The sequence below is a fragment of the Pseudoliparis swirei genome, chromosome 6 (assembly GCF_029220125.1).
Source record: "Pseudoliparis swirei isolate HS2019 ecotype Mariana Trench chromosome 6, NWPU_hadal_v1, whole genome shotgun sequence".
NCBI lineage: Eukaryota > Metazoa > Chordata > Actinopteri > Perciformes > Liparidae > Pseudoliparis > Pseudoliparis swirei.
The window spans coordinates 19,542,598-19,684,981 of NC_079393.1; the positions used below are offsets into that span (position 1 = coordinate 19,542,598).

Sequence of the window (142,384 nt, forward strand, 5' to 3'; positions counted from 1 at the left end):
AATGAATTTACTCCAAACTTGCAGTAACTTCGCTCGAACATCTCTTTTGCTTTTTCCATTGTCACGTCAGTTGGTCGGTACCGTCACTCTGGACACTTTAAATCATATATTTAACTGGTTATCAAGGAAATAAAAGTATGTGAATACTTTACAGTGTTAACCAGGTGAGATTACATAGAATATTAAGGGTAGATAATTATAATATTAAACTATACATTCTTACATCTATTATTCCACTAAGCAATATGAAATAATAGTAAATTAGAAACGAAACACTGCGTAATAAATCATATATATATATGAGTCACAAGTCGGGTTTTGGGATCCTCCTCTGTTGCGCTGTGATGGTTTCTTCCTTTTTCCTGTAAAAGATTTTTGGGTGATCTGATGTGAGGTCCTGGGACAGGGATGTCATATGTGTAAAGATTGTAAAGCAAATTTGTGATTCTGGAAAATACAAAATAAACTGAATTGAATTGAAAGTCCTGAGGAGTTGAATGACGCTGCAGGCAGACAGGAAGGAGGAGAGAAGCAGCAGCTGCAGGATATCCAGATCATCGTTACGTCATTCGATGGGATAAATACATTTCATTTATCAGAGTATGGTGTGAATATTTCTCACCTAAATCAAAAGAAACAGTGCTGAGGAAGACTGGATGGCCCCACTGTACAGAGTGGTGACGGTGGAGCGACGTGAGCCAAACCGGCTGACTACATTTAGGAGAGAATTTAGAATTCATTCTAATAAGATAAATGTTGCATTTGAGTGCCTTTGTCACATCTGCCTTTCTGTAATTCAACCGGAAATGTATTGTTATAGTGACTTGAAGTACATTTTTTAATATGTGACAGAGATAATGTCCAAAATACGGACAGGGGAGAAATAGAATAAGAAGTTGATTAAAGATTTGAAGAACTAATAAACCCGCAGGATAACAGTCGGTGTGGCGTTGCAGCAGCAGGCTCATAGAGCCTTGCTGCTGCAACGCCACACCGAACTAGAACATTTATCAAGACATTTACATGGTCTGGCTTCTACCGAGACGTGTTTAAGTTTGTACACATCAAACTAACATGTTTTATTATATAGCTGTTTGTGTGTAGGTGTGTGTGTGTGTGTGTGTGTGTGTGTGTGTGTGCATGTGTGTTTGTGTGTCTAGTGACATTGTTGTGCATACTATAGTAAACATTTGTTTTTCTGTGGACTTTTGAAGTCCAGTAAAAACATTCAGAGGTAAGTATACGTCGATCGACTTAGTAACAGTCGCCTTCAACCCAACAGGGAAGCAGGAAATCATGAACACAATAAATGTCCCACAGGTTCAGAGCCAGAGTTAGGCTTCCCAACTGTTGCTGCCTGTGATGAAAATTAACCTTAAAGAAAACAAATGTTGAAACACTTACATTTCTTGAAGTATTTATGAAACAGACACTTGGAATAATTCAATTGAATGACCAGAGCTCCACCCCACAAACGGTGAGGAGATCTGACCCGGAAAAGATAGTGCTACATAGTCTTTTACAGTCATAGTTATTGATGAAGTGTTTGACCCTCATCCCTCATCCCCCTCTTGCTCCTTTCTACTTCCCACAGCATCCATGTGAACCGGTTCTGTCTGTTTTCCCAGAGATACAGAGAAAGACAACAAAGCAACCTGCCACTACCATGATAAGATCCGATATCGCCCACTGCAAGATGAGCTGAACTGTTAATGTGTTCTTAATATAACAGTTAATATTAAGAAGAAAGACCAGTGATACATTCTCCACCACACTGCCCTGTCGTCTTCTCTGCACTGACGGCCACATGACAAGAGGTGCTCCTGCCTCACCGGCCTGACCCAACGTTGCATCTTCATTACCTCTTGCACATAGTTTACTTCTTCTTCTTCAAGGTTAAAGGTGCGTGCTGCTACCTGCTGCACCGGATTGTGAAACATATTGGCTTTATAATGGCTTTTGTCATTCAAAAACAATACCATCAAATGTTAAGAAAAAGTAAAATGTTGACTTTAAAAATAAGTTAAATTGTGGATATTAAACCTGTTTCAATGTAAATAAAGCCCTTATAACATACTAGTGTGTCTCCTATCTCTTCTCATAGCTACCATCCGGTCTTTTTTTCTCACACTGAACTATACACAACATTCTGCAGGTACATAACTCACATGCATCCGATACAATCTTTTTCCAATATGTGCTCACAAGAAATAACCCATTATTGTCTACATTTACCTCTATCAGTTCTCACTTTGAATGATGTTGTTATTTCTACCCCCAGAGACATAATCACACATTTCCTTGCAGGTAGTTTTCCAGCAGCTGGCATCCTTGAAGTTGTATTACAGCCTTCCAATGTTACTTATTTTCATCACAGCCCTGTAAGTGGTCCTGTTATTTTCAAAAACAGACAGTGCTCACGCAGTCACGGCAGATGAGTAATTGACTCGTTACATCTTACAACCACTCTAACTGTAAAAAAAACTCTGCAAATAACAGCAAGCTGACAATTCTCCTCCTAATCCCAGTCTAATGACTGGGAATCATCACCGCTGTCCAGGTGGCCTCTGATAATGGACCCTTTGACCCGACTGTAATAAGCTGCATGTAATCACTGTGAATCTTACTCCTATAACTTAGACATGTACAACATCTCCCCCTCGGACCATCGTGGCTTGTTGGCTGTTGTTCCTATTGGTCGAGCGGTCAGTTAGGGTCCGGTACCTGGTCAGAGACCTCCTGGACACCTTTCAATCAATATGCTTATAACTGGAACAGTTCATGAGGGAAAGATATTCTACTGTTATGTTTGAATACTTTCAGTGTTTAACTCTAGTGTGAGATATAACATACTTAAGTATTTCAAAGGCGTAGATAATTATAATTATTTAAACTCAATACATTTTCCTTCCACACTCCCTATTATTCTCACTAAGCAAAAGGCTATGAATATAATAGGTATGTAGAGGGCACCGACACAACGCCTTCTGTAATCAAATCTGGTATATGATATCATTGAGTCACCACAAGCATAACGGTCATCTTTCTGTTCGTTGTCACATGGATATGCCTCCATCTAGTGGCAAGATCACACAACGCTGGATGAATAAGGCCAATTTTATTCAAAAGTAAAAAATAAATCCAGAAATTATCAAATGTTGCTGCAGTAAAAACGTAAACATTGATTCATTTTCAGGGGAAAAAAATCCTAGATTCACAAAAGGCTACACAGAATTTTTTTTTTTAGAAACATGACAACTTTCTAAAGTTACCAAATAAAAAGCTGAAGAATGTCTCCATCTATTTCTAAATAAAACAGTTATTAAAGCAAACCAGTATAGGAAAATTCACGTGTGGCTTTCTACGCAGGCATATGTCACGTCGGCTTGGAAAGGACCCGATCCGTACACAAGCTGTCGTTGACGTAGGCCGCCGACTGACAAACATTGTATCTGTGCAGATGCAATATTACTGAGGAGGAAGACGAGGAACGCTGAGGGGCAGAGGATGTATTTTAAAAAATCAGAGCAGCTCATAATGTCCGACCAAGCAGTGATGGAAGAAGAGAAGGGGCGACTAAGTGCCTGTGTTTACAGTACCTCAGAGATAAAGAGTGTAAAGGTCCTATTTACAGCGGAACGCTGCACTGATTAGATGATAACAGTGATGAGACTTTGGCTTCTTCCAATATCCTAATGACACAGTGCGGGTTAAGGTTCGGGAAGCAGGTGGCGGACCAGAGGTCCACTGCAATACATCTTGAGTTTCCCGACATTGATTTTCTCTGAGCTTTCTACACCGCGTCGCCGGTCTCCCTCTTGAATACTTGATATTCGTACTTGATGCCGTTCTCTTCTTGAATTCCACTCGGCACATCAGGAAATCTGGTTTAGAAACGGGGAAAAGAAATGAGTTTGTGAGTTCATTCATAAAACATTGTGGAAGAAAACCTTCTGACATAAAAAAGCAACGTACTTTCTCAACAAACATCACCATTACAAAATCAGTCTCTCAGGAGGGCGGCAGCAAAGCTTTACACATTTAAATAACTGCATGTAAAGATCCCCTTTTCATAACTATAACCTTTAAAGTAAACACAGGCGCGTTCAGGCGTGGGGCCCGAGCCTCTGTAGTGAGGACAACCTGCACGATAATGATGACGATGAGGAGGGGAACACATACCCTTCTTGTTTTTTGAAGAGTCCTCTGTCAAACTCGGGGAAGAAAACGTCGCAGTCGAAGTCGGCCATGACGTCTGTCAGGTAAACCAAGTCACACCACGGGTGCTTCAGCGCATCCTGACCATCAACAAGGAGCAACAGAGACATTGGTCACCACAACAATCAGGACAACCGGACTTTTCCGTGAGTATCGCAGCCCGAATATGAGACATAACGGGTCTTTTATTGTGAAAGGAAACATGATGATGATGAGAAGACAAGGAGGAAGGCATTCGAGTGGCTCCACTTGGCACTAGACATTTCACCAGTTCCCTGTTCACCAGGCCCACTGGTGTGAGATCAATTTAAAAGGTTATGTACTTGAACAACAGGCTTGTGCTGTTTAAAGTGTGTGCTTATCAAATTAGCTCGTAAATGACAAGCAAACAAAAAGAGTTACATTCTTGTGACCGAGAGGGCCGGTTTGAAGTCGGGTAGAGTTGGGAACGTTGGATAACAGGTTTGTGGAAGGGAGGCTCAGCGCTCCGGCTGGTTTACCTCGTACACCCGTGTCCCTCCAACAACCCAGATGGTCTCAATCAAGTCAGCGAGGGGGGGCTGTGCAGCCAGACGGGCGGCACTGTCCAAGTCCTGACACAAGAAGTGAGCGTGATCTGGAACCGCCCTGTGAGAGGAGACATCTCCATTAGTTTGAGAAGGAGGCGGGACCATGAACACGCCTGGGATGTGTGAATGACTTGTTGGCGCTCTCACTCCATTGTGTTGCTCAGCACCGCGTGCAGAACATTGGGCAGCGGGAAATCTGGTTTTGGGACGGAGAACCAGCACAGCTTCCCCCAAACCATCAAGTTCATCTTTCCTGAAACAGAAAATAATTCAATATATCTGTAACACCCTGTTCTGTTTCTCCTGTATTCTGTGTCTCCTCTGTGTCTTCTGTCTTAATTGTTTAATTCCCTGCACCTGCCCTCAGCCTCTCCTGATTGTGTCATTCCCTGCACCTGCCCTCAGCCTCTCCTGATTGTGTCATTCCCGTCACCTGCCCCAGCCACTCCCGTCTCGCTGATCTCTGATGTCCCACACTTGTGTTAACCCAACCTTATATATTCTCCCAGTCTTTGCTTTGTTCCCTGCCAGATTGTTGTGTGTCTTGCCCCTCGTGTCAATTCGCTCATGACCAGTCTGGTTTTAAGTAAAAACATTTGTTCCTCAAACCCAGAGTCGGACAGTTCTTCTGCACTTGAGCTTGAGTATAAGGACCAAAATTCAAGTGGGATGTGGCTTTAGAACACAGTCCTCTCTTTAATACGATGTAATTGTGATGTTGAAGAATACCTGGTCTCGACACCCCCGTCACATGGCTCCTAAAATTCAGGAATTCAGATCTGCAAAAGTCACATTTGCAATGTTATTATCATTTTCAAGATCAAATAAGACAGAAAACAATCAGCTCATAAACTATTATGTTCTGTCGCTTACAGTTTCCACAGAGAAAATGATCAACGAGTGAATACGACAACACACCCAAACCACTTTTTTGTTTTACCATGTTGTGCAAGCTCCCCTCAAGGCACCACTGGTATCACTACTGTCTTTATTGTGCTACTTCCTCTACTGTACTCCTACACTTCCATTCCTGTTAACTTTGACACCAGTGCTGCAGCATTTTTGATTCATCAAATACTAAATCAGGAATCAAATGACAATGTTAACAACTTCATTTGGCATTTGTCAGTTAGAAATACCAAGCATGTTTACTCCCGTCTCGTGTGTACTTTTGATTCAATAAAGCAGTATTACTCTCATCATGGCTAAAGGCATTTTAACTCTTTCCTCAACGTTACCAATTAAGAGGTTTGCAGAGCACGTGATGGGACAGCAGCAGTTCATTCAAAGAAGGGATGCTATTGATACATAAATACATGAATACAAGCCCATTGAGCTGTCCTGCTCCACACACGCACTCACGCACACACTGATGGCCAAAATGAGTTATTGCAAGTAGTCTTGACACACTTGCACTAAGTTCTCTCTTACGGTAAGTTCCAGGGCATTTGCCCGTCCTTCCCGATGCCCCCGTCGTTGCAGGCCGCCGCGATGAGGCGAACCGGCTTTTCCATCTCCAAAACGCGTCGTCCCACAAGCGCAGTCACGAACATGCTCTCTGTCTGCGCGCGCGGACCAATTTATATCGAATCTCCACGTGACCCATCGCCCCCCACCCACACCGAGTCAGCTGTTCCTCGACACGGGTAACGTCCTCCGTGCGGTCGCTCAGCGTCGCAGTCATTCGGTACACCTCCTCGAGACCGCAAAGGAAAGGTTGGAAACCACAACTAACTTCTAAGAACACGCGCACGCGCACACGCACGCGCACGCGCACACGCACGCGCACACGCACACGCACGCGCACACACACGGGGTCCATGTGATACAACTATACACCATTGACGCAGGCTTAAAGGATGGTATGCTGCAGATTAAATAAATACACACATAAAACAGTTGGTAATTACCATTATTATTTTCTATTTGTGTCACGAATTGCCCGTCATAATAGTTGTTTTCATTCGGGTTGCTGATTTCATGAACTCTCATGTCATTTCAGACCCGGCCATTCACACCTGATCATCATTCATAAAGCCCTCTGAGGCAAATGTGTAATGTGTGATATTGGGCTATTTAAAATGAACTAAACTAAACTGAATTTAATTCCCTTCACCTGGTTCTCACGCCCATCTCACCTGCAGCCCATCCCTTCGTTAGTCGGTCAGTATTTCGGGCCCCTCACTCATCCTCTTCCAGACTGTCTTATGTATCGTTACCTTAGTCTGTATTCCTGTCTGCCTGTTCTGACCTTCGATTATCGGCCTGCCCCTTTTTTTGACTTGTTTCCCTCACACTGACCTCCCAGTGTTGACCCCGCCTTTACCCAAAAGTACCTAAAAGTGATCATCTTTGTTACCCGTCTCCGAGTCGTGCTTTTAGGTTCCAGTCTGTTGCACCGTTAGTTTGAGCTCCTCAGTGACGGACGGCTTCATATTTTCAATATTGAAGGGCATCGTTTGTGCACTGCATCTTGTTTCCCACCGGAAGAGGACTCTAAAGGGCATTGATCAACCAGGATAAACCTTTAGTGCCTTTCAGGTCGTCATTTCACTGTTTCCTCCACTGGAAAGGAACTTTAAGTTGCATCTCTTCTGAAAACTCCCCACCCGATTCCACCAGTGGATCTACCACAGTCCAGGCTGCTCAAAATGTGCACAGATATCTGCAACATTTGAGGGAAACAGGATAAAAAGGTAAACAAAAATAGATTGAAAAAGATGTGATCTACGTGAAACACTTTCACAAGTTATTTGTCCCAAGTTCACATATAAAAATACAGCAACTGCAGAAAAAAGAAAAATCAAAAGGATACGACAAAGTTTCATTTATTGCCATTTCAATAGTTAGAATTTGGCCATTCTTGATACAAAAATAATATATTTACAATCACGTGGGAGACCAAAGCACACGCATTCACAGTGGAACTTTGAGTTTTGGTTACAGAATATTTACAAAAGTAGTTTTGAGACCATAGAACCAAATATACAAAAGCTGGAAAGAAGAACAAATATTTTCATTTCATATAACGGCCATTGTAAGGCTGTATGTTCAGACCCAAAAGCCTAGCGGCTGTACAGCCGGGTTCCGTGTACTCACGACAGTGTGAGCTAGTTTGTTTTGGAGAAAAGAAACGACCGCGTGCCATCTCATCAGATCACGCCTCGGTGCCAACACGGGGCCGAGGGCACCACACACGGGGAATATTCCATATTCTCTGGATTGTGTTGTTGTTTCCCATCATTTCGATAACAATGAGATTTCACACTCACATAAAGGTGTAGAGGCCGGGGGGTTAAAAATCAGCTCACTATTTATGAGAAATAATAAACATTTAGCTGATTTAATAATCCGCTGAACTACAGTTTCACCCTGATGCCGGACTGATGTGGGCTGTTGAGGCATTGCTGATGATGACGAGTGTTTTTAACAGTTGTACAGTTACACACTGTAGTGGAGGACAATGGGTTGGTTTTGAGACTTCTTAGATCTTGTTTCTTCCCTTTATCCTCGACTTTCAGGCTTCTCTCCCTTCAATGTCAGCATCGTCTCTGAAGTCCTTGAGTTCCTGAGATGTGCGATGCGTCAGATCTGGAGACCGAGATGTGTTATGGATCTATAGCATTCGCTATAGTTGTTAGTTAGTTGTCAGCTGAGGGCACTACAGGAGAAGACCTTTGTGTTCTGCTTTCTGCTCACTATTTGATCTGCGTCCAGGATTTAGAGACGCTTTTGAGTTGAGTTTCTTCATGGCGCCGCTTCTGTGTGAAATGACCTCTCTCTGCAACAACACATGAAACACTGAAGTCAGTGAATTGAAAATACCCATCAAGCTAATACTTCCTTTTAAAGTTCAGCAACTTGGCTGAGGGCATTTTATTGTTTTGGAATATCAGAATCAACTTCATTTGGCCAAGTATGCGTGCGCATACAAGGAGTCTGAAGCACTGGTATGTACACTAGTAGAGGTACATGGGAGTAAATGTTTACGGTATTTTGCATAACAAAAAATAAATACTTAATGTATATACTAGTTGATTGTGTACAGCGTGTACTTTTAAAGATGTCTGTAAGTACATCTGGCTTAGGGTTTAGGGACAACAGCAGTAGTTTAGTTGCTTATTAATGGCTTTTGTCATTCAAAAACAATAGCGAAAAAATAAAATGTTGACTTATGTTGATTGATATTTTTATCAATGTAAATAAAGGCCTTCTACCGTACCAGTGTGTCTCCTATCTCTGTCTGTGTGTCTCGCTATGAAAGCTGAATATTCAGTTCAATTCAGCTAATATTTGCTATCGTGCTGCCAGCTGGCCCACTTTCATGGCTATCAATTTGAGCCAAGTGTAAGGACTTTGCGTAAATACTATTATCAGTTTCTTGTAAGATTTTAAATGTATGACATGTATTAACATGCAAATAAAAGTATTTTATCCAATGACAATGTAAACCAGCCAACATACATACCTGTTCGAGATGTTCCTGCATTTGTGGAGAGGCCTTCAGACGACCCTCCCGGACCATGACTGGTGCCACAGTTGACTCCTCCGACACTGCTGCCGGTTGCACTGTTGGGATTGGCAGGTACTGATGCCAGCAGGCCTGAAAGGAGAGCAACGCATGTTGATTACCCACATGTCAACACTTTGTGATGACTATAAAGACACATTGGCTCTATGTTGGCTCTTTTGGTCTCATGAAAATGTTTGTACTTGACAGTCAGATTTGTTTTGTGCCTAAATAGTTGCATCAAAACAGAAGCATTTATTTAGTTGTGGTGTATTCAATGGCAAAGTTGTGTAATGAATCAAACGGCAAGTAAACTCATATCTACGGTCCCTAGAATTGGTGTATGGGGTTGACTGTCATAACAAAGGTTTCATAGGGAATCCTAAATCGCAGGAGTGACTAAAAAGTCAGAACTATATGAATTTTTTTTTTTTAAATTACTTTTCAATTCAATTCAATTCAGTTTATTTGTATAGCCCAATTTCACAAATTACCAATTTGTCTCGGAGTGCTTTACAATCTGTACACATAGACATCCCTGCCCCAAAACCTCACATCGGACCAGGAAAAACTCCCAAATAACCCTTCAGGGGGGAAAAAAAGGGAAGAAACCTGCAGGAGAGCAACAGAGGAGGATCCCTCTCCTAGGATGGACAGATGCAATAGATGTAATGTGTACAGAAGGACAGATTTAGAGTTAAAATACATTCAATGAATATGACAGAGTGTATGAATAGTTCATAGTAGGCATATTCCACGATGGAGACCTCCACGATCCATCAGGCAGATGGCGGTGGGGAGGAGGAGTGGGCGGAGTCTCAACAGGACAGTGGCGTAGTCATGAGCAGGAATTCCACGACCCAGACGATCCATCAGGCAGATAGGATCTATGCCGTCTCATAGGGTCCGATGACCCCATGAGACGTAAAGTCAAAAGGACTTCCGGGGAGAAAGCAGAGTTAGTAACGTGTGATTGAGAGATGAAAATTCATCCTTAAGGAGAGAAAAAAGAGGAGATAGGTACTCAGTGCATATCTATATAAATTAGGGCTGTCAGCGTTAATGCGTTAATCTATGCGATTAATTTGGCCGCGTTAACGCACTAAAATATTTTAACGCAACTTTGTTTTCTTCCGGTGTTCGTTGAAGTTTTTTCACTCCCCTGAATTTCAAACCGCGGCAGTACGGTTTGACACCGTTTCTGTTTTTAAAACAATTATTTCTCCGCGAAAATAAGGATCATAAATCAGTTTAACTCGTGGATGAATCAGTCGGGTTTCCTCCTCTCCTTCCTCCCGTCTCCCCCTCTGATACACAGAGGAACGAAGGGGCGACGTGTCGGGTGACGCGGCGCGGAAAGAACTCGTCACACGAAACCTTCAACGTGATTGGTCAATCCGTTTGTCTGTCAACATTTTGCGAAAAAAACAACCAATGAACACTCAGTAATTCACAAGGACCTCCCACCACACAGATAAGGCTCATTAGCAACCTGTCAGTCAGAAGCCAGAGAACACGGCGCAAGGACAATTGTGCCTCATTGTATAGAGATGAGATTGTTCTGTAATGTTTGATGTCGAACACGGGGGTATGTGTCATATGCAAACGCCTTTAAAAGGTGAATTTACATTTTTTTGTCAAATGGAGAAAATGCCCCCAGCCTCCAGAGGGTTAACGTGACATATTTGAATGTCAGTCAGTTTACCAAGGCCACTGGTTCTGCTGCTGTTCAGTGTTAAAGATGACAGGACCAATGGGGTCTCAATATACTTTTTTTTTTTTACTAATCTGGGTGTTTCACTGAAGAAACAATTTATCATCCACAATATTAAATACCTCACTGGCACTTTATAGGTAGGAGCCTCTTTGAAAACACAGCTCTGTGTGAAGTTTTGTCTTTAAAAAGAAGAAAACAAAACTTTTATTCGCGATTAATGAATTTCAAAATGTGCGATTAATCAGTTAATTTTTTTTAATCGATTGACAGCCCTAATATAAATACATATTTCCAGATATTTAGAAATGCATTAAAGTGATGACAGGAGAGAGTGATTTTGAGGCTATCCATATTTGGTCCCTACCCAGTCCTCTGTAGCTGGAAAGCTGCTGGTAAATCTGCTTCATGCGCTCTATGTTGATGCGGCTGGCCTCGCCGTGGTTCACCATGGGCCTCGGGTAGTGGACTCCAACGGTGCACTTGGCTGCCTTCTGCACTTCCTCTGGGGCATTCCAAGGATCATAGATGTATTTGGCTGGAAAGCCTTTCAATATGGGCAAATAACGCCTGGAAGCAGGGAAAGAAGAGAATGAAGACGGCTTTGGAGGATAACCGATGCGTGGAACATGATATGAGGTGAAGTATAATATTGCAGCACACTACCGATATATGTGCGTGTTGTCTGAGATGTCACAGAATTTCCACAGTTGATGAGTTATTGTTCAAACACCAGTAATACAGACTGTAACAGCCTATTCTTGAGTATTGGCACCGTAAATTAGGTCACACAATTTGCCTCATTGTTCAATCAATTACTAATTTACTACACATGACTGTGACAAACCTTGACCAATCAGTCCCCCCTGACCAATCAGTCCCTCTTGACCAACCCCCCCATCCCCCATGTGAAGCTACAAAGTATCAGAAGCTAACAATTAGATATTATATCCCCATTTGAAATGGAGTACAAATACAAAGCCCGGTGCTTTTATACTCATGTGCTGCAGATGGAAGTACTGACTGACCGTATGTAGTCCCCGTTGGGGTCCGTGCGTCGTCCAAATCCCACAGGGCAGTAGCAGTGGAAAAACTGCTGGAAAAATGAGCTGCAAGAAAGCCACATCCAGCTGCCAGCATTCACACTCCAGTCCGCATCGATGAGCAGCTCTTCAAACACCTGCAAGACACAGAGTGGACAGTTGGGACAACGCACGCTCGGGATTTCAATCAGAGCAAGAAACATCAGGACAGCAGCAGCTGGGCACATTCATTTACTGTACCTCCTATGCGCTTAGATGGGAGATCCCTTTGCTCTGTTCTTACCTTCATGCCTTCCTCCCAGCTGACCCACAGGTCTCCCCTGGTGAGGAAGCAGGCCACAGCATGCCTCGCCAAATGATGGATCCACCCCTCCTGCCTCAGCTGGGTCATAATGGCGTCTATCCAGGGAAAGCCTGTCCGTCCCTCTGCCCACTTGCCCAGCGCCTCTGGGTTTCGGTCCCAGGGGATCTGTACACAAACGGGGTTTCCCTCCATCTTGTCGAAGCAGGGGTTGTTGGTGGCAGTCGTATAGAAGAACTCCCTCCACAACAGCTGGCCATACAAGGAAAGTGGCGGGGTGCTGTTCTTCTTGACCTGATGGGATAATGGGATAACACAAGGTTGGTCTAAAATAAAAATGGAAATACGAGATAAAAACGTTAAAGAAAATGTTTCCAAATATGAATCGTTTGTGTCGTTTCTTGTCTGAATGGTGGTCCTTCATACCTTCTTGTAAAGATCCGTAAGTTTGAAGTAGAAGAGCCGACAAGAGAGACACCCAAAGCGCAGGTAGGGGCTGAGGCCCGTAGGACTGGCCAGCAGGGAGTTGGCGTTCATACGTGGACGCTCAAAGTTTGCGACCCATGCCTTAAAAAAAGAAGGTCAGTTGACTTCTAATTAAAATATGTCGCTGTGATTGCTGATAGAAAATCAAGAAATATTTAAGCCTGAGGAGGTGAAAAAAAATCCTGGAAACGTCCAGTCCAAAATGTGTTTTACTCCACATCTTAGTTGAAGCAAACCTTTATGCCTTCGGGTTTATTGGCTTTTAATGATCAATCTTTTCTTTCTAGTTATGAGGAAACTGATCTCACCCCGACCATTCTAGACTTAATGGCCTCAAATAATTATAAATATAAGTCAAACAAAACTGTGCAGGCCCTCACTCGTCCATTTGTCTGCTTTACATTTCGTTCCGTCTTCGTTATCGTTATGTAACAAACACTGAGACGTTTACCAGAGACAGGCTGCCTTGTGCCATTTTAATTCAGATACGGATGTTTCCACATTAACATGGTTCAGATTAGAGGTCGACCGTTACTGGATTTTTAAAGGCCGATATACAACAATAGTTCGGAGCAGGAAGAAGCTGCTGGACAAATAATTGTCCGTTACCATCCAGAAAAAAGAAAGAAAGAAAAGAATCTTTGACTCAAATAATCACGTGAGAACCATTCAACAGAACAAAGAGTCACAGTAATGAATACCTAAATAGATAGTGTGTCTAAATGTGAAACTAAACATAAAAGTCAAATGAATAAAAATGGGCTGACTTTTGACACTCATGTTATAGACATTGTGTGTTTGATCACCATCGAGCTTTTACCTGCGTCTATTTCTATTTTTTTCATGTGTCTTGGGTCAGTGTCCACATGTATGTAATGACTGGAGCTAAGTAAGCAGTCAATCTCAAGTTAATCATGACTATATTCATTTCTTATGTTGTGCTTATTCTGTGTTGTAGAAGGTATTTTTTACCTTTCTCTCCAGATGCCGCTCGAGCCTCACGAGGGCTTCGGTTTCTCCACCCGGCCAAACAGCTGAGGTCAGGCCCTCTGTCTCGAAACCTAAAAAAAGAACAATATTCAACTATAGACTCAATAAATTGTGCAAAATCTGAAACACTGATATAGTTGTGAATATATATATATTTTTTTTTCATACACCTAACAAACTTTCAAATGCTAAAATTATTTTAAAAACCTACCAAGCTCTTCCAGGGAGGGCACCGCAAACTTGTCATCGTGGTCTTCGCTGATGGGCGTGGCACATTTTTGGATGACCTCGGACGTGATCGTCTCTGCAGGCAGCTCCACAGCATCCATACGGTTGATGAGGGCCAGGAAGCGCTTATACGTAAGAGGAGACTGACCATCGTTGAGCTCTATGATCCTTTAGGGAAGAGCAACGTGAAAGAAATCAACACAAGTCTTCACAAACACGGATCAATACTTTTTTGTAATGGTTAAATATAGCATTGCTTATGTTACTAAAGTAGAAGCAGAAATTTAATGGTGAATGGTATGTGTCTAATAAAAGTCAGATGCCGATGTCAGCAGGAAGTGACGTGTAGGGTCACAGGGCAGGAATATACAATGGGCCTCTGTCTTGAGAGGGAGAACCTCAATCAGTTGTGTGTTCATGTCCTATGGAGCAGGTCATCGCTCTCCCTCTGTAGGATGCCTTGACTTTTACAATGTTGAACATCTTGTCACCGACTGTCTTGGGTGTGTGTGACCTACTTTTTCCCTTGCGAGCAAAAAAGGCAGAAAGACAACTTTGATTCAGAGACGCAATTCTTCATTCACGATTGTCTGAGTAACACTTCCATCATAGTGTTAAACAGGTTCAGAACTACGGGACATTTGTTTCAACTAAAATGGTAAAGTCACTCACTTGTCCAGGTTGTAGAGGGTGTGAGCAGTCCGCACCATGACCTCCACTCCAGCCTCACTGGCTAGCTTTTGGATGGCAGCATCGCGCTCCTTGCCAAACGGCTCAGAGTCATACTCGTAAGATAGACGGGTGGTCTGCCATTCCTGAGGGACAGCAATAAATAATTTTAAAAAAATGTTTGCAGAAATTTGCCATCAACATCTTCCATCGTTTTTAAAGCCACTGTCACATGAGCTATAACTTTATGTAAAAAAATATTTAGAAAGTTTCCGTTTATTTCAGAACAAAGCTCAGTATAAGAGACTGCATCTTCTACTTTAGTTCACCAATCGTACCTTAAAAATACGAGGAAAGACATCTGTAGGCTGGCCTCTGATGACAAACAGGCGGGAGTTGAGTTTGCGCAGGCTGGCGTCCAAGTCCTCCAAGCACTGCAACAAAAACCTGGAACCAAGCAAACAGAATGATCAATTCACTGATTAGAAACCAGAGGGTTACAAGATAAATGTATTGTCATTGTACAAAATGTTTGCTGGGTGAAAAGATACACGCAAAAATAAACCTATATTATGTGAGGAGGAGGAATTACAGCGTCTCAAAGCGGTTTTAAAGTTCAGTTCGCTCATACTTAAGCGTCGCTTGCCAGACAGCAGCACGGTGAACATTTGCCACCAATATCACCGTCAATACAGGACGTCTATTCAAGATTATTGCCAAATCAAATCTTTGAAATAAAAAGACATAACCATGCGGTTCAAATGCACAAATGACCAAACTAAGTAAAATTGTAACCATATTTACAAAATGTTACATAAAGGCTACAGAACACAAATCTCTCATCAATAAAGAGTGTTTTCATGTGAACAGACCGCCCTCTTCTGGTGAAGTCTTGTCACACGCAGTCGACCACACAGCTCTTTCATAATGTCACCAAGAGCAGCATCAGACCAACGGCGACACTCAACAGATGGTGAAGTGCCGTCTCTAAGCGAGGTAACATCCCGACATGCATTACAGTGAGAACATTGCGTTCGTGGGACAGACGCTTCAGCATTTAACCTTTGCTGACCTTGTTAACTTAAAGCCTTAAATGAATAATAGACTCTGGTCTTAGAGTTTTGTAACCAATCGTATGGTTGTAGGAAAGGATTTGCTCGTGTTGTAACATGAATACTAATCATTAAAATCTGAGTAATCCTTCTTTTACTCTCTATTTGAAGATTAAATAGACAAACTATCATTCTACTATCCTGGGTTTTCTTCAACACTTGTTATTATAAACAAACAACCTGCACTATGTTGAAAGGTGCCCCAGATTACGTCTCGGCCTTACAGGTGAGAGCATTGAGATGGAGGAGAAACTGAGCATTTATTATGAACAGCAGTAAACATGGTGCGTGTGTGGTTGTGTGCGTGCGTGTGTTTGTGTGCGTGCATTTCATGTAGGTCAAAATAGGGAAGCAGTGGTTGTGACGTAATCCCCATGGCAACCCACTGACCCAATTTTAGCATCAGATTTAGTAAGCAGGGAAACGGTGTTACTGCGTTTACAGTACACACCTCTCCTCAAGACATGGAGGTCAAATAATGTATTGACATATGAATTAAATGATGGACTATATTCCAGGGAATTCATACCCAACTGTACAGTGGTACAGTATGAGGCCAAATGATGTAATGCACCATATGCGAATCAGTGGAGAGATTCGAGGAAAGCATCGGCCTATTTGTAAAAATCACTCTTTAAATATTATATATATATCTATTTATATAGTTGTCAATTATTTCTATAAATTGTATATCAGCTAAATGATTCGCTCCTTGTTGGCATGAAGTTACTAAAGCGACTGGATGGCAAACTGATAGGATCATGCCAACGCTTGTATCCAAGGAAACATACAAAGAGAGATGCATTAAGATGAAGTGCTCATCAAGCTCTGTGGATTCATCGTTTCTTGTGATACAGCCGAGTTGATGTAAACAAGCATGTCTGCTATAAAGAAGAACATACCAGATAAGAAAGAAAACACATCTTGAGAAATGAAAGGCCATCATTGTCGACAGCGTATGACATATTGGGCGCTCACTTGCTTGCTGACGTTGAACAATGGCCAAATTGAGTTTTCTGCCATAAATGTTAATTCACTGACATTGCAGAAACACCAAATATCTGAAGGTGCATTATGTTCCTATTTTAAAGCAGCATATGTCAGCATAATCAAAACCACGAGGAATTAAAATACATGAACATTTCATGTCTATGAACAGGTTTGTAAATAAAATATGATGATGTTATAACAAGTTGCATTTAGTAAATGGTATGCTAGGTTAGAAAATGTGATGCAGCTCTTTAGAAAGGTGACATAAAACAAGTCACTAAACTAATGCTATCCTATTTTAAAGTGATGCATGACAACACAAGACCCACTTGGGCAGAGCGGTGGTTAAATCGGTGTCTCTAGGTTTGTGGTGATGGAGCACTACATATTCTGTTAACCCTCCACCCGCACTCACATCTCAATCGTTCTGCCGCCCTGCCCCACCCCTTACCTCCACCTGTTGATGCCCACATTGGAGGACCCTGCGAACCAGGGGTCCAGGATGTAGACGCAGCGCAGGGAGTCCGCATCCCGGATCGAGTCCCTCAGAGACGGGTTGTCGTGCAGCCGCAGTCCCTTCCGGAACCAGTGGATGGTGTTGACCACCATGTCGCCTGCTTGCTTTCTTTATCAAGGAGGGTAGGGGATTCCCCCCAAAACAACAACAAGCCAAATAGTCAAGTGTCTATTCACCGGGCGGGGACGCGTCCGAGCTGGCCAGTGGGTTCGTGGAGGAGTGGTTCGGGTTACGAAGCGTGCCCGTGCTTCATGAGCTCACAAGGAGTCTCAGCCACAGCACAAGCGAGGGGGAGAATAGCCAAACTCTTGATCGATGAACGTTGGACGTGGTTTCTGAAGAGCAGCGATGTCTAAACTGTTTAATGTTCCAACCTGTCGCGCGAGTGAAGACGCCCACGTAACTAGCTCGTAAAAAGTAGAAGTAGCTCAAATGTCTACGGTTCGTCTCCGCATGTAACGTCGGTCCGCGATAATAACCGTGTGCACATTGTGGCGCCTGGTAAACACCTCCGAGTCCGACACGCAAATTGTCCTTCCAACAGCTCCACTCCCGAGAGTGCGCAGTGGGAAAATGGAGCGCTCTGATTGGTCGGACTCCACCGTTACGTAACGTTTCTGTGTCACGTTTATGTAACGCGCTCGCTTACCGATGATTACATGTCACCTGCAGCTGCTTCAAGGATCGACATGACCCATTTTCAGCCGTAATTTCCCCTATTTGTGCTGGGGTTAATCTTTTGGGTAACATGAATTAAAGACACCCCTAAAGTATCCGATAAAGGCAACTAATCGGAGTGTTTGAGTCACGTTACGCGCGGTTCCGCGATGGACGCTGAAGTACCCGGATGAGCACATGCGGAGAAAGCAGGCTTGGCTCGAAGTAGGTGTGCTCGATTTACACACCGGGATCGCACCGCTGCCACTGTGCGTTTGGCCGATGAACCCCGCCCACTCTCAGCAGCGATGCTCTGTGACCAATGGGAGCCACATTGAAATACAGGAATTGTAATTTGTGAAAGTAAAACACATAGGTAGTAATATTCATCGCCCTGGTTGTAATATATAGGATAATTACAGATATAGGAAGAGGACATCCACACTAACATATTTATTATATTTGACTGTTGTTATTATTTTGAACATGTCAACATGCATTCATTTGATTGTCTATGCAAATGAAGACATCATTGAGTTTCTTATAGTTTCATTAATACTTATGTGAAAATGGTATACATTTCTTTTTGTTGTTGTATAGGCTATCAAAGAAAAACCTCAGAGGAAAGAGGAACGTGCTGTGAGAGGAACCTCGGCTACTGTATCACCTGGAGAAGGCGATCTAAACCTATTTGCTCTAAACAACCAGGCCTGTGAGGCATTAATCTATTATATTTTAACTTTCCAAACGCAAAAAACATTTGTATTTATCAGTTATCAGCTATCAGCTCACCTTGAAACTGCCCGCTTTGTGATGCAGGAACCAAGGATAGTAGTAAACAGCAAATCTCAATTTAGAAACTTACATTAATAATATACTTAATGTTTAGTAAGTCACCTGAGTAACTTATGTAATTTTATTTCGTTTTGCAAGTAGACACTAGATGGCGATCTTAACCAGAATTGATTTTTAAGGGCCATGGAATCCCCTTATTCACATTATTTAATTTATGTAATCTTTCCCTCTTTTTTCAATCAATGATTTTTTCATTCATTTCATTTTTTTCCCTTCACAGGTTGCAGCTGCACATGTCAATGCCCTAAATTGATTGACGATACAACACAAACACTATACTGTGTAAGATAGTGTACATGTTAAGTGATGTAAATGTGCATGTCTTGTAAATTTAGCTGAAGGTGAGGTAATATGATACAGCGCAGGAGTCTACAGCTCAGTACGACGGCAGCAGCTCTTTGAGCTAAATGTTTACGTCAGCATGTTCACAATGACATGCTGATGTTCAGTAGGGAGCCTATAATGTCCTAAGCTTCGGCTGGTAGCATGCTGACATAATTGGCACAAAATACAAATTATAGCTAAGACTAATAGGAATGTCATTATGTTGTTTTGCTCATTAGTATTTGGTCAAATAAGGTGTATATTCCAAAGGCAATACATCCAAATGTAATTAGATGTATTTCATTTGGACCAAAGCGATGGACCGACCGACACCATCAGAACAACATCGCCATGAAAGCCACACTAACTTGGTTTGCACTAAAAGTTACTATGGTTTGAACTAAACGTAGTATGGTTTGAACTAAAAGTTACTAGTATGGTTTGCACTAAACGTTACTAGTATGGTTTGAACTAAAAGTTACTAGTATGGTTTGAACTAAAAGGGCTTTTGGCAAAACATCTTATTTGTTTATTTGCCTCATTTCATAATTGTGCTCCTTCTGACTTGATGCTCTAAATTAAATTTGATTGAAACGGACCCTTTGCCGAATAGGCTAAATTGAAGCAAATATAGTACATTACATTATCCTCTATAAAAGTATATATATATTTATGGTGAGTTTTACAACCCAACTTAGTTTCCAAAGTTATCCGAGTACCCTTTCACCTCTTGTATTGGATGATATTCTCTCATACTTCCTTCTGAACTGTGCAGACCTTTCAGTGGAGCTTGCGGCAACGTTAATCCATAAAGAACGAAAAGAATAAGAAATGTACACTTTTATTGATCCCTGTGGGCAACTTGTTCTCTGTATTTGACCCATCCTTAAGGAGTAGTGCACTGCTGTGAAGCACCCAGGGAGCAACTGAGGGTTCAGTGTCTTTAGCTACATTCAAACTCGAAGATATAGGACTATTTATTCATCCAGAGGGAAACTTAGGAATAGAGGAAGAGCAATATATTGTTTTCTGTTTACACCTTTCACATTTAGAGAAAACCTAATTAAAGCTGGTTTTGGAGAAACATGTTTTCTTTCACACACGCCGCTCTGTCTGCATTCTTGTCCTTTTCTCATGTGACCTTCACAGTCTGAACAGTATGTATTGTTATATGTGTGTGTAATGAATATCTACAATATTTACATTCATCACATGCTTGTAATAGTATCTACACGCAGACGTAAATCCCTAGTTCAGATTAATTTTTTTCAGTAGTCTATTTGACAGAGATTCAAGGCTTTGGCCTTGTAAATAAACTGAAGTTTGACTGTAAAACACCAGGGTTCACTGTTGCTCCAGAGACGTTCAGCTGACTTTCAAATACAGAGGCTTCAGTCTCACTGCACCTCAGATGTAAACCAGCCTCAGTCCCTCAGATAGGTGAGAAATACAGTTCATGGTATAAATTAAGATTTTCTTTCCACCACCTTGTCAATTCGCAGTATTTCTTAGATAAGTGGTTTTGTCAGTATGACAGTAGGTCTGCAGTTCTATTTAATGCATTCAACTTAAACCAACTACATATATCTTTTGAATAGCATTTGCATGTGCAGCCACAGGAATGGGGTTCCTGCAGATTTCACAGAATAAATGGGTTTTGGGGGAAACATGTCAAGGTTAGTCCATGCAAGTGATCCCAGCGAATGACCTTGGAAGTAATTCAGATCTTTTCATTGAGTTCTCCTCTAGAGAAGGATATATTATGCATGCGATCTATTATTAATAGTATTGAGTCATGTTACGATCAGACATGGGCCATAAGGATGACTTGTCCCTTACACATACCTATTCGTATTCTACTTCCATAGTGTATATAATTTGATGTATTATTTACTGCAGTTGTTGTCTTTATACAATTTTACATGCAGGATGTAGGCTATGCACTTACGCTGTTCCAAAGTTTTGAGAAACTTCCCTAAAGTAGACTATATAGCCAACAGCACCGGCATTGTGTTCAGTGTTTACATTGCCTTTTTAAAAATGATTAATAAGGATAATCATGGGCTACATCGATGACTTTTTATTGATCCTCTTAAGCGATCCAATTAAAACTCCCTGCTTCTTGATCCCGAGAGTCCATTGGCTGACAGCTGCTCTCGGGGCTCCACGGCCCCGCCTCCATCTGTCAGGCACTGCGCTGCTACAGCTCCGTGTGACTGTCGATGCACTGTAGTGAGATACTACTCTAACTTTATACGACAGCCTTGGATGGACTTTTACTAAAAACAGAACATATTGGTGAGAGCAGCTCGCGCGACACCCCGTACACATCCGAACTGCGCCGTCTTGAATCTTTTCCTCCACTTCCCCAAACCCTCTTTTACAGTATGAAGTGCAGTTATGGCAAGGAGTAGCAAGTCAGTAACGAGGACCCTGGAGGATTTAACGCTAGACTCGGGTTATGGTGGAGCCGCCGACTCCTTCAGGTCTTCCAGTGCGTCGCTGTGCTGCTCAGAGGCGCATGGGGGGACTCACTGGCATTTAACCGAATCGATGCACAGTCGACACAACAGTCTGGACACTGTTAACACGGTCCTGGTCGAAGACGCCGAGATCCTGGAGAGCACCGGGCAGTGCGCTAAACTACCCGAGCTTGAGGATGTGCCGTGGAGCCTCGGGGAAGTGGCGAGCGCGCTGAGCAGGGACAAGGAGATGACCCTGCCGCCTCCCCCGCAGGACGTCCTGCTCCGGCTCTCGGTGCTGGTCAGCCGGGTCCTGGTAAGGGTCGCAAAGGAGTCGCAGCGCTTGAGTTTACGCTACGCCAAATGCACCAAATATGAGATCCAAAGTGCCATAAAGATCGTCCTGTCGTGGAGCGTCTCGACGAGCTGCATCAGCGCGGCCCTGGGCGCCTTGTCCCTGTACAACATGAGCACGGAGGAGGACAAGTTCAGCCGCGGTAAGTCGGCGCGCTGCGGACTCATCTTCAACGTGGGGAAGTTCTTCAGGTGGATGGTCGAGAGCAGGGTTGCGGTCAGGATCCACGAGCACGCGGCGATCTACCTGGCTGCGTGCATGGAGAGCCTCTTCCGCGAGGTGTACGCGCGCGTGCTGCGCAGCGCGCTGCTGGAGCGGGATAACGGAATCCCCAAGTTCACCGTGGAGACCCTGGAGCAGGCCGTCAACACTGACGCGGAGATATGGGGGTCTCTTCAACTGTGGCAACACCTGATATGTGGGAAGAATGCAAACGGTGAGTTGGGTCCACGGTTCCGTCTCCACTCCAAATCCTTGTTATGGTTGTAGATTTCCCCGCTTACTGGATATTTCCATTATAACAAATGAAGGCTTCTTCCTTGGATTTACTCCAAACATCCATCTATAATGTAACCCGTGGGTGATACTGATCCAGAATTTTTTTTAAAGACCTTCCTTAGAATGCACCTGGTGCCAGATAACTGATAGAAAAAGGTTATGCCACAATCTCTCAATCTCTCTCTTGCTGAGAAACGGTGAACTTTAACTCAAACGCATCAGTGAAAGAGCATTTCGGAAGCTGAAATAGTGCTTCCTATTCTCAGAGGGAGCAGCAGAAGCTGCAGGCAGGTGATGACTGACTGAGTAGAGCAGGGTGGGAGAGAGTGGTCCTAGGGCCAGCTGGCCTCCTCTGTCTTACATTATGGACGTTATTTTATTATATCCGTCTCACAGTACGTGGCTGTTTTCTTGATGCACAAAATCAAGAAGCAGGCCCTTATATCCCCGGGCATAGTGCCTCACTTTGAGAGCTTTCAGTGAAACCTGTTGGTTTTCACAATAATGCCCTGCAGAGTTGTATCCTTTTCACCATGCAGAGAGGAAAGACGTCTTTCATTCCTGTGTACATTTGCTTATTTCTGGTACACACAATGCCTCGCTGGTGGTTTTCAAACCAGCTTTCCAAGTGTTTCGAAATACATGGTGTGTGCTTTGAAAGTATAAGTGTAATTGTCTTCATACTTCACTGCCGCTCCAACAGCAATACATCACAAACCACTCTAACACACCCGTCTTGATGGATGTTTTAAAAATGCTGCTGTGGCTCCTCTTGCAACAGGTTTACGTAATGAAAGGCCTTCAGGGACCTATGTGCTATCATGCATTATGCAGAGTGATGTGAATAAAACTGAGTTATAGAGAGAGGGAGAGAAAGAGAGACAGACGGGCATAGAGAGAGAGAGAGAGAGAGAGAGGGAGAGAAACTTAGGGAGACTGTGACCGTATAGATGAATCACCAACAGAAGCCTGGCATCATGAGCAGTGCACTTTATTTCACTGTACCTCTTCGTTTTAAAGGTACAGTGAATATGTTTTGCCTGTGAGCTTTTTATATTATCCTTTTCTACGTCTGTTTGCAGATAGTATTTACAATTGTAAGGCTTCATCTGCACAGTCAGAGTCAGACTCACATAAATGTGCATTCAATGTGATGACATCATGCGGTAGTATCATTATATTACTGTATGACACATATAGAGTTTTAAAAAACTGCAATATTACATCAGAGTTTAAAGTATGAGCACGTACTGTACACTATCAAATGTCATTATTCAGCCACTCTGCACACTCAGGCCACTTGGCATGCAGCAAGGCACCAGCTGGAGGAGAGGTGTGTGGTGTTCCGACCGGTGAATCGGATGACATGCGAAAGAAAAACTTGTGGAGCATGCGATGTTGATGTAAGGCCCAAGGGTAGAAAAGTGTTGTGCATAGTTCACATGGTTGTAATCACTGGCTTGGAAATTGACTTGAAAGCAGTTCAACTCTATATTTGTATGATAACAAAACATCAAATGACCACGTGTCATGTGAAAGCAGAAGTATGGTCTCATTGAACTTATTATTTTGGTTTTCCTGCACACAACTTAATTGCTTTAGGTTACACTAACCGCACTCCGACGTTGCATTTCCTGCCAGGTGTCTAACTCAGTGTTCATCATCAGTCTTCACTGACCTGCGAGCACAGTGGAGCATGTAGCGGTTCAAAAGTCAAAGGAGTTGGTGGAGACCCAAACTGAGCTGAAAGAAGAGAGAATATTGGAATATCATTTGCCAGGTAGCCAGAAACATGAATGCTAATGTTGCTTGATTTGTTGAATGTGTAAATATGAAAAGTTACGCTAACGCCAGCCTTAAACACATCAACTTAAAAGACAATAATATGTCGGTGCATGCCCAAAGTGGCAAAACAAATAAACAGTAAATGCAACTTTAAGTCTCATGCTGTTCAACAGATACATAAATTATTTTGGAAGATTTCAAGATTTCACACACATATGTGTGCTGTATCTGATATGTTCCCCCATCAACACTGTCCTCTCTTAAGATTGCACATCAACTTAAAGAGTAATACAATCTGTCTGTTATTACAGGTTCAAGACTAATGGGTTACAGACAGTGTGCGTCTGTTGGGGTTTCAGAGGAAGACTGTTTGAGTTAAAAATAGGAAGGTCCATAGAGTGAAAAATTCAAAATTCTCACTATGACACTGCAGGACTTCTAAACCTCAAGATGCATACGCTCTATCTCCAGTGGCAGATCAGGCCGAGGCACCAGCCAATCCGAGGGTGGGTTGTCCTTAACCAAGCCTCTGCCTGCCAAATTGAACTTCCAAATCGCTCCATCCATTCTCTCCATCTCTTTCTGCCAAATGGAAGCAATTGAGGTGATTTTTCCACATTATGCTAACGCTGGTGACTCGTTGTCAGGAGGCCTTGAAGAATATCTTCATTGCATCTCTTCCGCCAGAAGAGTGGGTATCGGCTATTCTCTTATGAGCTTTTCAGCTTCTATCAGCTGATATAATGGGTATCCGCACACTTAAATGCAGGGAACACTTTATTATTTAGATTTCGGTCTCAAGGACTTTCATCAGAGTTACTTCAGCTGGAATTGCAGGTGCAGATAAAAACACATCATATCCCAATCACTGAATGCAGGACACCTGTGCACAACCTGGTGGTGGAGGCTCCACCTGCTGTTACTGCAGCTTTAAAGTGCTGGACGTAGTACTGAGAGGTCTGAGTAGATGCCACACTCACACAACACAGAAAAAGGTAGATGGAGCACAGTGTATGCAGTCAACATAGATATACAATCACGGAGCACCGTATAATATCAGATCATTTTGTTAGATTGTAAATGGGGCTTTGAGAGGGATCCGGCTTGAGCCATCATTAATCAAAGATCCCCAGATCTAAAAAAGAAAAAAGAAATCTCAAAACAATAATTGAACAATCATATCCAAATAGTCATCGAGGCCCATCGGCTGAAGGATATGTAAAGTTTCAATCCAAAAAAGCTGCCTTTGGCATATCTTTCTTTCCATATTTCCCTCTCTTGGCAATTTAATATGACCAATTCCCTGGAATCGAAGAGAGGAAGAAATAAGGTGTGAAAATGAATTGAAATATTGGGCAACTAAATAGTTAACATCATTGTGCCTGATGGAGCTCTTATGCTGAATAATCCTTTGTTTCAGTATTTGTTTTTCTGTGCTGCATGTGATGAACACTATGACTAGAATAATAATGACATATGCGCCCGAGCCTATAGAACTGACTCTTGGGTAAGCCATATTAGAGCTCTGGGATGGCCACTGCTGGCTCGGAGGAATGTCTTCCTTCCCCTTTATGTTTAGTATAAGGTGTTGATGAGGCTGCAATTCACTTTAAAAAACAAACAAATAAAAGACTCATGTTTATGATGATGATATTCCATCTTCTATCAGCTACCTTCGTAATGACGAAGAATTTGGCAAGCTTTCTCTCTTCTACAGAAGTTTAACTCAATAATTGTACATTTTGGGAAAGGCTCTCTCACCGCAAGTTGAATGAGAAGATTGATACCTCTCTCAAATCTCTATGTTAATTATAAAGCCACAACCATGAGCCGCTTAGCTTAGCGTAGCTTAACGCCTGGACACAGAGGAAAACGGCTAGCCTGGCTCTGTCTCACTCTAAATCCAACTAATTAAACACTGTATCTGTGTGTGTCAGGGGTTGTGTGCTGATAGAGGGAACTTCCCCAGGTCTCCTGCTGGCAACAGCATGGTAACAGCATTAGCTTCAGGAAGTGACTGCTTCTAGCCGACAAATAGTCTGCTGAGCTAAGCTAACGGGCTACTGGCTGTAGCCATAAATTCACTGTATGGAGATTTAATTGTAATCAATATTCTAATCTAACTCTTTGCTGTTTCATTAATAGATATGAATTGATGGGCCTTAACACAGTGTCTATAATTACTCTATTATATAACAATAGTCTGTTATAGACCTACTGCACCTCACAGCTCTGCATTGGCACACCTAGCATATGGCAGGCCTCAGGCACACAAGCCCAACACACACAAACTGACTCGCACACAGCAAGATGTCATGCTCTCCTAAGACATGTCTGAGTCAGTGTTATGCGTTAGGTGGGTGTTGGGTTTCCCTTTTTCGGCTGTGTTATCCTGTCAGAACAGGACACTGCTCTATATGGTGGGATATTTCTTATGGCACCCACTAGACCCAGGAACACAGTGATTCTTTGATTTTCTTAACGACATGTGCATGTCACAGTCAATGTCTGGTGGAAAATTATATCCAGTGCAGAGGGATATGTACCACCCTGAGGATAAATTTTATAATCACGCTTTAGGTGTGAGATGACTCTCAAGTCTGGGCAGAGCTGGTTTGGTTGGAATATGTTTAGGTAGGAAAGTTTCACCCTAAAGTCATTTAAAATGTGTGTAGGTAGTATGCAGCGTGTAATTCCTGACAAATTTTGTTGGTGTTTTTTTCCCCTATTCTCTTGATTAGATGGAATAACTGCATAACTTGATGTTGACATATTTCCATTGCAGAGACAGACACAAGTAAGCTGAAGTTAGCAGCAAGCTAAATCATCATTTATCCCAGTGGACAATTTCTGGTACTCTGTAGTATGTAGCCCTGTGTGTCAACATGACATATGTCAAGCTGCTATCATCAGTATATTTCTCAGTAATTATTGAATGTTTAATGTAAAAAAAAGGTTCTCTCCCTGTTTTCGTTTTATGGCCCATAACGTACCTCTCAGTCTCAATTCTCTTATCAGTTTCGATTCCAGCAGCAGTTAGCTATTTTCAGAAATAGAAAAACCTACTTCACACTACCTACCCAACACCGAAAGGCAGAAAGACAAAGTTATTGACGAGCAAATGAACATAGTGTAGCATTTAGCAGTTTAAGAGCAAGATATTGACCTTTGGACTTGGTGGAGGCCAAAACAGAGCTGAAAGGAGAGCAGATATTGAACTTGTGAGATAACCATCTATGACTATTAATAGTAATTTGGCTCTGTGTCTGCAGGAAAGGTGGAAAGGCAACTGTTTGCTGACACGTTTGCCTTAATAACTTTAAAAAAAAGATATGTCAATGTCACTGCATGGTTCAGCAAATGTAATACTTGTTGTCAGTATTCTTGCACCTGTCTACACCTCTGGTGAAAGAGGGTTGCTTCGTAGATTCACCAGTTTGACATCTTGACATTCAACAATCATTCAGAGTGCAATCCATCATCGAGCTGTCAGAGACACTTCTCGACCAATGGTAGCCCCGGTAGAAATTCAATGCAGCCATAGCTTGCATCTTTGTGGAACTGTTGCCAGTAGCATCTGAAATATCACCCTATTGACAGGTAATTTGAGGTAATTTGACTGGGGAGCAACTGCCACTGCTCGGTGGCATTGTTCTCGCCTCACTCTTACTTTCTTCGACTGAAAAAACACACAGTCCCTCCAGCACAAAAAGCACACATCTCTGAGTCTTGTCAAAAGGCACTCTGGGAAATGTGGAAAATCCACAACGGAAGATGGAGACTTTGGGAAGTGGGTGTATCCAACAATTATAAAGTACAGCACTGTAGCATATCCCCTAAAAAACAATCGGGCCGTTAAATAGAGTGTGAAACCGAGGTGGGATTTTCATTTTAAAGCTGTATGTTGTAACATTAGAATATGACCGGGCACTGAGCACTAATCGCTAGACCTCACTGTAACACTTGACTGTTCTTCTCCTGAGCAGCTTTGGGCTGTTTTAGTTTCGTGCTTCACGGAGGTGAAGGAGTGCAGGTCTCGTTCCACTCACAGGTCTTTTGTTCAGGATCCAGTGAGGTCGGTGCCTGGTGCACACATGCTTTGGGGAAGGCAGGCAGTCAGGAATGACTGCGGTCTGCAGCTGTACCACTCTGTACCGGTGGAGACCAGCCCCCATTATGTCTGGGGGTGAGATACAACATATCTGTTGAGAAACACTTACACAGCAATACACACTTTGGCATATTAGGCCGCAATACAGACAGACACATGCTCACAGAGAGGGACACACACACACACAGACACACACACGGCCCAGGAGCAGATCTGGTTTTAATTGAAAAGATATTTTGGAGGGGAACGAGGAATGCCGATGTAACATGGAGCCTGGTACAGTGAGGGTGAGCTCCAGCCAAGCTTTCTTGAGTTGATTTCTACAGCTAATTCTGCACCCGTCTGGCAACACCTGCGATAGATCAAGTGTCTTTTCTTTTCTTCTCTCTTCTGTTAACATCCTTTTCTTTCTCTTGCACCTCTGAGGATGACTTAACAGTTGCACAATGTCACTCATTGCTCTGTGTTTGGACCGGCGTAAGAGTTCAGTATGAAATAGACTCTTTAGAAATGCGACTGTTGTCATTGTAGACAATAAACATGACCACGGAAAATAAATTGTATTCTTCTGTTCAGGATCCTATCCGTGGTTATTCAATATGCAAACTGGGTGGAATTGTGTCATGTTTTAGTGTGTTTAGGAGCAATGTAATCAATATTTTGGGATATCTCTTCAGGGTTAAAAACCACAGCATCTTTATGTCATTTTAGAAAAACATTGCTAGAGCTGCTGCGGCGAGGACTACTTTAGTAGATTTTTGTAATTTTCACGTATGACCTTTTGCACTGAAATTAGATTCACTCAATTTAAATGCTGTCAGTGTGAATGTGGAAGTGTGCTTTCAAATATGAAAATATACCAATGCTAGGGCAAAAATAGTTTAACAATTACTCTGCACAATGGAGCCAAATCCAGTGAAGCCGTGGCTAAGAATGAATTGTTCATGATGTCGACTTTGGAAGAAAAGCAGAGGGAGAGAAGGAAGCACAGATGGCAAGGATCAAAACAAGAAAATCCATAAGAGAAGCTGTGGGTGACAGATGAGACCCAGTCAATCAAGACATCCTTCTTATTATAGCAGCAAGAAGACTATGGGCAAACAAGTACCAGCAAGAGGATTAGTTAGGTGAAGCATCAGAATCTACTGCGCAGTTATTTTGCAGCTCCAATATTCCTATTGTTGTGTTAAGTGAAATGATCCTGTCTAAATAACAGGCAGTCTGGCTTGAAGTTATGCAGAAGATACGGGTACACACGCTTTTAACTTCCTCCTTTGATGTGAGCTGAGCAAAAGTCAAAGAAACCGTCTTGTCACACGAGTGAAGTGATACGTCTGATAGAGAACGCTGCGTGCCGCGACACGTCGAGACACTTCTGGATTCACCGTTGGTGAACTGTAAATCAAATTCCAAAATATGTATAGAACACAGACAAAAAACACACATGCAACACGATACTTGAACTGACTTTGGATAACTGGGAACAACAGGTTTTTCAGCCGATGCACAATGCCGTCTAGCGGCGGTGCGCCAATCCAGCTATGCCGTTCATCTCACCTGCTGTCACAGGAATGACAGTCAGAGGAAGTGCCAGCAGCAACATCGCTGAGAAGTTCATTACTTTCCAGAAAACCATCTTCAGTCACCGTCGGCCTGCTCTGGGTGTGATAGAAATGTCATATCAGGGCATACTTTCTCCAAATCAATGAGCAGTCGGGCTCCACGCAGAGCCAGTCAGTCAGTTAGTGAATCAGTGGGAAGAGGAGCTCTTATCTGCCCAGAGCACCAATTGAGACGTGGTTGAGAGCTTCGGTGAGTTAATTGAGTTGGATGGAGAAACTCATTGATGGGCTCCATCTTTTCCCTCATTTCTTTTTTTCTGCTTCAGCATCTCACGCGATGTGGTTTCACTGATTGTCACTGAGATGAGTTGGATTGATGCCACTCCCATGTCTGTATGTTAAATATAAAGCTTCAGCCACGGGACAGGAAACTTGATAATTTCACAGATTTACATGAGAGTGGATTTGATCCTCTCATATTACTCTTGGCCAAAAAGAGAATACGTGTATTTCCCAAGATGTCAAACTTTTCCTTTAAAGATCCTCATAGCTTGTCACTGAATCCTTGACTCTTCTAAACCTTTGACAGAAGATTTGTCGAGGTGAGGAAAATCCTACAGCATATACCCTCTAAGCTGCCAATGTTCAAGTCTCCGGCAGTCAAGCTAATCCATATCGTATAAGCCACGGGGTTGTGAACATGTCTGGGCTTTCTGAGGTGCTCGAGGGGAGCTAAGCTTCCGTTATTTCACAAACCACTTTATTGCACACGACAAACACAGAGCCATGAGCTGTAGAAACACCAAGCAGATAGTACATGTGACAGAAATAAACACATTCCCATGGAAGAAAACAGACTCTCACTGCATGACATACAGTTATGATCCTCCAAATGTATACACCGGTTTGTGTTGCTCACTGCGACTGTCTGTTATGTCATGAATCCTTTACAAGCAGCCCGTGGTTTTCTAAAATGGTATACGAATATATAAATACCGTATATAGTATACATTAATGTACATCAGCAATGTAATCATTATATATAAGCAGTAAATAAGTAACACATATACAGTGTACAGTATATGTAAGTCAGTAACATATTTCCCAGAATGCCTTGCAGCAGTCCCCTGGATGTGCTTACTTGTTTTATTAATTTGCGGTTGGAGGGGTAAGGAGTGAAGGTGACAGCACCAAGAGAGCAAGTTTTCCAAGCCCAGAACGACTCAAGCGTTGCACCTCTACCTGAGAACTGGTGTTGTGGGTACGATACATTCTGGTCTGTCGAGGTGTGAGTAAAGAAAGAAATGAGTATACACAATGGACAGAGCTTTAGAAACACGGTGTCAGTGTATTGACAGTAATAGTGTCGGAAACAGTGCTAATTTAACTCACAATCAGCCCTCATTATTACAATAATGGTATTATTTGACATTAACAATTCATTTACATCATTATGATATTCATAAGTGGCATTATATTGATTGTTAACAGCTGCATAGGTGCCTTTATGGGGCTGAAATGAATCCAAATGAATATATGTAGGGTCTCAAAATACTGCCATCCGGCTGAGCACTGTGCACAATGCACATACTGGAACTCGGTAGCATTAGGAAGCGTTGAACCTGCTGATGCACTTCTGATTCTGTTCCAACGGACCGGTATCCCATTACCTCCCATAAGAGCTCAGAGCGCTGACCTTCGGACTCTGTGTGTGGTATTTCCTATGTATTTTATGCGAGTTTGAGAAAAGTGAATAGGCCATCACGTTTTTCTATTTGCAGTGTGCAATCGCCTCAATAAGAGCTCGTGACCAAAAGATACGAGCCAAACTAATCAAAATATGAATACATTAATGTCTTCTATTTGTCGATCCTCACCCCTTCTCTCTGCCTTTGCCCTTCTATCTTGTTTCTGCGGCTCTTTTCTCATTCTCTCTTTCTTGCCTCCTAATCTTCTAGTCTCTGTTCCAGCCCAGCTTTTTTACTCACTGCAGATAAAATGAGACCACATTTATTGCCACAACCTTGATAGAGAATAAGTGGCGATTTGAGGTAACCTTGTCCCCTCCTACATGTCAGGCAGAGCTCTCATAGTTCTGTCAATTCAGACATGGAGGGCCCCACTGGGGAGCCTCGGCCGAGCTCGCTCTGCAGACGGGCACATGTGTCTGACCCGTGACACATCTCCTCCCGATCGAACTATAACCTGTAATCCCGTGTTGGACTGCGGAGTGGGCGGGGCAGTGTGTGGGTGATGGGAGAGAAAGTCAATGAGAAATGTGCCAGTCAAGAAGACTGTGCTTGGGTACAATCAACATGTTTACATTATAGGTCCAACACATCCAGTGTCAAACAGCCTTCACTCAAAACTGTAAATCAAGCAGCTGAACGCTGGACGTCTTCTCAGTCTTTGACTACAACTGAGTGAGTTTGCTCAACCCCCAGCTGAACTGCAGCAGATACAGATTTCTACAGCAGAAGGTATATGTCCTAATACTAACATATGCTGGTTCCTACTTTGCTCCCATTTCATTCTTCCAGTGGACCGGAGACGGGCAGAACAACAACCTTACCGTGAAAAGCAGCGACAGTAATGTCTGTACTGAAAGACATGTCACTGTATATTCTGTTATGGCCGTCATAACAGGCTACGGTACCTCAAACCTAAAATATACACATTTCTTTGTGAATCTGTAACTTAGAGCATATTGTATTTATCATTCCTCTATGGAGACCTTTTCTTTATTCGTCACATATGCGCTGCAAAGCTCACTTTGTTATTTATTATTTAAATTCTTAAATGTAATATGTCTAGTCCTGCTATATTATTTTAATTTCATTGTATTGTATATATTTTAAACATGTTTGCTGCTGCTTCAAAGAAATGTCCCCCTGGGGATGAATAAAGTGCATATCTGATCTAATCTAAATAGAAGTATTCAATGTAGAGCTTGCTATTGCTAGTTACTGGTAATCCTGCCCTGTGAGGACCGGACCCCTGAACTGCTACTGCAGTCACCATGGCCTAAAGCTAGCTGTTGATCAGTGAATACCTCTTATTACTTAAGCTGTTATTGATTAAATTTGTCGAGTAATACTGGTCAGAGGGTGTTAATTGTTGGTACCAGTAATGACATGCCAGATGTTGAAGCAAGACTCAATCTGAGGCATTGTGAGGCTTGAGGCTCATTTCCATCAGATCCAGTGACGGAGGGAGTCTCAGGGTTTCTATACATTTACAATGGAGAGCAGAACAAGCAGTTTCTGTCGTAAATGTTGAGATATATTTGACAGAATAAGTTAACTTTGACCTGCTGGTGAATCCTCTTTGGTTCTTTGAATGTCTAATGCAAGATTCATGGAATGACCACCTTGCTTGTGGCGCTAGAGGAAAAGGCAGATTGATCATCTGGGGACCATGAATGTCTCGAAACAACTTGATTGCCAAAGATCAATTAAATACTGAGATTTTACAAACGAGACCAACGTTGTGGACTGAACCATCGCACAGACATTGGCTGCTAGCTTAGCTACAAATGCACGATTTAAAACATAAAGGCGAAAGGAAAGCACTCAGCATGTTCTCAGGTGGAATGGATTCACACAGCACATTTTAGTCAGACACTGTGAAAGTTAAAAGCTATACTTGTTGACAGTGAGTTCTCAAATGGGTGTTTTTAATAACCAATGCAAATTTCTGGGAAAACGCCCACACAACTGCCACAGAACAATGATGACCAAAGGCCACTATAAAAGACTCAGCCTCGTCAATATGGTGACTGTTGTTTTCGTTCACGCACTGTCTCTCTGACTCACAGATGGAGTGGAGTGAAGTGGATGACACACTGTTGGTGCGAAAGGTGTGTCTGTCAGTTTCATACCTGGCATGATGTTGCATCAGTTTGGCCACACAGCTCTGATCTACAAAGTCTCACTCTTGGCTGGAAGTCTGTCGTGTGAAGGACACAGAGAGCACTAGCAGGAGGAGTTAAAGGATGCTGGGAGGAATGGCTGTTATATTCTCTAATCCCACTGAAAAATGCATGAGGCAAGGAATTGGTATGCATTGCATGTATATTGTTTATTAAATAAAAAGGTTTTGAGACACTGCTGTTTAGTTTCTCCCGATAAAAGAAATAACACCTTTAGATTATTCTTCCACCTCCTACTGGATGAGTAAATGTATGATCTACGTCTTTGATTTGAAGAGACACAGTGCTGTGTGGTTAATAACAGAATCAGATTGAAAAAGATCAGACCTTAGATGCTGGGGTGAAAGGCGTTTCATACACCAGTTGCACCGTCCTCTTGTTCCAGTGTCCCGATATAACCATTAACCTTCTGTACTGAATACCGCGAGATGATGGTGAAATGACTCGCACCAATACACAAATTCCCACCTCGACAAAAAACGTCAAATTCAGGCTCATTCTTCAACCAGGATATCAATTATTGATCATCTCAGGGTGATAAGGAGTGATTGGTATTATAACCTTTTGCACACCTGCAGAACCTACTCCGTCAATGAAATGATGAATGTAACCTCTGCTGAGCTCCCACAGGGACCTGCAGTGTATTCTGTTTGAGTGTGTGTGGCATGCAATCACACAGATCGTTATTGAGAGAGAGAAGGGGAGAGAAGAGAAGCAGATGGAAGGCAGGATACAAAAACAAGGAGGAAAACATTGGGCCTGAGAGGCTGAGAAGAAGAGACTGCACAATTTGTTTCTGTGTAAGTGTGTGTGACAGATGAGAGAGCTGAGATCTGAAGCAGACTATTAGGGTTGCCTCGGCTGGCGCGGAAAGCTGCATCCATCCAATTTGGTCTATTTGCTTGACTCTCAGTGGCTCAAACCAAGTAAGTTAAGCAGCAACTATGAGCAGCTCCAGTGGCTTTAGGGCCCGGCATTTGAAAAGAAGAATGACAGCTACTCAGAAAGCGAGGCAGCAGTACACTGAACCACTGATAGACGAGGTGTGTGTGCGTGTGTGTGTTTGTGTTTGGGGGTATGTGTGTGTGTGTGTGTGTGTGTGGGGGGGGGGGGGGGGGCTTCGTCAAAAGAAGACAGCTGAAATATACTTGTCTGTGATAAGTGAAATGATAATCACGTTGTTGATGCAAGATCATTACGGCTAATGGTGTAGAGTATATTTACTCAAGTAGTGTTTTGAGATTACAATGTTGAGGTACTTCTACTTTACTGGAATACATTCAAATTTTTGAGCATATTTCAGAACATATTTGACTTTTTATTGTATCTTTTCATGATACATTGATTTGACCACTTAAGTTGATAATTACTTCAAATTTTTTAATATAATGCACAGATGAAGATATATGAGATGAAATGCATCTTACTTGGAATGCATCATTTCCAACACTCAAAGTTATTGAATTATGATTAAGCAATAAGGTACGAGAGGCAGTACTGTGTCGTCAATAATGTCTGCCTCAAGTGTGTTGTTAGACGAACCCTTGAACAGGACATTATTGACGATACAGTACTGCCTCGAGTACCTTATTGCTTTTATAATACGGTTGCGTGTGACATTATAGATAGTAAGTAAATAAATAGTAAGTAAATTAAGCACAAAATAGTTGTCGCCACCAAACGTTGGATCACATTTCAGTAGCCGAGAGAAAATAGTCGGAATCTGTGAATATCTTTCCAACTTTACTGAACTTTGTTTCGTCGTGTCCCTGACGTCTACGGGTTTTTACAACTCCAACAAAAACATTGTTTGCGGTTTTTTTAGTTTTCACATTTCATAGGTCTCCCTTTCTTTCTTCTCTCTGGTAGCATGACGTCCACCTGAAGGATCCTCTTTGGTTAACCACTCATCAAAAGTCATTTCCCCCAAAATATCACGAAACATCTTGGTAGCTGTCGAGCTTGAGCTGACAACTAACAGTCGCACAAAATCTACCGTGAATGTTATTTTAACTGCACACTGATATGAAACGCTTAGATAAATGTAAACAGTTGTCGGACATTATGGCTGAATAAAGTACACCTCGTGACTCACTCTCAACCAATCAGAATGCTTGATTTCATCTACCCGTATTCTAATTGATATTCATAATTTGATTGTTATTCATACTCACATTCTGTAAACATTTGAAGGCAAACTGAATATATGTTATTTCTAATGTTATAAAGTATATTTTACTCACACATCTTTAGTAACATTATGAATGCACAGCCTTTTTTAGTATTGTATTGAGTATTTTTAAACCGTTGTTTTGCTAATTTTACTTGAGTAAACGATCAGAGTACTTCTTCTAGGTTGAGGAGCCAGCACTGTGCAGAGAAAAAGTGTAACGTCTACACCAGTTTACATCACACAGAGCTCCAGGTAGCAGAACCAAGCCTGAAAGTTGTGAACTATGTATTTCAGTTCAATAATGTACAATAAACCACAAATTGTTCGGAAATTTGACTTCATTGATTGGAGATCTTTCAAAGATATCTGCCGGTGACGGAGACGTGTGATGGATGAGGACCTCGTTCTCTCTTTGAGACACCTGAAGCTCGGTTCCTAATCAACCTTCACCACACTTTGCCTGTGTGAGCAGCTTCCATTGGCCATATATTGAAGACCTTTGTTCATCACATCACAGATATGAGAGAAACTTAAAGGCTTTCCCAAAACTTTTCCTCATTTCCTACAAGCACCAGTGCTGTCGTGCCTCCGTTGGCCTGTTATCCTGATGCCATCTGACTTCAGCTCCCTGCCCAGGGATGTTTTAAGGCAGTTTTCTCTGTAACAAAGAGGTTGCAGAAGAAAGAGACCCTGCCCTTTGCCCTCTCCCGACACCTATGGCTGTTTGATCACAATAACAGAGTCAGAGAGAAAGCTCCTCGGGGCAGGCGAGTGATGTGGATCCAAGTGTTAACCCCTGTGGGAGCTAAAAGTTTATCATGTCGACATCACAGTTTCCACCGCCGCAGCCGAAGGGAGCTGAGAGGGGTGTTGAGTAACAAAGGTGGCCTCCGGAAATGACTCAACCCATAGAGACAAAGATGCAACATTTCATCCAGAGCCTCAGAGGCAGTGCACTCTGCTCCTCCGATCCGTCGCTCTGTGCAAAGCTTATGCATTGGTTTTCAGACCGATTTCAACTTTAATGGATGAAATGATGAGGCCAGTTTGAGCCCGACAAGAGGCTGGCTGCTCTCCTCCTGTCACTTCTGGAACGTTAAACATTCAGAAGCGAAGGAAAGTGACATTGTACATGTACTCATGCAGGCATTATTTGAATCCTTTAAACGCATGTCATATCCTCTCTCGAGTGAAACGGCTTCCTGTCCGTCGTGATGTGTGCTGCACCGAGGCCGGCTAATCCCTGCCTCACGGTGACGGATGTGGTGGATGGCGCCGCACATTGTCCTCTCGAAACACGCTCTCACTGATGCTCTGATGTCAGAGGATGTATTTAGACCACCCTTGGAGTAGGCTGTTTGAAGATGCTGTGGGATTTGATTTTCTGCATGGACAAGGATTACCACTTGAGATTCAAAAAAGATATAAGTCATTTGCATATTCACTCTGGAAGAATGAGAGCTGACCTGCGCCGTCTAATCTATTTTCATCAAAAGGCATATTGGATTTCGGATTTTAAAGGGATAACAGAATTGCTTGTACCCAGATTTTTATTTAGAGCAGATGTTGTGAAGGTTAAGAGCGAATGTGTGTCGAAGGATGCTCGACAGAGAGGGTCACTGTATGTATAATCAAAGTTGAGTAACCGTGAGCTTTGAAATGTGTGTGTGGATTTTTTTAATGTTCCCTCTTTGTGATGCAGATGCAGGCAAATAAATACACGTGGACATGTGGCACGCCTCTCAAGGTCTGGTTGTCTGCAGGAGCAAAATGAGAATGTTGCAAGGATGATTTAAAACTGCTCAGGGAGCCGGGACAGATACATCATTCAGTTACCTCCATGGGACAAATTCACATTTTCAAGACTTTTTTTCCCCCGAGAGGCTATGTCGACATTTAATAAGTAGCTCAAGTGGGATTAGCTTCAAGTTCTCACACTTTAAAATGATCCTTTATAGACAAAATATCTTCTTTGTGGAGTTAAATGTCAATAGCTATAATTTGTTATGTTGTTGATGAGAAAACCCATATCTCAGCGTGGGCATTTATCAGGATAAAGGATTACTGTAAATGGTGATTGTAAGATGATAATTAAGACAACGTGTGTGTATTTGTTTTTTGCTCCCGTGGACTCCTACAAACTGTCTGATCTGATTTGTCAGGCTCCACTTCCTTGTTTATATGTCATTTCATTATCTGACGCACTGTGTGCGTTAGAGGATATATATTTTAGGTGTACATGTTTCTTCTCAGAGGCTGTACCATGTTAGCGATTCAGAGTGTCATTGCTTTGACACATTAGAAGAGATCTGGGTGCAGTTTGTCTCTCAAATCGTATGATATTCAAACATCATAAGCATAAATCTCATCTAATGGAGGAACGGCTCCAGATTTATTGAAGCTCTTTACTTTATCTTGGATTTGTTCTGCACCACTGGCAGGGCCCCAGTGGAATCCAAGCATCATTAAGGAACCAGTAACTTTCTATTTGATCTATGCATGGAAAACTACATAATGTGGCTGGATGTCATGCTCGGCTACAGCGTGTTTTTGCGCTGGAGCTAGAAATTATGAAGTGTCTCGTTCGAGTGTGGTCTTCATTGACTATATAGCAGCTGGAGTTCAGTGGGGAAAACCAGTCAGTGTGCAGGCAAACACTTTGCATTTATTGTCTTGAAAATGGGAGCTTCAGACAAAACAAACCCAGACGTGAAGGACACATTTAAACTCTTGTGTGCAGTAGTGCTATGTTGTATTCACTGGACATGTTAGCTGTGCTTTGAGATTCAAAAACTCATTGAATGTGCTTTTGATTTCGCAGTGGACGGCTCCACAGCCCATAATGACGGGTCTTTACCGGTGTAGAACAGCTCATCTCTGGGGGCACAAACCACCGTGGTTACATCACTGTGGATGCAGTTCAAGAGCAACGGAGCTGTGTGGCACCCCCAAAGTGTGTCACATTAGGTTGTCTGATCAGTGTTTATGAAATGAACTTCTCTTAATTAGTCATTTGTGTCCGTACTAACGCAGCAGTGTACACACTCCTTTACAGTGAGTGCAATGTTGGCTGCGGGGCACAGTGATAATTCATAATCGTTAATTGCTCTTCTCTGCCTGAAGTTGCATAGATTTCACATGTTCACAGGGAGCTTTGGTAATGAAAAGTGCCCCATGACATCACACCGCACAGAGCCTCGTCGGACCTTTTTGGATGAGGCAGCGTACTGAACAGAGAGGACCCACATGCTTGGGTTGTGGTCATGTTGGTTTTGGGGTTGTTAGGCCCACGGTGTAATGAAGGAAAGATGGCAGAGAGCCATGTGCAGAAAGGCCCATTATGAGAACAACATCCCCAGATCCACGAGCAAGAAGCCCGCGAGCACACTTTGAGATGACAACATTCAATTGTCTGATGGCAGGGAAAATGTAGTTCAGACGAGAACTGAAAGAAGAAACAACAAACTGCGGTATTTCATTTCTTTAATCTTTGTGGGCTATGGAGGCATGTCCACATCTGATACAAAACAAAACATACTGGAATGCTTTTTCTTCTTTCTTCTTTAAGGAAATCCGCCTGTTTGCTTTCTTTCCGAGAGTGTGGTCTCGTGTCTGTGCACTAGAGGAATAGTTTGACATTTGGGGAATTGGTTTGCTTTCTCGCCGAGAGATGACTCGACTAAAGGCAGCAGCTGATTAGCATATATAGCTTAGACTGAAGATTGGGAGCAGGTTCATCAATCACAGGAGCTTCAGACAGAGAAGCGCCTGCTGTTTCCCACGGATTCATGTCTTCATGCTAAGCTAATTGTCTGTTGACTGTAGCGTCTTGTTTAGCGTACAGACATGAGAGCGATATTGATTTCCCAGAAGACAGCGATTAAGCACGTGTCCAAAAATGTCCACAACTGTACAACAACATTAACGGTTGTACTTCTACATTCAGGTCTGTGCTGACCATGTGAGGGATTATACTGTTTGCGTAGCTTGAACACCGTGTGAAAATATAGTTAGACGGAGAATGTGAGAGGTCTTTTATCAGAGCTTAGGCCACAAACCCGGTGCTGAGAAACTGCAAACTGAATTTCCTCTTGTGTCTGTTGTGTTCTGGTGGTGTGAGGATCCCTGGGGAGAAGGAGATTAATATGTCATGCTGTGTCTTTGATCCCTCACCCTGCGTGCTTTCATCACACTCGCCGCTGCGCTGCCATTACCCACATCCTCGCTCTGATCCAGCTTTTGACTGAACTCAAAAACACTGATTTAGGAATCAAAGAAACAAGCTACATCACTGTGTTTCCCTCCATATGAAACATAAAATATGTGTAGCTTGATGTTTCTTCAAACGCAAATTTTGTCACTCACACCGACAGTCTCGTTTGTGTCACTTGGCTGAAACATCCAGGAGCAGTTCAGGACAAAAGTGAAAGCAATAAAAAGCCCAGTTGGTTCGAGGATTTATGAGAGACAAATGCCTCCACAGTACCGGAAAATATATGCTTTTGAAGGCCGCTGCACACCATCCAGATGGCGAATGACTCTCTGTGCCTCTCCTGCAATTGTGAACTGTCATCTCTTTAAACCACTGACACTGCTGGGGGCCAGCCAACACACTTCTGAATACATGACAAAGCAGTCAATGCATGATCAATAGAGTCAAGCATCCAGCCATTCAAATAGCTACACAGCCGCGTTAGATCAGCATGAGTGAGATCAATGAAGGGTTGCCTGTGGGAGTTCGGCTGTGTGGGGGATCTGCACAATGACGAACGCATGCAGGCCACGTGCCTCTTAAACTACACACAAACATGAACACGGTACAATGTAGTGCAATCCAATAGGACAACTATGCAATCTGGACTCCAACACTGGCTGAGGGCTGACTCAACACAACGGTGACACACTTAGTCACTGCACATGGTAACCTTCAGTAGTAGCCGATTTATTGCAGCCCCTTTTATTGCATTGTCTTGTATTGAACAGTTGCTTTTGGGTTACTCCCTGTAGAGGCGACTCTGTGTGCTTGGTGCTAGTGGCATCACAGATATGAAATGGGGAACAGAGGAAGGGCAAGAGAGATGAGGAGGGGAATTTCATGAATGTCACAGAAAACACACAAACGTTGTTCCAGTGTATAAACGTAGTGTTCTGAGATGATGCACAATTACCTAAGATGCAGGAGTAATTGGGCATTTTGGGGAATACCTATTCAGTTTTACGGGTTGGATGAGAATATCAATATTCATGTCGTCATATCAATCTGCTTGAGGAGGCAAGTTGGCCTAAAATGTTGAACAATTTCTTCCACAGTCATTGGATTGAACTATTTTAAAACACATTGCAAGAGGAGATTTGTGATAGATCTCATTTTTTGTTTTTTAAAGATAAACTATATTGCTAATGTTGTTGGCTTTACATGGTAACGTAATAGGACTTCAACTAAATGAAATTAGATTTACAAGTGTATTAATCATTCTCTGTGCAACAATAAGGCTGTGATATGCCCTCCATTAGTATTTCAAGAACATGATGTTATGCATGGTATGGCAAGGTGCTGCATTATACTTGTAAATAACCCCATGGAAGTTTTATTGTTTTGTGTTGATTGCCTGCTTTGCATTTGCCTAATTGTTTTTGACGTATGCCTGGATGATATTGTATTGTTTGAATAATGTATAGAGGCTTTATGCCACTTTCTCTCTAATGTATTAATCAGACTTTTTAATTTAAAAAAAAGGAATCACAGTTTGGTTTTACATTTGAATGCGAACTTGACTGGACGGCTACGGATCTTGTTACGGATGGATGCACATTTATACATTTAACAAAAGTGTAATAGTTTAATGGACCCGTATGAGGCTAACGCTCTTACAGAGGTGATAGTTTACCACTTTAATTAATGTACTGCGACCCAAAGGAAAAGTAATTTCACCAGCAGTAAGTTTCATGCCACTTCATATACGAGGATGTGTATAGTAGAATATAATGAACTGTACATTGAATAAATTATATATTGTCACAAGACAGGTATAGGTATCCAGCACAGAGAATACTTGTTTCTGATTGTGCATTATCTTTAGATAATTAAACAGAGACTGAGTCCTTACCAAGCAGCCTGTCTTCTCTCCCCTGTTTCTGTCTAACTCAGACTGCATAATGAATAAAAAGCCAACATATATGAATGTAAACAGGACGGTTTGACGTAGCGGTCAGAATATGATGTCGACACATCACTCATTTACAACACATAGAATGCAAAGAGCTTTAATCTCACTTATTGCGAAAAATGCCCCTGATTATGATGATGATGTATTTTAACGGAGAAGGTGAAAAGCTTTCACCTGTTTCAAACACTAGCTGCATCACACCTCCCTCTGCCACAGTTGGAGCCTGCAGGACAGTTCCCCTTTTATCTCTGATTAAGGGCAAGAGCTGCTTTTTATGGCCTCGGACACCTGTCGGTCAGAAACCCAAGACGCCTACAAAGAGAGTCAGCGTGCAACACTTTTAACTATTTCATTCTCCCCTCCGGTCGTTTGCTGAATAACTCCCACTCTGACAATGTTAATGCGTTTTGTCTTTACCAGTCTGCACACGGCAAATGCAGCCCAGCAGGTGTGATGACCGACATCAGACGTTATTCTCCCTGCCGGGGAATTTTAAACAAACCACTCAATTAATTTGACAGATGAAAAGTGGAAGGTCAGAAAAAGGTCATTCCCATTCATTAGCCACAGTAGCTGTTTTATCTGCATTAGCATAATCATTTTGTCTTTGGCATAACAGGGATATTACCATTGGGGCTTCCGTAAAGTTTGGATCCAATTTAAAATAGTGCAAACCGAATTATTTTGTGTCCACTGACAACTTTGTCCTAGTTTTTTTTTGACGAGAGATGAGGTTTTTCCTTGCAGAAAGAGCAGGACAGGAGGAAAAATAAAAAGAGAAGGAGGGCCAGTGAGAGGACTGCAGGCCGCATGTTGTAATCATTAGTTTGTGTGGTGGGGAGCTTTATTGCTCCCCACTCGTGTTAAGTCAATCCAACAATTTACTCTGCTGCCCTCGCTCCCTCTCCTCTCTGACAGTTCCGTGTACGTCTGTTATGTCTAAAGACGTTTCTGGTCAATCAGTGCAATGTTCAGGATGGGTGAGCCAGCGGCCTGTCAGCCCGCCGGCTGAGGCGTATAGTTCCTCCAGGCAGAATTATGGTGGGTGGGGCTCTCTTAATCTTGGAGCCCTTAACTGGATGGCTTTAGGCCAGTGCCTCGGACAGCCTCCAGCTATTGATGTCATCGCGGCTTTACTGGTACCAACACCCTCAGGATGTGTGCTCAGCCGTGGTTGTTTGTCTCTGTAGGACAACAGCTAGTCGCAATACAATCCGAAGACTTTCCGAGGCTTCCTTTGTCCTTATTTTAGCCTCGTCTAGCCGCTAGTCGCTAAACATAAGTGAAGCTAAATGGGGGACAAAAGCGAGATGATGTGTAATGTGGTGGCGCTTTTAAACACTGATTACAGGGGTCGACAACAAAGGTTTATTTCCGTCCCTGTAAAAGTTGCTGACCTGGAGCTGACGGGGAACGATTGTGTTTCACATGCTCCTGCCGGCTCTTCTGCCCTGCTCTCACCGCCCAGAGACAGACACACTGTCACACGTTCCACCAAACAGCATCAGCTTCTGCTCCAACCTTTACATCGGATTTTTGTCTCTCATGCATCTGGACTCACAAGGTCACCGCTAAAGACGGCATGAAGCCTTTTTGCAGCTGAGTGATTGGCAGGTTGTATCTCCATCATATTTGATGACGGGGGAAGTGACTGTGAGTTGCTGGACGTGTCAACTCCAGATCATCTCACGTCGATTGACTGTCCATCACTGTCTCTCCCTGTTTCCATTTCTCCTTTCTGGTTTCCTCTCCCCAATCTTCCTACACTCAACTCTTCATCACTCCTCGCTGTCTTTTTTTAAATTTATCGTGTGCTTTTGGGCATCCAGGTCCAGTTTGCTTCCTTTAACGGTAAATGTGAGTCACCGTCTAGAGCAGAGAGTACGATGCCCTCATTTCAGAAAAAAAACGTGTTAATTATTTTGACCTACATTTCTAAGTGCAGCACATTAACATTGAGCACATTGTTTGTTCTACAGTAGACCATACTCATGGAGGAATGTCATTTGTTTTTATGTTTAATCCACATTTATTAGGGACTAAATGAACATGATCGGGTCTGGGGAAGGAGAAGGAACCCTAACCTATCCTATACCTTCCCTCTAATATCTCAAAATATTAAATTTAAGGCAAACACAACAACGATGAATTTTGCAGCCACATTTCTTGAGATAAAAAGCTTCGAAGAAGTAAACGGTGCTTACATAAATATGTGAAATGAGCACAGGCAGCAGCGCTGTCCCGTGATAATGACTTATACCATTGATCATATATATATACATATATATATGATCAATGGTATAAGTCATTATATACAGGACTGTCTCAGAAAATTAGAATATTGTGATGAAGTTCTTTATTTTCTGTAATGCAATTAAAAAAACAAAAATGTCATGCATTCTGGATTCATTACAAATCAACTGAAATATTGCAAGCCTTTTATTCTTTTAATATTGCTGATTATGACTTACAGCTTAAGAAAACTCAAATATCCTATCTCTAAATATTAGAATATCATGAAAAAGTATACTAGTAGGGTATTAAACAAATCACTTGAATTGTCTAATTAAGTCAAAACACCTGCAAGGGTTTCCTGAGCCTTGACAAACACTCAGCTGTTATAAATCTTTTTTTTTACTTGGTCTGAGGAAATATTAAAATTTTATGAGATAGGATTTTAGAGTTTTCTTAAGCTGTAAGCCATAATCAGCAATATTAAAAGAATAAAAGGCTTGCAATATTTCAGTTGATTTGTAATGAATCCAGAATGCATGACATTTTTGTTTTTTTAATTGCATTACAGAAAATAAAGAACTTTATCACAATATTCTAATTTTCTGAGACAGTCCTGTATGTATATGAGATCAGATGACTTTCACTTAAGTGCACAGGAATAAATATCAAAATGTATATCATCTCTGTAAGAATCTGACGAGAAAAAGTTTAAAGTCCCTCTCTGCTGTCACAAGAAATTACCAATTTTTAAATGACCTCACCTTCCCTTGAGCAAAAAGATTTATAAATGTCTAAAAGAATATAAAACCACCTTTTAATAATTTCTCACAGTCTTTTACATTTTGCATATATGAGGTAAACCGTGCCAAGACTTGATGCGAAGCTCGCCCACAGCTGAGATGCCGTATGTGGTCTGCATATCCAAAGAGTGTATATTGTACACTATATTATGCATCAGCGCTGGATATTTTAATATCCCCTTGAACCATTGAATCACTTTCATCCGGTCAGAGTGAATAATTCACAACCATAGTTTCACCAGGGCTACAGGAGAGAAAACACACACACACACACACAGATATCCTTTCTTTTGGCTGTCGTGTGCGCGCTCACACACACGACAGCCATCGATGAACGCGGCCGCCGTCTAGTGCAGCGGCGTCTTCTGCGGAGTCCGATTACCTGTCATTCAGGATCCCTCCACGTCTGATGAGACGATGTATGCTGCCTCAGTGGCAAACACAAACACCTGGTGTTATTCTCTGCTCATGGGCCCACGGGGGTTTCTTGCATGTGACAGAAAAAGCAAAGAAGAGTCCCTCATACCCCCCAGTCAGGTGACTCTGTCAGTTCTTCTGTTTTGACCAAATAAAGGGATCACCAACACCCTCTGGGATGAAATCAATGACTTGCCAGTCAGCCTTTGGCAAATAACAATTATCTGGCAAATGACAATTCCCTGCAGGGGCTGATTGGCACCGGTGTGGCACAAGCTGCTATTTTTCACGGACTTCCTTTCCATTCACAAGCGGATGGTGTAAAGCCAACATGCACCTCGTCCTCATTCTTCATGCATTCAGTAAACCTGTAATTACTCCACTGACTTTATTCCCAATACACACACAGGTCATTAAATCTAGTGCTTTAAAGATCAGACACCGGCTCATTGTTCTCTTGTTAATTTAGGGTTCAAATTAAAGTTTCACTTGGTACAAATTACGTTTATTGATCAATTGAGCCGGATAGCAATCTGAGAGTTATTAGTCGGCCGTCCTTTCACTTCACTACTGTCTTTGATGATGTTTTTAGATTTCAGTCTCACAGCGGAATGATTAACAGTGTAATTATTATGCAGTAGTTTGTTGTAATTTGATTAACTCGCGAGGATTCTTATTCCTGTGTGTGTGCGTGTGTGTGTGCGTGTGTGTGTGTGTGTGAAGGTGTGTGTAGGTGTGTGTTTTCGTCCTCATTTCACCTAAATCGAAAGTTAATTCAAAACAAAGTGGCTTAGAGATTAAGGAGCTCAGGTTTTACTTGTTTTTGTCTCGTTGATTAGATTAAACGGAAAACATTAATAGACTATTTGTGGGACGCTGTAATGCATGTATCCTCAACTGCAAACTTCAAAAATTAGTGGTATGAAAGAGAGATAAGATCCCCCTTGTAGTTTCTAATTACAGTTAATAATGATGGCTCGGTGATAGTGTACATCCTCAACCCGTAAATCACCACGTACTGTATACAACTGATTAGCAACGTTGTCTTAGAAGTGAAAAGCTTTTTCACATTTAAATTTCTTCCTGTCAAAATAAAAATGTTTGTCAGTGGGTTTTTTTAGGAACACTGGATGCTATTTCTAAGTAATAGAGCCCTTACAGTTTATTTAATAAAACATTCATCTTCTGCATTATATCAAGGCAAAGGACAGAAAGTGGCAAGGCAATTTCCACCATCAATTCATTTGTACAATCACACTTAATCCTGGTGCTCCTTCTTGTCTGAGATGGCACTGCATGCTGTAAATCAACAGGTTTTCATTGGTTTTCTCTGTACCTGCCTGTTTCTTGTCGCCGTCTGGCAGCATAATCCTTTTTTCTTTTTTGTTATGGGTGAGTGGGTGGAGAACGGAAAGAAGAAGGATCAATGAATAACTTAATTCTCACAAACAATAGCTCTTTATTTCAGCACTCGGGCGTTTCTTGTTTTGAATGAGCTGAGGTACTAATCACTGCACAAAAACAAATTCAAGCAGGAACTACGTGACACTAATGGCTAGGTGATAATGTTGCATTAACCAACAGTGTAAGATGTAGAAATCCTTCCACTCGTGCCATAAATCTGTGTTTGTGTTCATAAAATGCAGGATTCAGATGTAAAAGAATAATGGACTAATTAGGCTTTCATCATAACTCAAAAAGACCATTAGTTAACAAGTTGAGACCCTCAGCTCAGAGACAACATAAAAGATTTAACATTATTCCTACTTCATAATCTCGACTTGCATTTATTTCAACTGTAACACAAAAACAGTTTAGTTCTCGGTGTTAGAGATGTGGAAAACATCCACTGAGATGTGATTAAAGCCAGCAGCTGGATGCCAGGCCAATCAGGAAATACTGGTTTAGCTGGTGCTAAAAGGAGCCGCACTGTATTTTAGATTCCTCCTCAGCACAGACTGTTTATACGTTTTCTAACCACTCATTAACGGCCGTAAGTGAAGCGTGATTCAACAACTGCCTGGCTAAGTTAAGTTTCTCTCATCACTTCTATGTTTATGTATAAACTCTTTTCAGTAGAACACAGAATATATTTCAGGTTTCTCACTATATCAACCTCACAACAGGTGCCATCTATTTTATACAAGTCTATCATAGTGCAAATTTAGTAGCCTACATTGAAAACATTCTCACTGCAATCATTCCTTCCTTTCTTATTGGCGATACGATCCCTTTCAGGGAGGATTCTAACACAAGGGAAGAAAATAAAAATGCTTTTCTTGTTATTTTCACACTATAAAAGAGACAAACTCTTGTAAACTGTTGGTCTCATTCCCAGTCCGTCATTATCGACGCTTACACAGCGGCCCGCCACGTCTTGATACCGCCACACGAGGCATTCTTAAGCATCTTAATGAGATATCGTGTGTTTTCAACCCATGTATTAGACGTGCATAGCTCTGTATTTAGTTCTAAGAGCGAGAAGTCCTTTAACAGCTGTCGTAACTTTTAATTTACCGACGATGTGACGCGATGAGCAACTGAGTCAAATGACATTACTTCCGTAGCGTATGTTACAAGCATATCTATTATCACCCTGATGTCTTTTTTAGCCCCAACCAGGGAGTTTTATTTCCGACACCAACCCACCATCATTTCTCAAGTTAACCACACGTCGACCTTCAAGATACTAATTAGGGATGAAGTCACGTTCCCCACTTGATTTGGCTCAGACTGCTGAAGCCTCACACAACCTTTAGATGAACCTTTTGAATATATTTGTGCTCGGATCATTTTTACCCTTGTTTCATGCCGAAGCATTTCCCTTGTATACGCCTCATCTGCTGCAGCCTCCCATCACACTGGGAACACACAACCTGCTGTCTGACCACAACAGGCTCACTTTAAGGTACGGTTTTCTCCAGGACTAGCTGCTCTTTACCCAAAAAAGATTTCCCATTTCCCCAGAGCACCTACCTATCCCCAAATATTCCCTGCTTCTGTTCACTTTCATTACAAACTTAATATATTTCTTCCTGTGAGCGAAAAAATTATTTTGTGCCTATTTCCTCTCGGTTGTTGCTGCTCCTGGTTATGTTGCCGGGTGCACCGGGATAAGACATGTCTGGATGTGACTCTGAAGAACAGGCTGAGTCTTCACTGGGACAACTGTGTCTTTTCAGTAGGATTTGGGGGTTAGAGTGAGATGGTTACACATTATCGTTGGCTTTGATTTCATTTCCCAGGATCACCCATCGTTCTCTCCCTTATTTCTCCATCCATGTCTGAACCTGCCACTTAAATAGTTTAAGTAAGTACTGTTCTGTATGGCGTGATAGATTCATGTAATGGGCATGTGGCTTTCAAATCACAGACATTACATGTGACAATGTCACATAGCATTTAACATGTGAAACACATTTCACATTGATAAACTTGACGATTTTGAAATACTCTTAACCTTTGTCTGAGGATACTTTCAGGTTCCCTGTTAACCCTTGTTTCCTAAAGTTTCCTGTAGTTTCATTTTACTGACAATTGTATAGGTCCTTTCCTTCAACTCTCTGCAAGAAAGCAAATACATGTATCTCTAAAAATAGAATACTTTCCCATAAATAACCTAATTCAATGAGGCATCTCCATCACTTTGTGTGTGTTTATAGACAGATGTGATACAAGCACACGCAAATGGACATTGCTGCCCAACCGCAGCTCACCTCATGCCCTCAGAGCAAGGATCCTAAGCCTGCCGTGTGATATTTGATTGTCAATATGTCTGTGTGCAGCACTCAAAGCCATTTTGATTGTTTTCAATGCATCTCTATCACTGCACTGAGACAAACTGCTGTTGTGGAGACATTTCTCTCCCCGCTTTCTGTCTTTTGTTTCCGCAACAATCACCTTGGGCCGGACGGGTCCCTGATGAGGTTCAGGATGAGTTCTAAGAAAAGAAAAACGAAGCTGTTGAAGAAATGTAGCAAAGTTTGTGATTGAGATGAAGCCACTGTCATGGCTCTTGGTGGGTGCAGTTACTAAAACAGAGATTGTTAACAGAGTGAGAACGGATGTGTCCTGCCTCAAGCAGGACTCCCACAGTACAACAGATGCTTTTGTTTCCCTACAGTACAAACATTTGGTCTAAATGTGTTACCGTGATGATTTAGTGTTCAAGACCTGAATACTAAGTGGCTCAGTTCTTCCTGTTATTTTATTAGAGAAGACTCCGCCTCTACTTTTATTTCACTGTGGCCTTCAGATCATTTCAAGGCGTTGGTTCCGGTTCAACGTGGTTGGTCACGTTGTCTGACGGCTCAGAGTGAAGGACCTCCGCCTTTTTAAATAGCTGTATGATTTGATGGCGTCCATCGACAAGGTGGAGACATCTGCTCGATGGCCCCGGACATATTCAAAGGCTGTCATTCACCCTTCACTTTGACATGGCTGGGGGAGCGAGAACGCCGCACAACCCTGCACGGATAACTAAAAGGTAGCTAATGTGACATGGCATGAAGGCGTTCAGAGAGACTACCACGACACTTTTCAAACCGTCTTACGGGAAAGGATGCGGGCTGAAATCTAGTAAGGCAGAAAACACCGCCGTGCTCGAAGAGGCAGATCACATGCTCTCAGGCACTTCATCGCCACTGCACGCGTTGCTGTCAAACATGCTCTAATACCAGACAACTCATGGGTAAAGGTCAAGAGGGGGCATTGTTGGAGAAAATTAAATGAAAATCGTAAAGACCACAAGTCTAGTGGACGAGATGTTTAACTTTAAAATCCCCTCTGATTGAAACAGGGAGATGAATGTTTTATAAAACTGTAGAAGGCAGATTTTATTTAGAGGCGTAGGCCGTCTATTCATACTCAAACCCTTCATCAAGACGTCGGCTCTAATGCAGCCGAGTCAGCATTATGTAATTTAATGCAATGAATAATACATTTATTGCAAAAACAGAAGAGACTGCTCTTAATGGCTTCAGAGCACTAAGTGACCCAAACAGACCAATCAGTTACAGAACTCGTTACTTAGGAGCAAAGCAACAATAAGAGGTAAAGGAACAATGGATGCAGTTCAAGCTAAAATCATAAGGCCGTTACTACAAGTGTGGAGACGTCTTACAGCAAGACTGTTGACAACATGATATTAAACTATGACAGGCCTCTGGGTGTAACTGCTCTCGTTTTGGACACAGGTCTCATGAGCCTGGCCCGAGGCGTATGGGTCCTGAGTTCTCATGCAATAGCAGTCAACCGGTCATGCATTCAATGATGCCGGTCATCGGCCCTTTTGTGCTAGTCTTTACTCAAACGCTCTGTACTCGACTCATGCCTCACTGACTTTGAGACCATAGAAGATGGCCTCAAGTGGAGGAATAAAAAACATTTGGTAAACAAGTTCACACTCCACCCGCTTTGAATCACCGGTTGATACTTCACACAAAGCCTTTCTTTGGAGAAGGATGAATGTCTGTTCAGTGACAGTACTTCCTGCTGAGGTGTTAATGCATTGTGGACACGCACAGAATGCAATTTGGACAATTTTGATTTTAATAAACTTTAAATAAACACGCACAGAACTGTGTGGAGCGAGTCCGTACATCATCCTCATTGGGCCTGACTTACACTCACGTCACTTCCTTCAGCTTGAAGGACATAGCTGCTGGATATGATGCCATGAGGAATAGATACCGAGGCTATAACCTGAAGGTGGCAGTAATGCAACATTGTGGATGCCAACTGCCATCAAATCTCAAAGAAGAAGAAATATACTCACACATGTCACGTGAATGCTTGAGAAAACATTTCAACCAGACGCCCTCGCCTCCCGAGTCAACAACTGACTCCAGTATGTCACCAGTGTTTCTGACTTGACTGCATTTATGTGGGTGTATGAATTGAATCAACTCATAAAACATTGCTGCCATCAAAATACCTCCACTAATCAAACCCATGCTCTACTTTATAACCGCGGTGATTATGTCAAAACTGACTTATTTGAAAATTACCTCTGCTAAATATTTCACAGATGTTTCTGACCGCGACTCGGCTGGATTACTCTCTCACTGGGAATATTGGTATTGGGAGAAGAATAAGGCTTCTCAAAACCTTTTCTTTTGAAGTAATACTATTAACTATTAATAGTATAATACCACTCAGTAAAAGTCTTTTATTCATTGTCACTATCAAATGAAAGAGTGAAAGAGGCCTTAGCACAATGCACTACCACGTAACTTGGACTGCTATTTACATTTACTGACAGTCGGTTTAAGGTGGAGCTTTCAGGGATGCTGGATAGTTGTATGAATACAAATGCATGATATTAGAATTTGTATATCTTGTGAGTCAAAACTCAACCTGCAATGTAACCAGTGACATGTTTGCTGCTCCAGGGTCTTTCTCTGAGATAGAAGTACTAATTAATGAGTATTAAATAGTATACAGTTGAGTTGAATATTTAGATGATTTATATCTTGATATAAATATATATATATATATATATATATATATATAGGTTACAGTGACTTAGAATATTAACAACATTCTATAGTTTTCCTATAACATAAAACATAATATATAGCTGTATATATATATATATATATATATATATATATATTTACTGTATGAGATTATATGTATTAAAAAAAAGAGTGGTCTTTTCTCCGAGGTGGCTAATTTCTAGCTCTATTTATGCAAACAAGTGCAGGAAAACTGCAAATAAAGTGCCACAGCCAACCAAGAGACTTGTGCCTGCCTGGACTGGGCGGGGGGAGTTGGGCCCGCGATAGGTTTGGACTCCATTGTGCCCGTGGCAGCCTGGGACTAGGCCATTATTAATTACCACTAATGAGCCGAGAACGAGTGATCTGGTGGTGATGGACTGAACGTCCCCTCTGTGGGATAGGGAGGCACGTGGGAAACAGCATTGTGATGGGAAATGGGGGTTTGCTGGTTAGAGGGGTGTTGCAGCACAAATTGCATTTTAATGAGTTAAGTAGATTGTAAACAAGATGAAGACAGAAGTGCTAGTTTCCTGATGTATCGTGCTGGGGGGATTACGTCAGTCATAAACATTTATCAAGCGTTTTATTTCATTTTAGAACAACCCATGAATCAGAAATCTCTGAAGTAGCGCACTATTTGTGCCTTTGAAAGACTTCTGAATCCTAGTTTTGCTATTTTAAACTTGTAAGTGAACCCCACCTCAGGAAGTGAGCGAAGAGTTGAACACTAAACTCGGCCGTTTCAACAATGACTCCCTTTTTGCATTTATATTCCTGGCGTGCAGAGTGTATGAACCTCCCTAATCTGCAGAGTGGAGCGGGAACGGAGAAAATGAGGGATACTGTATGTACAGTACGTGTGAGTGTGTGTGTGTGTGTGTTTGAAAATGTGTGTTCCTGTGTATTTGGATTTGAGTGTGTGCTCCCTGCCAGTCAGCCTCCTCCGTCTCCTCTGTGCTTCTCACAGCAGGCCCAGTGTGCCTCGAGCAGAGGCTGGGAAAACTTGTGGGGGCGGGGGGCACAGGAGGGAGACCCGGTACTATACCTGCAGCTGACTGCAGTCAGTTGGTGCGCGGCAGGCACCCCAAATACGATACCCTTCAATATTTGCTTTGGCTCGGTTTGCGTGTTCCGTTGAAGGGTGTACTGTTCGCAATATGCTGTGTGACATGTTTAACCTGTAACAGTCCCACTTTGGGAACACACTCTTGTTTGAAACCTTGTGTTTTTGCATGCATCATGACTATTATGTGGCTGATTTGTGCTTGTGATGCCTGAGGTAGCAGTCATGTTTCTGTTTAATGGATTAGAAGTAAAAGTTTTTTTTTTCTTCTTCTTCTTCTTTTTTTAAAAATGGGCATGCATGACTGATTTAGTGAGTGATATTGAAAGTTGCTCAATTATAGCTCGGCCGAATATGAGAGCATTGGTTCATGCTCAAGACTTCACAAAGACGACATTGTTTTATGTCACGGTTTCCACTGTTACCATAAGAAGCAATTGAGTCGAGGTGAGCGGTGACCAAAGGGTGCTAAGCGTCGTTCAGGATGCAATGATCACATATCCGATCCGAGTGTTCTCACATTAACAAAGTGACAGGGATATTTGCTGACGGACGTCCGGGAACAGTGCGGGTCAACCCCCGCAGGAGGCGCCGGGGTAGGGGGAAGCAACAGGGAGCGACACACAGCTCCAGGCCTCATCACTCTCTGCCAGGCATGGCCGACTTCCAGTCCGTGTGTGTGCTACAGGCGGCCACTTTGCAAAGTCAGAATGATAGATCACGCTAGGTGAGTTAAACAATTACGGAGCAATTTGGAGCTCTTTGCCTCATGCATTGCTGGTCTGCCATCCATCTGAAACAACTAAAGAAGAGCAATGAATCAACATTCAGGAAGGAAAGTCGTATAAATGGCTCAAGCTATTCTTTGATTGTTAATAATAACAATATTAGGTTGAAAGAGTTTGTTTTTCAGACTCGCTTCTGTGCTGTCTTGCCTTTTCCAGTGTTTAGTTAAGGGGCTTACAGAACCATAAACATAAACACTCACGCACATGCACCAATGAGATGAAGTCAGACATACAGGTATAACATGAATGCACATTGACACACGACATGTTGTTTTCGTTCTCGTATGCACAGGTGAAGAGTAGCAGAGCTTCGTAGCACAACGCTGTGCACGGTGTTATCATGCAGGTGACTGATAACTGACACTGAGAGAACAACAAACCAGCATTTAGAAAGTGAATAAGGAATGACGCGACTCAAAATAGATGCAGATGAACCCGGGGGTCTGGCCTGTTTGCTCGGGTGGCAGCAGTTCTCCGATTATTTCCGCCAGTTTGCAGATTTGAGACCCCCGGGAGGAGAAGCAGGTGGAAAAAGGAGATAAATGTCGTGGCTAGCAGTCAGGTGTTAGTGCTGAATGGATATTATGCAAACAGTAGCTTACACCTGTGAATCTGTGTCCATCTGAGACATAATAGAAAGAATCACAAGGGGAAATAAAAGAAAAGTGGCTTGTTTGGAAAACAGAAAAGTGCTATTTTTACGATGTGGGTCTGTGTGAGTGGTCACTGTGCACCACAGGAGCCACTGGAATGAAACACAGCGAGACCTAAAGCTTGATCAGGATCCGGCTGGTGTTATTCTATATGAGTCTTACCATCAACAACCGACATCCTGCCAGTCCGTCTCTAAATACTGGCTTCTCTATCCCGTCTGTGGCTCTCAAGCCTGTTTGGTCCAATAAGAAATATATCTTAAAAAGACGGTCACACATAAATAGTTTCAGTAAATTCCTGAAAACAGATGGCCACTGCAGTTTTGTTGTGCAAATAAATTAAACAGGAGTAAATAGTGCTCATGGGGACTATTTTTAGATGCGGATTAATACAGATTTGGTGCTCTGGTGAGTGTTTACAGCACCAGGACAATGTAAGTGGGATTGAGTCAAAAGAAACCGAATTGCTGATGTCAGTGTTCTGAAGGAACATAGAGCATTGTGCATGACTGGTGTGTTTTTAAAACACAAGGCAAGTCAGTGTCGCTGTATTTGTAAGTAGAGATGATTTTATAGTTTGTTTTCCTTCATTACGAGAGCAAGTCATGTTCACTCTATACATCCTTCACTGAACAGTATTACACATCCTGGTGTCATCATTCGTCATCGCGCCTCACATCCAGCACTTTGTTATGTTATCTCCAGAATCCTCGTCTCGGTCACAGCATGTTTCCTCATTCATTGTTCATCTTTTGCTTTAAAGGGTAGCATTTTCCAAAATGATACGAGAGGAAGAGTCGTGAATGTAGCTGCTGCGGCAGGTTTAGTATAAGTTACTGTAAAAATGTTGGGATCGTACAAAAGAGTTGTGGTTTTTGTTTTCTTTTTTTTGTTACACATCACATCCACACCCACCCACCCACACACACACACAATGAGACATGCAGGCGTAAGAACAAACATATGCACAGGCAGTGACTGTACCTTTCCCGCCTTGAGGATTTACCGTCTTATCCACTTTGCACTTTGCCTCATATTTACGACGCTGAGTTTTAATGTCCGAGAGCGTCTTCACTTAAAAACTCCCAGTGTTGATAAGCAGCTCGACGTAATATAACCCCTTCACAATGACCCGGAGAGAAACATTCCCTTGCAGCAACTCTCATTGACTCATGTTCTTTAATACTCCAGTGCCCGCGGTGACAGGTCGGCAATTTTCAGAACATTGTTGCATTTATCAGGTTTGTTCAGAGGCTTTTTAATGTTTTCATCATAATTCACAGCGACTCCATCCTTGATTTTGCTGTAATGCGACAAACCACACAAACCCACTTTTTTCTTCTTCTTCCCCTCCCCACATCAGATCCTATGAGATAATTGTAATGAACACAATTCCGTAGCTCATAAGGTAGTGCAGAGTGAGCAGAGAGATTACGACTCAGTGACTTCAGATTCTTCCCTGCTGCTGCTGATTGCAAGTATTGTCTGGAAAGCATCCTGCGGGAAGCGTTCTACTCATGGATATTACACACCGACTTATTACCCTCGACAGAAGAAATGAGATGAAAAGAGAGAAATAATAGCGAAAGAGAGCTGCTACCTCGGAGTGGAATAACACAGAGCCTGCAGGAAGGCTGGTTTCCCTCTGATTGGAGACGATTGCGTAATTCTAGTTGTGCCCTTGTTATGCGTCGGTCACCCATCACAAGTCTTCCCTCTGTGTGTGTGTGTGTGCTTGTGTGTGTGTGTGTGTGTGGTATATTGTGTGTTAATGACATGTACTCAGATGTGTGTTTTTAGCTTGGCTTTTCTTTTTCTTTTTCTTTGTGTTGCTATTTCTGAGCTGCCTTCATTGTATCATTTGCAATGTCTCAGCTGACCTCCCATCTCTTTAGTCCCTATCTCTCTGTCATCTGTACTTTCTTGGACCCTGAGCTAGTTGATGCCATCTCATAAGGTCCGCATCAGAACTATAAACCAATTGGAACCGCCATGACGCTCTCAATAACTCAATCCAAGGTTTTACTGCTGCCATAAGATGTTTAGTATGTTGGTCATATTCAATGATTTTGAATGTAAATTATCCATCTGCAAGTGTATTTTTTTACTGTTTTTTATGGAAATTAGACAAAAGTTGAAATATCTCAAAAAGGTTTTTATTTTCTATACATCTGTTGGCCTCCTGGGGGCTGAATGACGGACCAGATGCAAACACAACACAGACATATCTTCACGTAAAATGTTCTTACGGCGAAAGCATTAGCGAACGGTGGCTTATTTGCAAATCCATCAAATGCAAAGCAACATTATTATTCATTTGGAGTCGCATTTCTAGGGAATTTCAGTCCAATATTTACTCAGTTTATTTTGCTCTTCCTCCATCCCTTGGGGAAATATCTCTTTATAGCTGAAAAATGCTCCACCGTGTTCACCACTTGGTCGCTAACTTTCTCTGTTTGGTGATAAGAAAGTAGCTGCCAGTTAATGCAGAACGATTGATTAATGCAGCTTTAAGAATCAATCTCACAAATGAATGCTTTGCTCTCTGATGAAAGTGCTCCCAAAAGAGGGCAAAGACGGGATGGATTAAATCAGACTGCGAGCTCATTTGTCTGTTGCCTCTTGATCTCTTGGTGTCTAATGGACACCTGCTTCAAGAGTGTCAATGATGAGTCAGGCCTTCACTCAAGAAGATCTAATCGAATACAAGATTACACATAACGCACCATTATTAAACACTAAAACGGCCACACAGGGCGACTAAAAGATTAGCCGGATTGTTGATGCGTCCTGTGTAACAAGCAGAAGCCTTAGGGGAGTGACCTTGAAGAAGATGTGAGACTTTAACTCCCTATCAGCTCCAAGAAGCACTGTTGTGTTTCCGTGCCCGACCTCTGACCTCTGCTTAGAGGGAGGGTGTCAATAAAGGATGAATACAGTATCACACTCATTCTTTCATGATTTGAAACAGGATGTGCCTACAGAGGACTCTTCTCACACAGAAAATAAACAAAACCTGCCATCTGAATGTATTTCCTCTTGGTATTACTCATACTTGTGTAAGAACACTTTTAGAGTGACACATGATGCAAGCCCGGGAGCTTTTCCACGCCTCTGTATTAGTTATTAGTTAATGTTCTTAATACAGAGTGGATCTTCAACAGACTTGATCCTGAATGTGGTTTACCAGCAAAAGGAAATATTTAGTTTGGATTTTTGTGAAGACATCGTTCTCTTTGTGGAGCACGTCCCACTTCAACAAGAATGAAGTGCCTGGGATTAAAGCTTTTTAATGACTAATAATTATCTGCGTGCATGCAGTATTCACATGTCTTCACTCTCTTCCAGTTTCCTAATTTAGACAGACATTTGCATGAGTGTACATGTATTTTCTCACAGGACTCGTTGTTGTACAGTCAATTCAATTCAATTCAGTTTATTTGTATAGCCCAATTTCACAAATTACAAATTTGTCTCGGAGTGCTTTACAATCTGTACACATAGACATCCCTGCCCCAAAACCTCACATCGGACCAGGAAAAACTCCCAAATAACCCTTCAGGGGGAAAAAAAGGGAAGAAACCTGCAGGAGAGCAACAGAGGAGGATCCCTCTCCAGGATGGACAGATGCAATAGATGTAATGTGTACAGAAGGACAGATTTAGAGTTTAAATACATTCAATGAATATGACAGAGTGTATGAATAGTTCATAGTAGGCATATTCCACGATGGAGACCTCCACGATCCATCAGGCAGATGGCGGTGGGGAGGAGGAGTGGGCGGAGTCTCAACAGTGGGCGGAGTCTCAACAGGACAGTGGCGCAGTCAGGAGCAGAAATTCCACGACCTAGACCTCGATGATCCATCAGGCAGATAGGATCGATGCCGTCTCATAGGGTCCGATGACCCCATGAGACGTGAAGTCAAAAGGACTCCGGGGAGAAAGCAGAGTTAGTAACGTGTGATTGAGAGATGAAAATTCATCTTTAAGGAGAGAAAAAAGAGGAGATAGGTGCTCAGTGCATCCTAAAACGTCCCCCGGCAGCTATAAGCCTATAGCAGCATATCAAGGGGCTGGACCAGGTGAACCTCTTTTATATGCCTGGCACGAAGATAATCCGTTAAAAACGTGTTGCTACCTCAGACCATACTGAAGTCAGTCCAGACATAAGAACACTCATAAGAAAAAAGTGATATTCATATTCACATTTCTATTTCTACAACTGCACACATGGTGGAGATTACTCAGAATGAATAACGCAGTCATCTAGAGAGGGAGAGGCATTCTAACACGTCTTAGCACACGTCACTACTTTGCTTCCCGCTTTCCATCTCGCTATGATCACTCGCCTGGTATACATATGGTCGCCATCTGGCCTGGCAGAACAGAGCCGGAGCCTAGCGTGGGGCAGCACTACTGTGATCCATGTACAGTAACAACACGGTTAACCCTTTAGAGCCACAATGGTGCACTAAAAGGACTCTTCATCTTGTGTTTTCTGGCTTCTCTTGAACTGAGTATGCATCGTGTCGTCTTGTCCCAGGTGAGCAATTACATCTCATCCATCCAAAGTGCTCCCTCTGTGTACCTGTTCGTCTGCAACACATTCACGATTTGCCAGATCAAAGCTTTACTCCGCTGTGTCCTTATCTTATCTGTCTACGAAACCCAAAGCCAGCGTCCCTGCAGAGCTGCAGAAGTGCACTTCTCCGTGTGTCCCTCCAAAATAGATTTAAGTGCAGGGTCGGAGCCACACCGAGGTCATCGTTGCTGTCCCACTGCTCTACTCGACCCTGAGACACGTCAGAGTGGATCTTAACTACAGCAGCCTGCCCTCTGACAGACAGACCCAGGGGGGAAAGTGTTCAAATGAAGAAAAAACAAGAGTTCATGTTTGTTTATTTATATACGGCATTAGTGTCACCATAGTGTGTAAGTTCTTAAAACATATATATATTTATATTTTTGACACAACTCGCAATGTTTCATGCCAGAAACGAGCAAGAGTTCCACATTTGAGGGGGATACACTTGAATGTTTCCAAAACCGTTTCTTTGAATAAACATCCTTTTTTGTATTTGTGGTCATATTTTGGTTAGAGTTCTGTTAAGTGTCTTTTTCTCTGGCAGTGACTGTGGGATGTATGTTTGCCCTCGCACTGGAGCTCTTCTGTGTGGCTGCCTTTCACAGAATATGACTGAGGTGCAATCGGTGACATCTTAATGGGAGCCTTTGCACTCATTACTTCTTCTCCAGTGACAGTGTCACGCCTGAGCATCGGCAGCTATTCAGCCTCCTCTCCACAGGCTGAATAGCTGCCATATGGCAAACAGGACTGGCCCACTTACAGCGAGGCAGTTGCCTCATACAACGTCTCGCTTCTATACACCCCTAAAAACAATAATCAACTGCTATATCTTTCTGATTTTGGCCAGGTAACAACCTAAAAATGTTGTGTCGTCTAAAAACCTGAACACATTGCATTTCCAGGGAGATTTCTGCTGCAGTGACAATCACAAAGAAGATAGTGAAAGTCATCACACAAGCACACACCGAGAGCCGCGACAGTCGGCAGCGTGTAAGAGCTCCATCAGTTCCTCCCTGAGGGTAGACGCCGCCTTGCATTAGGACGCGGAGAGCCTGTGAGTCACCTTGCCTCAGTCCATCCTAAGAGCATTCAGCACTTCACTGTCAGCTGGTCCTGTAATTCCCCTGCACCAAGGTTAAGGAGCTGCACAGTTGAAGCTCAAGTATAACAGTGAGGTGTTTTTAATGCATGTTTTTCAAGGCTAGTTTTTCAGACCACGGTCCACTGACGTGAATGTGTGTATCATGACATGAATTGTAAAGTGGTCGGAAGACGACAGAGGATATACACATGCAGGTCCATTTTCCATTTCCTCATGCAGCCCAACAATACATGCTGGCAGCCCCCAACAGACAATCAGATCGTAATGACAGGGATAAAGGTTGTCAGGGTTAAAGTGAAAGACCTTTTAAAATGATAGTGTCTGCAATGCAAAGGTCAACCGAATCACACCTTGGGGGGCCTTGAGTTGCACATCAAAAGGGTCGTGAAGCCTGTGGTCACGCTCTGAACCGGCTTTTTTTATGTTGCTATATCATTGTTTGAGAAGAAAGTGGGAGTGAGAAAGGTGCACGTGTAGCCTTCCTGCTGCTTTAAATGGTTTAAGATGGATTTCCTAGAGTTTGTGAAATAGCTCACCAAAAAAATGCACATTCTGAGCTATAAAAGCAATAAATGAGGTGTTTCACAGTAATCCCTGCTGACAAGTTCCTGCACAAGCAGAGAAAGTTATTTATAATTGATCGTGTTGCCTCGTCTGGAGCTCTGGCTGAAAACTGTAGCTGTTTGGGACACTTGACACTGGTGCAGCAGATGGTGAAGTCTCCTGCTCTTTGTTTCCAGAGTCGTGCCGGTTGTCAGGAGCTCTCTCACCTGAACGCTGATGTGTAGATGAGATGGTGCTACGGCAGCTGCTGCTCTGTTGTTCATCAGCGACAAAACTGGGACTGATTTCCAGATGTTGTTGTCACATAGTTTGTGTGGAGTGTTTGTGTGGAGTGGTGAATAGCGAGCACAAGTATAATCAGAAGCATGCCTTTTGAAATCAGCACCAGAAACAAGAGCTATATTTTCTCTACTGTTGTGGTATGTAGGCTACGGCAATGATTGGAGTAAGGAGGGAGGATATGTTGCTCTCTCTTAAGAAGCAAAGCAAGCATTATTTTTCTTTTCTTTGAACCCTTGACGAAGAGAAAGAAATGCAAAAACATTGATGTGGTTACATTCCAAACACACCAATCAAAAAGCTATAACCATCATAACACACCCACATCTCCTAAAGGACTGTTGACAGCCGAGTGAAAGTAGCAGTAATGTTGGTAATGTAGCAGTAATGTTGGTAATGTAGCAGTATTGTTGATAATGTAGCAGTAGTGTTGGTAATGTAGCAGTAGTGTTGGTAATGAAGCAGTATTGTTGGTAATATAGCAGTATTGTTGGTAATGTAGCAGTATTGTTGGTAATGTCGCGATATTGTTGGTAATGTAGCAGTATTGTTGGTAATGTAGCAGTAGTGTTGGTAATGTAGCGATATTGTTGGTAATGTAGCGATATTGTTGGTAATGTAGCTGTATTGTTGGTAATGTAGCTGTATTGTTGGTAATGTAGCGGTATTGCTGGTAATGTAGAAGAAGGAAGAAGAAAACGTGGGGGGGTTCTGGCCCTGCTCTGACTGGCTCTGCTGTATTGGTTTGAAAAATTGTACTCTATGTGTTTTAGAAGTGTAATGTTTGATTTGTGGAGTACTCTCTTAAATAGATTAATGGAATACTTATTTTCACATATCTAGTAGAATAACAACATAGAGGTGTATATATATATATATATATAGTCAATATCATAGCAAACATAACAACATTATGGATCCCTGTTTACCAACCATTTTTATTTTTGAAACAAGAGCTATTACGGTCACATCATATCTAACCCGGCCAGTCATTGTCTCACAGTCCCGACCATGTTTAACTACTTTCTCAAAGGGGAAAAGGGAAAAATGCTTCGTTCCATAAACAACTGTCTTCTCCCACGAGATGAATGAAAGAAAGCCACTTTCGCCGCAGGCAGCATGTGCAACATATTATGAGAAAGGAGCCGTGAAAGCTAAAGCTAGTGTTTTCAAAGTAGTGTGAGGGCTTAGTAGAGTAACTGCTTTCAGACATTTCCCAAGTTCACACCCTGTAAACGATAACAAGGGAGCGCCACAGAGCTGCAGAGGAATAAGAAACTGAGCAGAGGAGAGCAGCCTGCCTCGTCACTCTCAGAGCGAGGAAGACTAACGAACATCAGAGGTGTGACTAAAAGGGATTTGGAATATTACACATTATTATTACCTTGGAGAGAAGTCTCTGACAGGTGGCACTGGGAGGAATACATGCAACGTAGTTATTTCCATTTTGTTTCTACAGCACTTTTAAAACAACATGAGCTGACCAAAGTGTTTTACACTAGTGAAGACGAAAAGGTGCTCACTCTTAACACAAACTGTTTGACTCTAACAAATATATAAATGGAAATAATGAAATATTAAGATTAAAAGATGTAAACAAATTGTATTCCCCTTTTCCATCACGATCCAACACAAAATGAGAATAGGTCAATTTGTCTCTTTTCAGACTTTATTTCTGTGTTCTTCTACCAACACATAATAATAATGTAATGGCCTTTTCTCTCTCTCTCTCTTTCGCTCAGGTGTGCTAAGCCTACCTGAGGGTCTGATGCTCTACCGGGACCAGCAGCAGCAGCAGCGAGCGGGGAAAAGCGGAGAAGGAAATGCCTACAGCCAGTCTGAGCTGCGCTCCATTGAACAGTGTTTACTGGCCACACGAGTGGGCAGCATCGCTGAACTCAGTGAGTCTTGACCCCTCCCTCAGTACGCCGTAGTCAATGTGGCCTTAAGCCGCGCAATTACCCGCCCAACCGCTCGAGTGGAGCTGCTCACTGGGCCACTGGTCGGTGTCAGGTGAAGATCATTTAGACAATGCTGTCCTTTCTTTTTCCTCTCCTGTTTCAACATGAGGATGCTCCAAGGGAGCAGTTTGTTGTGGAGAAATTTGACTTTGCCGTACAGAGCCCCGACCTCAAACTCATCCAGCACCTTTGGGATGATGCACTAACGCCTACTCAAATCCACTAATAGGTCTTTTCATTGCAGACACTTGTCAAAGTAAGAAAAGCACAGGTATTACTAATAGCATTAACAATGGCTCTTTTATATTCAAGTGTTCCAGTAAGTCATGACAGTGCGACTGTGAGCCAGCGTGCATTATCGCAGGACGATGAAACTGAAACTGAACATATATATTCAGCCATCATTAATTATTCACTCCTGTGCTTTTTTTGCTGTGTCAATTCTAAATGTCTTCCGTGAAAAAGGTTTATAATCTATATGCTCTCGTGGATGAATGGGATCACAGCCAAACAGCCAGGTTCCACAGTCCTGTTGAGAAACATATCAATGCCCATGGTTTTGAATTAGACATGTGCAAAAGCCACCAATGGGCATAATATTTTACTTTTGACTCTGAAAAAGAGAACGTCGGTATCAAGGTATTTACCATTTACAAACACTGCATGTGTGTTGGGGTGTGAACAATATAGCTAAATGCTGTAAGCTCTGGTTGTTAGCTGAAATGGCTGACACCTGTTATTGTGGGCTGATTAAAAAAGAAATTATTCGACCATTTCCAAGCCAAAACAACTCCAAAATACTCTATGTTCAATATTGGTGTTTCCCCCAGGATTGGACTGAAAATGCTTTCAACCAGTTTTTTAAAGCATCTGACATAAACTCTAAATGTTATATTGTTGTTGTTTTATCAGCTCTCTGGCAGAGTGACCCACCACACTTATTCAGAGAGTGCATTTCAGCCACGGTCGTGGGATGGCTCTTATAGTGATGATCCACCACTTTCAGACTTTATACCTAATACATCTCAACAACTCGATTGCCATAACATTTTGGAGTGATATGGTTTAGAAAAGTAATCCTAAAGACAAGACTCACCCCCTAAATATTAATCTATCACCAACAGCAAATAAAAAATGTTCACTTAATCTGGATCGGCACTTGATTTGGACGTTCATAGTTCACTGACCATGATTTGAGGTTTTTTTCAATAAATGCCTCAACAGCTGTTGGATTGATTTCCAATTATACTTCTAATGATCTCAGTCAGCCCCCTAAATCTTTCCTTTTGGGCCCAAAGTTTTAACTTATCCTTTAATATATCTAATACACCGAGATGGATTGGAACAGCAATCGGGCCTTACTTTCCATTTGTTTTGCTCCGCTGTGAAACTGCCTTACAGAGCTGCTAGCATGCACACGCTTCATTATTATAGATCTTTATTCATGAATTAATTACAGGTTTGTGGCTTTTATTGAAGTTGTGCAGCTCGGGTCAGCTGGAAGGCTCCCTCAAAATTGGGTTGGACAACCTTATTGTATGTATATATATATATATATATATATATATATATATATAATCTCATATATGATAATGTGATGTTTAATAAGGCACAAATATTGTCCCACTCCATCAGTAAATCACTGGACCATAATCCTGCTGAGCATTCATATGTGCATATTTAATGACTGTGAACTCACTGTCAGTGAGAACAACTCTATAATGATCCAGAGCTATTTATTTAGTTTATAAGTTTGACAAACGCCCCAAAAGTTAATAGAATGTCTGTCCACTCACAATGTCCTCATTATTCAAAGAATAAATGGCATCTGAATGCTTTTTGAATACATTAATACAGTAACAATCCATTTACATATAAGCTTATAGGAGTTCTGCTTCATTTGAGAAATAACACACTGATTACGTTTCATCATTTTGTCCTTACTCACCAGAAAAAAAGTGATAATACACAATTGATTTTCATGAGGTCTCGACAAATGTGCTGCAATCCACGGAGATACACAACATGGTGTTGTGCATGCTCTGTTTGATATAATCATCGCATCAAGATGCTCAAGTGATGAACTGATTTGTTTCTTGGTCGTGTTTCATTCTGCACTGAGTGCTGCACTGTCCTCAGACAGAAGAATAACACATTCAGCCACATAAGTGCAGATTATCTCCTGATGGCCGTGACAAGGTTTTCTGACAAAAACAAAAAACACAATACATTTATATATATATATATATATATATATATATATCTTTAAACCAAACAATGGGGACGGGGTTGTTGAGTCTGTTTCTTTTGTCATGACATAGGGATGTCGAGACATGGCTGGGAAAAACATGTTCTCTATTTCTCGTGTCAACATTTATCATCAGACCAAACATTGAGCCATATCTCCTCCCGGGATGTTCTCTCAGGAGGAGCGGGGTGCCGATTCGCCAGTCCTCTGTCCGTGTTGCATTGATGAGGTCAAGCAAAGACTCATTCTGTAATGTTGACTCTGCGAACACACTCTGAGGCAACAGAGCGTCCCAGAGATAATAGCGGAGCTTAGTCCGGTGCTAATGTTATCAGCTCTGGAAATACGTCTTTGTGAACATACGCACGGCACAAGCCGGGAAAATTAATAATTGAGGATTGCAGAGGAGCACACAATGATTGCATTATCAGGCTGTCATAGTGTGCATCTGAAAGAGCACGAGATAGGAAACAGAGAAGAATAAAAGATGGGAGGCTTGGAGAGTTTGATTTTCTGGAATACATTTCTTGGACTACAATAGCGTTTGCTGCTCCAGCGCCGTCACATTTGCATTCTGTGCAGGGACAGTCTTTAGCGCTGGCATTTACACTCAATTATAGAGGTTTGCCACTGATATACCCCTTTATATGCTTTCCTTTCCTCTTCTGCCAAAATGCCAAATTAGCATACCTAAAATGACAGTCCAGGAAATACTGCAATTATTCAGAATCTTGCGTCGTCATCACTTAGTAACGCGGGACGAAATCCTGGTTCAAATATGTTTCACACAGCATCGTTCGTGTTCCTCAGAATATTGAACTCTGCTTAAATATTGAATCGGGTCAAAATGACCCGAAGGCAACACAAGGGTTAAGATGGGTGGAGCAAGCAAGATGCATGCAGGCTTTCTCCATATGAATGTAAATCCAAACAGCGGGATGACCTCAAAGGGATACACGGTCAAATGGCATTGACCTCTCTGTGCCTCAAACCGGCAGCATCAAGCTGATCCTCCCACCCGTTTGACAGTTTGGGGAATATTCTCTTTTTTGCCAACGTTAGATGAGAAGATTGACATCAAGTTCATGTTTGCACATTCAATATGGAGTCACAGCCTGGGGCCGGTTTGCTGAGTTTAGTTTAACGACTGGAAAGGAGGGATCATCTAGTCTGGGTCTGTCCATAGGTAACTCAATATTTAGCAGACATGAGAGACTTATTAACTTAAGTTTCTCAACGAACTCTATTCATTTAATCTGCTAGATATATTAGGGAAGACATTTTTCTTCCATAAATTAGTATGGAGGTCAGACTCAATAATGACTAAATGTTTCAAGGTTGTCAAATCTCAAATCCCCCGAGATCTTTATTTTGATCTTTTAAAGGTCAGTATAAAACTGTTTGCTGCAATGTATAAATCCTCCGCTGTGAATCTGGCAGTCTGACCAACCAACAAAGTTGATTAGATGATGTCAGTGAATATTGCTCTGTATAGAAAACAAAAACAATCCTTCCAAGTTGTGTGTATTCTCGGTTACAGCTTACCTCAAACGAGTAAAAACCTACTAAGACTTGTTAGACCACACAGAACAAATGTAATTAATTTAGGTTTGAACCACTTTCAAAAGGGCATTTCACATCTGTATGTTTGGTGTGCCAGCTTCATCTCCACTAAGAGACATTAGTTGGATTGTAACCGTGACTTCTTTGTCACCTTTAGTTCACAAAAGTTATTACCTGCAACTATTTTTGCCAGTATTATGAATTAAAGTTCAGCTTAACATTCCATGGTGGCTACTTTCTCATACAGTTCTCATCCTGCATATTTCTGAAGATGCTTTCTTCCTCTTCTAGCCTCATCTGTTTATTTTCATATTTTGCTTTAGTCTAGTTTATTCTAGTGAAGCAATCAGGACTGTTTTACTTCAAGTGTTTCAGCCAATAATAATAAAAGATGCTGCTAATGGCCACCATCAGTACTCCCTCCCACCAGTAATACCTTTCAAAGGGCATGTTGTTGTGCAGCAGCAGCAAGACTGTTTTCTTAATATATATATATATATATATATATATATATATATATATATATATATATATATGTATGCACTGAAGGCTAAATATAGTGCTTACTTCGAATGCCAGGTATTGGTATATAATAAAAGTAGCAGAATCTTATGGTGAATGGGACAATGCTTTTATTTTAATGAGGGATCATATCATTAAACTTTAACAAAAACAATATGCAATCAATGAGTGGTATTACATGGTATAAATTAGTAAGCATTTTTCGTGTCTCGAATGAAAGTGCCCATGTGGAGCTTAACAAGGATGCATATTTCATCAGTGAGTTCATACCATGTACCATTGCTCCTCTGATAAACTCTCCAGAGACGTCTGACAGCAGGAGAGTTGTGACGTGATGTTTCGTTTTGTGCAGCCTGATTACTGCAGGGACCGTGCGTGCTTGTTCCAACACAGATTGTAATGACTCCTCAGACCTTGTGATGTGAAGTCATCCGTAAAGTTAAAGTAAAAACGGGTAATGGCGAGGAAAGACCTTCTTAGTGAGGAACATTTCCTCCACATTGTTTCATATTTAAAGAGTTCACTTGTTCCTGTTAAGCTGTTCCTTAACAGGAACAAGTGAACTCTTTAAATATGAAACAATGTGGAGGAAATGTTCCTTACTAAGAAGGTTGCCTCGCCCCTGTCTTTCTCAGAAAGTCTTTTTCCACATAAATGCACTAGATTCAGATGGAAACCATAACCACAGCATGTTTTCCCCTCTCCTTTATCTGATATGTGAGGTACTTGCTGGCTAAAACCCTTGGCTGCTTTCGAACGGACACAACTAATAGCTTAGCATCTTGTTGATTCAGGATGGCCACAGGCGACCATTACATGTAATCAAGGCAGCATTGCAGAAAATAATTGAAACACAGAAATTGCGATGACGGCAGCTGCTGCACAGTGAAGCCAAAACCCATTCATCAATACCCCAAAGAAAGCTGCTTACTGCATATTCATTTACCTACAAAGCCTTGTAAGGTAATTGCTTCGTTAGAAATGAAAGTTAATTCTACATTGCCAAAGATTTTCTCTCTTTTAAACATTAACAAGCCTTCGCAGTTTCTGAAGTAATGAGCAGTGTTATGTGGGGGCTGCATCGTCGGTTACTGACCTTAAAGCAGTAAGCGCTGGAGACTGACATATGTGTGTGATTTTGCTTTTTTTAAGGACATTTTAAAGCTTTGAAAAGCAAGAGATAATTCGTTCTTTAAGGTAATCACCTGAAATACCTGAGGAGCCAGATCTGCTCTGTGCATCCTCCACCTCTCCTCTTCTTGTTAGCATAAAGAATTAATTACCCAGAAATGAGGTATTGATTAAAGGCTTGGACCGTATAATGAAAAGGCTATTGGCTTTTTGGCTTATTAAACTGCTGAACTTCTCCTCCCGCTCTTCTAGCCCAAACAAAGGACCCTCACTGATACATGGCCACTGAAAACACTGAGTTAATCCCTTTTCCAGCAGTTATTTCGGCGTATACCTGCTGAAAGAGCAGCAATCTCACATGATGTGTTAAGCTGCTTCTCCTTCGCCACTGCTGCACTCTCTCGTTGTTCGAAAAATAATCGTCTTCCGCCGCCCTGCCAGCGTAAATAAGACATGAGACCTGGCTGTTGCTGACCACCTCAGCTCCCCTTACCAAGCTTAGTACGCCTGTACTCCCGTTGGTACAATTAAGAGAAAGACGAAGGAGGAGTAACGGATAGCGACAGAGAGGAAACGCAGAGCTTAAAGTGTGTTGTTACATTACATTACATTTAGCTGACACTTTTATCCAAAGCGACTTACAATCATGTTACGTTGAGACACCGTAGACACAGCTACAGGGAGCAATTCAGGGTTAAGCGTCTTGCTCAAGGACACATCGACTGGGGCGGGGATTGAACCCTCTGATTGAAAGACGGACCTGCTAACCACTGACCCACAGTCGCCCAGACTGTTGTGGGTGTAGTCGCTCATTGCATCAGTAGACGTCGTCCAGCACCTTTCTCCATCAGCACGGCCTCCACTGTTCCCAAAGGACAGTTGAGAGTTTGGCTGTATTCAAGGCATCCTTTTCACACCCGCCTCTCACACTGTCGAGGCTAAATGGAATCTTGGCGAACCTTTTGTCCACGGAAATGACTGTTTTGTTCTCGCTGGGTATTGCACAGGCACACACACCGTATAGGGAAGATAGGGCCATGATGCTCGAATAATTTTTTTTAGCCTTGAATATAGTATCAAAATTGACCCGGTGTTTTCTTTTATTATTTATTTATTATTCTAAATTGACCCAGCTTCAGAATTGTATTACATTTCCTGGTACCAGACAGGAATAAGAGGCTACAGCAGTCTGTGAAATGGGATCTGGGTCTGTATTGTAATAATAGGGAGGGGGGGGGGTCGGGTTGGGTTGCACTCTGGCATCCAGGTGCCATAGTCATAATCTTATCTTGACGTGGATGGTGATCTTGACTATCTGTCTGGCTGTGAGAGAAGGAGGATAAAACCCTGACGTCTTTTTAAAGGCTGTGCGCTCTAAATATTCCTGTGTCTTCCCCCTCGTGCCTGGAAACAACGTTATTTTCTCATGAACTCTTGTGTGTGTGTGTGTGTGTGTGTGTGTGTAGGTGACCTGGTGTCCAGGGCCATGCACCATCTACAGCCGTTGTATATGAAGAACCACAACAACGGGACGCCGATCCACCAGAAGAGCAGCGTGATCCACTGGGCGCCCGAAGCCCTCTACACGCTGTGCTACTTCATGCACTGCCCTCATATGGAGTGGGAGAACCCCAATGTTGAGCCCTCGAAGGTCACCCTGCAAACAGAGAGGTGAGGAGCAGACGTGAAGACGAGCAACAACTTCCTCAACACGGAACCTACCAAATGTTTATTAAGCCACAGCTCAAAATAGTTCACAGCAAACGTCCTATTATTGCTTGGCACTTTTTACTCAGATGATTATATTTTAGGGAATGATACAGCATTTTTTGGGAGACAGTTAAACCTTATAGTTGTGACTCTTTAAACAATATGATGAAAAGATGAGCACCATAGACAAGATGAGGAAGTGGAAAAGTGTTTAAAGTTTCATACATTTTAAACTTTGGTAAGTTCTTGTTTACAAAAATAAATAAATATATATATAATAACGCCAGCCTTCACACCCTCGGGTTTGACTCTTTGGGCCTGAGTAGGAAGGGCTAATTAAACTCCACACATCCTCATTTTCACAAACATAATTTAATGCCACCACAAACTCCACATTAGTGGCAGTTATACTCAATAGTATTATATTAACAATGGTTCACACAACACACTTGTTTGGGATGTTTGTGATGATGAACCCACAGATAATAATGATCTGCATCTCTCTATAGAGCATTTTAGTGTCATTCAGCTCATTGCTTTGTTTTTCCAGCCCTTTATGGTTTTGGTAGTAGTTCCCTCTTTACTTTGCGCTCTCATCAGCGTTGTGTTCAGTCAAAGCAGGCAGCTGTTTCTAACAAAAAAGCTTCAGAAATCCCACTGGTCAGCTATAAACTGAAGGTCAGTGTCTAGCTGGAGAACAAAGTGGAACATTTAGCAGCTTCATGTCCGATGTGTGTCTCCGGGGTTGGTGGAGACCAAAAGCAGAGCTAAAAGAGAGTGAATATTGGACTTACATGTGTCCGGTGGACACACACACGACTTCAAATGACTGCTGAGGTTACTCCGTATCTGTTGCCATGTCAACTCAAAAGGTGATGAATATGTCAAAGTGGTTGACGTGGTTGATTTGATGATCTGGACTAAAAACAAAGTTTCTTATAAACTGGTGTTAATATTTAACAAAGAGCACTATTTGTGGCTTTATTAACTGTAGTGTCACGGGCCGGTGAGGTATATAGAGCACAATGTAAAGTTCAATAATAGAAACAAGTTTTTATTTGTTGTATTTGGTCGAGAGGGAAAGTTGTCACTTGCAATATTTGGATGTTTATCTTCCATCATATCAAAGCCGTTTGTCTCCTCAGAAAAGGACTTTTCAACCAGAACAAGGCAACATAATAGAGTCATCTGGTATTGATTAATCCATCCGACCCTTCTTCATTTCGTGCTCTGGAACAAAACCATTATTGCACCTTTCATTGCCAGTGGGACAATAATATAAGAATGGCAGACCAACTCTTTGGTTACCCGTCATTTACACTTCTGCATCTCAGACACTATCCAGCGGTAACGTTCCTTCTGCGGAGAAGTGCAGACATCATTCTGCTGTAACCGTACACCTCTACAGACTTTTGTTATATTTCTGGCTCCCTGTGCTCAATTCCGAAAATGGCACACCAGATGTTTTCCTCTGTAAGTAAAGTACAGTTTTATACAAGTGAATTGTCAACTTAATGGCTTGTTGAGTGAGTCCTCTGGGTTACCTGAGCAGTGGCAGAAAGGGGCTGTTGAAGCTTATCAGTATTGATAATCACCGCCACCCTTGGTGACTAATACATGAAAGACATAAGGCTCAAGCAATGTTTACATGGTGCTAATTCCCCTGATCCTTCATTATGTAGTTTTTGCATATAGTTTTCAGAAAAGCCCAACACTGTACTCACAACTTTGCAGTTTCTACCTATAAAAAAGCTTTTTTTTCTGCTGAGTTTAAGAGCTGTTTATTAAAATATCTGTAGCCTTGAGGTGTTTAGTATTTCCTCCGTTTGGTGGAAACCCCGGTCGGCATGCAACAGAGGTGGGAACCTGTGGTGATGGTTGAGCCTGAGCAGTCCTCCTCTGGGGCTCCAGACTGTATCGCCTGCACTGAAGCAAGCTATCAGCCAACGCGTGTCCCAGGTGTCCAGCTCACGTCTGCTTCAGCGCTAATCACCATTTTGTGAAGGAAATCGAGTTAACGTCCGTTTGTTTTTCGTCATATTTAAGCACATTGCCAGAGCCAACATGAGGGATTGGAAAAAACATCGAGACCTTGAACTGCGTGTGAACTAATGTGTCATTGTGAGGGAATGCATAGCCGTCATACTGTACGCCCCTCGCCTCTTGATGAGGTGTTGGGAGCGTCTATAACGAAGTCTGCGGAGCCAATAACGATACTCGGGCTGTAGGTCAGACTCCTTTGAAATGAGTACAACAAATGGGTTTGCATTTCTCAGCAGAATAAACCATTCGCATAAGATCCTTGCATCAACTCAGAGTAGCAATGATGAGTGACTAATTCACATGAGTGACAGACGTGGGCTCAGCATGAGTCAAGGACAGTCCCGGCATCATCAGCAAGTCCTGGAGAACGAGACCATAAGTACACAGAGACGCAGCGGCTCATACAAAACACATGAGCAGCTGATTTCTTCAGCAGCATTCAAACTAACCGTATTAAAGATGCTTATGAAACCAAACTGCTTGTTAATGCTATGATCATAATTCAGTTTCATATGATTTGACGATAAATACCATGACATAATGTGGATGTCAGATTTGACACATGCTGTGTAAATCGATCTGTATAAACACAGATAACTAAGCAGTAAAACTCCAGTTGTTTTCGTCAGTTACAGTCGAAGATATTTCATAATGCCTTCATACTGTGTTAAACCAGCGGCAACATGGTTATCCCATCATAATAATTAACATCATCATAATATCGTGGTGCTTTCCGAAGCCATTAGCTGTGAAGATTTCTTTTTGCACAATGCAATTAGAACATCTCATTGTGTTGCATAAGTGAAGAAAGTGTGTATTTATATTCATGATGTCAGTACAGTAAAGGTCAAAATGTAACTTCATGCAAATGTATCCTGATAAATGAGTGGAGGAGACAGGAAGAGTAGTTTTTTTAATTATTGCATTAATGTGGGCTCGGTGGAGCGGGCTAAGTTCTGACTTAAGAAATATCATTGCTGGCTCTGGTGTGACGCTGCACCGTGTGTTGGACATTTCTGAGCTCTACAGTGCAGAAGGTTTGCAAAATACAAAGAAACCGTAATTTAATTTAAGCAATTAGAGAGCTAGCTGTCATAAATACTGAATGTCAGCATGCACTAAACACACACTGCCCATTATGATACAGAGAACACTATGATGTTCATCATTATGGTGTCATGCCGTACAGAATAAAAGCAGAGCAATTACTTTCCCTGCAAAGTGTTTTAATAATACACGTAATGCCTTATGATTGCTCTTATGGTGCAATACATTTTAAGGCACATATAAATGATTCTGCATCACACATATGTTGCAATGCAATATGTGGGTTTGTATAGCTCATTATATACATGGGCTTCTTCCATCATCAGCACTCTATTAAAATGTCTCTCTATCAAAGCTTTAGGCCTCTAGAATAGAGCAGCGTAGACAACGAGGAGATTTAAGACGTAGCAGTTTAAAACTAGACACGGACTGCATGAATCAGAATAAACAGTTTTGATGCTGGTCTATAATATATGATGCTCTTCCGTTTAGGCTTCCTCACATTAGTGTCTCTCTGTGACAGACCAGTTCTGCTTCTTTGATTTATTCTGCTAGCCGGAGTTCATCCTGTTCTCAAACATCTTCTGTGGCTGGCAAGATCTCTGAAATAATATGCAAATTCTGCCTTAGATGGATGTTCCCTTGCAAGTGCCTGTGCACACTCGAGTGCTGCGTGAGTATATGACTGAAGTTCATGGCGAGTCTCCGGTGGCCACATCACGTGCCTCTATCGCCCCCTACAGGCCGTTCATGGCGCTGCCGCCTCTCATGGAGTGGGTGCGCGTCGCTGCGGTGCACACCGGACACAGACGCAGCTTCTCCGTGGACAGCGACGATGTTCGGCAGGCGGCCCGACTGCTGCTTCCCGGAGTGGACTGCGAGCCCCGTCAGCTCCGGTACGGCTGTGAGGCCACGTGCAAAGGGGCGCGCGTGTGCAGCCAGAAATATAGATATAAAAAAGAAGACCACTGAAATCGCACATAAAAAACGTTCTATATGGGATAATATGGTGCATTTGTGACCCCCCCCCCCCCCCCAGGACGGACGACTGCTTCTGTGCCTCGAGGAAACTGGACGCCGCCTCCACAGAAGCGAAGTTTCTGCAGGACCTCGGCTTCCGTATGCTCAGCTGTGGTCGCACTGACCTGGTGAAGCAGGCGGTCAACCTGCTGGGGCCTGATGGCATCAACAGCATGAGTGAGCAGGTTAGAGATACAGTCAACAGATTCAATAATGCATATGATTCACACACACATTCACACACACACACACACACATACACACATACACACACGCACACACACACACACTCACACTGGTATATGTGGAACAGGTTGCTTTGTTTGTTTGGCTCTTTCGCCTTCCAGCGCTATGCAGCTATAAATATTCAACTTTACTCTGACAGTTTTTTTCCTCGAGCCTTCCTGTCAAGGTGCTCTGTGTTATGTCACGACCGCCTCCTGCAGGGCAAGTAAATCATCAGGGGAGTATTGCCAGGGTAACTTTAGATTTTTTTTCTCCCATGGAAAATCAATATTGAGTTTGAGACTGATCTAAGCAGAGCCTTTCAAACACAGAGTTTGGTACTGTACTTTTCTTGCCAGACAAGTTCTTCTGGCATCCCGGGTGGCCCAGAGGAGATATTGATTCATCTGGTACCCTTTAAAAAGATAAATAGCAGAAAATGACTCCCATCAGCCTCAAGGTGCCAGGAGTGGAACTGTCAAAGATAGAAGTTAAGCGTAAAAGTCTGGTTTAGCTTTGTACTACTTTGTGAAGAAAAAACACACAAATTAAACTTGTGCAGATTTCCACGATGTGAGTCTGCAACAGCCACTGTTGTATTGTGTGATTGAATCAATTCAACTCACAGTTGGCTAACCCCCAGTGGGCTGTAAGGCAGAGTGAGTCACCGCAACCACGAAATGTCCTTGAGCATGGAGTCATAACTGGGCAAGCAAAAAGTTTGCGGCAGCCGAATGCAAGATTAGCTGTGGACAGACCCAGAGGTGCACACTCACTCACTCACAGTGCAGAGCCATGGCTCAGTGGCACAATGTCAAATTGGGCAGATGCCAGAATGTTGATTTTAATAAAAGGCAGGAGAGTTTATCAGAATCAGATCAATTTTAATCAAAAATTAGTATCTGTTACTGAACAATGTGAGTGCTCTTGTTCTCTGTCCCTGTGCTGGTGTAGGGGATGACCCCACTGATGCACGCTTGTGTGCGTGGAGACGAGGCCATGGTGCAGATGCTGCTGGATGCCGGCGCCGATATTAACAGCGAGGTCAGTGCTGGTGAAGTGTTTCCTGCTATTCTGGTTTCCACGATGGGTAAAAAGCACACAGTGCAGAATAGAGTACTCAACGCCCTTATCGGATGAATATGAAGATTTACGTTTTTCTATATGAAACTCATCACCCAGTGTTTGTTTTTTTCCACATTGTTTCCATCGAGAAGGGTGTGTTCTTCATCACGTACTGTGTTGTATATGTTAGCCGTAAAGTGAACGTGTGTTATCATTGTCTAAGTGGTTGGTATTTAATTGGAGGAATCCAATCCTGTCGTCCCTCATCTCCCCTCATTGGCTCTCCCCCATGTGTCAGGCTGCTCACTGTGTCGTCATCATGAGGCCCCGACTGCTCGGCCTCCCGTTGGAGGATGAGCAGCGTACGACCGTATACACCGTACAACAGATTGCATCATATGCGCATTAAAACTCACTTGCACTTGAGTGTGTAAAGCATCAGACATGACTCAAAGGATTTTTGCTGAGTCATATTTTATCTGTCGAGGAAGAAAAGTGATAAAGATCGCCTGATTGGACACAAACTGAATTCCTCACAGAGTCTGCAGAAAATCGCGATGGCATCTATAGACTTCGGAGAGGCGGTTCAATTGAGGCCTCGTGATCCGGGTCTTCATTAGTCACCTCAACAATATGTCCCATGAGCCATTGGGCCAGAGTTGATTAGCAGTCCACTGCCTTGATGACCCCTTGATGACACCTTGATGACCTCTTGGTGACCCCTTGATGACCCCTGGCCAAAGCACAAATCACACTGTCGATAGAATAGAAAAAGACACCCGCTGTCGGTTTATTTTTATGGATGCGGTTTTGAACTTGGTTAGAATTTGAACAGTTAAAGACAAATGTGGTTTGGCTCTGATGTTTCTTTCACCATCTGGGCAGCAATAACACAGCTTGCCATTAACATTGTAATTATGTTGTATGAATCAGTTACCAATAACATAATTACTGGTTCCTACTGGTACTTAAATGTGGAAGAAACCCAGACTATGGAACGAGTACACTGAGCATTTTAGAAGAAAGGAGAAATAATGATGCTATGTTTGAAAGTTGGGGTTAAATGTTGTTAACAACACGGAAATTATGCAGAAAATAATTATGCAAATTGGATTTTACAATCAGGGCATGCGACCAAAACGGCAGCAGCACCATAAAGTAACTAAAGGGGATTATGTAATAGCTCTCAAAACTCAGATGGAGGGGTTATTGAAGAACATATGAGATCTATGGGTTATGGTCCCATAATGCAGACGGGAGTACCTTTAGGCTATATGCCTTGACGTAAAGGGTAACGTAGACTGTAATAATAAAGGACTTGTTAACCATTCATGTAACACAGCAACTTACGGATAGGGAACTCAACAGGTTCAACGCTCTGACAATTATCAGCGTTGTAAAACAAATTTTTCCAAACTTCAGTTTTTCCCCCCAGTATTATATCATCTGCATGGCTCTCACCTAAATAGGTACATTTGTGCTGTGTTCATGTGTCTCATGTATTTTTTCGCTTACATTAGGCCCACAGTTATTTATTGCAGCCTGACTGAGAGAGAGAGGTCAGGGGTCAGATCCCTGTCAGAGACCCACTGGAAAGACCAGAGTGGTTGAGACGAGTCCTAACTCGATGGATTAATCCATCGTGTTCATCAGAAGGCGAACACAGGGACAGGGGGTCCTCTGCAGCCCCTCGTTGATTACTCTAGGTCAGGCCTATTCAACTAGCGGCCCCGGGGCGATGATCGCCCCGTTTGAGTTTTACGGGCCTGCAAGACTGCCTGCAAATCAGTATAGCTTGGTAAGAAAAAATAAAACTGACGGACACGCCTCTTTTATACATTGAGACATCTAACCCAGAGCCATTGAGTTTCACTGTTGCCTCAACCAAACTAATTACGATTGTATAAGTGAGTAGCGCATCACAGCCACGGATGAAGAAATACATTTTCGAAAAAATTAAAATAAAAAGGTCGCCCGACCTGGTTTCGATCCCTTTCACGCAAACGGAGTCTGCACTCAAAGACAGGCAGTCTGTGTGCTGCGCCACCAGATATTAGTTTCAGCTCAAGTAATTTATATATTGATGCATTAAGTCACATTTCTTATGTTTTCATGGGAACAGTTTGGTTGAAGGGATCTGAAACAACTGGTTACCTTGAGCGGATATTTACACTTTGAAACATGTTTATAGTGATGCTTGTTCAAACACTTTTTGCACACAAATACCCGATTTTTTTTTGTGTGACTGTTTACCTGTGGAAATATACATTACTGTTTTTCATTTTTAGCCATTATTTTATCAATATTCTGTGCGGCCCTCACACCCCCCGTGATTTTCTTATTCGGCCCACTTGCTACTGAAGTTGAATAGCCCTGCTCTAGGTTCTCATGCAGAGCTTCCTCCACCCCTCTCCCCCTCCTCCCTGCAACTGCTTGTTTTGTGCTCCGTGGACCGTGTCGTAGTTTTAATGGCTTCATATCTCTCTCCCTCATCTTTCTCACTCCCCCCTACCCAACCCCACCTCCCTGTGTCCCTTCCTCAGGTGCCAAACTCAGTGCACAAGCACCCCTCAGTCTTTCCCGAAACGCGGCAGGCGACGCCCCTCACTTTCGCCGTGTTACACGCACATGTGCCTGTGGTGCAGGTAGTGACGCCCTTCCTCACCTGTGATTCTCTCATCTTGACTTCTCGTTGTGCTTCTGCTCGTGGTTGGTCATCCATGTCATTTCTGTCATCAAAGCTTCTTGGTGGTGATGATGTTGATGGTGCTCTGCTACGAGTTTGTGTGTGTGTATGTGTGTCGGGGGGGATTTTATGTTTTTTTGTGGATTGCACAAATGTATCTTTCTTTATCTCTATAGAGGGCATTTATCCAATCAACCTTTAGGTCTGAACTATTGAGTTGAACATCGCCTCATTTTTGAGCCAATGGATCAGACTGCATTTAGCCAGTGGGAAGTGGAAACACAGTCTGTTTATTATCAAACTCATTTATCTAATTCCGTTTTTCCTCTAAATGATCCATCCATTGGATTTTTAATCATTCAATTCCAAAGTAAAATGTTTCAGCCATCTGACGCTGCAATTTCAATCTCGGAGGACATCAGCACATGAAAACTATCCTCCTGGCTAACTCTGGCACATTTACAGAAATGTTTTTATGAATGTGCACTGTCCCTTATCAATTAAACCAATGTAGCCAAAAGAAAGAATGAAGTTAAAAAGATTACATTCTAAGTAAGACTGTAAAGTAAATATGTAAACATTTTACACTCAATTCACAGAGATATTAATGAATATGCAAGTCGTTATTTATTGTATTAGACGGCATACATTTATGAGATTCAGAAATTATTTGCTTATGCTCTCAGTTATACTAAATGATATCTCCCCAGATGGTGTATGAGCAGGGTTATGCTCTTCAAAGGAAAAATGTTTTCGATCAACTAATTACATTTAAAATATAATAACAAGACAATATAACAGTAAAACTTGATTTATGAGACCATTTAGCCAACTATCAAATCTTGAATCATCGTTATGGTCTGGCATGAAATGTATCAGCAAACATTAAAAGAACAAGTTAACATTTTGTGAAAAGGGCTTTTTCGTTTACTCGTCGAAAGTTAGATGAAAAGAGTTCCATCACTTTCATGTCTGTACAGTAAATATGAAGCAGAAGATGGTTAGCTTAGCATAAAGAGCGAGAGGAGCACGAAGGAAGCCAAGAAAGCAAATAAATGTAATCCCTGGAAATGTTCAATTTTAATTTAAAAAGAGGAAACATGAACATTTAATTAGAACCCGAAGAGCAACAGATTTGTCAAAGTAAAAGTTTGCTGCACAGTACAGACAGTTTAAAAGTTAAACATTCAATATTCCCTCGACAGATTTGTTTTGCATGAGATGAGAGAAGCTGACTTCAGACCCTTCTCAGTAGCTCTTCTCCTCACCCTCTCTCACTCTCTCTCTCTCCCTGTCTCTCTCTCTCTCTCTCCACCCGGCTCTCTGCAGCTGCTGCTGGACGCCAAAGCCAACGTGGAGGGGTCCCTGCAGGACGGGATGGAGAACTACACGGAGACCCCGCTGCAGCTGGCTGCTGCTGCAGGTACGAGACACAGCGTGACTCCTCCCCCTCCTCCGCCTGCTGTCCAACTGTATTGTAGCAAGCTGACAGTGTGTAAAAGCTCTGCTGGTTTTGCTTTCTTCATGCACAGGTAACTTTGAGCTGGTGAGCTTGCTGCTGGAGCGGGGGGCGGACCCCATGGTGGGAACCATGTTCCGCAATGGCATCTCCACGGCACCGCAGGGGGACATGAACTCCTACAGTCTGGCAGCAGCTCATGGACACAGGTGTGTAACACACATCCATGTTCATCCATCACGAGTACACACTCACAAACAGAGGACACCTCTGTGGAATTGGTTTGTTAAAAACTGTGTGACTAACCTCATTGTGTGTTTTCTCATGTCTCTTCACATGTTGATGTCTTGTTTGTACATTGTAGAGACTAGAAACAGCACAACCATGTTCAATGTCTGAAAATAGAGATGTACAGTGTAGTTTCAATGTGCCACAGATGACATCACTTCAATTACCATAACATCCACCATATTAGTTTATGTTATTATTTGATGACGTATGTCTGCAGAATAGTTTCAGTTCTGCTTTATTTTACAAGGGTTTCATTTATACAGCCGGCCTGCTTTGCACTTACCAAATTACTATCCTAGTTATTCTTCAATTAATTATAGTTAATGGAGTGGGGGCCTTTTTCCTGAAAACTTTTGATTTGATTTGATTTTTATTTATGAGGAATATATTCTGAAATACTGCCGACCTGTAAAATAGAACGTTACTTAATTTTTCCCGTTTTTGTATATTGTGCAATTTCAACCAAATCTGGTACATCAAATAAATCAAAGAATGGACGTGTCTTATCACAATAGCGCTTATGAACTGACTTTTTATCTGGTTTGCATAAAACGACACAGATGTTTAGGACTCAGGATTATCAAACTTTCAAATTTGTAAATGCTGTGCAATGATATCCCATGTTCTCTTGTCACTTAAACGTATTTAACACCAATTATTGTACTTCATTTATTCTATTTTTACAAGGGGTCCTGGTCAAGATAGAAGGGTAAAGATTTCCCCACATAAAAACGCAGATAACATACTTAAAAAATAAAAGGTGACACCAAGATGAGGCATCAGTAGAGAACGGGCGGTTAGTTCTTTATAAGCCTTTCAAGATGGATGTGTGTCCATTTGCCTACAATTTGAAGCTTTTGTATTTATGGACTTTTTTAATTAGTTTAAAAATGCACTGAGTCTTAGTTTATCCAACCGTTCTTGTGAATTAAGACGGAGCTACATGCAGCAATAACAATCAGAGCTGCACCACAGTTCATTCCAGTAATGACGTGAGTGAAGGGCTTACCCTCTTTGTTGTTAGCGTGTAAAATAATACAAATGCACCTGTTTGCCATTTGTGGTGATACTTGCCCGAAGACTCATGCTTAAAACCAATCACTTAAAAATTCTCTTTTTTGTGTGCTATTGCTCATCTAGAAATGTGTTTCGTAAGCTGCTGTCCCACACGGAGAAAGGGAAAGGGGACGTCTTATCCCTGGAAGAGATTCTGGCAGAGGGTTCGGAGCTGGAGGGGAGAAGTCCGTCTCAGATTGACCAGATCAGAACTGGGAAAGCCAAACTGAAAGCCCTGAAAGAAGCCATGTACCACAGTGCAGAACACGGCCACGTGGACATCAGCATAGACATACGGAGCCTGGGTGAGTTCCTGTGAACCTGTGCATGCGTCTCCTACAGCGTCACATTGTGTTTGCAACATGTATATCTTCTCTGTGCATGTAAGCGTGTGTATTTCATATACTTCATGTGTATTTAGCGCTGTGATTATTTCTCAGGGGTTCCGTGGACTTTGCACACTTGGATGGAGTCTCTGCGCACGTGTTTCCATCAGCACCGACGACCTTTGATCCAGGGTCTCCTCAAAGAGTTCAGCTGCATCGAGGAAGAGGAGTACACCGAGGAGCTCATCACACATGGGCTGCCTCTCATGGTCCAGATCCTCAGAGCCAGCAAGGTACTGCACTGTTAGCATTTTCACTCTTCTGTACTTTCAATTATATCGGCTTTGTTTTACTTGTGATTGGGTCGTCAGCTTCACAGAGACTCACGGAGCCCCCGAGGCCCTCTCAATATCAATGATCTGAGATGATAATGGTTTATGACGTGCCTATAAATATGCCTCCCCGCTCCTCTCTGTTGCCGCTCATCAGATCAGGGCCCCGTCTCATTACTTGAGCTCATGATCCCCTCGCTAAGCCTGTATTAGATTTAAAACAGCACATCATCCCGTCTGTCACCTCTGTCTGTTTAGTCTCCTTTGCCTTGGTGCAGCACCGCCCTGCCGGCATGACGAGCGGTGCTGTCCCTCCCAATATGAGAGAAAAAACACTGCAGTGTGTGTGTGGCGCACAAACACTTGCACAAGCAGACCTGCGGAGACTCGCATGAGTGTGCAATCCCATACCGACAGTATCAGACGCACACACTGAAACACTCGGGCCATGCTAGCCTTTAGTGGTTTGCTGCAGTGGCAGCCCTTGTCTGGGTCTCGGATGATGGATGGCGGGGCTGGCGATCCTCATCTCGGTGAGGGCCTCAGGGACCCTGGCAAGATCCGCTCCAGACATCACGGTATGGGGCCGATCACCCTTCACGGTCTGCTGCCTCAGTCCACTGAGCTCTCCATTCAACAGTTGAATACAGGTCACCTCACTCCGGTTCAGTTTTCATTTACCTCCCATACGTATGTACTCATAGTGTCACCGGTGAGTACGAGCTGCAGACATGCACATCTGTCCCCGGTGGAAGAGGCGGCTGTCGATGGCTGTTTTTTGGCGTCGTGTCTCAGTAAAGCAACCAGACTGACTGCACACGTCGGGCTGGTGCTGTCGCGCACCGCTGCTGCAGCTGAATGGCAGTGCCCCTCCTTTCCGCCCCCCCCAGTTTTAGCTGCACACTCACAAGAGGAAAGGTAGATGTGTAGGGAGGAAGATCTGACTCTGTCATCTTTCCCTGTCACACGGTACACTCCTACAGGAGCTCGCGCTGTCATGGTGTTCCCCATCCCAGTCCCCTCTGAGGGGTTATGGGTGTAAGGCATCAGCCTGATGTTCATCTGATCCCCTGTCAAAAGGTTCCACGAGTGCGCGGCATATTCATTGTTTGAATAAAGTGAAAGCAGAGCGGGATGCAAGGCTGCGGAAGTTCGACCTCTTTCACTGCTCGTATTTGTGTTTTCGGGGATGTTTGTGTAGGAGAGGAGCACTAAAGTAAGTACTTGCGTAACATGAACTCCTGCGTGTTGGCTGAGCTCTGCCCGCCCAAGCAGCTCTCCTCACTCTCTGATGTTCTGCTTCTCTGCCTGTGCTCTGTCAGAATGAGGTAATCAGCCAGCAGCTGTCTGCAATCTTCACCCAGTGCTATGGTCCTTACCCAATCCCCAAACTGGCAGAGATCAAGAGGAAGCAGACATCACGCCTGGGTGAGATTGTGAATTGTGTAAATGTTCAGCACCTACGTTGGCGGATGTTATTTTGAGTTGGCTGTTGCTAGTAAATGCATAATGCAGGAAAATGGTCAGTGCACAAGACGCCATCTAGTGTTCAGAGACCAGAATATAAATTGTAACAAAGCTGAAATGTGTTGCACACCCAGTGTGTTTTGTTTTAATAATGACAATCAGAAAATCATCAAGTTTTTTTCTGGCCACATGTTTTTCAGATCCTCACTTCATGAACAATAAAGAAATGTCAGACGTGACCTTCCTGGTGGAAGGGAAGCCTTATTATGCCCACAAGGTGCTGCTCTTCACAGCATCCAGCAGGTACACTCACTTTGACATCGGCTTTCAAATATCCAAGTGCAGGAAATATGTTTTGATTATCCTGTTTAATATAGGGTGGCTCTATGAAGGCTCTGAATGTGTAATGTTTTACATTTTTATGTCAAAAATTAATTCACCCAGCAAAGGCGAAACACTTGACATGCTGTGTTGATGCGTTGCTGTCAGGACGGTCTTGTTGACAATATGTCTCCAGAGATGAACATAAAATAAAAAATCCACAGTACAGTAGTTAAAGGTTATTTATGCCCTATTAAAAAAATGTCATAATAAAACATAGGCTGTGGTACACTAACGCTTATACTTTAATTCCTCTCCTTCTCCCTCTCAAGGTTTAAATCTCTCCTATCAAACAGACCGTGCGGTGAAAACACGTGCATTGAGATCAGCAATGTCAAATATCACATTTTTCAGGTAATGTAATTATTGCAAACAAAGGGCACTTTTGAATCGCACACAAACCACCCATTGATACTCCTCCCTTCATACACTCATTATTCATACTGTATTCATGTGTTTCCTCTTAATAGCTGGTGATGCAATATCTCTACTGTGGAGGGACAGAAGCTCTGCACATCAGGAGCATCGATATCATGGAGGTGAGGTCCTCATCACAGACGAACTGTCTTTGAGTTTACACTGGAGCTTTTACACTGTAAAACAATGTAGACTCTGAAGGTCACCTATGTGCGTGGCACTGTTCAAACATGACAGGAATGTTCGTGAGCAAATAAGAAAACTAGGTGCTAAACCTTTGAGTGAATTGTTATTGTTTGTTGCAGCTTCTGTCTGCAGCCAAGTTCTTCCAGCTGGAGGCGCTGCAGAGGCACTGTGAGATCATCTGCACCAAGAACATTAACAGTGAAACGTGTGTGGAGATCTACAACCACACCAAGGTGCACAAAGAGAATAGACTGAACACACTCACACTCGTACACGGTACAAAGCAGTTACAGGTGTTTTGGGTAGAACATGTCCACTAGATGAAACTACTGTTGCACATGAAGTGTAGGCCAGTCATTTGATCTGTCTTTTTTGAAAATGTGTTTCAGTTTACAGTGATCAATAAACATTTGTTTTCAGTTTCTTGGAGCTCCAGACTTGGCTTCCTACATTGAGGGCTACTTCCTGAAGAACATGTTAATCCTGATCGAGTTGGAGCCGTTCAAACAGCTGCTGTACGACACGCCTCCAGATAGCCCTGGCTCTGACATCCTGCAGGACCTGGAGAAGACCTTGGCCGTCCGCATCCAGTCCATCCACCTGTCCTCCTCCAAGGGATCCATTGTCTGATCTCCTGAACTTTCTGAACACAGGGACAGGGAACATTCACCGGAGGGTATCGGAGAATATGAAGCTGTATTGAGATGAATGGGAATAATAAGACTAGTGGACTGTCCAGTTAGGATCTTTGCCTCTGTGAAGCTCATCAGTTGCTAATATGCTTCTTGTTATCTTTGCACAGATGGTGTTTATCTGTCAACTATGAGTTACAGTAACATACAATGACTGTCATAGGATATGGCTGTATTATGCCACAATTTGCCAATACCATCACATCACTGTAACAATGTCCCTCATTCTACAATACTTTTCTCAGCTAAATACTACAGACTACGTGTTACATGTTGAACTGAATGGAATCGGGTTGGACTTCGGAAACTCGGAGGGGGAGTTGCAACTAACTGCAACCGTCAGAGCATCTAGATTCATGTAAGCAATGTGCTGAGATGAACACCCTCAGTTTAATGTGTTACTCCATCGGTGTATTCCCCCGTAAGAAACAACTGCTGCCCCATGCTGTGATTATTTGCTTGAACATGTGGACTTGTACAGAGTAATTAATTTGTATATTTGTCACTTTGCATTATCTATGCTGATTACTCTTAAAAGCCAAAAAACTAACGATACCTGTAATGTGACTGATGCAGAAGGAGGACTTTCACCACGTGACTTTGGGCAACTGGGTGGGAAAGAGGACTTTTCCTCCCTCCACTATACTGTGTAAATATTGTTCATAAAAAACAGAGCTATTAATAATGTAAGTTAATGTATATATATACACCCACCAGATGTGTTCTCATGTGTCTTACTGTTGGATAGTGCTGTAAAAACAAGAAGCTCCTCTTTTAAAAATCGATGTTTAAATGTTGCATGTCAGAGGGATGCATGTGTGGTTTTTTTTCCTTCTGTTTGAACTGTTGCAGGATTACGTTGAGGAGCTGCTTTCACACTTATATGACTGGAAGTTGAGTGAGGATATTTTTGTCATCGGCATGGGTCACTAAACTTCTCTCAGTCAAAGGGTTTGTCGTCATTTCCTGTGTGCAAGACTTGAGGCCCGTTTAGTGTTGAACTGGGAACACTATGTTTTGAGCTGTCTCCTGGACATCGTAAACCACATGACCCCTGTGTGTGTTTCACTTGATAAATCTTTCCTCTATAAAGATTAATATAAAAATATTATGAATCCGCTCAGATTCTCCCTGCCTCAAAAACACCCGCAAGGGTAACATCTATTATTCAGTTTGATGTCAAATTTAGGTTTCTCAACCTGAGGGTGGGATCTGGTTTAAACATAGCAATCAACTGCACACAACCCAATGCAGTGTTGGATAAATAACCTGAAGTAAACAACCGAAAAAGAGAAAAGAACAGGAAAATATCTACCAAGTTCCTTTTTCCCAGCAGACAAAAATACGTAATTAAAACACATTAGCCAGTGTTCGTTATATCTGCATATTGCTGTAAGATTTCTGTATTTACGCATTGTTTACTCATTCACTCCTCCATATATAATAGAAAGAACATGTCATTTGTTTTGAGTTTTGGAGGTAAAATTATCAGTCAGTAAATCTTGTGCAGCTGCAAATAGGAAGTGATTCTGTTTATCAGTTGCTGACTGATGTAGTTCTATGAAGATAGTGAGCTGATGTTCAGTATATATGTTTACTGTACCATTCTTTATTCGGGGGAAGCTATCTAAACATAAAGCTATACAATTAAATAGGTGCTAAGAGTTTCAAAATAAAAAAAGTTATATTAACTTAAGATATTTCATTATTCGGTGTGGCTATGCGAAGCAAAGCCGCACTGACTGTTCTCTTGCGGGCTTAATATTATTATTATCCGGAACTTTGGTGGAGCGTTCAGGTCGCAGCGTTGCTCGCATATCTAAGATAAATCTTGTGCTCGTCCTCACATGTGTCGATGGAATCCACGATGGTTCCCACATTGGTCCAGAGGAGACTTAACGAGGGAGCAAGTCCACCTCTCTGCCCCATGAGTCAATGTTATTTTTGGAGCACCATTTTGTGTCTTGAAAGAAACGAAAGCACTTTGTGAACTGCGATTAAGCTGTCATATCCAAACGCAAAAATATATTTCACAGAAGTTCATTTGAAATTCCACATTTCGACAGGTTCTTTTTCATGAAAAACCCAGCTTACTGTCCCTCTCAGGGAGACACAGCTGCTTCAAATTAGCTAATCAGGGCAACTTCACCAACACATCCCCTGTCACCATGGCAATCAGTGATACACATGCAGGCTTTGTGTGGCTGTGTGCAGTTTGACAGAACCAAAGACACACACACACACACAGATTCTCATTTATAATACGTACTGGGGTCATCAGTGCAGAGGAGAGATAGAGAAATATGGGTGTGTCTCTGTTCACTGATACACACAGAGGAAGGAAGGACGGAAGCCAGGCAAGGAGGCAAGGAAGGAAGGAAAGGAGGCATGGAAGGAAAGGAAGGAGGAAGGAAGCCAGGCAAGGAGGCAAGGAAGGAAGGAAACTTGTAAGTCTTGGGTTCTGAGACACTTTCTTGTAGAAGATCAAGAAACTATGTATTCTTTAAGAAAATCCACTTGTGTACAGGCTGAAAATCATTTTAAGCGCATAAAAGAAGAACATGCAGCTTTGAGCCAGTAAAGTGATGAAAGCTTCAGGTATTCATAAAAATATCATGAAACTTGTAAGTCTTGTGTTCTGAGACACTTTCTTATAGAAAATCAAGAAACAATGTATTCTCTAAGAACATCTTCATACTCTTCTTCCATTTCTGCAGCAGGTGATGTGGATCTATCATCATTATTTTCCTTCTCTTCTGACCCTGAATCCTCCTCAACAGTTGATTCCTCCTGGTCATTATTCTCCACGACATAACTCACAATGAGTTCCCAAGCCTCCAGTGCGGTCGAGCTCTTCTGCCTCATTGTGCTGCCTGTCTCTCTAAAAAGATGTTTGGAAAGCCGTTTAGTGTGACACATTGACCCGTTGCACCACTTTGTGCTGCAGGGTTGTTTTGACCCCAGAGGAGAACAGTTAACATTATTAAGTTAAATATATCACCATAATTAACATAATCATCAACATAATTCAATCAAATTACTTGAAATGTATTACATGTCATTTAGCGGACGCTTTTATCTGACTTACAATAAGTGCATTCAAACTATTATAATCAACCCCCATTATCTTCAGACCATTTGATGAATACAACATATATTTTCATAGAAAAAGATTTAATTTGGGGTCAGAATGACCCCAGGACAATACAAGGGAGTTTGTTTAATCCAGTTATTATAAAGAAATGGGAGATTTCCTATCCAGCCCAAGAGCTGGTGTAAAATCTCAATTTGTTGAGAGCAAAGGTTTCTTCCAAACTAAAGCTGGAGGCTCTTTCATCCAGACGATGAGGCTGGGAGCCTCGTCCAAGCCCTGAGGGCGGTGCAGATATGATTTTTCTCCTCTTTTGGTAAAGGCTTATTCAGTCCAGTTTTCCTAAAACAACTTGTGGATTTCCTTTCCAGACTCCTCTGTGGAGCTGCTAATATACTTCACAGACTCAGTCCAGCCCTCCCCCCCATTGCACATGTCAAACCTACATAATTAATCCTATCTTCTAAGGTCGACCACAGGAGGCTTGTTGTCTTATATCAGGGGTATTCAACTCAAATTCAGCGAGGTCCACTTAGAGAGAATTTCATCATCCAAAGGTCATGAACATCACAATAATAATAATGTTGTGACAGGTGTGTAGCCGTCACTAGTAGGTTCCCCCCCCCTAAAGCACCAATAAGCAACAAGTAGCCAGAGGGATATTCGGTAATAAGGTTTATTCCGACAGCAGACTGTGTCTCTGCTCTCCACGCTCCTCTCCTCTCCTCTCTGTCCAGCTCCTTTATGGAGACAGACTCAGATAACCAACACAGATCGTCATCAGCTGGACTGATTACCAATCAGATTACCAATCAGTCCAGCTGATGACAATCAGACACCGTTCCCTGAACCACACCCCCGCTCCACCCACTCTGCAGCCGAGCCTTAACACCCCCCGCTGCCACAAATGTCTTTCCCAGATTAGTCGTGGCTGTGTTGTCACCGCACGGCGGTCGAGCTCGAGGAGAAGAGCTGGATGCTTCACCAGCGGAGCAACGCCTAGCCTGTCCTGAATCAAGTTGGTAGCCTGGTGGAAACAGTCAATAACATCTAGTTTGTATTTATTATTGATATATTTTCAAATGACAAAGGGCTGTTCTTTCAGTGTCTGGGAGAGACGACCTGTGGGAGAATATATCTCGTACGGATTGAAGCAGATCTGTGAGGGAAAGTACAAAGAGGTAGAAGTTCAGATGGGTTGTCACGGTCAGAGAGACAGACAGGCAGGCAGACAGACAGAGAGAAAGGCAGACAGACAGACAGGCAGACAGAGAGTGAGAAAGGCAGACAGACAGACAGGCAGACAGAGAGTGAGAAAGGCAGACAGACAGGCAGGCAGACAGACAGAGAGAAAGGCAGACAGACAGAGAGAAAGGCAGACAGACAGACAGGCAGACAGAGAGTGAGAAAGGCAGGCAGGCAGACAGAGAGTGAGAAAGGCAGACAGGCAGACAGGCAGACAGACAGACAGGCAGACAGACAGACAGGTGTAAAGCAGATCAGAGGGAGGAAGGAAACATGCAAAGCGAAGTAAAGAACCAGAGCTGTGCAGAGATTACAGAGGCTGCATTGTTCTCTTCTGGTTTTCTCTTGCAACAGATGTCAAAGCAAAGTGTCGCTGTGCTGCTATTTCCATGCTGCACTTCTCATGCAGACATGCATTGTGTACCGATTTAAAATAACAGATTAATGCTGCAGTTAGGCCTAGATGACATTCATTTGTACCATGATTATAATTTTGACCCAAGACTTTTTGCCAGCCTGCTATCGTAAAACCCAAATGACAAAAATGGAACTGATATTCATTTCTCTTTATATGACTGGTTATGAATGCAATTTTTTTAATGTTTACAAATGGTAAACTCCAGCAATCAAATTACTGGAAGTAAACAGTCCTTTTTTTAAATTTAGTTTTGATACATTCCCAGATATTAAATTGTGTTTCATCTTGTTATTGTTCCTCAGATCCTCTTTAATGTCTCCAGAGAACTGTTGCACAATAAAGGTCTCTCTGAGTGTGTATGGTATTTGCTGTGTGTATGTGTGTGTGTGTGACTGTGTGTGACTGTGTGTTAGGCAGAGACATTCGAATGGCGAGGGACTGGGGGGACAGCAGTTGTTAAGCAGTCGCCATGGTTACCACCGCCCAGGAACAATGTTGAGCTGAGAATGCTCCGCTGTGTTAAAGACTGAATGGATTCCTGAGGTGCACATACAAGTACATGGACATGCTAATACACTGGCACAATGAACACTGTACGTCGTCGTCCAATAGGATTTACTCCTGAACTCCTGTTCGGAGATTCTTATTTAAAAATGATCCATTAAACAGGAGACATGGGATTAAGCTGAGGAAACATCTCTGTTGCCTTTTTTTCTAAAGCACTGCTGGGCATCTAAATTTACTGGACTGTGAACTACAAGTGTAGAGCGCTAGTAAGTTGTGAGGGGAACTCCACAGGGGGACACATTCAACTATGAGGCAAGAAAAACAACAGATTGACACTCTGCACATCGACGGATGTGCATTTCCCTCTGAAGCTGCTTCAGTTGTCTCGCTTTGAACTGGAATTTGCAAACATGTGTCTTTGTGTGTTGCCATGCACTCATTTCTGAGTGACTATTGTTCAGTTATGTGAGTGGGTTGATGTGCATGCATGTGTGTGTGTGCGTGTGTGTGTGTGTGTGTGTGTGTGCAAATGGGAGCACAAAAAGGGTGTTTGCCCTACTAAGTCTGCCCCCAGCGCGAGCCCCTTCCCCTTCTTCCTCCCCTTGTTGTCATGCACAGGCTCTCTCCCTTTGGCACAAAGTAGGCTGGCAGCACCAGAGAGCCATGTGATGCAGCTCCACGCTTTGAAGGGCTCGAATAAAACTTTTCAAAACTGAGAAACGTCCTGTAAAGGGAGAGAGAGAGAGAGAGGGAGAGAGAGAGAGAGGATCAGAGGAGGGGAGTGGGTTTGAAAGTGTAAGAGTGTAAGTGTGAGGGGGAGAGATGGGGAGCAGAAGGAGCTGCAGACAAAAACAAGCTGTCTTCCATGTGGTGATCTAATCTCAGTTCTTGAAGGATACTTTAAACTTTATGCTGGACAATATTTCTGCAAGAAATTCAACAAAAGGTGAGTATGGAGGGAGCAATGTGAAAAGGAGGAGGATGGGAAAAATTGTATCCACTTCGCTCAGGCAGACTAAAGGGGGGGTTGTTTTTTTAGATACTGCGTGATTAATAGCCTAGTGGCTCTCTTTTTTGTTGGTTTAATGCACTTTTCAATGTTTTTTTCCCTGGATTTCCTATTTTGAAGTACTCTGTCATCTTCATTTTGAAAATGAACACGTTGCCTCATGTTGACGAGAGCAGCGGCGGAGAAGCATGTTGGGAACGCATCAAAAGACAGAGGTCCTGAACCTGCTTTTACAATTCCTTCCCCCTTTCCCAGAGGCTGCCATCCTCACTCGGCGCTCCCCGTCCCATCGTTGAGGTTCGCCCCCCCGGCTGTTTTAATGATGCATTGCGACGAACTCTCAGCCAGAGAGGAGTTCACCTACAGCCACATGCCCACCCTGGAGAGGGCCGGCGGGTCGCTGGGCAGACGGGGAGACAGGGGAGTGGAGAGAGGACCAGACAGAGGGGAGCGGTATAGGCCCGAGAGAGACAGCTTCACGGTGGACGTGAGGGCCAGTGACCTGCAGCTGGCCCAGCCGGAGCCCCTAAAGCACCCCTGCTTCAGCTACAGGGCCTGGCTCTACAGCGTCCTCATAGGGGTGAGGGGAGCAAAGGAGGCACATCACAAGGCACATCTATTTAGGCCATAACACACACATTTTAAAGGTTGGGGTCATTTTTTCTTCTTCTTCTGATGACGACACAGCATCTCAATCTAGAATATTTGAGTGGCATGGCGACACAAAGTCTTGTTTGGTGCTTCCATATTTAGACGAGGAGAGACAACGATACGTCTCCACTAAACTCTCGTTACTCTGAGGAAACAAATAAATGAATTCCAAAACGTGATTAACGTGGATATGGATCGGTGTGACGGGTTTGCTGTCAGTATTTCAAATGTCAGCACTTTGTGATGTGTATTGTGTTATATCTGGTTTACTGGACACCTCAGAGTTATGTATTGCTAATTATGTGTGTCTGGGTGTGAGAGATAATATCAGTATTCGTGGGCATTCTTCCCTTTTGAACACATTGATGAGTTTCTGTATTTGCGTATGCATGCACGCCTCTGTCTGCGTCCTCAGGGCAGTCTGCTCATCACATCTGGGTTCTCTCTGTACCTGGGAAATGTGTTTCCGGTTGCCATGGACTACCTTCGCTGCGCTGCAGGCTCTGTAAGTGACCGTCGCACAAGTGCAATCACACACATACACAGCCGTACCTCGGTGGGTTCCTACATGTTGTTTAAATGAGACTGTCTTGTCAAAAGGCCAATCGCACAAAACCTTTCAGAAGGCATCCGCTAAAAAAAAGAAGAAAGATCCACGTGTTCCTGTTCTTCACAGGGCATCCCGGCTGCCATCGCCAGCTTCGCTATTGCCAAGAACAGACATGTTGCAGTGAGTAAACAATGAACAAAAAGATCATTATATTAATTATATTTTAATGGATTTTTTATTGAATTTCCTCGAGGCAATTAAGGCTCGATACTTATGAAGATCATGTGCCTTGTTTTTATTTCCGAGGTATCGGATTTCCAGGTGGTCTACGTGTCGACATTTGCGGTGACGACCACGTGCCTGGTCTGGTTTGGGTGTAAACTGGTCTTGAACCCGTCTGCTGTCAATGTAAATACAAAATAGCAACAAAATGGGAAAGGAAAACAGGTGATTTTTCAATGATATCAAAGCTTTTTTTGTGTCTCGGTCCATTCTCAGATCAACTTTAACCTCATCCTGATGATTCTGCTGGAGGTGTTGATGGCCAGTACTGTCATCCTGTCAGCCCGCTCTGCAGAGGACTGCTGCTGCCACAGGAAGGTGTGTGCGTGTGTGTGTGTGTGTGATTTTTAGCCGCCATCTGATGTGTGTCCGAATAGTATTCTTCCATCGTAACTCCTTTCGACCTTCATCCAACTTTCAGCCGGTGATGTATGACCGCTCTATGGTTCTCACGCCTGCAGTGTTCCCCACTCGACTCCTTAAAGCCTATTCTGTGAGTAACATTTGGCGCATGTATATAATATATCATAATATAATATGCATATTATGTCTTGACAATGCTTATCAATCACCGAAGAATGTCTCTCATAGGTAATTGAAGTAATTGTTGGAATTTCCGCTGTATTCGGAGGAATTATTGCACTCAACATGGACGCTCTGCTCCCCGGCCCCTACTTGTCCGTCACATTTTTCTGGATCCTTGTTGCTGTGAGTTTTTCTTATTAAAATATACTTTTCATCAGCTAAACGTGATTACCAAGATGCCTAACTGGCCTCATCACATACTGTATATACTGTAACTGTGTCTCTCATTTTAAATCCTTTGCAGTGTTTTCCGAGTGCCATCGCGAGTCATGTTGTGTCAGAATACCCCAACAGATGTCTGGTGAGTACAAGACATTACGCCTAATTCTTTTGAAGGATGTGATCAATTTAAATAATCTATTTGGAGCTGTGAGTGTGTGTGAGCTGTGAGTAATATTCTGCTCTTGAAAGGTGCAAAATAAGCAAAGTTACTGACCATACTGAACCATACCTACTGTATATAATGGAAGTTAATTAACCTTTTAGCTGGTTTTTTCATATAAAACTAGTGTATCTCCTCAACCGCAAGGGCTATTTTAATCATTTTGGTGTTATAATAAAGAAAACATGTGTGAGATTAGTTAACATATATATATATATATATATATTAACTGATATACAGTATATATATATACACTACCGTTCAAAAGTTTGGGGTCACTTAGAAATGTCTTTATTTTTCAATAAAGATAACATGAATCAAAAATACACAATATACATTGTTAATGTGGTTAATGACTATTCTAGGTGGAAATGTCTGGTTTCTAATGAAATATCTCCATAGGTGTATAGAGGCCCATTTCCATCAACTATCACTCCAGTGTTCTAATGGTACATTGTGTTTGCTAATCGCCTTAGAAGACTAATATCTGATTAGAAAACCCTTGTGCAATTATGTTAGCACAGCTGAAAATAGTTATGCTGGTGATATAAGCTATACAACTGGCCTTCCTTTGAGCTTGAAGTTTGAAGAACAAAATTAATACTTCAAATATTAATCATTATTTCTAACCTTGTCAATGTCTTGACTATATGTTCTATTCAATTTTCAATTCATTTGATAAATAAAAGTGAGTTTTCATGGAAGACACGAAATTGTCTGGATGACCCCAAACTTTTGAACAGTAGTGTATATATATATATATATATATCAGTATATATGTTACTGGTTAAGTGTTATTGAAGATAGAAATCAGAAAGAAATGAAAAGAAAAGAAAAAAGCACTTCCAGGATGATTATCTCTTTAAAGTGATTCATGCTGCCGTTATGCCTGGATGATATTCATTTGTACAACACTACCATATAATAGCACAATATTTTACCAGTCTCTTTGCAAAGTTTGACTTTGATGACGTGAAGCAGAATATTTTTAGAGAGGTTTTAGTACAGACAGTTCAGGTGAATCTCCAAATGGTGCGTTTTGGATTTGTGTGTGCTGTTGCAATGTTCTGATGTCACACATCAGAACATTGAACATTTATTTTATTTTTATATCACTAATGGTATTCAATACATCCACATACAGGAGTAGCATCCACTTAATTGACCCAAATGATGCTGTGTGCCCTCAAATCATCATGCAATATGTGTTCATGTATCGTGTCTTTTCATAACTCGGTTATCATGTCTGCAGCACTGTTCAAAGTCAAAAGTCTTCATCTCGCCAAGCACGGTCCAAATGCCCGTGACTTGATCCGGAGGTGACTTGTGCGTACTTGGGACAGCCAATGTACATAATATTAGAAAGAATTGAAATTGTAATATTTATAATTTTAAAGTAAAATTAAAAAAGCAAGGTTGTCATATTTAGTTTGACTGTAAAATGAAGAATCGGAGTGAAGTCGTGAAAAAGTCCAAACTCCAGAAGTACACAAGTATGTAATTGGTGTTTTGAAAAAAAAGGACTATTTCTATACAGTCGCTGGTAAACATATTTGGGCTGGATGATATTTAGTTGATGTTTCTTTGTCTGAGAATAGATTGAAAGATAGCATCTGAATCCGTCGGTTGTGGGTTTTACCGTGTAGAATATTGCCAGCTGCGAAAAGTATGTTCCTGAATTGTGAGTAATTTACATCTTCATATTTGGTTATGTTTGGTTTTGATGCGTTGTGCGTTTGGAGCATGCACAAATTGATTAGTTGCTCTGCTGTTTAATATTGTATACTGCATCATTATATTTGTTATTCATTCTTACAATGGGTGAGTGTCTCCTGAGGATGGATTCTCTTTATCATGAATAACGAAAGTTCTAGAATACTTTCTTTTGTCTTTTAGGTCTACTAACATCTATATAACATCTACTAACTAACGTGTTCCTCTCTTCCTGCTGCCTCTCAGGTGGAGGTGTTGATTGCCATCAGCAGTGTGACGTCCCCCCTGCTCTTTTCAGCCTCCGGCTTCCTCTCTTGCAGTGTGATCAGCTTCATTGACATTTTTCTGCATGATGTGCCTCCATCCAAGGTGACTTTAATGAAGTAAAAAGAGGATTTCTAGGAGGCACTCGCTATCCAGCCTTGAGTGCCTTTTGCATCTCATTTAGAATCATCTCATTGAATTTCTGTGTGTGCGTGTGTGGTCCAGCAATCCTACGACATCCTGCTGCTGATTCTGATGGTGCTGCTGCTGGTGCAGGCAATCCTAACTTCAGCCACAGTGGTGCACTGTGCCTCCTACAAGAGTCAGCTCCGCATGGGGGCTCCCGAATACGATGACCGAATGCAAACCCCGACCCATTACTATGAGGTAAGGCGGGTTCTGGACACAAATATTTCAACGTCTGTCTTCCTCCCCTCCCCGCCATTCTCTCCTCCTCCAACAGGAGACAAAACACTCTATATGTTTTAGTATTTTCAATGCGATATTTAAATGCCAGCTAGGACATTTAAATATGATGACGTACAAATATGTGAGCTGGACACCTTCACACGCCATGTATCTCGCCCTTCAGTCATCTCGCCCCTTCTACATCTCCTCTCTCTCTCTCCCTTTCTCTCTTCCTGTTCTGCTCCCGAGAGCAGCGAGCAGCCAATGGAACGCTGCAGGATTTTGACAAAGACAGAGCCTGGAAGGCAGTCGTGGTCCAAATGGCCCAGTGAACAGCCCGACGGCACACGGAGACGTTCGGTGAGACGTGGAAACTCTGCAAGAGTAAAATCCTGAGACAGAACACACTGGAAGAAAGAAGAAGCAATAAAACGCTCTGAGAGAGACGGAGACATGGCAAGCAAGAGAGAATTGAGAGAGAGAGAGAGAGAGGGAGAGAGAATTTTGAAAGAATGTATTTGTTTGTGATTACATAATGCTTTGAGCTTTTTTTTAAATGTGCAATCCGTTTTCTGTTTGTTTGTTTTTTGTATAATTTGTGCTGCTCTCTGTAGTGAGCAGTATTTGACATTCTCTGAAGTTCAATCATTATGTTTGACATTAACATTTAATACATAGTTTTTGTGATGTCTCAAACATATGCGTACCTTATTCCATACAGTAAACAGCATTTATTCTGGACAATTTATGATTGATGATATTTTGTCAGCATTATATTTCTTTTGTAAGCATTATCTTTGAGGTAGTAAGACGTAAAATATGGCAGACGATACTTTTTGTTGCAGATTTTCTTTCCAAATAGTGAAGACTGACTTATCTTAGCTCTCTCTTGACTGTAAGTTGTACTTTTATAAGTAGTTGACCTCTTTGTGTCTTCTTGTACACAGTGGTGCGCTGGTGGTTGAAACTGATTATTACAAGATCAATTATCAACCTGGATGCTGCAGATTTACTGATGTAAAACATCTGGACTGAAATTCTGTTTTATTAAAGAAAATAAATGTTGGCATCGCCTCTCAGCAAACATGTGATGGTCCAAAGTTGTTAAATGTTGCTTCATTGATCGATCTGCAGATACGGCAAGAAGCAAAAATACATTTTGTATGAAACTAATTCCCTCGACCAATAACATTCCAGGAAATATTGTTTGTGTATTGAGTTATTATCCTATTTTTAGATGTCACGCAGGGGATTTACTGTATGTTCACTTATGTTCACTGAAAAAACGTCTCACACCCTTGCTTTGTTAATTATATCTTGTTTGTTACTGCTTATTTACTTAATGTCCTTCCTTTGTTAATGCACTCCCTCCAGTCCTCTCTGTGTTAGACACTCTGATATGTTCTCATTAAAAATGAGTAACCCCCCCTCCCTTCTAAGATTATGCCTCAGAGGGCCACAGTGGCACATCGATGAAACACTGACATAATATGCACATATAGGTTTTGACTCATATTGTAACACATTTATAGATTTGGTTTGCCAAAATGTCAAACATATAGTGCACTTTATTACATCTGTACAATCTTAATCAATACAACTGTTCTGCTATAATGACTATACCACAATGTCATTGAGTTGTTAATTCAATTATATGTTTTAGCATAGAGGTCGTGGAGTTTCTGATATTCTGGCAGTGTGTTTCTTTATTTGTGTCCCTCTTCATACACTGTCTAACATATTGTGGTCCAGTACAACACTATCTTATGACCTTAATATTATGAAACTGAAACATTTGTGAATATTATAAACTTTGTAAAGGTTCAATTTATGGCAGTGGAGTTGAACTGAATTACAGTGTAGATTATATATCTGATCATATGAGGCATAATGAAAGGACTGGGTCTCAAGATCCCTGCAATGATACCGAGAGAGGGTGTGGGGGGTGTGAGAGAGAGAGAGAGAGAGAGAAACTATATTTGGAAGCAGACGTAGTGAGGTGCGGCTTCCCCAACCGGCAGAAACCGGCTAGAAGGAAACTGATTTGTGGCTCGATCGGGCTGCGTCGCCTCGTTGCCACACGCGTCACAATGGAGAGCACCAGGCTGCTGGAGATGCCACGCAAATTTACAGAGCCTGATCAGCCGTGATGTAGTGCATTCAGCAACACCATTATTAACACATATATTTTATTAAGACATTATGTTATTGTGCTTCCCAAAAATACTCTATAAATATCTCATATCAGGGCTCCTAAACTCTTAGTTTTAGTATACTTTATTTCTAACTTCAGGTTGCCCTCCACTGCATCAGGACAAGATGTTCGCCACACCCATTGAGTTTGAGCTTCTTCAGTTCCACATGAAGGACATGCGGACCGTTAGTTCAGACAACAACCAACTAGAGGCTTGGTTTGAAATCATAATTATTTAACTAGACTATATAATCAAATCGTAGTTCCTAAATGGACAATTAATTTGTAATCTAAAACGAGAGTTGACTACCTTTTATTTTATTAACGATGATGTCACCGTAACACTTCACCAATGTGTTCGTACAGGAATGTCGGTCTGTCATATTCCAATAATACACCTAAAAAAATTATTATTGCGAGGATATTGATTTTTCCACTCGCCTACAATTCCTTATTGTTTTCTCTTTAGCATCTCTGCTTCCACACCGTGTGTCTTCGCTCTGAACCGGAGCATCTCAATGTGTTATCTCATCCCCTGTTCCCGAGGAAGGGGCGGGGCGGGGAGGGGAGAGAGGAGCGTATTGCAGGAGGGAGGGGATCTGAGGACAGGCGGAACAAACCGGTGTGCTCGGATACATGCAGTAGCTGCTCGCCCGCACTGCAGATTAACTCTCACCGTCCCGGGAGATGCAGCGAGACCTGGTGAGTGGATGTTTTGTTATGTCTCCCCACCGCATGCACATGGCTCGGGTGTAGCGCCGCAGAGTGAGTGGAGCTGGTCTGGTGCTGGTCTAGTGGGGACAGGTGATGCTGGGATTGAGCATTTTAGAGCCACCGACAGCAGGATCTGGTCTTCCCTCTCTCTCTCTCACACTCACACATACACACACACACACACACACACACACACACACACACACACCCACACCCACACCCACACCCACACCCACACACACACACAGACGCTGATGTTGAGCAGCTCGTCTCCCGCTAACTATTCTGGAGCTGTCCGCCGCTCAGGTGCTGAAGCGGCGCGTCGTCTGCAGGCAGCATGCGGTTCAGTACAAAGCGATGTCTGTGGTGGAAGTGTGGTCCTCCTGGTTGCGATTATCCCAGAGTCCTGGACTCGGAGACCTGTTAGGGTTCAACGCCAGCAAACTAGAACATAATGATCCTGTGACGAAATGTGCCTGCGGTGTTCCTGTTGGGACTCACTGGTGAGTCAAAAGTGAGAAGGAAACAGTCAGGGTACTCTATCGTAGTCTTGTATCTGTCTCTGCATCGTTCTCAAATGCCTGAGAACGAGTGTCAGATCAAAGAGCCCGGACAAAGTTCTTCCATCTTTGGCCGTCATCTAATTAATAAGGAATGAGTGGGGTAGGTCTCCTTCCGCTGTTGTTCTGGAGCCCAGCTCTATCTTTTTTTGTAGCTGGCTGAGCTGTTCTCAGCCAAGGGAGATGCTGTATTTAGCCAAATAAATGTGGGGTTCCCTCTCTAAACACTGGTAGCATCGCCCCAACCGAAGGACATTATCATGGCTTACAGACAGACAGCAGTGCAGCCTCTAAACCAGCAGAATCTGATGCTGCCCCTTTAAATTTAAATTATGCAAAGTTTGTTTCCTCTTTCTTGAGGTGGATAGTTATCTTGAATGTCCCTGGACAGGGTATGTATGTATGGCATGTCATGAGGGACATCTCAGTGATAAAACCAACTCAGCATGAACACATGCAGCCTTGAATAATTCTTCTGTGATCATATTTCAAAGAAATCCTCTTTTCATGATCTTCTTCACCATGTGTGTGAGAGTCCCCTGCACAGCAAGTTTCACATATTAAGTACACCGCGATCAGAGGGCTTGACCTTTCAAGGATTTCATAGATGTGTGTTTTTGCATCATAAGATTTAGAGGAGGGCAGAGGGGGCACTGGGGAAATAAAGTAAAGGGGAAAGAAGGAGAGCGAGAGGGTTGTTCATAGGAAAGGCTGATGTACTCCTAACGGAGGACGTTACCTAACCTTCAAGCATAATGAGCATGCAGCAGGCGCCAATTTACTGCACAGCCATGTGCACGCTCATGTATGCACTCACACGAGCCGCTGACACGAGTGTGGGTCCACCTGACGTCCAGCGGGAACACGCTGTTCCACAGAGATAACAGCACACAGGCAGTGTCCGAACATAATAGGAAGAAACTGAGCATTCGTCAAAATCACAGAATAAATTCAGTTTTTTGTGAATGCCCTCTTCCAGAAAACACATTTGCCCTTTCGTGTCCTTACTCGATCGAAGGCGAACACCCCCTGAAGACCGCGTTCACACACTCCACCGGTCACACAGTCAGGATTAGTCGTCCTCGGCCACGTGCAGCAGGACGATGGATGGGCACCCAGAGCTTTCTTATTAAGGAAGCCGTGAGACAATTCAAATTCACAAAAAGGTTTATTTAATGGTTGTACTAATCAACTATTTTATACATGTTACCACAAATGGGAATTTGAACTTTTTTAAAAAAACAACAAACAATGCAACATACTGTCCCATCCTAACTGCTTATCTTTTCTTTCAGGAAAGGATCGGTCCGAGCTTCCCCCGTTGGAAGCTCGTGTAACAGCTCTCCCTGGGGATCTCCCTCAGCCCATTCCTCAACCTGCCACACAGAGAGTATGGACTGAGGAAATGGGGCAAAACAAAAGGATGTACATGAAAGCTGCCGGGTGAGGAGAGTGCTTCTGAACGCCATGCTGGTTCTTCTAAATGAGAGGAGCCGTGGGAATCTGCTGCTGTAAAACCCAAAGCTGTGAACACAGACTTACACAACATGACCGGCTGCCTTTCCACACATGGTGACAGAGGCTGAAGCTGGTCACACATTTCTCTGTGTGTGTGTGCCTGTGTGCAAGTGCATCACACTGTGCTGAGGAGTGTTTCACTTCAGCGGGGAGTCTCTCGTCTCCCCCCCGCGGTCCAGAGGGAGCTTGCAGTGCGCTCCCTTTGTGAGTCCGGATGCAGAACCTCCTCGATCAAAACCTAGACATGGCCACGGCTCTACTCGCCGGTGAGAAGCTGAAGGAGCTGATCCTGCCGGGTTCCTCTCAGGATGAGAGGGGCGGGTTGCTGGCCGGCCTCATGGTGCAGCTCAAACTGGAGCTGCCCTTTGACCGCGTCGTCAGTATAGGGACGGTCATCATCCCCATCCTGCTGGTCACCCTTGTCTTCACAAGGAACTTTGCAGGTGAGACTTCCGCCACTAGAGGGGGTTCGACGCCGTCAGTAAACTGTCGAAGCACAGCGGCCGCTGTTTGTCACAAGTGAGCCATGCAGTGCTTTTGTGTCTTCTGTGACAAACAGTGAAAAGATGGGATGTATGTAGAAGATGAGGCATGGGAGGGAGATAGAAAGGGCTAGAAAGGATGTAGGCCGACTGGAGATAGGAGGGGTGAGAGGAAGGTTAGAGGGCCGACGCCGGCAGGAGAGAGATGTTAGTTCACTGCTGAGTCAGCCTCTCTGCAGAGCAGCATCAACCCTCTGGGACTGGGCGTTTAAGTCCAGCAGCAGACACAAGTTCTTCCGTATTTCCTCACTAGTGTGTTGCATCATGATATTTATTTATTTAGGGCTTTGCGAAACACATTTTGAATGACTCAGCATCCTGCCCTCAGCGACTGGGACAAACTAATGTAATTGCACATATAGTCCTTATATAACCAGGAACATAAAATAATACACACTGACTTTAAAACAATATTCATTAAAAATGATACGTTTATTTAGACAGCAAGTGAATCCTTTGTAAGTTTAAAAGTTAAAGTAGACCTGCTGCAGAGAGAACTGATAGAGGACGAGTTGAAAGGAAGAGGTGCTTTTACTTCCTCCATATGAGCTTGTCCAGATCATCATTTCAAAACGTGTTATCGGAGACGCACGTCGCTTTGGGCTGAACAGATGAATCATCCTAGACGATTCTCGTAAATGCAACAGGGATATAAAAAAAAAGAATGAAACAAATCACATAGTATTAGCTGTGAAATGTGAATATGTTGCACAATCCCCATTTTAGCTATTGTCTTGAGCACTTTGAAATGAAGACGAGCAGTAACGCTACCTCTGCTTCAAACATCTGTTGTACTATGCAGAGCTACTGATTGGTTCCCTTCTGACCCACAGTATTCAGCGTAGTTGTGTGTATACAGTGTTACAGTACAGTGGATGACGTATGAACAGATATTCCAGGTAGGTGAACCTTCTTTCACTTTCAATGAAGTGCTTTAGATACAATTGTTACGCAGGGGGATAAGTTTCAACCCATCTGTTCATATTGCCAGTTCTTGCCAATAAAATTCAAGAAAATAACGTCATAGTTAATATATAGGAGTGATGAGTGAAAAAAATGAAAAAATAGGGATGTAGCAGATCATTGACTGAATTCATATTATAAGCTCTAATCATATAAATGTTCCGTCATTTTTGGGCTGATTCTTTCTCTCCGTACTTTCCTCAGAAGAATCCATATACTGTTACACACCACACAACTTCACCAGAGACCAGGCACTCTATGCAAGAGGCTACTGCTGGACAGAGCTGCGGGATGCTGTACCTGGTATGGAGTCTCACCTTTGGCCTTCGCTGTTTGAACACAAGTTCCTGCCCTATGCCCTGCTGGCCTTCGCTGGCATCATGTACATCCCTGCTCTGGGCTGGGAGTTCCTTGCCTCGACGCGGCTCACTTCAGAGCTCAACTTCCTGCTTCAAGAGATCGACAACTGCTATCATCGCGCCGCCGAGGGCCGAGCCCCAAAGATCGAGAAGCAGATCCAGTCCAAAGGACCTGGCATTACCGAGCGAGAGAGGAGGGAGATCATAGAGAACGCGGAGAAGGAGAAGAGCCCGGAGCAGAACCTGTTTGAGAAATATTTGGAGAGACGGGGCCAAAGTAACTTCCTGGCTAAGCTCTACCTGGGACGCCACCTAGCGATCGTCTGCCTCAGTTCCATCCCCATCTCCTACCTGAGCGCATACTACGCCCGCCAGAGGCAGAATGAGTTCACCTGTGCACTGGGCGAGCCCCCAGACGTGAGCAGCTACTACGAGCTGAGGCTGCGGGTCAACTGTAAGCTGCCCGCCGTGCAGCTGCAGCGCATCATGGCCGCGGTCGACATCACTCTGCTCTGCACCATGAACCTCATCATCCTGCTTAATCTGCTGCACCTGTTTGTGGTGCGCAAGTCCAACTTTGTGTTCGACAAACTGCACAAGGTCGGCATTAAAACGCGGCGCCGCTGGCAGAAGTCCCAGTTCTGCGACATCAACATCCTGGCCATGTTCTGCAACGAGAACCGGGACCACATCAAGTCGCTCAACCGGCTGGACTTCATCACCAACGAGAGCGACCTCATGTACGACAACGTGGTCAGGCAGCTGTTGGCCGCGCTCGCACAGTCCAATCACGACGTCACGCCCACCATGAGGGACTCTGGGATGCAAACGCTCGATCCAAACATGGACCCCTTTGATCTCGGAGTGGGAGAGATGCTTAGCGAGCCGCCGGTCATCAAACGGCCGCGGAAAAAGATGAAATGGATCCCGAGCTCAAATCCTCTTCCTCAGTCGTTCAAGGTGAGGCCCGAGTTGCGATCAACGCTACACTCAAAGAAATGACTCATTGGATGAACTCAATTAAATTGTTGGCAGGTTTTCCATCCAATAATTATATGCAACTCCAACTCAAATTTAGTACATCAGTGCAATAAAATGTTAGTCCAACTCATTTGTATCAAATACATCTAAAATAAAATAACGATATTCATTAAATTAAATTAATTTGTGTTTGTCCAACTCAAAATATAAACTAACTAACTAAAAAAATATGCAAAACCCACACAGAAGGAACACCCCGACTGGGAATTGAACCCACGGCCCTCTGGCTGTGAGGCGACAGTGCTAGCCACTACACCACCATACAGCCCTGAATGTGTCTTCACCTCATGCAAACAACTGATTTTCAGAAGGCGCATGCGCAAAGGGTAGTCCCCAATGAAACACATTTATTTTGAGTTGATATGCACACCATCTAACCTAAATAAATCTAATAAATGAAAGTATTCATACATTTTGTGTTACACCCATTAAATATAAATATCTATTTTTGTAATTGATTTATTGAAATGTATCAAACAATATTTAAATGTCACCTCGAAGAAGGGCTTGAATCGTTTTTGTGAGTGTAACCTAAATAAACCTAATAAATGAAAGTATTCCTACATTTTGTGTTACACCCATTCAATATAAATATCTTCGTTTTGTAATTGATTTATTGAAATGTATCAAACAATATTTAAATGTGTCACCTCTAAGAAGGGCTTGAATCGTTTTTTTGAGTGTAGCAGAGGAAAAATAAACTCAAGTGTACTCTTGGAGCTACGATAACTTGTTAACTGAAGCACAGCAGTCCATATGATCATGCACTTTAGAGGCCATTCAAGCCCTTAAATGTGCCCTCAAGTTAAAGCTGTAAAATAATGACCTGTATTTGCATTGTCTGTCCCATAAGGAACCTCTCACCCTGACGCGTCTGGAAAGTAACACCAAACCTGACAAATCCAAACCATTCAAAAGAAAGCCGGTGGCAGACAGCTTCATTGCACCACTTCTGGATACCAAAAGCACACAATATCCTGCAATAAAAGGTATGCAGTGCTATGAATAGCAAATCGGTGACAATGTTTCTTGAAAGCTGTGTGCGTCAATATTTTTATACTCACAATCTTTCAGCTAATTTCTAATAATAATACAACTCTCTTTCATCAGTGTTGTTCCACGAAGCACACTTATTTGGATGACCTTTTTCTTTCTGTTTTGTTCTCCTCTTAAGTCAGACTGTTCATTTTGAATCGTAGATTTGAGTGGGATGGAGAAAAAGCTCACACGCAACTTCACCCTGGACGTCCACCCGTACATGCTGACCATCCGTAAGCCCAAGGTGGAGGCCACCGCCGCGAAGCCCCTTCCCTCAGAGCACAACCTGGACACAATGTACCTTGAAGGCACACACACTATTGTTCACGTGTCTGGTGCCATCACAGGTGAGACTGGTTCAGGGTGGACTTCATCACAGTTCACTGGTCAAATATTTAAACACAATTAGTATCCAGCTCCCCATCTCATCGAGTTGCCCTTGCCTGTAACCACCGCCTGGTCTAGACAACAGGCATGATATTGATAACATGTTGTTATATCTGGTAGACTTGCTCAATGAATATTGCTAATGCTGCCTTCCATGATGGCAAATCAGTCTTACTATGCAACTTAGAGAGAGAATAGAGGGTTTTATTTAGAAGAGGACACAACGCCTGTTTTCACTTGACAATTCGATGATCCTCTACTTTCCTTCTTGTCGCTTTAGAAACAAAGGTTTGCTCTCCAGAATCGACCAACACTGCCTTCGCTATGATGACACTCCCCATCACAACTTACGTAAATGGCGTGAGCCCGAACCCTCCCTCCAGTGAGGACCCCCTCAGTCCCAAGTCCTCTCCACCTCCTCCACTTCCTCCTCCTCTTCCGACTCCACCTCCTCCAAGGGAGCCTCTCACCCAAATGGAAAACCCTGAGTGCGACCCACTACCCCTTACTCAAGCCCCTACACACCAGCTGCTGAGTATGCATCATACTCTCTTTGAGGAAGAAGAGGATGAAGAGCACCGTAGGGACAGACTTGCAAAGAGACCCGGGGAGCTCATCGCTGCTGGGGAATGTTGAAGGAGGAGAAGAAGAAGGACACTCACACTACACTCTGTACACATGACCACCATGTCAATCACAGCTACCAACAGCCGCCTCTTTAACTGACACACTTCTGTGATGGACAGTGAGGAAATGACGTGGAACCAAGCTCAACTTTTAGATAGGAACATGACTCAGTGAGGAAAAGACAACCGTGTGTGTGTTTGACAATGTTGACCAGAGTATTGCTGTAGGATGTCACATTCATGTCTCAGGATGACTGTGTCCAGCTCAACAGCCTCCAATGAAACCAGCAGTGATTCAACAGGGTGCTACAGTGCAGGGTCAAACAGCTATATTTAAAAGGCAAGGATGAGAAATGAATTCTAAAAAAGAAGAAAAGATACACACTTTACAGATGCATATCTGCAAAGAGGACTACATTATAGCTTCAAACTAAATGTATTTTAAACACATATGATAGCGCTTAGTCCCTTTATCCCAATAGCCACGTAGAAAGGTAGCTCACGCAATACAGTAGAGATCTGCACAATTAATATGCAAAAGATCACAATATATGTGTGGCAATAATGTATGCGCTTGCAGCATAATATTTCACAGAACGCTATACGTGTATAGACACTATATGGTGTGTTTGTGGGGCGTTACAAACAAATACAGCACACGTTTCATGGCTTTGTCATTTCCATATTAACGTTGGTTAAGAACGTGTATCAGATCTTGACTATTTGCACGTCATTAATAATAGGTAAATTGGCACATTATTAAAAGGAACAGCAGAAGAACAGAAAGGGCGGGGTTGTAAAGTCATGTGCGACTACAATGTTGTTTAGAGAAACTGACAGAATTATCTGACCAGATGTCTGTGGGAAATGCAGTGATGTGGAAGCTTTCTTCTCAAAGACTTTAATAGCCAAACTTTCCAATATGATTAACGGAGCTGGACTCAAAGTGTGTGACTTTTGTGTTCTGCTGGCTTCTTGTGGGAGTGCTGTGATGTGAAGTGATGAGTAGATGTTAAATCATGCCTCAGCCGAAGGTTCAGTACATGATGACTACACTTTTAATCGCCATCTCCTACACAATCTCAACTTCTTTCGGTAGTTCGGTCTCACGATGTGCCAACATCTGCTATAAGAAGGAATTCATAGTTATAATAGTTGGTCTGTTATTTGTAGTAGAAATCAAGCATATAAGGTATATGTTCGGACTTTCCACAGGGAAAGAGTGGACAAGGGGATGTGTGCCTACCACAACCTCTCCATACACATGTCCTAGCAGCTGCATACGCGATTACAGACATTTCAATAAAAGAACTACGTGCACTGACATAAACCAATATGACATCTACTGAAGAAGACATTAGTACTGTGGTCAGGGGCTTGCCGACATGATCGGTAGACCTATGCATACTGTTCATCTTTTCATTCAGTCAACATGCACTTGATGAGAAACAAAACGTTTTTCCCATGACATCTTCTAATTATCTTTTGGTGGATAGTACACATAGTCCACCTCATTGTTATGACACAAGTTGGCGAAAATTCCCCTCGTTAGACTGCTCAAGCACACTAAATGCATCCAAAAGCACTTTAAGCCTTGCAACACGAGTGTGTGTGAGAGCATGGTATAAATGTTGAAACACAGCTCTGCTTATAACCGATTTTCTGTGTAGATTTGAACACTGACAGTCGAGCACGTACACCTGTGACAGTCGTAATGCTCGCGGAGACGTGGAGAAGAGTCCAGACTTTGATTGTACTGTGTGAAATGTCATAATGAAAAGTGATTAAAAAACATTCTCACTTTAAAAATAAATGTGCGCGTCCCAGTACGTGTGGACTACATGTACCAGAATGCACCGCGGCTGTCAGATTCAGCCGAGCACTGTAACGCTGCTGCTGTACTGGCGAGGAGAACAGCGATATACGGGCTGGCTTGCTCAGTAAGTTGCGGATATTTGTTTAGAGACAACTCCTGTGTGTGTTACCACATGTATTGTACTTGATAATGGCGGCGGGTGTTGTTGTCAAACTGTTCGGCTTCAATGTGTTTGATTCGACTACATTCTTACCAGACATGCTATCTTACGTTAGCTTGAATTAGCAGTTTTCGTCATCCGGTCCACAGGAAATGAGATTACCTGAAAGTAACGTTGAGCTACATTTGTAAACTGGATTTACTGCTTACTCTGTTGTGCAAACCTATTCTGTCGATAACATTCAGTCGTAATCATGGTCTCGTTGGAGAAACCATCCCTCTTTGGTTTTACAGTGGCTCTTATTAAATCAGGGGCAGTCGCTACTTTTCCCGTCAACGTCGTGTTGCAATTGTTAGCTACGTTTAGACGTAAAGCAACGTCATCAGTCAGCAACGTTGTACGGCAGCTGGCTGTGTCCGTGAACGTCTCACTGTAACTCATGTCTGCATCCTCTGTCACGCGCAGCTTTCAGTGCTTCAGACATGGACCAAGACAACAGTTCAGAGGTTTGTAACACTTACAGTGTGTGTGTGTGTGTGTGTGTGTGGGTGTGTGAGATGTATTTACATACGATGTCCTGCTCACACTGGGTAAGAGGACATATTGCTGAGCTTAAATCAGATGGTATGATGTAGTCTGTGTACAAATACGTTATTCTGCAGTTATTTATGTATTTGTTTCCTTTTAACCATTGCAATTTCAACTTTTCTCTTGCTCTGATGTGAATATGCCCTCTGTCTAAGATATTTTGTGTTTTTATGTCTGACAGGATGAGTCAGTCAGCCCATCGGAGGACGCATCAGAAGAGGAACTACCTTGTCTACCTTCCAGGCAAAGTACGTGTTATTTTAAATACAGTGCATATGCTGGGAGACGGTGTAATAGCTCGTTGATTGTTTGGCATGTCATGCCTCTGTTACACAAAAGGTATAATATGTTAAATATTTTTCAATTCATTAGGTTTTTTATTTCGTAATTTTTTATTTAACCCTTGTGTTGCCTTAGGGTCATTTTGACCCGAATCAATATTACACCCTCCCCCCGCCTTTGGGTCATTTTGACCCGATTCAATGTTTCACCCTCCTGTTACCTTTATATTTACTAACATATTTTACCCTTTGGGTTCAATTTGATGCCAGCAATTAAAACCTCCAGAAAATTATTAGAATTAATATTGTTTTCCAAGTTTAAGTGTGAGGCACTTTATGTTTGTTTGTTGACTACCGAAAGAACACCGACATTAAACATTGAATGGGGTCAAATTAATCCTAAGGCGGGGGGAGGGTGTAATATTGATTCGGGTCAAAATGACCCTAAGGCAACACAAGGGTTAAATAGTAATGACAATCTTCCAAGAGCATATGCCCTATGCTCCGTACAAGAAACTTTAACTTTATTTAATTTGTCATATTACATGCATACATGAAATGTGGCCTCTGTGTTGAACTCAACCGAAGCACTTTATGAGCAGCGGGCTGCAGTGAAGCGCCCGGGGAGCAACTGGGGGTTCAGTGTCTTGCTCAAGGACACTTCAACATGCGAAAAGGACTTGATACCTCCTGGCGCAATGCAATAGTAGATGACCTTCACATAATCACACATTCTGCAGTTGAAGATATTTACTTAATCTATTTAACATCAATGTCTCTATTTAAACATTGGCTTGATCTTTTGAAGTGTTTGCGTTATCGCGTGGTACAACAATATTTACATCATGTTCCGTTTTAACATTATCTTTATATCACAATCCAAATCATGTCAGACCATAACGAGGGCTGTACATAATAGTTCGACGCTTCATTTATAACGTTCACATTACAATTTCATTATTATTAATTACTCACTGAAACTCTCTCTCCTTTCTTCTGTCACTTTCTCAAACACACAGCAGAGAGGTGTCTCTGTCCAAATGTATTGGGGGAAAAACGATGTAATCATTTTCAAAAATTCCGAACATGTTTTTAGAGGCTCACACCTGTTTTAACAGGGAAGCCTAGCAGCAATCCCACAGCACCATCAATTACATTCATATATACACATTAACAAATAAATCATATTTTTTGTCAGGGTTGATAGTCAGTAAATATGATGTGTATAAGATATTCAATACAACCATGCTTTAATTCCTCTTATGGAGGGCAGAGCTGAGTTTTAATGTGCAGGCATATAGAGAACGGAGATGCAGGGTATCATGGAAACCCTCAAACTGGTTGATAATTAAGGATTTAGAGTTCACTTGTCACTCATCATACTGATTAACTCGGCTCAGCGGGTGGACATGCTGCTCCACCAGAAGCATCTCTCAATACAGCTGGGCGCAGATTCTAGAGATTATTTTATTTAGTCGTTGACATATGCAGCTATGGCTTATCGCCATAAGTGCGCCAAATAGTTCCAAAAAGAAATCTTTGAGATTGTAACTCAGTAAAATATAATACTATTTAAAGTTGCTTGAAAATGAGAAGAACAAATTTCTTTCTTTTAATAGTTTAATTAATATTTCCTTTGTAAAAGATCAAACGTGATAGTCTTTTTGTATTTGTGTGTCCTTTTTTAACCCTCCTGTCGCCTTCGGGTCAATTTGACCCGATTCAATGTTAAATGTCGGTGTTCTTTCGGGAGTCAACAAACAAACATAAAGTATCTCACACTTAAACTTGGAAAACAATATTAATTCTAATAATTTTCTGGAGATTTTAATAGCTGGGGTCATATTGACCTCAAGGGTAAAATATGTCAGTAAATATAAAGGTAACAGGAGGGTTAAACATTGAATCGGGTCAAATTGACCCGAAGGCAACACAAGGGTTAATAACCGTCTTCGTTGTTCCCGTGTAGCGGACGGTGAAACGATGGAGCTGCTTTGGCAGTTGCGATCCCAGCGCCGCCAGTCGTCCCCTGAGCTCCCGGAGACAGTGACCCGGCTCACTGCCCCTGATGGCAGCGTCCTGTACCTGGTGGGCACGGCCCACTTCAGTGACAGCAGCAAAAAGGATGTGGCCATGGTGAGCCGATGAGAATTAACAAAGGGATTTGTACAGTCGAGTATGCCACTTACAACCTTTTTAAATTGTGATATGGTGTGAATGGCAGTGAAATAATGGAGTAACCTTCTGAATGTGGAGAAGTGCGGTAGAGTAGCACCGTAAAGATTAGTGGGCCCGTCTGTATATACTGCAAGTACAAGATCGACATTCCTCTTTCCTCTTTTGCCAAGTGTAATCTTGTCTTTTGTTGTAAATTGATTTTTTTTCACTTTCTTCCTCGCTGCTCCTCTCCATTTATCTCTTTCTTCCCCTCGTATGCTTTCTTATTCTGTGTCCGTCACTTATGTCGCATACCCACTGCGCTGCTGTGCCTCACACAGACAATCCGCGCGGTGCAGCCAGACGTGGTGGTGGTGGAGCTGTGCCAGTACAGGGTGTCCATGCTGAAGATGGACGAGAACACCCTGCTGAAGGAAGCCAAAGACATCAGCCTGGAAAAGGTTCAGCAGGCCATTAAACAGGTCAGGCTTATAGAATGATGGCAAATGCTAATGACGGTATTGTGAAAAACCGTGAGAGCAAATATAGCTCGGTATTTTCTGATAAGGCAGTAATGCTGTAGTTTTGGTATTTGAAAAACCTTTTTTTCAATAATGGGGAGAAATGGTTACGGGCATCTCTCATTATTACCTTCGCATTGAAAATGCGGAAGGTTATGTTTTGATCGCTGTGTATTTATTTATTTGTATGTGTGTTATTCGCATAACACAAAAAGTATTAAACCGAATCGCATGAAATTTGGTGGGATGATTGGTTATTATCCGGGGACCATTTTATTAGATTTTGGGATCAATCGGGTCAAAGGTCAAGGTCATGAAAAGGTCAAAATCTTCTTTTTACCATATTTATTCAATTTTTATCCAATTGGCATGCAACTAATGCCAAAATGTTCATAATTCAATGCCCAATCTTGTGATATGCGAAGGTATGCGCTCTACCGAGTGCCCATTCTAGTTAAATGAATGTATCTGATGCACAAGCAGGATGACTAAGTGTCAGAGCTTTTAGTCTTTGCACCTGTTTTGTCTTGTTTGTTTTCTTAAACTATGTTTATGTAAGCATGCATACAACCACATAATGTGCACTACTTACAATCAGTGTGCTTAAAAACCTTCTTTCCTGTTCTCTAGAATGGGCTGATGTCCGGCCTCATGCAGATTCTCCTGCTCAAAGTTTCAGCTCACATCACAGAGCAACTGGGCATGGCACCTGGAGGAGAGTTCAGGGAGGCCTTCAAAGAGGTAAATCATACGCAAAACCCACGGATCCGTCAGTGCCTCGCCATAAGACTATGAGGCAATGGAAACGTTGTTCAATGCTCGGTTAAATAACAAATGAGAAGCCTCGTCTACAGCCTGAGGTGGCGAGTTGAAAAGTGAGCGGCATGTTAGACCATCGCTCATATGTGTCATTAAGTTCCAGCCGATTAATGAAAATCGGTGAACAGACACTTTAACTTGAACTAATTATCGGCGGTCCATTATAATTAATGGACACCCTCAGGCAATCAGAATCGAGCCTTCACCCAAACCATGTATAGTTGATGGATATCGGTGAATGAGGGTTTTTGATTGTTCCGTGTTTTTTTCCCCACACAGGCTGGACAAGTACCGTTCTGTAAATTTCACCTCGGGGACCGGCCGATCCCTGTGACGTTCAAGAGAGCCATTGCAGCGCTCAGTTTGTGGCAGAAGGCCCGTCTGGCGTGGGGTCTTTGTTTTCTGTCGGATCCAATCAGGTATAAACTTCCCCACAGTCTCTTGTCACAACATTGTTGTATGTTTCTCAATATCTACCCAACACATGATCCCATGCAGGAGAAAAGAGGGACATTTGGGGTTATTGTTGTCGCCGTGGCAAACACATTTGCTTGAGGCAATTATTGCCTTGAAGAAACTGCAACTACAGTCCAAGTAGCTGCATTCCTATCGGTCTGTGTAGAAATAGGGATTTTTTTTACAGAGTACATGCAACAATTTGTTGAACTGACGCCATCTTTTAAATCTGACTTGTTGCTTTTTGCATGAAGTGATGCCACCATCTTTTAACATCTATTCTATTGAGCTGTGAGCAAGTATAATATATGCTTAAACAAATGTTTAATCTTCTCACCATTCACTGAAGCTGTGGCACAAATCCTCTCTAGATTTTAGCTTTCTAGAAAATATAATTGGTTGACAATGCTGTCAAAAGTGCCTCACAATTTAATCTTTATCCACATTTGATAATTTTGCATTAAGGGACACTAAAAAGAGACTAATTTATCCAAATATTTAATAATAATGGTTGTAAACACCTTTGTTATAGATTTCTTTATTAGTGGATGCTAAAGAATGCTTCCAAAAACATAAATGCAAACTGAAACATGATTTTGAGAAAAATACGACACGTCACTGTTTGATTGTTCCTCATTCTTTACTAAAGATGTCTTCCACTTCCTATGTGACTACCAACGACTGTTTCTCTGTTTGTCGTGTTTTTAGTAAAGAAGACGTAGAGAAGTGCAAACAGAAGGACCTGCTGGAACAGACCATGTCGGAGATGATCGGCGAGTTTCCCGCTCTCCACCAGACCATCGTGGCCGAAAGAGACATCTACCTCACGCACACCCTCCGCCAGGCGACGCGCTGCGTGGAGCCCCCCCATAATGCTCAGAGTGCGTATTCAACTGGTGATTAGGCTCGTTATCGCATTGTCCATATTTGTAGATTTTCAGCTTTCTAATCCTGTTCTTTCCTGATTGGCATGTATATGCGTTATATGTATCGGTTGATGCATGCATATAGTTTTATTCACATACATATTTGCATATCATTGTTGTTCTCCACATTGTTCTTTAATTTATTGTGAAAATTGTATCTGTGGTTAGAATCTAACGAGTCATTAAACGTGTTGCGAAATGATTGCGTAATAATCCAACCGGTAAAGGCCGCGTGGTTTGAATGTCACTGAGTCATATGGTGAATAAAAACGGTGACGTCTTCAACTTTATTTCACAGAAACGGTGAGAAATGTTCTCCCCTGTTTAATTGAGCTTAAAAACTAATGTTGCATTCATGGTTTGACCTCATGCTCTGTGAATCGTACTGTTTATGTTCAGCAGTGCATTTTGTCAGGATGATCTGTGCATTTTCAACAAGGGTGAATCCAGACATTCAGGGCCGTCTTGTCTGCCATTCACACTGAAATCAGTCAGTGGAGAGATGACCTGTGGATTCATACATCTCGACAGGAAATATAAAGAACATGTGGTTGTGGCTGTCACAGAATCTCTTCTCTTTTCTTTATAGAAGTGCCTGCTGTGGTGGTGGGAGTCGTCGGGATGGGTCACGTCCCTGGCATAGAAAAAAACTGGGAGAAAGAGCTCGACATACATGAAATCATGATGTGAGTTGAGGAACTAATATAAACATCATTTCACTGTCTTGACAATCCCACAGCGGCTCAGTCTGTCTGTCTCTTCCTCAGCGTTGCTCCTCCCTCACGTTTCGGCTGGGTGCTTCGCACGGCCGTGAAGGGTGTCGTGGTGGGAGTGCTGGGATATGCCTGCTATCGTGCTGGAGGGAGTCTAGGTAGAGCCTTCCTGTCTTTACCTGCAGTCCAATCTTTACTGGAGACTCTGCGGCCGCCCTCTGCTCTCAGCCAACAGTGACTCCACCTTTGACTATTGAAACGATGCATTTTTCACCAGTAGCCTTAAAAAACGGAGGTGAGGCCGGAGGAAAGGTTTCACCAGTCCATACTCTGAACTAACGAGGATTTCAGGGGGTCAGAGCCTCCCGGCTCGCATGTCCTGCAGATGCAGCAGGACTATACTGCCAAATAAACCACGACAGTATTCATGGCTTTTCTTCCAGATTTTGGGAAAATCCTGCATTTTGTAAGTTGTACAAATGCCAATAATATCTTTTGAATGCATTTCTAACTCCCCCACCTAAACTTTAAATGAATACATTTGTCATCAGAATCATCTTCAGTCACATTTCCTGACGTGACCGAGTCATTTCCCAAGAGGCGCTAACCTCGTATTCTTTCCTCCTTTCTGGTGCCTGACAGCAATTTTGGGAATTGGCCCATTTCAAGTCCAGCACTTTATAAAAGAGTCTTGTTCTGTATATGCGGCCTATGGATGGGGACAAGAAAGTACAAGTCGGTCACTATTCTACAATCACTAAATACAATCTAGGAATAATCTTGGTGCATGGAGAAACCCTGATATGAGATAAATATTGGAATTCGAAGGCTAATCGTCTTCTTCTTAAACAAAAGCTTCTATTTGAAATGCAAATTGTTTCATATGTACATAAGACAAAAGCATTTCCCATGTGCACGGTCCTGTCCACATCAACATACAAGTGCCTCATGTGGCAGCTGTAAGGGCTCATGGTGAACTTAATGGAATGCCAGAAATATGTATATGCATATTACACATACCACAACCAAATGGTCAATGCAATTTTCTATTATTCTATCTTTATGTCATTCTATGATGGACTTAAAAAAAATATATAAATACTTTTCCCCTTAAACTTGCCCATCTACTTTGTGTTGGCTTCTGTTAAAATGACGCCATAGCCCCTTCATTTTGTTGATCGTTCATCAGAGATGTGACGCAGGCTCAATTTGCCTCAGGATGAGCAATGCATTTGTCTTGTATAGTTAAATGTATCTCCAGTCTAACGCATCCTTATGCATTGACTTGAACTCCATCTGTGAGTAAGTTGTTTATACTTGAACCACAAAAATATGCATCTTGTACGGAAAGACATCTCAGAAACCTCCACACAAGAACATCTGTAATTCACCGCACCAGCTGTTTGTACTTTTATGATATATCTGCATTATCACTTGCCAGTTGAATTGTTGCATTGGACAGAGATGATGGAAAAGTAATTGGTTTGTTTCCTTCTGAGTATTGTAATTATGTCTCAGCAGAACTTTGTGATGAGCTTGTTTTGACTTCTGTGACACAAAGAGTTAAGTTTAAGTTAGTCGGAGTTTGGAGGTGAAGCCTTACTCTGCTCTCCCTGCTGCCTTTGACCCTCAGATGACCAACACTGACCTGTAGCCACAGTACAGAGCTTCTTATTGCACGTGTAAAAAAACAGAGAGACATCCCGGGAGCTTTGTGTAAGATGACTCAACAAATCAAACATTCTGAACCAGCCTTTGACCAACATGATTTTCCAAGCATTACTTTTCTTAGTTTTGAGTGGTTTTATGTACAGTACTGGAATTATTCTGATTTAATTATCAACTATGAGAGCTATGACAGTAGATCCGTTGTCTTTTGTTTGTGAAATGGTCTAATAGAATAATATTTGACCTGAGTAAAAGAAGCATTACCACACACAAAGTCATCCACACATCAAACCAACTCGGATAATCTGTCTTCCAATTGATGAACCATGTAACTTGCTTGAGAAATGAGGATGTTGGGTACCGCTGTTGTCATGTCCCTCAGCAGTATGGCACATTCTAGCTTGAACAATTCAATTCAATTCAGTTTATTTGTATAGCCCAATTTCACAAATTACAAATTTGTCTCGGAGTGCTTTACAATCTGTACACACAGACATCCCTGCCCCAAAACCTCACATCGGATCAGGAAAAACTCCCAAATAACCCTTCAGGGGGAAAAAAAGGGAAGAAACCTTCAGGAGAGCAACAGAGGAGGATCCCTCTCCAGGATGGACAGATGCAATAGATGTCATGTGTACAGAAGGACAGATTTAGAATTAAAATACATTCAATGAATATGACAGTGTATGAATAGTTCATAGTAGGCATATTCCACGATGGAGACCTCCACGATCCATCAGGCAGATGGCGGTGGGGAGGAGGAGTGGGCGGAGTCTCAACAGTGGGCGGAGTCTCAACAGGACAGTGGCGTAGTCGGTAGCAGGAATTCCACGACCCAGACCTCGATGATCCATCAGCAGATAGGATCTATGTCGTCTCATAGGGTCCGATGACCCCATGAGATGTGAAGTCAAAAGGACTCCGGGGAGAAAGCAGAGTTAGTAATGTGTGATGGAGAGATGAAAATTCATCCATAAGGAGAGAAAAAAAGAGGAGATAGGTGCTCAGTGCATCCTAAACGTCCCCCGGCAGCTATAAGCCTATAGCAGCATCTCAAGGGGCTGGACCTGGTGAACCTGATTCAGCACTAACTATAAGCTCTGTCAAAGAGGAAGGTCTTAAGTCTACTCTTAAACGAGGTGACTGTGTCTGCCTCCCGGACTGAAATTGGAAGCTGGTTCCATAAAAGAGGAGCTTGATAACTAAAGGCTCATTATGTGTCAACATTATGTGTCTGTATTGTATGTTGGAGAATTGCCAAAAGAAAACTATGAATGCCGGTATTTACTGCAGGATTTGTTTCCCTTTGTCCTTGTGTGGTTTTGTCATCATCACCAAACATTAAATCCTAACTTCTGTAATGAATTATGAAACAGTTTTAAGTAAAGATAAACTCTATTTACCTCATGAATGTGTTTTTAAATGCTTTACATTAGCTGCAAATATGTTAATGCACTCAGTCATGATTACATTTACTAGAGTCCAGTTATTTAATTTTATTAAAATGATGACATATGTTGCTGTATGTTTGGGTTGATTTTGGGTTAAGATGGAACTGTATTATGGAAAATCTTGTGACAGAGATTGATCGAAGATTTAGAACAAAACAAACAATCGAGGCAAACATATTAACAATAGAGTGAGTATTAAGTAGTAATAATAACTAGAAAAGGCATTTCCTTCAGAAAATGTGTTGGAATGCTAAAATCTGAAAGTTTGAAGCATAAAATAAAAGAAATATATAAAACCATAACTGAAAATGGCTGAAAATAGCACAAAGGGAAACTTCCTGCTGAAAAGCATTGAAGCACAACAACATTGGCCTGAGCTGCTGATCATCCTTCTGAGTAACTACCAGGAGTAAGATGTGTTAATGAGGTCAATGAGGTCAGCCCAACTAATAACAATGTACAGAGAGAGTAAATAACAGTAAGAAACAAAGAGATAGAAATATATTATACACAATTATATTACAAAGGATACATTCAAGACAAATGCTGATGTGATGTAATAATTTAATCAAGTAATAATGATGCAAATATGATCTCAACCATGTTAACTTAGTTTGACATTGGTTTTATTGTCGGACCAAATGTTTCCGCCTTCACTGCGTGTTTCCGGACGAATAAGGATGTAACACACAGTCTCGCAGACATCCGCTCCACTTAGCACGATTACGAAAGCGTGACTTGTTTCCACCTCGTAGCTGCGCCAGTGCATACAGACAGACACCAGCGGGCAATGGCCTCGTTTGGATGGCTTATCTAGGACCTCGGCTGGGCCCGTCACGCATCTTCGTCCCCGGTGTGTCCGCCTTCAGACGCCTCGGTACGGTCGGGATGGCCGACATGGGTCTCGCGACCAGTCGTTCCCCGCTGGAGCGGCTCCACTTCGACAACGTCGCCCTCAGGAGACTCCCCGTGGACTCGTCCGAGGAGGCCGGGCCGCGCCAGGTGAAAGGAGCGTGTTTCTCGCGAGGGAAGCCGCAGCCGCTGGCGAAGCCCCGGTTCGTGTGCGTGTCGCACGCGGCGGTGGCGCTGCTGGGGCTCAGCGGGGAGGAGGTTGCGAGCGATCCGCTCGGGCCAGAGTACCTCAGCGGATCCAGAGTCCTGCCTGGATCCGAGCCCGCTGCTCACTGCTACTGCGGCCACCAGTTCGGACAGTTCGCCGGGCAGCTGGGCGACGGGGCGGCTTATTACCTCGGGGAGGTGAAGGTGCCTCCCGGACAAGATCCCGAACTGCTCCGGGAAAACCCGAGCGGCCGGTGGGAGATTCAGGTGAAAGGAGCTGGATTGACTCCTTATTCCAGGTACAAGGGGTTGTGGTTGGTCCAGTGATGACTCGGGTTTATTTATTCTTGTGCTAATTTTGTGAAAGGCAGATGTGAACATGTGGAGAAAAGATCATAACCCTTGCAGATCATTTAAAGGAGCAGATGTGATTAAAGAGTGTCACTTGAGTTTTTTTAAAGGGACTGTTGTGCAACTGAGTTCTACCTGGACACCTTTTCTGTGTGACGATCTATCTTTTATTCCGTCCCTCCGTAGACAAGCGGATGGTCGTAAGGTCCTGCGCTCCAGCATAAGAGAGTTCCTGTGCAGCGAGGTGATGCACTTCCTGGGTGTCCCCACCACCAGAGCCGGCTCCGTCGTGACCTCCGACAGCAAGGTCGTACGAGATGTCTACTACACTGGGAATCCTCGCCTCGAGAGATGCTCCGTGGTCGTCCGTATTGCTCCCACCTTCCTCAGGTGAGTGACGATTGTCCCGTCTATCGTGGTCGTGTGAGATCCTCAAGATACACACACACACACACACACACACACACACACAAGTTGTTTGTCTCAGTTGTGCGCTCTCTGAGCAGGTTTGGATCCTTTGAGATCTTCAAGCGGGCCGACGAGCACACAGACCGTCAGGGTCCCAGCTGTGGACGGGATGAGATCCGAGGTCAGATGATGGATTATGTCATTGAGATGTTTTACCCTCACATCCAGCAGAATCACCCAGATAGGGTGGAGAGGAACGTGGCTTTCTTCAGAGAGGTCAGGGCACATGCGTCACAGTACATACACATTCCCGCCAGTGTAATGGCTCCTGAGTAACTAACGCCTGTGATATTCTGACGTGTACTCGAATCGGCAGGTTACAGATTCAAGGTCTGGCATTACAGTTTTGATCCTCTGACCCTCTTAAGCCGACTGCATGTGACTTTGGCTCAATTTGAGAGTAACACGCTAACCAGGCATTAAACTCTGGATAGAGACTTTAGACATTTACCTCATCTAATTAGTAGGATTTGCATCATTCATACTCTCCATGGGTTGTTTTCCAATTCAGATCTTTCTGTAGATGACTGTCTGGTCCCTGTTTGTAGGTGATGCTCCGCACGGCTCGCCTCGTGGCCCAGTGGCAGTGTGTGGGTTTCTGCCATGGAGTCCTGAACACAGACAACATGAGCATCCTGGGACTCACGCTGGACTACGGTCCATATGGCTTCATGGACAGGTCAGACATTTGCAGAGTGTTTTCGCCAGTTGCTCCTGATTGCTGCAACGGTTATTATGTTGTTCCTGTCTGGCCATATTCATCATCATCATCATCATACAGTAGTAGTAGGTTTGACATGAGAGTGGAACAGTGATCATAAGATGCATGTTGTGGGTATAAAGTCCCCGTCACTCATCGGCTTATGGAGTTGCAACTTTCCTTATCCCTCGCAGATTTTTTTTTTGCGATCAAATGTTTTTATTTTATCCCTCGCAGATTTGATCCGGATTTCATTTGCAACGCCTCCGACAACTCCGGCCGGTACTCCTACCAGGCCCAGCCGGCGATCTGCAGGTGGAACCTGGTGAAGCTGGCGGAGGCTCTTGCTCCGGAGCTGCCGCCGGACCGGGCGGAGGCCGTCATGGACGAGTACCTGGATCTGTATAACGGCTTCTACCTGGAGAACATGAGGAAGAAGCTGGGCTTATTGAAGAAAGACGAGCCAGAGGACGAGATCCTGATCACCGAGCTGCTGCAGTCCATGCACAACACCGGTGGGGTGGATAACGTGATGAGAGAGCATCTCGTCTCGTGTTCTGAATGTAGAGCTGCAACTAACCATTATTTTAATAATCGATTAATCTGCCAATTTATTTTTTCGATGCATCGGATAAAACGACAAAAATATTAGTTTCCAACCATTTATTCAAAAACAGAACTGACAACTCTTTACTGGCGTGAGTTTATTTGCCCGACCTTTTGTGGTTCATCTGTGCCTGAAAGGGGGCGTGGCTTATCTCTGTTGCTTTGCTCTGTAAAAAAAGTTGTAATTTCCTTCATCCAACACAGAATAACTAACTGCTTTATAATTGTTGAGGATTTATTGAGTGGCGTAATAATCGTGCCACACAACAAATCGATAATAAAATGTGTTGCCAACTGTTCTGATGAACGATTTCTATCGTTTCGTTGTTGCAGCCCTCACTGAATGTAGAACGTACTTGGTAACTTAACCCATGGCTTCATTGTTGTGACCGCTCCTGTGTCACCTGCAGGAGCTGACTTCACCAACACCTTCCGCAGCTTGAGTCAGATTTCATGTCCCACTGAGGGGGAAAGTGAAGGAGACGAGGAGCCCGTCAAGAAAGCCACAGACCTCCTGCTGGAGCAGTGCGCCTCCTTGGAGGAGCTCAAGGCCGCAAACAAGCCCACCATGGATCCACGGTGAGCGGGCCCTGCATGCTGCCTGTCTCATCAACGCACTGCGTCTTGTCTATTTGATACCATCACAGAAAGGAAAGATGACTGAAACTCAGTTTAGTTTTATTTTGGGTTCGAGGGATTAGGAATAAAAGGGTAAAAGGAGCGAGACCTGATTATTTGGACGTGTCTCACAATCGCCACGTCCCTTTAAGGTTTTTACCCTGCTAGAGATTGATGTGCAATTTAGTATGAAGATACATGGTTTCCAGTAACTTCACCTCTGTTTTGTTTGGTGTGATGCACGTTGTAGCCACTAGGGGGGCTTTATATTATTGGTCTTGTGTATATTACGTGAGTAGAAATCAATGTATAAAATGACATCAGTGCAAGATGTCCTTAAACAACATTACCTGAGGCTCTGGTCGGTTCAGAGCAGCGGAGGAAGCTGTAATGACGACACATATAAACCTGTTCTCTGATTTCCTTCCTCAACTTGTCTTCCCGTCCATGTAAACAAAGTCGGTGAACCGGAACGTAATCATGTTTTTGTTCCTGTTGTTACCTCCGATGTTCCGTAGAGTCTCAAAACTGTTGCAACCTGCTCTGGCAGCACTGTTCCTCTTCTTCCTCCAACGCGGCAATAAATCACATGACCGCTGTGTTTTCTGTCTGCTGATGACAGCGAGCTGGCGATGCTGCACTCTATGGCTCAGAGCAACCCGGCTCTGTTCCAGATGATCTCAGACAGGACGACAATTGCGAAGCAGTTAGACCGACTCCGCAAACTGAATGACCTGATCGAGACCGGCCAGGAAGAGCTGAGAGCCAAACAGGCAGAGGAGTGGAGCCGCTGGATCACACGCTATAGGTGACATCTGGAGGGGTATCCATGGGCAAATAGAGGAAGAGAGGCCAGATATATATATATATATATATATATATATACCAAATTGTCTGGGTAAACCCAAACAATTTTGTGTTTTCCATGAAAATTCACACTTTTATTTATCAAATGAATTGAAAAATGAAAAGAACATATATTCGCGACATTGACAAGGTTAGAAATAATGATTTTTATTTGAAATATAGATTTCTTTTTTTTCTTTTCTTGAAGCTCAAAGGAAGGCCCGTTGTATAGCTTCTCTCATCAGCATAACTGTTTTCAGCTGTGCTAACTAAATGTTACGAGGGTTTTTCTAACCCTCCATTAGTCAATGAACACAATGAACCATTAGAGAAGTGATAGTTGCTGGAAATGGCCCTCTATACACCTATGAAGATATTTCATTAAAAAACAGACGTTCCCACCTAGATTAGTAATTTACCACATTAACAATGTATAGAGTGTATTTCTGATTAATTTCATGTTATCTTCATTGAAAAAAAATTAGTTTTTCCTTTTTTCTAAGTGACACCAAACTTTTGAACGGTATTGTACAACTACAGGGTGGAGGGACTGCAAGGACCGGATAAGAGCTTTGTGGGTGGGTGGAAGTGTGATAGAGGGGGCGGACGGAGAGAGCGAAGAGGAAATGGGGCGCAGAGTGTGCCATCGCACCCAGACTGAGCGCTGTGTGTTATCCCTGCCACAGGAAGCGCCTGGCTCGAGAGCTCCATGGCCAGAGCGATGTGCAGGCCGCGCAGGAGGAGAGGGTGAGGGTGATGGACGGCACCAACCCCCGCGTGGTGCTCAGGAACTACATTGCCCAGAATGCAATTGAGGCTGCTGAGAGCGGAGACTTCTCTGAGGTCAGGCTTATACTTTTGTACAACTGAATGTCAATTTATCATATACCCTTATCTTAATTTGGACTTATGTGTATTTGACTTTGATAAGTAATTACAATGTTACCTGAATAAGTTTATACTGCACTTTTTTTTCTATTGAGAGCAATTCTCCTGTGCACTCAAGTTGCAATCGATTCCCTTTTTCGTTCTCTTCATTTTCAGTGTTTTCACTTTCAGGGTGTTTTACCTGCTCTCACTTCTCACTTCCTCTCTGCGCTGCAGGTCCAGCGAGTCCTAACGGTTCTGGAGAAGCCGTTCTCGCTGCAGCCGGGTCTGGAGCAGTCTGCGTGGGCGGGCGGCGGCGAGGCCACCAAGCAGGGAGAGAGGGATGAAGGAGAGGAACGACAGCAAGAGGCGGCGTCTGCATCCACAGCCAGAAATCCTGTTCCCTACGACAGCAGGCCCCCAGCTTGGGCCCACGACATCTGTGTCACATGATCCTCGTAACGACTTCCTCATTCGCTTTCCTGCCTGAAATGGTGAGAGTTTATTGGCCTTGTGCATTTCATGTACAACTCTCCATTACTTCGGCAGGCAGCGTCGGGGAAGTTAGCGTGAGGCGCGACGCCCCACAGGCTAGCTGAACCGAAGCAGACAGGCGGTGGATGTTAGTGGCACACATGCTTATCGATACAAATATGTCGCCATGTGGGGTGAAAAGATGTTCAGCATATCTGAAATGTGGTTAATTTTCTCCGTTGCCTGACAGTCCTGCTCAAAACCATATCAGAAGTGACATGATAGATGCAGGGGTTTTTTAAGGTGGATTTCTTTTGGACTTCCTTGAATGCGAGATGCATTAAAAAAACTGGCACACAACACACGGAAGAGAAATACATGCCAACGACATCCGCCTGTTCCTGTCTGCCTAGTGTTTAACTGTTAATGACGATTCAGACAACAAGTCCTCCAGTGACCTGGCTGACTCTGACAAACTGTGAGGTGTCGCCTCAACATATACCAAATAATGTGTGTGAGTTAGAGAAATGATGATGATGTATTTGGAACACTGTTTGTTCTCCAATAATATAAAAACATGGCCTTTTGCATCTGTAGTAGCACCACCACTTTATAGGAATAGAGCCATAACCATAACGTACCACTTGTGTTATCTAACATGTGAAATAAGCAGCCATTGGACTCTACGGGGGACCGAGAGGGAGCGAAGGGGAACTGTGTGTTTGTATGTTGCTGTGTTAGTCGGGCTGGGAATGTATGAACCTCTTAGGGAGAGATTTATTTTGTCTACGGTGTCTCGACATTTGGATTTGTCGTCAAAACCAGGCTATTAAAACTGGACATTTGCACAGAAAGTGGTGGAATTGACAAATGATATTGTTTCAACGTTGTATTTTTCCGGAATAAATATGGCTGATCTCTTCCTAATAAACTGAGCGGTCAATACATCATGTCCTCTTTGTGCACACCTGTCTACCAGAGCTGCCTTCTCTCATGAACTCCACTCCCCCTCCACGTTGCTCTGTTGCCTCACGTCACATCACCTCTGATAACAGACACGACTTGAAGCTCTTGGTGTAAACGCCACATCGGCCGAGCTGATACAATCTGACTCTCCGGAGTCCTTGACTACAAAAACCGTGTGTTCTCCCTAACCACACAGGTGTGTGTGTGTACGCACGCAGTCCTCAGTGGTGCTCATGTCCCAGCAAGTCACATATTTGCTTCCCTCCACTTGTCAAAGCACAGAGCAACACGCACTACACGTTGCCAGTTAAAGGCCAGCGCTTATTGCCAACTCTTTCATTAAAGTTGCTTTCCAAACTGCGCGCACCGACCCACGCGTATCGTAATGGCGTCAGCTTAGTTTCAGATTTCTCACATTCGAGTCTCATTTTCACCTTTAATTGTTGGCCTCCCGGGAGTGGCTTTTTTTCTGTGACCTCAGGGTGCGCCCTGAGCGGCTGACACGCAGAGCTGCGCAATGATCGAGGGTGAGCGCATAGGTGGGATCTGGAACAATGGGTGTGTAGCGACGGCAGAGACACAAGAACCACACAAGAGCCTCTGATAGACGTTTTGATTCGATTTTTTGTGAGTGATTAGGATGTCCAAGCGAGTCCGACCCGGCTATTACCGCCAGGACGTCAACAAAACCTCATGGGAAGTACCGGAGCGGTACCGGGAGCTGAATCAGGTGGGGACGGGGGCGTACGGGGCGGTATGGTAAGTGGGTTTCTGCCAAACTGGGAGAAGATGTATATACTACTGGTACAGCGGGTGTTATGGTGGAACGCGGGGGACAAAGGACGCGACGGAACAGATGGTGCCGCGCGAGCCGAACAAAAGAACAAAGTATGTGCGCGCTTACGCCGAACGCATGCTCCACTTCCTCGTAGGATGGACACACTTTGCAGCCATAGCTCCACCACCGTCATCCGTGAAATCCGTATGACGAATATCGAGTTATGTCGCGCGCATGGGTGGCCCGGTGGTTGTTAAATGGGTGCGAACAATGAGGATCCCCGTCTCGCAGCATGCGGCCCCTTTGTTATGAACTCGGTGGGCGGGTACTAAAGTACAACTTCATAACACATGGACAACTTTGACAAATTGTGCTCGGATACAAAGTGGAGACGGAACCGCCTGATACAGCCATCACTGCTGGAGAAGAGGAGGGGGGGGGGGATAACGCAGGTTTGGGCTTATCGTGAACATTCCTGATCCAAGCTGATCTGCTGGTGTGTTCTCGCCCTCAGCTCGGCGGTGGACTCCAGGACAGGAACCAAAGTGGCGATCAAGAAGCTGTACAGACCTTTCCAGTCGGAGCTCTTCGCCAAGCGGGCCTACAGGGAGCTGAGGCTGCTCAAGCACATGAAACATGAAAACGTGAGAGTCTGCGTAATCGGTATAGTTATGGGGCCCGCAGGCCCCCCCAGGGGTGCACAGCTGTTTCTGATTACATTAGTTCACACGTTTTGGACATCAGAAGCAGCTTAAAAATGTAACTCGAGAAAGCTGCATTTATTTATTTGTTAAGAATGGATTTTATTTAAAGTGTAAAATATGGTATATTTGTCTATCTGGTGCAGGTGATTGGCCTCTTTGATGTTTTCACTGCTGACCTCTCTCTGGATAGATTCCATGATTTGTAAGTGCTCTTTATGATCTCTCTCCCTCTCTCTCTCTCTCTCTATAAATATATATATATTAGTTTTTTTTAACAGTACACTACTTTTCTCTTCAAAAAAAAGTTTGGAAGTTTCCCGCTCGTAACGTTCCCTTCTTCTTCCAGTTATCTGGTGATGCCATTCATGGGGACGGATCTGGGGAAGGTGATGAAGCTGCAGCGGCTGTCTGAAGAGAAGATTCAGTATTTAGTTTATCAGATGCTCAAAGGGCTCAAGGTGGAGCACTCTGCTTTGATCGCGGGCAATTTATTACTTTACTACTTGATTTTATGTGCTATGTTAATTAAACCCCTGTTGTATTCTTTTATGACAGTATATACATTCTGCAGGAATAATTCACAGGGTAAGTTCTCTGTTATATTTCCACCACGTATGTGTGAGATAAAGAGGACGTGCAAACATTGTTATCTCATTTTAAAGGGAGCATGGAGCTTCCTGTTTACGAACGTATGCCCTCCCCCTTTAATGACACGACTAGATTTTAGTTTCCTACTAAACTCACAGTTGGTCTTTTCACATGGAAATTTGCAGGACCTCAAACCAGGAAATCTTGCCATCAACCAAGACTGTGAGCTCAAGGTACAGTTGTCCACATCCTGATAACCCAACACCCATCATGTGTCTTCATTTTAAGATATATAATTTGATGGATTTATGGTTTTAAAAGGGACAACCTACAACTATATCAATCATGAATGCAATGCCCAGAATGTCTTTTAACCAGACTTCCTGCTGAGTAAGCTGAGATCCTGCTGGGTCTAAACTCGACTGTGTTTCATCCGTCAGATCTTGGACTTTGGTTTGGCGCGGCAAGCAGACATCGAGATGACCGGGTATGTGGTGACCCGCTGGTACAGAGCCCCGGAGGTCATCCTGAGCTGGATGCACTACACGCAGACGGGTAATGAAGAGCTCGTTACAGGAAGGAAAAGCCTCACATCTTTCATCGATGTGCGGCCATGTTCAGGGCTGTCCATTAGCACCGAACTAGTTGTTTCAGTGTTCTCACTTCTGCTTCAGCTAGTGGTTTACTACATTTCCCAGAATGACCTCACATCCTCTCGTGAAGAGGCAGAGTTTAGTTGCTTTGTTTCTTTATTTAAGGATATCTTGCACACCTTGTTGCGGTGCATTCTAGTCCACCGAGGCCACTCTGTATGATTGTGAATATGTTTGAGAGAAAAAACTCACAATAACTACACATGTCTTTAAAAGTGGTTATAAAAGATCTTTGTTACTTTTAGTCAGATGGTAATATCCCATGTTACCCACTAGGTGGTGATCTCTCAACCCTTTTATTGCTGGTGTTATTTTTAGAGAATGCAGGCCTCTTTAGCTGTGGCTCACTGGCCCACGATGTCTTGTAATTGTACGTATTGCTTCAGATTGTAATGACACGTATGAAGTGTTGTTTCTTCTGCTTCTTTCTCAGTGGACATTTGGTCTGTGGGCTGCATCATGGCAGAGATGCTGCAAGGAAAACCCATTTTTAAAGGCAGCGACCGTATCCTTTTACCTCGCTGACCCGTTTCCTCGGGCGTATAAGAGCTATTCACAGCGCTAAAATCATAGGAGTGTTGTTTTTTGCAGGATCAAGCAAAACTTCACAATTATCTGAAAGAATTAACCTGTACATTTGACCCTTGACTCGCGCTCTTCAGACCTAAATCAGCTGACTGAGATCATGAAAATCACAGGAACACCGACCCAGGAATTTGCATCAAAACTAGAATCTGATGACGTGAGTTCAGGACACACAACATATATATACAACCTATATATGTACAATATACACTCCCTGATTTTATCATAGCAACAGATCATTCCCCCATATCTACTGAATTTTAGGAATTGGAAGCTAAATCGGGGAATATCTGTGTGTCTGTGCTGCATTAAATCGCCTCATTTCTTTCCTTTAGGCCAAAGGCTACGTCAAAAGCCTTCAAAAAGTGGAGAAGAAAGACCTTCAGAATGTGTTTCCTACAACTAATCCACAAGGTACGATGTGCCCAGCCTCGCCGATTGATGCATTCTCAGTTTGACAGTCAAACTGAGATTCAACTTTCCGTCTCCCCTCTTTCGTCAGCCGTGTCCGTGCTGGAGCGCATGTTGTTGCTCGACCCCGAGAGCAGGGTAACCGCTGCAGAGGCGCTCGCGATGCCGTACTTCTCCGAGTTCAGAGAACCGGAGGAGGAGACGGCAGCGCAGCCGTACGACAACTCGTCAGACAACGCGGACCAGTCCTTGGACCTGTGGAAACGTAAGGATGAAGGAGGGGAGGAGGAGCTGTGAAGGGGGAAAAAGGAACCAGACATGTTTTAATAATCAGCGCTGTGCTTCTTTCATTAGGTCACACCTTCACGGAGATCTTAACTTTTAAACCGGTTGTGCCAGATTCCAAGGAAACTGCACTGTGAGACACACACACACAGTGTTTTGGCGAGACCAGAACAAAGTATCGTGTCTTTAAAATAAATCTCGATGTCCACTGGGAGAACGCTTTGATCCCCAGGCTCTCTGAATGCCCGTGGATCCACTTCACAATTGTCTTATAAGTGCAAGCTGTCATGTTTTGGATTTTTCTCCCTGACGTTAGCATCAGACCTTTCCATCGTCTCCTCCAGTGCTCAGGATGATAGTCGGGTAATAATATTATTTGATGATAAACTTGCTCATTAAATATGTACGGGGTGTATTACTTGAGTTACTGAGTTAAATTCCCTTCAGTGGTACATTCAGTATATCTCGTTTGGGTTTTTTTTTATTTAGACTAGCGGCTTATTGTTTTTGTAATGTTGTTTTGTGAAGTAGCTTCCCCTTAAGTGACTGCATTTAAATGGCTTTATTGGGATGTGTGTGTGTGTGTGTGTGTGTGTAGTCTACATGCTGTGACCTCGTTATTTCTCCCAGAGGCCTTAAGAGAACGACTAAACAAAAACACTCCCCAGCTGCTGATCGTACGAAATCCATCCCAGCAGGTTGTGCACATTGCAACATTCACGTTGTGGTTTCACACCAAAAACAGACGAATCGGATGATGTTGCTTTTTGAAACACAGAAAGTAGCACACAACACATTGTCTATGTGGAGTTGTGAATCACTCGTGCATCTTTATCAATAAAGATTATCCAACCAAGATAATTATAGTGTTGTTGTTTTTTGTTGTTGCTTTTCTTCATTCCATTATCTAAACTGCTTATCCTATTTAGGTTTGATGGGGGGGGGGTTAGACAGGTCGCCAGTTTATTACACATATAGTAACAGACAACCACTCATGCTCACATTCAAACCGACGGGCAATTTAGAGTCTCTAACTAAACCAAAGCTGCATGTGTTTGGACTGTGGGAGGTAGCCGGAGAACCTGGAGGGAACCTCCACACAGAGGGAACCGGGGCCGGGCATCGAACCCTCCTGGCCCCTCTTGCTGTGAGGTGCCACTACACACTACATCACCGGGCAGCCCTCCACCCGTAGGTCCGTGTTAAACCTTAGATGTTGGCTCAATACACTTTACACAAGATGCAGCAGATGAAGGGATATCTTGATTTTAACTTTATGACAGCACGCTTCTCAAGGGCTGTATTCTACATGACCAATAATGCAACATGTAGCATATTCTTGCTTTAATAAACCATACCATGAATAATAAAGTGACCTGTATGTGTAAAATTGGCACAATACCCCTCTAAATGACAATATGTCACGCTTCATATTAATCCATCTGTTTTTTGTGTAGCTCTTCCTAACCAACACTAGGTGGCAGCACACAAGCAAGTGTATATTCATTCATATTCATGGCCAGGCTGCATCTGCAGCTCTGGAGATGGAGATGGAGATCAGTCCACCGCATGTGGTCCAGACGGAAATATCTTCTTGACCCATATAGGATGAGTCTCTGTGATATTTGGTAATGATCTCGGTGGTCTTCTGACTTTTCATCTGGTGCCACCAACAGATGAAATTTTTTGATTATCCCATGAAATATGTCCAGATCTAGTTGTCTGGAATGGCACAGAATGTGGCGCACACATTCATGGCTGTTGCGCAATGTGTCCTAACTTTGGTGACCCCATATTTATTTAAGACCATCATTAATTTGTCCAATGCTTTAAAAAACAACAACTAAATACCTCCAACACTAATGACATTCCCATGAGTTTCAGCTTTAGGCTACTATGAACATGGTCAACAGCATCGTTGTGAGCATGTTAGCATGTTGACGTTAGCTCAAAGAACCGCGGCCCCGTGTTGCGAGTCTCTTATTAGCAGATTAAACCTGTCACATTAGTTCGGTTAACACCGACAACCATAGTTTTGTTTATAATATTATTGATGGCTCTGAGTATCAAGCGTTTACACATTCTTTGCAGGACGCCTGTTTGCTTTTAGACTCTGCACATTCCTCCACACACTGTTGAATTTAACAAGCTTGTCTTGAGTGACCTCCAGGTCCTTGACTCCCATGGTTGATTCTCCCCGAGGACGAGCTTCCTCCGGACCCTGGGCGCATGTTGTGTCCTCCTCCTGACACACACACACACACACACACACACACACACACACACACACACACACACACACACACACACACACACACACACACACACACACACACACACACACACACACACACACACACACACACACACACACACACACACACACACACACACAGACACGTACACAGTGGATAGTTCACTGAAAAGTCAGAGAGTTCTGTTCCCGCAGCAGACGGGGAAACAGAAGGGAAAGCACATTTCTTTACCCCCACAACTCCCTCCTCCGCAGCGACAGACAGGCGGACGGCCTCCCCCTCTCCGTCTTGTTTGTTGACCCTGCGGTTTATTTTCAGAGCACGTTGGATTCAGGCAGCATATTTCCTAAGACACACACACGTACACAGGGTTCACATGTGTGCAGCCGTTTGCACGGATACGCCTGGTATGCACAGTTGTACACACACGCATTCATTTCGGACTGACACCGACTCAGGAGGGAGTACGCGTGGAATGGCAGCGATGGCCAAACACGGGTCTGACCGGGGTCACCGCTCTTTCTTAGAGTGGAATGTCAGTTGTAACTGTGTGTATTTGATGTGTCTGGGGGAGGCTCATCGCTGTGAATCCCATCAGGGTGAGAGGATCCAGGCTGTGCTTCCTGAGATTCATAGTTAGTCCTGTGTATAAAAGATATCTCTTTTTTTATATTTGCGATCAGGGATGAGCTTATAGAAGCTTGTCAATTTGTCTCGCAGTAGGAACTGTAATAGCTAATGATTCGATAAATAAGAGCCAACGCTGTCACGCTGTTTCCATCCTAGCTCATCAGTTTTAATTGAAATGCACCACACTGACCGAGCATCAGGGAGTGTTTATTTCTCAAATAATTTAGGCTGTCATGTCCGTGCCGGAGATCAAATAAACAGATTCGATGGCTTCGTGCAGACAAATTGATTGGAGTTTTTCCAGGAGGAGAGTCGAACGTCTGTCAACACACTGAATGTCCTTTATGCTGTTTGTGGGCTTTACACAGATTTATGTTTATTGCATCGCAGGGTATTTCTGTACATGATGTTCACCATGTGACTGAGTGCTTGGTTCCAGATGTCCCTTTGGATCTGTGCTGCTCTGCGGCGAGTGAAAAGAGGTCCGTGTTTCCTCATACATGTCGACATGTACGTTGTTAAAAAGACGGATGCCCTGGGTGAGAGCCCAAGCAAGAAGCGGCTGTTTAATTGTGCACCGAGTGCAGCTTCAGTCGTATTTTTTTCAGCTGGCAGCTGTCTCACACGTCCAGTTCAAAATACATTTTCCACATTTAAAAGAGAGGAACCGCTGCTTCATCATTTCTAAATGAGGCATGTTTACATGTTTTCTATTTGTTTGCTTCAGTGAATGAATGCTTCTGCGTATGGCTTTCCAGCTCCAGTATCATTGTGTATAAAAGTCATTCACGTGGCGTTCTGTGTATCTGAGGGTTTTCTGTCCTTCGCCCCTCAAACCTTCTTCTGTCCCTATCACGTGTCTCTTTTGAGCCTGTATCTCTTCCCTGATCTTTGTGAAATGTATACAGAAGCACACGTGTCCGTGGGATGCTCCAGCACGGGGGCGGGACCTGCCGGCCAAAAACTATATGGAGGAAATTCCACAGGCTCACGTGGAGCTGGTGAGTCTCCAATTCCCTGAGCTCCGAGGGGGGACTGGCGCTTGGGTGGGTATGAAGAGGAAATGCATTTAGAGTTTTTTAGGAAGTAATGATATACAGAGGAGGAGGAGGAGAGGATTGGAACAAAGGGAAAAGCAATAAGGGGAGGACCGGCAAGAAAGAATGGGTGGAAGAAAGCAAAAGAAGGGGAGGGAGACAGAAGACATGCAGAGGGCCCGAGGGAGAGCCCATCTCAGCCAGTGTAGTTTACATTAGCTCATCCATTAGCCGTCCACCCCAACCTCTTTTGAGACTTCTGTGGAATAGCAAAGAGTGCATGCCACACATTGTGATCCCTTTCCCAGGACAATTTTGTGTCCATCTGTGATGTGTTGACGCATGGGGTTTGTGGTGTGTCGCGTTTAGAGAGGCAGCACAGGCCCAGAGGAGCGATGGGAGCAAGCTGCCGAACCAACACCAATTATTGTAAGCTGAGTTTAAGTTGAAGTCTCATACATACGGCGCACTAAGAAGAGTCTGAGGACACCAGACCAGCACATTATAAAACAATTAATTAGCTTGAGTTCAAAACGGTCGTCTTGCGATGAAAAGCACAAACAGTTTTCAGATGTTTTCCATGTTGCTGTTCGGGAGCTGCTGGAAGCTTCTGCCTCCCAGACGTCGGCTGCTGCACTGGAACCGTGTACATGCGTGGGAAGAGTTCAAAATGTACTTCATCGTTTCAGCTCCTTCATATCAGCTGTTCGTTTGTCTCCTGGACTTCATATCTTGTCTTGCAGCCTTCAAAATGCAAATGTTGCTTTGAGATATGTCAAAATATTCAATACACCATATGGTATTGCCACACAATAACACATCCACGGACATATAAAGATGATACAATCCAACATAATGAGACGATTGTTTATCTGTTTTAATTAAGTTTTCTTATTTATAAGAAGTACTTAAAAAATTAAATGTGTTGAATATGGAAGTAGAGAAAACTACAAAAACGTTTGGTTTCAGAAATGGAGGAGAGGAGGTCAAATGAAGTAAGAGAGAGGGAGAGAAAATGTGATTAAAATTGGTTATTGTGCTTTCCATGGTAAAGTATCAAACAATGAAGGAAAGGAAAAGAAAAGAATGTAAAGGCATTTACTCGAACCAAACCAGCCACTTAAAATACATTCATTATACTGTTTTTTCCATCTCTAATGCAAAGAGCGATATCCGAATAATACTAAATCTCTGAATAATATTTATTGCTATGTATTTTGAGTTTGCACACATCCCAAATGTTGCTCATAAAGCGTATTACTGTTATATGGTAGTATTTGAAAGCAAGTCCGATGACTTCATCACCTTTTAAACAACTCCCCCTGTTCTCTCTTCTTGATTTCGCCACCCTTAAAATCTTTTGATTTATCCTTTGAGTGAATAAATCAAAAGAGACAGCGAAAGCAGAAGATCACTATATATGGCTGCTGCTCTACCTGAAATGAGTCTTTTTAGTATCAAACGCTCATCCCCTTGGCTGGTAAATGTTTTCCACTCACACGGAGAACAGCAGCTTGAATTTTTCCTGTTAAAATGGATTCCAACGGTGACCTGATCTTTGGAAAAAAATATCAAAACACCCACAGGAATGTTTTGTTGTATAATCCTCTTTTCTGGTGCCAGTCTGTTTGATGGGTTTCTTCTTTTTCTTCAAAGTTGATCTTATCTTATCATAAAGGGAACCAGAAGCCCACAGCTGATGTACACGTGTGTGTCCTTGTGGTTCTAGGTGGGTCCAACATAAGCTGCAGACGACTTGAATAAAGGTCTGAGCAGACTCAACCTCAGAGGATGAATCCTGATGGATTTTTTACGGTCAAGTGGACACGCGACCTTAGTGGTGACCTCAGCGGTGACTTCATCGGGGGTCACAGCTTCCCGAATGCTATCCCTCACTGCGCGCGATAAACCAGGACAAGGCCTCCAGCTGAATGGGTATCTCATGGGTAGGACCTGCCTCTGAGGTGAGAGGTCACAGTATTTCATAAAGCCTATGTTTCCCTTTTTCTATGGAAGGGCGCTGCCTCTCTGGTTGGGTTCAAGTTAACGGGAACCAGAAATGCCATCCAGAGAGAGCAAACAGGGGTGTGCATTAAAGTTCCCACCTCGTAACCTTATATAAGTGAGTGTTACAGTACACCTAACGCCTAACGTTATCCAGATTTTCAATTACTTATCTACAAGCTGAGTAAATGCCAGACGGCTTCTATTGTGTTGCCCCCGCTATAACGAAATGATAAATAGTTTTCCTCCAGTCTCTCGTGTGAATGAGGTGAAACGCAGGCTGCAAAATAAACAGCCTTTATCGCACAATGGTGAATGAAAATGCACCGTAGAAGTCAAAGAGCTTAAAGTCGATTATATAAGCCTTTTAAAATCTCCTGAGTCTCCACAGCTTGATGTGTTTAGGGCTGCTGATTGATTTCAGTTGTAAAGCCTTACTGGGAGAGTGCAGGGGAAAAGAAACCCTTACATTTTTTCCTTGCTAAAACCAATCCTGGCTGAATTTAGGAAACTCTTGCAGACGCACATGCATCAGTGGTATGGCAGAGAACAGACTATAGGGCCTTATTGTCAGGGGGGGGGGGGGGTATCAGCATCGGTGTTGGAGAGATATTCAGTTATATAGCTGTTTTCTAAGAGATGGGGATCCGGTCCCAGTGTCTCTACCTCATGTCTGTCCACGTGGGTGACATACCAAACCAGAGTCACCGCAACTTGATGAAAAGACAACGATGATGTTGAATGCTTACTCTCTTTGTCCCGACAGCACTGATGTTTACGATCGCTCTCTCAGGACAGGATGCTGTTCTTTTGTTGCTCTATAAATACCCAGAGTAGCAGTTATCTTTCTCTTCTGTATAAGAAGTTTAGAGGATGTTATTATGGCGCAACGTTCAGCATGTAATTGCATCGTGAGAAAACTTCACTGACATGACCCAAAAGGAGTGAATGCAGAGGAAATTATGTGGTAAGACATATCCAGAGGTATCATTCATGATAAAGAATAAATAAATATGTATATATATATGTATATATATATTATAGCTGTATATATGTATATATATTATAGCTATATATGTATATATATTATAGCTCTATATAGCTATATATATATGTATATATATTATAGCTCTATATAGCTATATATATACAGCATATATTATATATATATATATATATAGTTCCACAAGGAGGTCTCCCTCCGAGAGGGGTGGATGCTCTCTCGTGCAAAAAAAAAGAAGAAAAGCAGACGGATGAGAGAGGAAGGTGTGTGTGGCAGATGTGCAGGGTTATAAACTGACAGGATGTTTATCAGGAATGCTGCTTTATCAGCCCCTCTGCAGCCACTCTGTAACCGACCATGGGACGATGCGGTTCAAATACATTAGACTGTGGTGGCCGCTAACTCTCCCCGCTCAATGTGAACGGTTGACTGCTCCACCTTTATATAACCTCATGTAAATCTACCGCCTTATTAAGTCTTATTTACCACAAAGTATCCAAAAACACCAAAATGTTTGACATTTTTCGGGAAATGTGCTTGTCTGCTTTCTTGCCGGGAGGATTGACGTCATTCGCATGTCTATAAATGTGAAGCTATTTTTAATTTGTTTAATATGTACAAAAACGGATATAAAACATAAAATTGTATTTTTAAGGCGATGTGCTGCATACAGGCCAGGTGTACTCACTTCCTGCCTCTACTGGTGGGCACAAATCCCCCAGTAAACCAACAGCATGTCGTATTAACTCCTCTGGTTCTATAAAGTCGTGGATTATAGGCAAACAAGATTTTCATTGCTGAGTTTTAAAGGGTCTGCTAAGTGGATTTTCTTCCCAATCATACACGTGGAGGCCTGTAACCATTCCTCTATGGACTGCAGCATTTAAAAGGAAATGGCTAGATTATCTGTATTTAACTGTAATTACATGATTAGTTTCCATGTGACAAGAAACATGGATTGGTTGACTTGTAGTCTTTGTGCGAAGCTAGTTCAGCTGTATGCTAAGCTAACTGGCAGTAGCTCCATGTTTAACACACACAGATGAGAGGAGCATCTTCTCATCTGGACAAGACAGCAGCTCCATAGTGCTGTTCCCAACATGCTGATCCATCCCTTTGAGCCACAGGAAATCATTTGAGGTTGACTTAACATTCTCTCTCCTTTGTCATGTTTATTCAGCAGATTAACAGATACAAAGCGAGCTGATCACCCTGTTCCCTGAAAACAAGTGAGAGCCACTCCGAGAGGAACACGCGGTCATCAACAGACGTGTGCGTGAATACACATTATGGAGGCGAGGAAATCCTTCTTTGCAACTCAATCGATTGTTCAATGGAAGAGACGGGGCTTCACTTTTGTTTGCGCGTGGGTGGAAGGAGGAGGAGGAGGAAGAGGAGGAAGAGGAGGGGAGGAACGGAGTGGGGGTGTCCCTCCTTGACCCCTCCTCCTTACCCACTATATGTTAAAATGAAAAAAAATGGAAAAAAACCTTGACCAGCCCCTTTCCCATACCCATGGATCGTATTACGGGAGACTCCAGCTCGGAGACATCTGCTGCGCCGCGACCAACGCCGCGCGTCCCCCTTCCTCCTGTCCTCGTCCCCGCTCTTGTGATCTCTCCGTTGTATTTGCTTTTACTCGTATTATTTTGTCGGGTTAACGTCGCGGTCATGAGGAGCCACAGTGCATGTTCCCTCCACGTCTCCTGGCTGTAAAGTTCATCCGGACAAAGCGCCTTCCCCGCGCCGTCCCTCCCGTGCGTCGGAGAGGCGAGTAGCCGCGGCGGAGCGGAGCGGGGCGCGCGGCCCCCCGGTGCCACCATCGAGCAGCACATTTCTTTTTGTCCGTGCGCTCCGCAGATTGCTGGCTCTCTGTGCGGCTTCGCGTCCTCTCCGTCGCTGCCGCTGCCGGCTCCGTGTGTTGTGGGAAAAGGACAACGACGGGGCGGATGAACAACACACAGATCTACATGTGTGCTGTTTGAGCGCGGGTCTTAAATCCGATTATTATTATTATTTTGTCTTTCTTCTTCTTCTTCTTCTTCTTCTTCTTCTTTCTGCGAGCTTTTCTTTGGTTTGTTTTTGGACACCATGGAGTCGGTGGAGAAGGAGTGTGGCGCGCTGGGTGGATTATTCCAGGCCATCGTGAACGACATGAAGGTAGGTGACACACATGTAGCCTCCACGGGAAAGTAGACTGGGATCAGGTCTGACCTTTGTGGTGCCACCGTGGCTCATCAGACGCATATTTTTACTGCCTTTGTCTCATACCGGGTCCTCCCCCACTGGAAACACCGCTGCGGGTCAAACTGAGAGATGAAACATGTTTCCCTTTGTGCTATTTGCATAATGTGCAGCAGGTCTGTCAGCCTCGGGTTTTATTGAAAAATACAGTGTCAGCAAGTGTGTGATAACCACATAATAACTGCTGACTTGAACTATATTGAATAACCCACATGTTTATTTCCTTGGTGGTGGTTAAATGTGCTCGGTTCAAGGGTCACAACCTAACCTCATGGTAGTTTTAGAATGAAAAATAAAGGAGCTGTAGAAAATTGAGAGTCATTATCTCAGTGTGGCTCTCGGGTGCCATTTGACCCCCGGACAACTGTTCCCACTTCATCCCAGCCTCCAAGGTTTCTTGGATTAAATGACACGGGTGGAAGCCCTGAAAGAAAACAACCGTCTCCATCACCTAAACCTCGCGGACAGAGACGATCATTAAAGGTTATTGATTGTGCTTTCATTGATTGTGCCTGATGTTTGGCCCTGAGGCAGGACATCTCGACTTCAGCCCTGTGCAGTTCAATTGGTCCCGGCAATTAAATGTGTTCTCTTTCTCTCAGCGCAGTATTACAATGATTTCCTCCGCAGGAACTAGATGTCTCTCATTGTCTATAACCCACATACAATTGTGTGTGTGTGTGTGTGTGATGGGGGAGGGTCAAGGAAGTTGACCCGGGGTGGCCTGTTGTTGTCCACCACAACAGATGGAAAGTGTGAATGTATTCATCAGGCCGGTTGGCAGCTCCCAGTCTTCCCATTGTGGAGGGCGCTCACGCCACACAGTGCTGATGGCAGTTAATAAGTCGAGCATCAGGCGGCACTTTCCACCCAACAGAGTTGTTATTGATCGCCAACTCGCGGGGGCCGCGCTGCCTTCGGACAGACTATTTATGGGCCCTCGTTTGTCAGGCTCCGATGAAATCAGCTCTCGGGCTACTGGGAGCGCTGGTTTGAGTTCCTGCCTTTCCCCCTCTGTGGCATGCTCATGCCAGGCTTAGGGAGACAGAAGGGGGCTCTTAGAAAGAGGCAGTCTATGTATTGATAAGCAGCAAAGATGAATGAGGCCGAAGCCCCGAGTCAGCACAGTGGCCACGTCCACTGTCGGAGACAGACGTATGACCTCATTCCTGCCGCCTGGCTGGGCCACGCTAGCCTGTCTGACCCCCCCCACCCCTCTGCCGCCCCCGCCCCCCCTGGGAGCAAGGCAGCAGCGCGGCTCTCCCTGATTGGGAGCAAAGTTACAGTAAAGTGTACAATTACCGACATGATACCCCAGCAGTGGACTTGAAGAACTTTTAAAAAGCCTTTTTTATAGACCGCGCAGACGTGTCCTGATACACGCAGCACCTGTTGGGTGGTTGTATAACCGACTGACGAAGCTGCAGAGCAAGAGATTTAAAAAAGAGTATAGGAGGTGGTAGAATAGGAGGTAGGGGGTGAGAAGGAAGACAATGATTCAGCTGGATTACATCAGCCACATCAAGAATGAGTATCATCAAAGGATGTGACTTCCAGGCTCCGGGTGCGGGGGAAACGACTGTAAAACAACAACAACGACCTTGAGCATCACGGCGCCGCCTCCTGAGGATGCTTCATTTAGTCCTCACCCACCTGATGGATGACAAGAAGTTGGAGGAAGAGCCTGTCTCTCTCCTTCCTGTCTTTCTTCCCCTCCCGCTGTTTGTCTCCCCCTCACCTCCCTGGGAGCTGGGCGTAAAGGAAGGAAGAGAGAGAGAGAGATGTTTGTCCCATCCTCCCGCTGCTCTGCATGCAGGCCTCTGTGGTCTCTTCTTCACCCTCCTCCCTCAGCTGTCCTGGCAGCGCATCACTCCATGCCGCTGGGAGTCACAGGCCACACAAGCTAATTAGACACCTGTTGGAGTCGAGTGTAGACAGCGGAGGCTTAGCGGATCACGGCAAACGTTTCTGCTCGTGATAACGCGTCCTAAATCACCTTTCTAAGGCGGAGAGAAGCTGGGAGTTAAACACCATCTTTTCCAGAATGGTGGTTATAACAGAAGTGATGAAGAGCAAGACTGTTTTCCAGATTCCAAGCCCACTATGTATATATATATATATATATATATATATATATATATATGACTATATATATAGTCAGGCTGCGCATCCTCTTTTGGCTCCTTTCCATCAAAGGGGCACATGGGGGTAAGGCCCCTCCTCTCTATCTCAAGGGCTCAAGCTCTAATGGGATCGAGGCTTGAATGTGTTTTATGTTTTGGCTTCTGCTCTTCGAGCTCAAAGCAGCGTGTCATGATCCGCGGGTTCAAGTCATAATATCAGCCCGGTCCACATAAACAGCTATAATACATTATAATATAATACTATATATATATATAGTAAAGACATCTGAACATGCAAACCAGCCCACACCAAAGAACGAGCACTGCTCGGTGGACCAGGGTCAATAATAACAGCACTATGAAATCACGTTGACCTTTTTTAAAGACGAGTTTGAGCACGGTGCTTATACACCAACCTGTTTCCAACCCCCGGGGAAGAAACCAAGCTCCTGTTTGAGTTATTTCTTCCTTATTTCAAATGCATATTATTAAAGTCAAAAAAACAGATCTGATCCTGTTGTGAAGAACATTGTGTGTGTGTGTCTGTGTGTGTGTGGGTGTGTGTGTGTCTGTGTCTGTGTGTGTCTTTAATGTCCTTGGTGAAATATTTGTTTGACTTATTTCTCTTCCCTTTTCCTTATCAGAGCTCTTACCCCGTGTGGGAAGACTTCAGTGCCAAGGCCACAAAGCTGCACTCTCAGCTCAGGTGAGAAGTGGTCCCATTGGGGGTGGGGGGGGGGGGGGGGTGTTTTTGTGCAATGTTTACGGATTTCTGATGCAGTCGCGGGGTAGTGAACGTGTGCCGAAATATATTTACAGGACCACCATCCTGGCAGCGGTGGCCTTCCTCGATGCCTTTCAGAAGGTCGCGGACATGGCCACCAACTCTCGAGGTAAGGAGGTTTCCTCTCCGTCACAACGCTCGCACGCCGCTAAGGCGAGGCAAGACTGTGAGAAGTGGTGGGGTGGGGGGGGGAAGCTGCAAAATAAATCAACACTGCTTATTTGTGACTCATGATGCTCCAACCACGCCAGCGTTATGTCTTGTGTTGTGCAGTTTAACATGTTTAGGATTACGGTATTGTGTGGAGCTCGGGGTCCATTCATAGAATTCCCAAGAAATTAGGGACGCTCTGGGGTGGGTGGCAGGGTTGGAGTGAAGTGAAAGTCTGAGCTTATTGTTTCTCCGGTCTTTAATGAGGCTGATCTGCTTCGTCACCCCGCTAGTGGCAGCAGACAGGAAGCTGATTAACACGGACTCTTTATTTTTGATCGTCGAGAGCAGCATGTAGGTAAAAAAACAACAACTGGGAATGAAGGATGAGTGTGCAAAGACTACACACACACACACACACACACACACACGCACACGTATAGAGAGATATTCAAAGAGTGACAGCTGTTAGCCGACCAGCTGACCTCGCAGGTCACATGCCAACATGCTTTAAGCAGTTTGGACCACGCAGCTGACCACTTACTGCTGGAGGGACTAAAAAGCATTTCTTCTTCTAGTGTTCACACATTCTCACTGGTTTCACACTGATGGCTCGTCCAGTACCAGTAGAGTTTATTACCGTGGCGATCCATCACCCCTAAATGATTCCCGATGTGAATGTGAAGCGAGGTATATAGACTCGCGTCAACCTGCTCGCAGCTGGCCGCCCACGCCAATAAATCGGGTACAGACCACGGCCGGGCCGGGTTTCAAAGGCAAAGTGCGTCAACTGTAGAAGACGGTGAAACAGCAGAATGATAGATGGGCCGGAGAGAGAGAGAGAGAGAGAGAGAGAGAGGGTCGCGTTGAGATTTACAGCCATGGATGCATACCATCCCTCTAAGTGTGTCACTCACACACCCACTCACTCCTCTGCTCCTCTCCCAGGGACATTAACTTTGGGATTAATGTCATCAGGCCACAGACTGTATGAGGCAGGGAGCGCTCTGCGAAGAGGAACTATGAGACATGATGAATATAGACTGGGATAAGTTTAGCGTATATAATCAAATCATTTGATGGTTTCAATGGTCTTTGTGCTCGGCAGTGTCTCTTTGTTGTTTACGGTCCAGACTGAAATATCTCACTTAACTGGACCAAAGTACAGCCTCACAGTGCGGCCGTAGACTCCTGACGGCCGGTCATGCAAAATAAGCAGTTTGAAGTCATCACTTGTGAGTTTGTGGTTTGTATAACGAGAAAATAACAGTCGAGAAATTGATTATAAAATCCTAACTGAACATTATTTTCTACTGCCATCTTTCCTGCGCGAGCAGTTTATCACTAGAACATAATTTGATGGTTTCAATGTTCAGCCCATATCATAGATTGACAAACATTGACTCGATCGGTACCGTTGCTGCTCCTTCTCTTCCAACACTTACGCCAAGCAACCCAACAGAGATTGGGCAGTTGTTGTGCGCACCATCTCAGTGTGAGCCGGGTGAGTCTTCGTGTGAAACCCAGCAATTAATTTGTCAGC

The 142,384-nt window shown here is 43.1% G+C and overlaps 9 protein-coding genes across 21 annotated transcripts in view; 7 read left to right on the top strand and 2 right to left on the bottom strand.

Annotated features, from left to right (window-relative positions):
• Positions 1 to 3,101: 3,101 nt before the first annotated feature.
• zgc:153031 lies at positions 3,102 to 6,335 on the bottom strand. Its single transcript, XM_056417173.1, has 6 exons — positions 6,219 to 6,335; positions 5,517 to 5,566; positions 4,935 to 5,040; positions 4,719 to 4,845; positions 4,183 to 4,298; positions 3,102 to 3,884 (listed from the first exon to the last, which is right to left on the bottom strand). The coding sequence occupies exons 1-6, from the start codon at positions 6,299 to 6,301 to the stop codon at positions 3,794 to 3,796; spliced, it is 573 nt and encodes a 190-aa protein (XP_056273148.1). The 5' UTR covers positions 6,302 to 6,335; the 3' UTR covers positions 3,102 to 3,793.
• A 1,264-nt stretch (positions 6,336 to 7,599) lies between these two features.
• Positions 7,600 to 17,953, bottom strand: cry1b (cryptochrome circadian regulator 1b). Of its 5 annotated transcripts, none has more exons than XM_056416523.1 (12): positions 17,282 to 17,934; positions 15,067 to 15,175; positions 14,732 to 14,874; positions 14,043 to 14,227; positions 13,814 to 13,902; positions 12,782 to 12,922; positions 12,338 to 12,649; positions 12,040 to 12,191; positions 11,379 to 11,581; positions 9,256 to 9,390; positions 8,487 to 8,568; positions 7,600 to 8,378 (listed from the first exon to the last, which is right to left on the bottom strand). In XM_056416523.1, coding segments are annotated over exons 1-12 (1,710 nt in total). In that variant the 5' UTR covers positions 17,440 to 17,934; the 3' UTR covers positions 7,600 to 8,377. The 5 variants fall into 5 exon arrangements, 2 of the variants coding, with proteins under 2 accessions (XP_056272498.1, XP_056272497.1); XR_008832029.1 differs by lacking the exons at positions 7,600 to 8,378; positions 8,487 to 8,568 and adding exons at positions 9,910 to 9,941; positions 10,065 to 10,236 and having other exon boundaries at positions 9,268 to 9,390; positions 17,282 to 17,953; XR_008832028.1 differs by lacking the exons at positions 7,600 to 8,378; positions 8,487 to 8,568 and adding exons at positions 9,792 to 9,941; positions 10,065 to 10,236 and having other exon boundaries at positions 9,268 to 9,390; positions 17,282 to 17,953.
• Positions 17,954 to 21,312: 3,359 nt separating this feature from the next.
• On the top strand, positions 21,313 to 85,998 carry btbd11b (BTB (POZ) domain containing 11b). Of its 5 annotated transcripts, none has more exons than XM_056417164.1 (17): positions 21,315 to 22,436; positions 62,964 to 63,122; positions 70,113 to 70,317; positions 74,190 to 74,342; positions 74,486 to 74,651; positions 75,646 to 75,735; positions 78,300 to 78,401; positions 79,772 to 79,865; positions 79,975 to 80,110; positions 81,333 to 81,553; positions 81,689 to 81,867; positions 83,229 to 83,334; positions 83,574 to 83,676; positions 84,027 to 84,108; positions 84,225 to 84,293; positions 84,477 to 84,590; positions 84,778 to 85,998. In XM_056417164.1, exons 1-17 carry the CDS (start codon positions 21,584 to 21,586, stop codon positions 84,985 to 84,987), a joined length of 3,042 nt encoding a protein of 1,013 aa, XP_056273139.1. In that variant the 5' UTR covers positions 21,315 to 21,583; the 3' UTR covers positions 84,988 to 85,998. The 5 variants fall into 5 exon arrangements, with proteins under 5 accessions (XP_056273140.1, XP_056273139.1, XP_056273141.1 ...); XM_056417166.1 differs by lacking the exon at positions 21,315 to 22,436 and adding an exon at positions 59,191 to 59,231; XM_056417165.1 differs by lacking the exon at positions 78,300 to 78,401 and having other exon boundaries at positions 21,313 to 22,436.
• Positions 85,999 to 91,028: 5,030 nt separating this feature from the next.
• Positions 91,029 to 97,423, top strand: mlc1 (modulator of VRAC current 1). 2 transcript variants are annotated; one of them, XM_056416946.1, is made up of 12 exons: positions 91,029 to 91,256; positions 91,575 to 91,899; positions 92,386 to 92,475; positions 92,647 to 92,700; positions 92,827 to 92,928; positions 93,019 to 93,120; positions 93,224 to 93,295; positions 93,394 to 93,510; positions 93,632 to 93,688; positions 95,729 to 95,851; positions 95,972 to 96,133; positions 96,409 to 97,423. In XM_056416946.1, exons 2-12 carry the CDS (start codon positions 91,639 to 91,641, stop codon positions 96,484 to 96,486), a joined length of 1,218 nt encoding a protein of 405 aa, XP_056272921.1. In that variant the 5' UTR covers positions 91,029 to 91,256; positions 91,575 to 91,638; the 3' UTR covers positions 96,487 to 97,423. The 2 variants fall into 2 exon arrangements, with proteins under 2 accessions (XP_056272921.1, XP_056272922.1); XM_056416947.1 differs by having other exon boundaries at positions 91,032 to 91,256; positions 91,575 to 91,616.
• Positions 97,424 to 100,935: 3,512 nt separating this feature from the next.
• On the top strand, positions 100,936 to 107,890 carry panx2 (pannexin 2). The gene is made up of 5 exons (XM_056417159.1): positions 100,936 to 101,583; positions 102,850 to 103,964; positions 104,899 to 105,034; positions 105,245 to 105,430; positions 105,751 to 107,890. Exons 1-5 carry the CDS (start codon positions 101,355 to 101,357, stop codon positions 106,104 to 106,106), a joined length of 2,022 nt encoding a protein of 673 aa, XP_056273134.1. The 5' UTR covers positions 100,936 to 101,354; the 3' UTR covers positions 106,107 to 107,890.
• Positions 107,891 to 107,969: 79 nt separating this feature from the next.
• Positions 107,970 to 117,608, top strand: trabd (TraB domain containing). The gene is made up of 10 exons (XM_056417157.1): positions 107,970 to 108,036; positions 108,538 to 108,578; positions 108,842 to 108,908; positions 110,911 to 111,077; positions 111,440 to 111,580; positions 112,250 to 112,360; positions 112,718 to 112,857; positions 113,603 to 113,775; positions 114,410 to 114,506; positions 114,588 to 117,608. The coding sequence occupies exons 2-10, from the start codon at positions 108,555 to 108,557 to the stop codon at positions 114,769 to 114,771; spliced, it is 1,104 nt and encodes a 367-aa protein (XP_056273132.1). The 5' UTR covers positions 107,970 to 108,036; positions 108,538 to 108,554; the 3' UTR covers positions 114,772 to 117,608.
• A 615-nt stretch (positions 117,609 to 118,223) lies between these two features.
• On the top strand, positions 118,224 to 124,586 carry selenoo1 (selenoprotein O1). The gene is made up of 9 exons (XM_056417476.1): positions 118,224 to 119,010; positions 119,249 to 119,452; positions 119,569 to 119,746; positions 120,079 to 120,209; positions 120,468 to 120,745; positions 121,247 to 121,415; positions 122,077 to 122,262; positions 122,987 to 123,143; positions 123,405 to 124,586. Exons 1-9 carry the CDS (start codon positions 118,457 to 118,459, stop codon positions 123,627 to 123,629), a joined length of 2,082 nt encoding a protein of 693 aa, XP_056273451.1. The 5' UTR covers positions 118,224 to 118,456; the 3' UTR covers positions 123,630 to 124,586.
• Positions 124,587 to 125,061: 475 nt separating this feature from the next.
• mapk12a (mitogen-activated protein kinase 12a) lies at positions 125,062 to 129,472 on the top strand. 2 transcript variants are annotated; one of them, XM_056417418.1, is made up of 12 exons: positions 125,062 to 125,366; positions 125,900 to 126,029; positions 126,233 to 126,291; positions 126,436 to 126,547; positions 126,645 to 126,674; positions 126,863 to 126,910; positions 127,118 to 127,232; positions 127,764 to 127,835; positions 127,993 to 128,072; positions 128,251 to 128,329; positions 128,418 to 128,591; positions 128,681 to 129,472. In XM_056417418.1, the coding sequence occupies exons 1-12, from the start codon at positions 125,248 to 125,250 to the stop codon at positions 128,746 to 128,748; spliced, it is 1,086 nt and encodes a 361-aa protein (XP_056273393.1). In that variant the 5' UTR covers positions 125,062 to 125,247; the 3' UTR covers positions 128,749 to 129,472. The 2 variants fall into 2 exon arrangements, with proteins under 2 accessions (XP_056273393.1, XP_056273394.1); XM_056417419.1 differs by lacking the exon at positions 125,062 to 125,366 and adding an exon at positions 125,373 to 125,495.
• A 7,238-nt stretch (positions 129,473 to 136,710) lies between these two features.
• The window catches only part of mtss1la (MTSS I-BAR domain containing 2a), a 23,029-nt gene continuing 17,355 nt past the window's right edge, over positions 136,711 to 142,384 (top strand). Inside the window, exons 1-3 of one of the 3 annotated variants that reach the window (XM_056416899.1) lie at positions 136,711 to 137,700; positions 140,552 to 140,613; positions 140,727 to 140,800. In XM_056416899.1, the coding sequence (XP_056272874.1) occupies positions 137,632 to 137,700; positions 140,552 to 140,613; positions 140,727 to 140,800 (205 nt within the window). In that variant the 5' untranslated portion in view covers positions 136,711 to 137,631. The remainder of the gene's footprint in view (positions 137,701 to 140,551; positions 140,614 to 140,726; positions 140,801 to 142,384) is intronic. The other 2 variants (XM_056416900.1, XM_056416901.1) reach the window with 2 other exon arrangements.

Excerpts from the sequence above, each read along its gene's own strand:
- zgc:153031 (XM_056417173.1), bottom strand. The coding sequence starts at position 6,301 with ATGGAAAAGCCGGTTCGCCTCATCGCGGCGGCCTGCAACGACGGGGGC. Across the intron at positions 4,846-4,934 it reads GTGCTGAGCAACACAATGGA|GGCGGTTCCAGATCACGCTC; the intron begins GTGAGAGCGCCA and ends CTCCTCTCACAG. Across the intron at positions 3,885-4,182 it reads CTCTTCAAAAAACAAGAAGG|ATTTCCTGATGTGCCGAGTG; the intron begins GTATGTGTTCCC and ends TTTCTAAACCAG.
- cry1b (XM_056416523.1), bottom strand. The coding sequence starts at position 17,439 with ATGGTGGTCAACACCATCCACTGGTTCCGGAAGGGACTGCGGCTGCAC. Across the intron at positions 15,176-17,281 it reads GTGGGCATCAACAGGTGGAG|GTTTTTGTTGCAGTGCTTGG; the intron begins GTAAGGGGTGGG and ends GCTTGGTTCCAG. Across the intron at positions 9,391-11,378 it reads TTCCAGCTACAGAGGACTGG|GCCTGCTGGCATCAGTACCT; the intron begins GTAGGGACCAAA and ends CTCTCCTTTCAG.
- btbd11b (XM_056417164.1), top strand. The coding sequence starts at position 21,584 with ATGGCAAGGAGTAGCAAGTCAGTAACGAGGACCCTGGAGGATTTAACG. Across the intron at positions 83,335-83,573 it reads GAAGCAGACATCACGCCTGG|ATCCTCACTTCATGAACAAT; the intron begins GTGAGATTGTGA and ends CATGTTTTTCAG. Across the intron at positions 84,294-84,476 it reads GGAGCATCGATATCATGGAG|CTTCTGTCTGCAGCCAAGTT; the intron begins GTGAGGTCCTCA and ends TGTTTGTTGCAG.
- mlc1 (XM_056416946.1), top strand. The coding sequence starts at position 91,639 with ATGATGCATTGCGACGAACTCTCAGCCAGAGAGGAGTTCACCTACAGC. Across the intron at positions 92,929-93,018 it reads TGAACCCGTCTGCTGTCAAT|ATCAACTTTAACCTCATCCT; the intron begins GTAAATACAAAA and ends GTCCATTCTCAG. Across the intron at positions 93,296-93,393 it reads GACTCCTTAAAGCCTATTCT|GTAATTGAAGTAATTGTTGG; the intron begins GTGAGTAACATT and ends TGTCTCTCATAG.
- panx2 (XM_056417159.1), top strand. The coding sequence starts at position 101,355 with ATGCAGAACCTCCTCGATCAAAACCTAGACATGGCCACGGCTCTACTC. Across the intron at positions 103,965-104,898 it reads CTCTTCCTCAGTCGTTCAAG|GAACCTCTCACCCTGACGCG; the intron begins GTGAGGCCCGAG and ends CTGTCCCATAAG. Across the intron at positions 105,035-105,244 it reads ACAATATCCTGCAATAAAAG|ATTTGAGTGGGATGGAGAAA; the intron begins GTATGCAGTGCT and ends TTTGAATCGTAG.
- trabd (XM_056417157.1), top strand. The coding sequence starts at position 108,555 with ATGGACCAAGACAACAGTTCAGAG. Across the intron at positions 108,579-108,841 it reads ACCAAGACAACAGTTCAGAG|GATGAGTCAGTCAGCCCATC; the intron begins GTTTGTAACACT and ends TATGTCTGACAG. Across the intron at positions 114,507-114,587 it reads GACATACATGAAATCATGAT|CGTTGCTCCTCCCTCACGTT; the intron begins GTGAGTTGAGGA and ends TCTCTTCCTCAG.
- mapk12a (XM_056417418.1), top strand. The coding sequence starts at position 125,248 with ATGTCCAAGCGAGTCCGACCCGGCTATTACCGCCAGGACGTCAACAAA. Across the intron at positions 125,367-125,899 it reads GGGGCGTACGGGGCGGTATG|CTCGGCGGTGGACTCCAGGA; the intron begins GTAAGTGGGTTT and ends TCTCGCCCTCAG. Across the intron at positions 126,030-126,232 it reads AGCACATGAAACATGAAAAC|GTGATTGGCCTCTTTGATGT; the intron begins GTGAGAGTCTGC and ends TATCTGGTGCAG.